This window comes from Conger conger, chromosome 18 (assembly GCF_963514075.1).
Source record: "Conger conger chromosome 18, fConCon1.1, whole genome shotgun sequence".
Lineage (NCBI taxonomy): Eukaryota > Metazoa > Chordata > Actinopteri > Anguilliformes > Congridae > Conger > Conger conger.
In genome coordinates this window covers 24,235,358-24,361,263 of record NC_083777.1, presented here as the reverse complement: position 1 = coordinate 24,361,263, position 125,906 = coordinate 24,235,358, and the positions used below count along the sequence as shown (strand labels likewise).

Below are 125,906 nucleotides of genomic sequence, written 5' to 3'. Positions count from 1 at the left end.
TTTTAGACTGGCATACAATTTGAACAGGCAATATTTTAAGAAATAGAGCAGAAAGAACCATGTTGGAGGATAGACACAAATTTATATGATATTGTTTGCCTACACATCAGGATTACTACAGTACTGTGCAGAAGGCACCCTAGACATATACATATATATACATACTACTGGAAGCAGTTGACTAGGTTTTACATAAAACCTTGATCAAGGCTGTCTGAGATCAGAAGCAAGGAGCCAACCAAAGTCTGCAGAAGAACTGTGGCAAGTTCTCCAACAGGCTTGGAACAACCTCCCTGCTGACAGTCTTATAGAACTGCAGGACAGCGTTGGCTATCTCAGAGAAATGGTGCAATTTTAACGCCGAAGGGTGGTCACAAAAAATATTGATTTAATTCAGTTTTTAACTATTCTGCCAAATTACTAAAATGTAATGTAAAATGTATAGTACATTTATTTAGGACCTTTCATTGAATTATTTTTGAAAGAATCTTAATTGTACAGAATGTCATACAGGTGCCTAAGACTTCTGCACAGTGCTGTAAATCCAGTGGGCTTACAAGTGGGTTGCATTGTATTCATGGGTGGAAATATAACAATGGCATGATTTAGCAGGTCTGTGTTTTGTATTTGCTCGGAGCATCTTGTAAAATCAGTTAAAACAACAATTAACTCCTCTATCTTCTCTAACCCATGAAAAGCTCCATCTAAATGAATATGCAGTGGAGGTTAAGGGCAAACAGTGGAAGTGCTTCATTCATTTAACATTTAAAATGACATTGTAATGTAAACAAATTTACCTTCATGTGTAGAGGAGCTCAGAAGTTGGTGATCATGTTAAGATCAGCCACTGAAAATGATGTCATCACCGAGCGCCTGAATAAACCTGCAGCTAGATCCCTTGGCTGCAACCTGTGGACTGAGGCATACATTTCATGCATAAATGCAGCATATCCTGAGATCCAAGATTTTGATTGAATAAAAAGAAAACACATATCTTTAAGGGATCCTGCTTCTCAGCCAACATAAGCACAAATCCAACAGAACTCTTTGTACATCAGTCAATTTCACTCTGACCTGACTCCTTTAGATTTTAGATTTTGACAAACTTTCCCACAGTAATTTCTTTTTATGTCAATGTTAAGCATTGCTTACTCAATCTAAGATAATGTTATCAATGTTTGCCTTCTCTGTTACCAGCATTAACATACCAGGATTCAGTGTGTTGGTTTTTCTTGTAACCAATCTCATGATCAAGTCAGGCTGTTAAAAAAAGTTTTTCCGTATTTCTCCCGAAACCTGTTCACAATACAGGTTCGTCTCATTTGCTATGGATAGCGCCAACCTCTCCAAACTATTAGCATCCTCTAAACCTTACTGACATTGATTTGCTGCTTGTATCCTGGGAAACCAGGATAAACAGTCAGCACATTTTCTTGGCGAAGCAGCATCTAACCCTCAAATTACACGCCATGCAGAAAGAGGTGGTAAGACTCTTGTGCGAGGTGTGAAATTGCAGCTCTCTTCACACCACTGATTTCCATGTCAGTTGTTGGCCATCGCAAGGTGCCAGGCTTTCACAAAGGGAGCCACTTATACATCGCTAATAGCAACAGCGCCCTACAGTATGTTTTTGAGAGATTCCGGTTCATTCTACTGAGTCCCTTCCCCACAATGCACCGCCTGCAGTTGTGAAGGGCTGGTCCATTTTCAGCAAGTTCTCTAACTTTGAGGTTTGTTTGTTTCTAGGCAATCACATTTTTGGTTAAGGTCACTTTCAATATCAATAAATGTCCGTTTAGAAAAACCCGGACCCTTATTTCTTGGTGCTTCTTCAGAAAAAGGTAACTGCTACCGCCTTAGGGTGCATAGCCCACATATAGGTAGTACAAAGGACAAGTCGCTTGAAAGGGTCAGAATGGGCCTAGGTCTTTCAAAATCTATATATTAGTGAAAATACAGCATTGTTATTTTGAGTCGACTTGCAAAATAAGAGACAGAGAAGCAGGAGATGTTGAGGGGTTAACCACCATCTCCTGTGGGCCAAGAATGAGTCCTACTCTATGGGGTCTTCAGCAAAGCTAAAAAAAAAAAAAAAGTCTGATTTACAAAAAATATTCAGGCAATTGTAAATCAGAATACCGGTTGTGCCCTGTCAGTCTCCTCCACAGACTGTGTTACACATGTTCACTTAGCCAGGAGCAGGGATAATATTGACTCAGCCCCCACCATCACTCCCACCCCCACCCCCACACCCCCACCCCTGCCTCTTTATCAAGAGCACAGAGACCCAACCAGAGCAGCCAGGCACACAAACAATCAGAAGCTGTCCATGCTCATTTAAGCATCAAGGCGATCACAAGTCTGGTGCCGCGATGCTAACACACACTGCCGTGGGAGTTAATACACACGCTGGTACTGCCATGCCCGCCGTCTTTGTCGTCTTGTTTGGTTTTCCATCTTTCATTGAAAAATCAAGACCTTGACCTGCTCAGTAATATGCCCCTTCATCCTGTCAGATACCATCAGCAGACACAGTTATTCTATTGTATAATCTGCAAGATGCAGGTAAAACTGTTTTGATCACTCAATAATTATATTATTACTGTATGTTGTTATATATTGTGTAGATGCGTTCCGCATCGACAAAAACAAAGATAGCACATGTACACAAACGTATGCGCACCTTCTTCTGTACGCCCGTGGGTGGTGCTTGTGCATAAACGATAACTATATACAGATCTGTACAAAACAAATAAGCTGTATATTTTACATAACTAGAGGTCTGGATGTGAAGATGTAAGGGTATTCTTGCGTACTTAATGTCAGCATTCACAAGAGGGAATTGCGGTAATAAATGTTGTACACTGTCATTTTGTTTTTGTGGATTGCTTAGAGAAAGGTGATTTGTATTGGCTTGAAAAGAAGGGAATTTTAATCCCATGAGTTCTAGCAATTAATTCTCAGCATGCATATAAACATGATTATGCAACATAAAACCACTATGTATGAGTGTAATGGTTGGGAATTGCTTAAAGTATGCCAATAGAAACAGTTACAAACAGATATAATTACATTGTCATTTCAGATTAAAAAAAAAAGGAGAATATGGAAATCAAAGACTGCATTTGGGCATGGAAACTGGAAGCCCTAAAGTATATTGCATAATATACTATTTTCACAGTCAGTTCTTTAGATCAGGGAACCATAGAAGAAACCAGATTTAACCATCAGCTAACATCTCATCCTACCAGCGTTAAATATTTAATTTATATCCTTGAGCCACCAATACAATTCCCGGAAATTACTGACAGGAATATCTATTTTCATCAATATCCTGAACAAAGGAAAATGGTAAGCATGTGTGTTTTCACATTTTATCAGCATCTAAAGATTTTTTGTTTAGTTCTTGTGTGTTTCTATTGATCCATCTACCAATCTATCATATTTCTATAAAGCCTGCTTATCGGTGAGCCGATAACTGAAACGGCCAAGCCCACCCGCCCCCATCTCCGGGATGCAGACAAGGGAATGCAATGCTTCACTTATGAGGCTTGCTGTTGTTATGCGCAAGTGGACTGACTGGAGTTGAGATCTGACTGATATCTTAAATTACAAAGGATCCACCAAAGCTAGTGATCAAATCTTAAGGCCACGGTCTGCTTTCCAGTTAGACTTTTTTTTAGTCCATCAGCCATGCAATGTAAAAGTAGTCATTTCAAATGAATAATTTCAAAGCTGACAAGGATTCTACATCACAGAATCTCTATAATAAACAGTCAGTCAGCTACTGCACCCTGAATATGATCTGTATCCTTCTGCCACGGAAAACTCCCTAACACTGCTTACTTCCCAACCCCTTTCTCAGCCAATTGTATTAACAAGTATTAACATAAAAAAACAAAAACAACAGGATGGATTTGGAGATTACACCCTGTAGATATTTCTGTCTGTCATTCTTAAGGACGAGGTACGGGATGTAGGACAGCTTACAGGGTGCAGATTTTAACGTGGGTATTTGAAGGAAGGAGAATGCAAATGCGCCACTCGACTTCATCGTTCTGGACTAGCAGGGACGGAGCGCAAGCCGCAGAGAGCGGAAATGCTTACTGAAGGGACCCAGTAATGAAGGAGAAGTGACAGGAGCACTGGACACGGAAGAGCAGGCACTGTAATCATCCTGTCCGTTTCGCCACAGGATTCCCATTATTTGCCAGATGCTCGGATAATGATTTCACTCCACCAGAGGAGCAAGGCCGCTACCTAGCATTGGCGAGCTCACTCTCCCATCAACGTTTTTATTTCTTGCATGTTTTGAGAAAAAAAAACAAAAAAACAAAAACCATGCAACCAAATTATGCTTCTACAAAAGAGGGCAATTACAGTCCACCAATTCCCACAGAGCACATTCTTCAGGAATCAAGATGCACTGCAGCGAGATTTAATTGTGCCTCGATTGAGCAGTGAGTCACGGCAGCAGTAACGCTGGAAATCCAACTACCGATTCCCAAAGCGCAGACAAACCCAAGCCCTGAAAAACAGCATTTGAAGACTTGATTCCTCAGATTAGTGATACATACTTCCCCTTTTAATGGTGCTTGATGAACTGTGAATTAGGAATCCTCACTTAGATTCATTGATTGAATTGCCCTCCATTACCTGAACAAAAAAAGTCCACACAGCCTTCAGGTGAGATTGTTTATTTAGGCTATGTACAATAGCGCTCGAATACACGATCCATGTTATACCTGTGTTAACATCTCTCTTTTTGTGAAAAATGCTCAAACTGCAAACAGCAACGCCAGACAATGTTCATGTAATTTACTGTACCGTTATACCACGAGGAGAGTGAGGCTGGAGCGATTAAACTCTGGGTTTTAGGAGCACAAGTCACAGCAGCGCAAGACAAACGAAACCGCCCAGTCCAGCCCAGAGCCACATTGCTAACAAGGGAAACTGCAGTGGGGGGTTTTTTTTTTTCGTTTTTTTTTCCCATTTGTTTTCTTTTTCTTTTCTTTTTTTTTTGGAAAGAGAGACTACTTCACCCGTTCAGGGAGATCACCGTTTATCTTCGTTTCCTACAAAAATATTGCACAAAAAATCTGAATATACAACAATTGTAGATAGTAAAGTAGCAGCCAGGTTATCTACAGAGCGTCACGCCTATTGCACAAAATGTGGCCATTCCTCCCGCTTGTCCTCCACTCCACCCAAACCAGTCAGTCCAGTCCAGTCCAGTCCCCCCGCCGTCCCAATTTGGTTATGTTCTCGTTCAGGGACTTTCGAGACCCTGCTACACCCTCAGAGCTCAAAGGAATTACACTCCAGTTGTTTGAAAAGGGACTTTGGCCTTGAGAGTGAATATACATTGCCAAACTTTTCCTTTCTTTTCTCTTCTTTGAGACTTGCTGCTGTAAAAAAAACAAAACAAAAAAAAACAGGACACTGCGACCGTTGCGGCCAAGTTGTCGCAGGCGATTTGCGCGGCGACCATTTTGTGCTGTGTATATTCAGTGGCATACATTCATTCGTATGAAAAATGACTTCCAAAGGCAAAGCATACACAATCACACTAGTCTGCACTCACTCAGAAAATGGGCTTCTCTCCCCCCTGCCCCCCCCCGGCAAATAATAAAATGTATTAAATGATACATACTGTATCTCATCAAAACGTTTTAGGCCATTTCGTGTCTGTCCCCCATCTAATTTACATAAATGTACAGTGCATTACAAAAACATGCCTCTTCCATTTGTGATTTCGCAATTTCCCTTTCATTGGAAGCTTGTACAGGCAATTCTCCTTGGTAACAGTCTGACGGTTCTGCCATAACCTTCGTACTGCATTTAGGCAGACATAGCATAATTGATTGAGGGGAAAATTACCCATTTGTTTCTGTTCTTATTTTGAATTTAAATTCCTATTATAGCATCTTTTATTCTACCATACCCTCCTAATCCATTTCCATCCCAAAAAAAGGTTCAGAACAGAGCGACACTTTAAGCAAGAGCATCACCATATACATAGACTATGCAGGCTACAGTAAATTATCGCAAGACAGCCACATACTGTATGTTGATACTGTCTGAATGATAAATAATTAATACAAATTAGAATAAAAAAAGTTAGTCTCTCCAACCCTGGTCCCCAGACTGTTTTTTTTTCTTTTCTTTTTTTTTTGCCCGTACAATTTCGACATGCAGTTGACTCGCAGTTTGCAGTTAAACACAGAAACTTAAAAAAAAAAAACAACAAGAAAAAACAAATACAATGAAGAACAGCAGTGATTTTTTTGTTTTAAAACCAGACAAAATGCGAACAAAGCATCCAATAAAAATGTGCCCACAAATACAGGTGACAGCATGGGTTAAAAATACAACACCAGAAAGAAACTACACATACAGTATTGGACATTGTTTCTCATTCCTTTCTTCTTTTCCAATAGGTTTATGGTATTGAGTTTGAGAACAAGAGGCTTGTCGCAACAACAAAATATATTTATTGATATATAAAGGTTATACTTCCAATATTGGTACCTTTCCAGAAAGTTAATGTGCGACACAGGAGTTAAAACGGCAATAATTCAGATTCTATGCATGAATATGACATTATGATCTTTAAAGTGCTGTCACACATGAAATACCACTATTTGGAGAACAAAAAACCCCCCCCAGTTTTTAGAGAACATGACAACTTGACAAGTATCCTATAGTTGCCTGGAGCTATACAGGCCCCCTGTGAGAAGGAAGTGCCTGTATAGCTACCATAGCTACTGTGGGATACTCCTAAAGTTGCCATGGTATGAAATACTCCAGTGCACCCAATTCGCATATCAACACCAGGGCACATGTTCATTAATCGTCTCAGAGTACTGAACTCGGATTAGATCTCCTCAGTCCATATCTTAGCCATGTCCATAATGAATAAAAAATGAACAAAACCAGCTAAAATGAGCTAAACCCCATCTTCAGTCAGCGCTCCTTCTCTACCTCCTACCTACGTTTTGTGAACATGGCCCCAGATTTTACATTAAACTGTGCTGCCAGTACCAACTGGTATGGATCAGCTGTTCCTTCCATTTTACCATAAAAAGAAAAAAAATTAGCTTATGAGGAAAAACGGCTATAATTCAGATGGGCTCTAAGTCTTGATTGGATCACCATGAATGTGCAAGCCCCACCCTGCCAGGCAGGGAGGGGGGAAAAAAGTAAAAAATAATTTGCTGTTGGTTACAAGCCTCGTGTCCTCAATGGTTTAAGGGAGTGCTTCCACACAGATCTGCTCCTCAGTAATGTCATCCAACAGCTGGACCTCCAAGGGACTGCCCATGTCGCAGTCGAATACCTCGGCCCCCATGAGAGCGTCTTCGGGGCCCCCCTTGGCCTTGAAGCCCGGCTGCTCGGATGGGGAGGTGCTCTCGAAGGCCTCCAGGTCCTCGATGCCGGCCCGGTAGTGGATCATCAGCAGGGTGAGGGCCTGGAGCCGCTCCCCGGACTTGGTGAGGGCGGTAGAGACGAGCGACTTCTTGCGGGAGTCGACAGTCTCGCGCTCCTCGTGCAGCAGGGCGTTGTTGTGCTCCAGCTCCTGGTCGATCTCCTGCTGGAGCTTGTCGAGCATCAGCTCCAGCTTCTGCGACCGCTCGTCGGTGGGCAACCCGCGGTAGAGGTCCCGGCCGATCTCCTTGACCGCGATGAAGACGCTGTCGTCCAGGCCCCCTTCCTTGCGGGCCAGCTTGGCCGCGCTGCCGGGGGGGCGCTTGGACGGGCTCGCCCCGGAGTAGGTCTCGGTGTCGCTGCTCTCGTTGTCCGAGGTGTTGGGCGTGTGCTTGGGGGAGGGCTCCACCGCTATGTCGGGGGCCTGCTCAGCCAGCCGGGACTTGGGCACCTGCCGCAGGTTAAGCAGGCGAGAGCTGGTGTTGATGATGTGGCGGGTCAGCCCCGTGGTCGCCCTGTTGATGGTGGACTTGGCTTCCGGGTCGCCGCCCCGTCGGTCCGCCCCCATGCAGAAGGGATGCTCGTTCAGACACTTCTCCTGGCACTTCTTGTGACACACATAGGCACAGATCATGCACTGGGAGGCCGCCTTAGTCCACACCTTCTTCTTGCAGTACTCGCACCAGGTGGGGTTCTGGAACTGGGTGTCCTGAAAGTTGTGCTTGACCTCCACGATCTGCATGGGGCTGTAGCTGAGCTCCTCGCCGGGCTGGAGGGGCTGCTGCTGATCGTCCTCCTGCAGGCTGCCCTCGCCCTCGCGCTCCACCAGCCCGCTCGAGTTCTCCGACTCGCCCTCGCTCAGGTAGGTGAAGTTGAGCGTCACGTCGCCGTAGCACAGCTTCTCGTTGAAGCCCTTGTGGGTGCTGAGGCTGCGCAGGGCGGTGCGGCTCACGCTGGCCCTGGGCTCCGGGGGCAACAGCCTGATGGTGGTCTGGAACTCCATCGAGGACGTGGAGAGGCACTCCAAGGCGATGCATTCAAGTTTCAGGCTCACGTGCCCCAAGCAGAGGAGGCAGCCCAATTTGAAAGGGTCCTTGCACCAAAGTGCGACGTTAAGGTACTTGTGATTGTTCTCCACCTCGAAGACCACAGAGGCCTTGCTCCACTTGGCCGCCTTGTCGCGGAAGACAGTCTCCGAGGACTCCCACGTGGGGTGGTCCTCCACGCTGTCTCTTGTGCTGCAGGAGCTCTCCGACACCTTGTCTTTGGCCAGGTCTTGCTTGCTGGGATTGACGGGGGCCGCCGGTGTTGGTGGTGGCGGCTCCTCGGCGGCGGGATCCGGCGGCTTGGCGGCCGGCTTCTCAGCGGGTTTGTCCCCATTGACGGCGGGCGGCGGGGGCCTCTCGGGTTTCTCCGGGGCAGGCTGCTCCCCGGCTTCTAGTAGGCTTTGGGTTTCTGAGGAGGCCGAGGTCAGCTTGATCTGCGGCCGCGGGGGCACGGGGGGGCGGCTGGGCGGAGGCGGGGGAGGAACGGTGGGCCGCTGGGGCCCTTCAGCCTGCTCGCTGCTTTTAGGGGGTGCAAGTTTGGGGGAATCTTTAGGCTGGGGCTTCAGGGGAGACTGAAGCCCGGCCAGATTCAGTTTGCGGTTCAAGATGGGCGAAATGCTGCCCAGAGGTTTTGCAGCGAGACTAGCCACGGTTCTTTTAGGGCTTTGGTTTATGCTGAGCAAAATGTCCTCCTTGACCTCAGCGCTGACTGGCTTGGGGTCCAGCATAAGCTCCTCAAACTCGGAGTCTACATCCTTGCTGTCGGAGGCATCCAGGGTGGTGATGGGAGCCGGGTCCTCCTCGTACACCGGCTGGGACAGGAAGCTTGGCTCCTCCAGCTGGCTGAACCCTTCCTGGAGAGTGCCCGAGGCGGGGATCTGGTGACGGACGGGCCTTTCATACAGCACCGTGACCTTGTCCCCGGCCTGCTTCAAGAGCTTCGGCACTTGCACAGAAGATGTCACTTTCACACCTGTCCGCAAAAAACACAGAAAAGGATGTCAGAGCCTGCACTGGGGGCTATTCAGTGTTTTTCAACAATGCGGTTTGGTACCATTGCTATCACTGTTACTGTGCCCTTCATGTTACGTTATTTGTTATATACTCCATCTGCCCATCCATCAATTATCCAACCCGCTCATTCCTGGTCGGTTGGAGCCTAGCCCAGAATGCATTGAGCAAGAGGCAGGAATGCAGCCTGGACATGCCATCAATCCATCACAAGGCACACAACATTTCTCAAATACTCATGATATAATTGCCACATATTTTAAATATATATGACATAAGTTAGAAAAGTAACGCCCTCCACAATCAATCAAACTGGAGCTTCAATCAAATTATGTGATTATGATTATGTGTTCAATAATTATGCATTCAATAAAAAATATTAAATACAAAAAGGACACTGTATTCCAAGCTCAATGAATCAACCCTAACAAATGAAAGAAAATGACACCAGTACCGCCCTTCATTCAGAAACATCATTTCATTTCAAGGATATAGATTTGATTTGAGATATGATTAAAGAAACCTTCATGCTGTCTGCTTAGCATAATTCCTAAATGTTCAGGAAGTGTCATAACTGCCTGCAACAGATTAAATAAATGGATACAGGATTAATGTTACTGTTCAATTCACAGCCATGTACTTTATAGAGACTTGCATACTGTAAATCGGCCCTTTAAATTGGTCCTCTGTAACTACCGACAGAAGACAGATTTAACAAACTTAAAAATGGATTTTGCATGTCAATTACAATTTATTCATGAGCCGAAGACCAGTCAACATGAATTGTGTTTAGGTGATAATCCGCCGTACAGTACCAAACCATTTATGACTGATCAATCCTCATCGAATTCTTGATAGCCAGTTATCTTGTCATGTGTTCAAATGTGAGTAATATAGACGCAGAAGTATACACAAAGTTGGTATCTCAACTACAGGATTCAAGACTGAACTACGGAGCCCAGTCAAAGCCAAAGCCATCAGCTGTAAACTCGGTGCATCCCAACGCTAAATCTGTCAGTGCGCCCTCTCTCACCGCTAATGGCGATGAGCCGATCGCCCCTCTGCAGGTCGGCCAGGGCAGCGGGGGAGTTGGGGGTGACCGTCTCGATGCTGACGTGCACGGCGTCCCCCTCGCTGGCCGGAACGTGTCGGAACGTCATGCCGAAGCTCTGGGAAGCGCCTTTGATCACCTCCGTCTGGAACACAAGGCACAGAGCACAGCATCCCGGTTAACGACGGACGTAAGGGTGCGGAATAGGGAATGGCATTCACGCAGTGAGTTAAACGGTGGTGGCTGCCAGATGCACAGCCACAAGTATGGATCTAGTCTATCGATTCACTATTCCTTTGTGCTGAAAACCAAAAATAAAAAGAAATACAGATGGAGTGTTTTTTTCTGGTAATATTTCCATCTACAGTCTGTATAATCCTGCTGATGAGATTATTTTTTGCTGTGTCACTGTGTAATACACTTTCCTTCAATAGCTCTTTGGGAGCTAAATGTTAGTCTGACTGAGTCTGACTGTAAGTTTCACTCCTCTATGAGCCAAAAGAATACACCAGGTCAGAACAACCCTCTTCCTGGAGATCTACTCTCCTGTACGTTTTCATTCCAACCAACTAAAAAAAAGCACACCTCAGCTCTCGTTCAGCTGCTAGCCTAATTAGTAGAATGAGGCGTGCCCAAATTAGGGATGAAATGAAAATGTACAAGATGGTACATCTCCAGGAACAGGATTGGTTTGATTCCCCCCTCCACCCTCAAACCCGGAGTAAATAATGGAATGGACGACTGGGACAGGCTTGCGTTCGATTTTTAAAACAAAAATTATTATTATAAATAAAGAAAATAAAAATAAAAATAATACAATGACATCATTTGGAAACACTTTCTGTCTCAACAACACTACAGACTGAGACATAACAAGGACACAGATTTTTTTTAATCCCTAGGAGCCTGAGGTTAATCGTGTTTACACTGAGTAACACTGTCTACTTTTCTCACTGCCAAGAGTTTTTGTGCAAGCAATCTGAAATGATGGCTCAGCTGGGAGCCCAGTGTTTCAACTGCAGGATATTTATTTACTCAGTTACTCAGAGTACTAATCACTTGACTTCTCTCCAGAACAAACAATAAGTGTGCAAACAGGGAACCCTGATATGACAGCACTAATGAACGTGCATTTTAGAGCGAACATGTGTAATTTATACAGCCGCACACTTATCAGGGAGCTGAGAAAGGCAGGGAAATCTCCATCGACCAAAGCCTGCCCCCAGTTTTGTGATAAGCTTGGTGACAGTGTTGTTATTGATTACACCCTGATAGCTCTTTTCCACCCAGTGCTGTCTGATGTTTATAAAAGCAAGGACCTATGGTTTAGTATTAATCTGTCATGCTGACAAAGTCCTGTCCTAACTTATGTCATCTTGTACACAGTCCAGAGACTATGCTGAGTCAATACGCATCCATCATTAAAAAGGCTACAAAGCACACTGTCTGGCATGATTCAAGACTACCTGTATTACGCAGTTCCATAAAAGCGTGGAGGCACTGTTGCCATTGGGTGGAGACTCCTCTAATGCGGTTGAATTAGCTGTATAATCACAGTACGTTCCACAGGGAAAATGAGCCACAGCCAATGTAGCTGGTTCCAGAAAAGGCTACATCCGACCAGCAGGAGAAATAACGTTGCGGCTGACTGTGTGCCATAATAGCAATGAGCTAAGAAACCATGGTCTAATATGTTTTGTCTGATTTGTAAGACATCAGCTTAAGTCGTCGCTTTCCACACAGGCCATTTAGCTAGCGACTTAACTGACATAGACACATGATTGTATTCAGTTAGGTAGACTTTAGTTAAACGCTAGCCACTGCTGCTAACATAGTGGCAACGCGGTGGATTTCAGACTGCTCTAGCCTGCCCGCACAATTCTGTAACATTAACGCACACACTCACAACACATACTGCATCAATTCATTGTCGCTTTTATTTTTATCAGACATCTAAGTCTTTTGAAAGAGCTTCCTGCCCAGCAGAGGAAATACGCTGGTAAATCTCCCAAAAATATAAGTTAGTACTGTGCATTGCGACCCAGCTATCATGGCCAGCCAGCTGACGTACAAAACTGAATTTAGTTAGCTTATAATGCAGCAGCTAATTAATGTTACTGAAAGCTGGCCAGCCACTTGATTAATGGTTAGCCACGGCTAATCTATTGCAAATCCAGCTCACCACTGTAGTAACCAATAGTCTCCCCGTGCCCTGCCTCCTCCTTCTACTGGATCATAGTGCATGAGTTCAGTGTATTGGACACATGCTTTTCAGATACAACACAGAAATATAAAATGCCCAAGCAGGTTTTAGAATAACAAATAACAAAGAAAAACAAAGCACGCAAGCAAGGTACTGGGCAGACACAGGTTACCAGTGCATAACAGCAACAAGTCATTCAAGGTATAATATCATCTGAAAAGAGAACAAGCTCTGAAGATGGGTCAGGAATTAGTCGATAAGCATGTGTAAGAAAAATGAAATATTTTTCCAACAATGATGCATCTTTCATTGTATAAAACAATTTGCACACCTGACCATGTAGACCACAGGTGCTGGGGACATGCAAAGGGCAAAAATAAAACAATAACTCCATAACACTGTGTCTCCTGCTGTGTTTGCAACTTTTATTGACTGAAAGAAATGACTTACGTTTCGGACATATCTGTCCTTTGTCAGAGTCATAGAGTGAATGATAAAATGTCCTCTTATAAAGACTTCCAATGATAGTCCCATGACTGGTGATCAACCAATGGCATCAATACAGTTCCTTCAGGAATTCACTACTGCCAACATGTAGAGAAGTGCAAAGACTATACTCTATACATACATATATCCTACACACATGCACCTATACATAAACATACTGTGAAAAAGATCAAATATAAAATCATATAAAATACCACAGCCTTCCCTGTCCCCCGATGGAAAATACAGGAAACCCCCACAAATTCTACTTGGCTACAAACTACGTATTTGGCGTGCTTGTGGTTTTGTGAGGGACAAATGTACAGTATCCCTGTTCAGACGATGCAAAACCTGCAGGAACGTACAGAAAGTAAAGGCTTGCATATTGCACCTGTCAATGAGATGGGATGAATACAACAGTAGATCTTTCCAAAAAATAATGGGCTTCTGTGAGCTAATTACTAGGTAAGAATAACCCATAATTACAGGTAATGTTTACCCTGAGGTCAACCAGCTGCCTCAATCACTGTCAGACTAAAGTCCCACGGTACATAGTACACCTGTTCAGTCTTTAGTCACCTGTATTATAGCCTAGAACAACACCTGAGAATTTACATACAGTAACTATACATTATCATAAAAAGACAGAGCTATGAAGGTATTATCAAGGCATAGCCCTGTTGGCTGAGAATCAGGTGTCTTAATCACCTGTATTACAGCCTAGAACGACACCTGAGAATTTACATAAGTATACATCATCATAAAAAGACACCTGATTCTCAGTCGACAGAGCTCTGACTTCACAATACCTTCATCAAGGTGGACATACTACTGATTTCCATAATGATGTTAAAACCACCAATTAACTGAAATTAAGTAAAGTTTTATGGAGTGTGAAAAATGTTTTAAAAGTTTGTAAAGTACAATATGAAACAATTTTTTAAAATATTTTCTTTTCCTTTTGATTCAACAGGGTATTGTAATAAACCTGTTCACCAAATATTAAGAGCAGGCTACCTGACAGATCCCATGTAATATTTATCCAATTTGATCTTGAATTTAATTAGAATGTTTTCTGGAGGGGGAAAAAAAGATGTCAACTAGACATGTCGTATTACGCGTACAGAAAAATTACCTTTGCCTTACAAGTCAATGTATGCAAAAGCTTTACAAAAAAAAAAAAGTTCATGGTGTGACTGACCCTGGTACACTACTGAAGGAGGGACTGAATATGACGACAGGGGAGGCCTTGCAGAGAGACGGGAGATGAATAACTCTAATAATGCAGCTGTCATTTGCTGTAACTCTTGAAGAGGGTGCTGATTGAGTTACGTGGGGAATGAAGAAGCACCAGATATATGCAAACTGGCAACCAGAGCGCCCCAATTTGCAAAGGCTGGAGGATATTTGCCTCGGAATCCCTCTTCTGAAAGGATATCAGCCTCAGAATCCCTCTTCTGAAAGGATATCAGCCTCAGAATCCTGCCTCTGAGAGTATTTCAGCCTCAGAATCCCCCCTTAGAGAGGATTTCAGACTCAGAATCCCCCCCTTAGAGAGGATTTCAGTCTCAGAATCCCCCCTTAGAGGGGATTTCAGCCTCAGAATACCCCCCCTTAGAGAGGATTTCAGACTCAGAATCCCCCCCCTGGAGAGGATTTCAGTCTCAGAATCCCCCCTTAGAAAAGATATCAGCCTCAGAATCCCTCTTCTGAAAGGATATCAGCCTCGGAATCCCTCTTCTGAAAGGATATCAGCCTCAGAATCCTGCCTCTGAGAGGATTTCAGCCTCAGAATCCCCCCTTAGAGGGGATTTCAGCCTCAGAATCCCCCCTTAGAGGGGATTTCAGCCTCAGAATACCCCCCTTAGAGAGGATTTTAGCCTCAAAATCCCCCCTTAGAGAGGATTTCAGTCTCAGAATCCCCCCTTAGAGAGGATTTCAGACTCAGAATCCCCCCTTAGAGAGGATTTCAGACTCAGAATCCCCCCTTAGAGAGGATTTCATACTCAGAATCCCCCCTTAGAGAGGATTTCAGACTCAGAATCCCCCCTTAGAGAGGATTTCAGACTCAGAATCCCCCCTTAGGGCACAAACAGTTATCTGATGTGTCACCAATAAAGTTCTCAGTCGGAACAGGATTCAGCTGAGGACAGAATAACATGGCACCTAAAAAAAAAGAAAATTACAAGAACTGCCTTTCACAACCGGAAAAACAGTGATCTCACAGGCTGTTCCTGAAAACATGTGACTCTGCCATGCAAAGCAACAGGTACAGACCTACGGGCTGGACTACGCGCGCCCTGCAGACGTCACAGGTGGGGATGAAAGGCAGAACACGCCCTCCTCCAGTGATGGAAGACAGAACGAACCCACACTACCGTAAAGCTAGCCTTGACCTGATTCTGGGTCATTAGGATAGCACTGTAAGAAGACTGGTGTGGGTTTGTCACGCTGAACCACCCCTGCCTGTGCTGCCATATTTACTCCCAGCCAGGCCAGGCGGATAAAAAAGAAATTGTAGGTCTATAGACGTATCAGTCTTCTTCAAAGTACACAGGGCAATAGTTGCTTCAATTTCCACACTGGTGGCCTTTACAAAAGGGAGAGCAGTCTGAAATAATACGTTGTTGTTTGCCAAGTTTCAGGAAAGGAGGAGGGGATTCAAGGAAAGGCTTCAAATGAGCACAGAATCAGGCCTGAAGAAGGCAATTAAGCTCCAGTGAGAAGCAGTGCAGGCCGAACGGGGCCACAGGGACAGAAGGGCAGGAGAGCGAGGAACACAACCATGTCAACTCCCCTTTCATCTGAGTCGCCCCTGCCTCTAACAGGCACCCGAGGCCTGGTCACGCTGGCTGGGTGTGTGTCCGGACATCCACCTCCGTTATGCCTGGGCTATTTTCCCGGGTGAAAACACAGAACACCCTCAAATTTTACAGATAATCAAAGATGAAATACCAGTCTTTTGTTTGGGTTTTTTTTTTTTTTCTTTTTTTTTTCAAAACAAATTATTAATGATTAGGCCTCATAATACCTCAAATGTTTGCAGTCATTTATATTTCCCCTTAAATGAGTGTGAAGAAAGGGCACTCAGGGTGTATACAGCCATACTGTATCCGCTGTCTGGGAGAGCAGAGGAGCACCTGGATGTGTGGAAAAGTGTGCCTAATGACGCCTCCCGTGTCCACGCCATTGTCTGAGACCCAGCACAGGAAGACTGATCCTCCCAGGCACGTACAAAAGACAGCATCGAGCGGCAATTACGGGCGATTTGCGAGGATGAACGCCGACTAAAGGGCAATTACAGAGACAGGGGGAGAGGGAGGGGGGGTAGAATGGCTTTGCATTTATCCCAGCCAATAACGGCAGGGAGCAGGTAAACAGATGCTCTCAGTCAAAGCGTGAGCTTCACCACGAGACGTCAATTTACCCCAATGAGGCTCTGCTCCACGAGGCTGCAAACAGTCTCCCTCTCTCATCCTCCCTCTCTCTCCCCTCTTCCCTCTCTCTGGCTCTCCTCTCTCTTCTCCCTCTTCCTTCTTATGTCTCTCCTCTCTGTCTCTCCTTCTCCACTCCTCCCTCTCCACTCTTCCCTCTCGCTGTCTCTCTCTCTCCTCTCTCTCTTCCCTCGCTCCTTCTCTAAGTCTCCCTCTTGCTCCCTCTCTCCCTCTCTCTTCTCTGTCTCTCCTATCCTCTCGGTCTCCCTCTCTCCCTTTGTCTTTCTCCCTCCCTCACTCTCTCCCTCGCTCCTTCTCTAAGTCTCCCTCTCGCTCTCTCTTTCTCTCTCTCTCCATTAGCAGAGCCCCCCCTCCCCCTCCCCCTCATCTCCTCTGAGGAATATTTCAGGTATTGATCACATTACCTTCCTTTCAGTCTGTTTCTCCAACATGCGCCAATCCCATCGAGAAAACAAGGCAAATATGCAAAGAACACACACCAGTGCAACAGGCACGTTCCCAAGCTTTTCCAATGGCTCATAGGTGAAGAACACACACCAGTGCAACAGGCACATTCCACAGCTTTTCAGATGGCCCAGAGGAACAATTTTATAAAAACTGAGGCGTAGAAAACGAATCTCCGGCTGAAGATAAAATTACTGTTTGCAAAGGCTATTTTGGCAAAATTTCACAGATTCTTCACAGTCATAGGATGTTGCTTTCAAGATTCTTAAAATGGTTCAAGAAACTGCACCATACAGGTGACTCCGATCTTACTGTACTGCCTGCCTAAAACATTACTCAGCCATTTTTGTTTTATTTATTTAAATCATCAGTACTAACACATCAGGACACATTTCATTGCATACATACAAGTGTTCAGAATATGTATCATGGCCTGTTCAAAAAGTCTGGTACTGGCAGCCTAAACTGATTATTCATAAATAAAAACAAAGATGGCTGTCCTTAACCAAAACCACAGCGGGGCCAAGCCGTGGGTGGCAAATCCATCGCATCACCTTTCAAAGCCCCTTTTCACCAATGGCATCGCCCCGTCACCTTTCCTCAAGCTCTGTTCAAACACGCCAAACCCACAGCACACACAAAGCCGCTATGTTATCGTTTTTTTTTTTTTTTTTTCGCTCCCCCTCGTAGCACCAACCCACCCCCCCCCCCCACACACACCCACCCGCCAACATGATTGTATGCTCCGCTAAACTAGCACTGCCTTTGAACTAAATGCACAAAGACATCAAATTGCGTTCCGCAATTGAAGAGACAGGCCGTCTGGCGGGGCCCGGCGCAGTGAGAAACAAATGACCCACGCTGCAGATGCCAGGAGAGAGAGTAAACATGCCAACCGACATCAAAGGTCAGTCGGCCCCGGCCCGGCCTGCCCACCCGCTCGGAGGCTGCACGCGTGTGCGTCCGTGTGCGGGCGCGGTGATGCGCCCCCCGTGTTGACTGAAGCCATTGTGCGTGCGGGGGGACGGCGGCCTAATGTACACACCTGTTGCCCCGGACGACGGCGCCGTTTGATTGCCGTGAAAAACGCGAGGCCGATTTGCATACCGTGGGCTCCGGCCGCAGCCAGGGGCCGTCAGAAGTGCAAATGGGCCATTGTGCGCCTCCCCCTCCCGCCTGCGTGGGGCGCACACAATGCGGAACTTCTGCGCCCGTCACCGCCGTCTCACACGTGCGCACACTCACGCACGCACAGGCCAGGTCACCAGGCCAAGAGAAAGACGAGATCCCCATCCCAGCTGATCACATTCTGGCCAATAGCAGTCTAGAGCATATCCCAGCCAATCACAATATAGATGGGATCCTGGCAAATTAAAATTGAGAGTGGCTGCCTGACCAATAGCAATCTAGAGTGGATGTCTGATCAATAACAATCTAGAGCATCTTCCAGATAATCACAATATAGACGGGATCCTGACCAATTAAAATCAAGAGTGGATGCTTGACCAATAGCAATCTAGAGCGTATCACAGCTAATCACAATATAGACGGGATCCTGGTCAACTAAAATCAAGAGTGGATGCCTGACCAATAACAATCTAGAGCATATCCCAGTTAATATAGAATGAGATGATAGGGTAGGTAATCCCTCTTAACTAATTAAGAAAAATGAACATCTTGTTAAAATTATTGTATTGCTACTGTAGTTGGAATGAAAACCAGCAGATACGGAGATGCTCCTGGGCTGTGATAGGGAACCACAGATCGAGAGTCTCCCAGCCTGTCACAACCTAGAGAGGACCTCCCATCAATCACAATCTAGAGTAAGGATCACAGACTAATCATTCAGCTTTCAATACTCTTTTCAAAAAGCCACACAGATTAATTATGCAATTTATTGAGTAAGGTAAGGAGCAATTTATTTCAATATGTATTCGCATATGAATGATTTTGAATAAATATCTTTTATGGGAAAATATGTGTTAAATTACATTACAATCTGTAATCAGTTTGACAAAATGTGGCATTTAACACAGAGGAGTAGCAATAATATAACCCAAACCCATTTTATGTTTTATGTGACTAAACAGCATGAAAAATTGGAAGATGCAATGAGGTCAAATTTATCATAGTTTTTTCCTCCACTGATGCAATCGAGTTATAATTTATCCCCATTTCCTTAATCAATTTGAGATCATAGAAACGGCAAAATAATGACAATGCTACATTAGTCTTTTAAAAACTTTGTTGCAGCCTGTGCAACCAATCAAATCTTATGGTCACAAATACCCCTCCTCAAAGGGTGTTAGAGCGCATACCTGGCTCAGGCCAGGGTATGACTGGAATACAGAACGATCAGTTTGTGGAGCCATATTACATAGAGGGTGGAAAGCAAAAATCACTCCGCAAGTGTGACAATAACAGATTCGATAAGGGACCGTGTCAAAACTGCTCGACTCAACATTTCCATAAAAAAAACAACAACCCGTGATCACCGATTCAAAACCTGCAACAAATTGCTGAATTTATACAGGTGATCGTAGCTTGTTTTCCCTTATAGCACGGTGGCCGGAACAGTATTTAAAAATATTTTTAGCACCAACAAATTATTTTTATTCCATTTTGAAATAGAACAATCACAACGACCCCGCTATAGACCATAGCGTTTATATTGTGGCCGAGATTCGTTTGAAGGCAGAGCTGCAATGACCCCCTAATCTCGTTACCATCGACTGAGGGAACAGGCAGCTTTTCTTCATCACCTTTGAAAAACAAATAAGATTTGTGGCGACTGAACAGATGCAAATAGCACTATAAATGACCCTCCTCTCTTCCATATGTGGGAGAGCAAAAAAAGTTGAGAGGATGATGTAAGAAATACATATCATATAATATACACAAATATATATCAGTGCTCAGAAATATAGATGGGTGTAGGCAATTGTACTTACTCCACAAAATTGCTCTCTTACTACCAAAATTGAATAATTAAAAAAAATATTTTATATATTTAAATATTAACTACAAAACATGATGAACATACACTTGCAATAAAAGAGCAAACCTTCCCATTTAAAAAAACTTACAGTTTTTCTTTGATTTATGTAAGCCAATGAATCTCCACTAAAATTAAATGTATGCCTTGTGAAATACATGAGATATTCATGGACACCAACTCTGAAATATTTTGGCCCAAAAGTGTATCAGAAATACTACTGCCAGCATCAGGGCAGGGTGTTTGTTTCCATTCCACCGTCTGTGGCACCCAGTTAAGATGCCATTTGAAATCATGTAGGAGGACATTATTTACTTCCATTTTTTTTATTTTACACAAGAAAGTAAATTCGCTGTGTAAAAATTGTGCTACCGTAGTGCTACCGTAGAGGCATTTTTTTGTTTATTGGAAAGTTTTACAGTTATGCTAGCAATCTATGTGTATGTTTCTTTTGCGTTATAGCTATGCAGCCTAGCACAATATTATTATTAATAATATTAAAATATTATTACTCTAAACAACAACATAAGCAAATCATTTTTATTTCTTTTTGCAGTTCACTCAACAATACATAATTTTTAAATATGATTATTTATTTTTTATTCATAATTTTGGAGTGCCTGCACACAAAATGCCAAAGGCCAATATAATAACCCTCCCATGTCAGAGGTCGTTTGTGACCTTTAGGTCATAAAAAAATGACCACCACCTGCTACAACAAGTATGCTTCAAACTGGGATTTCAAAACCCCAAGAACATCTTATATTTATATACACAAGAAGCGCATCCCATGATGCACTGTTCATGTATTTTTCAATGCCCTCATTTTAGCAAGTGGTGGAGGAGAGGTTGAGGCAATTTAGATACTAAAAGCTCTCTGTATTTGAATGGATCTATGGGAATTGGGGGGTGGGACTAGATTCAGCTGCAAATTACACTGATACAGTACGGAGCACATTAGTTGGCTGAATGGCTTTAAGCCATCAAGGGTCCGAGGTATCAGACCAGCCCAAACAACCGTGCAGCTACTAGATATACAGAAGATACTTCAAGAGTTGTTTCTCCTGAATCATTGAGTTGAACTCAATGGAAGAATTATTCAGGAGAAAAAATTGCAACCCCCCCAATTTCCATAGAGAGCCATTCAAATGCAAAGCGGTATTAGTTATACTCGTAAAACAACCTGAAAATGTCAATAGCCTGGTGATGCTGTTGGACATCAGGAAGTCATGACATGCAAAAGATATGCAACCAAATACAAAACATTACTATTTTAATCTACTACGTTAATTTGTCCCAAACATTACGTTTGTATGTATAAAATGTGCTGTAATTACTACATGGTGAAACCAAAATGTGTAAAAATACCATAAAATATGAGTTGAGAAGCTTCAATTTATTTTAATCATTTGATTACAAACGAGAAAATAAAACAGTACTCAGACTTTTTAAAAAGGCAATGCATTGCAACAAAAACATTATAGCAAGGGATTTCAGATGCATCTGTTGTAGCTCTCTCCGCAATACAGAATCTCAACACACTTTCTCCATAAGAGTTTTTTCTTTCATAAATGCCCAGCCAGGAGCCCCTCTATCAGAACGAAGCAGTTTTACCCCGTTTGGAGTATCTCGCCGGAGCGTAAGCAACCACCGGTTGCATGCGAGCGGTGCTCGTACACGAAGGCAGTTTAGGGCCAGAGAATGGTTTTCCAGCTACCGCCTGCCCGGAAATGTAATCTAATACCACGTCAGATGGATTTGTGTATGGTTATAGGGTACGAGTCCCTTCCAGGCAAACAGACAGTAATTCGCTGCCATGTCCAATTAGCGGCACCGCGGGTCTGGACAGCCGGAGGGAGCGGGTTGGTATGGGCACCCGTCCACCTTGATCAGCACCCCTGACGAAGGGCTTCAGCGCCACGGCCGAAACTAGCCTCTTAAGTGAGTTAGGTCAAATCTAACGCGTTGACCCCGGTGATGGGGGAGGTTCGGCGGTAATGGGGTTTGGGAGCGATGCGGATGGCTTCTCTGCAGTCCATTTCCCCAGACGCCGGGAGGACGGTCGCGGACCGGCACGGCAGAACGGGTTCACAGGGTCACGGATCGGAGCGAGCTCTCGTACGCGGAGGAGAAGTCCGTTCTTTCCGACTCCATCCGACCGCTGGCTGTCGCCGTACAGGACAGCCATTTGCCACGGTACGTCTGCTCAGCGTGACTGCAGTTAAAACCTTCTGCCTAACTGCGCACACGCCAGACCTCCTGCTCCAATGCACGAAGCTATCAAATAAAGATTTGTCACTGCTGGGATTTATTTTTAATTTTTATATACGGATGAATACGTATTAAATTCCATTTAAAACTTGTTCCCATTTTCACTGAAAGATAAATTCACTAAAAGTTTCCAAGTGAATTGCTCCATTTCCTTCATGGGGATGTACGTGACACTTGTTAGACATGCAAAATCTGAGTCTGCAGATGCAAGGCATTTTATTTTACTACAGAGTCCTTAATATGAATTTCAGTTATTTTATTTGACTATTTTCACATGACATGGTTTGTGTGATAGAAGTTATAATTCTCAAGTTGTTACCATTGTTCACATAGAGGTTCAATTGAAGAAAATACGAAAAACTTATCTTAGTACCTTCAGAAAACAACACTGATGAAAATGATTAACTTGGCATTTGCAAAGCAAAAAGCAATAATAATGAATTAGGTATAAAAACCACACATTTGTCACCATCTCTAAATACCAGACTGTCATATTCGCCCTTTAATCATATGAAATGTGCCAATAATATTTAATTAGTCTTACAATTTCTAGAGTTTCCACATTTGTATTAATCAGCACAGATTACAATTTCCGTAAACAGCCATAAATTAAATAAATGACACTCGAATGACAGATGTTGGCAACCATTTCAGCAACGTGTGAATTGTGATGACCTATTCAGACCCGATTGCTTATTTTGCTGAACACCTTTTTTGAAGGTCGTTGGAAGGTAAGAACAGAGAAGCAGAAAGTGTTTATATTTACAGCCTGATTAACAGTCTGATTAGAGTGACTGACCAGCGTTTGTGTTGCAAATAAAAATACATTTAAAATCCCATCGGCACAGAGAAAAAAATTTATCTCATTGATGTCTAAATTTATGCTTTCACATGCCATCTAGAGCCATTTGAATTTTCATGTAGGCAATTGCTTATGAAGGAGGACTGCTCACAACAGAACACAAAGAAGTTGTTATGGAGACAGGACATATAAAAAGGTGCTCTTGTGCTTTCTAATTTGCACTTAAACATACAGCCACACAATTCTTCAGTCTGGCCCAAATAACACCCAGACCTCCACTGCTTTCCCATTACCCTTCACCCCCCAAAAAATACGCCCGTCATTAAATGCCATTTTGTTCAGCGTCGATTAAAAAAAGAAAGCACACTACAAATGTATTAAAACACCCTTTCTTCTTGCCCAAATCACCCCTCAAAGGCAATTTCTTAACCCTCACTCAAAACGGACCTCTTTGCTTATCATGTTGGTATTTAAACCCTCCCTCCCCCCATGTTTAACCCTAACTACAAGCATGTCAATCAAGCGGCAGCCTCAGACGTGTGATCCAATCGCATTCTTCGGCGCTTTTGAAGTGGTGAGCCATGCCACAAAGTAAATACGCTCCCGTCTGTTTATTCCAGTATTAACATCCTGTACAAACTATGGCATTTAACAGAGCGATGAGTTCTGCGGTCTACGTTTCCGGGAGGCACAGCGAGTTCTCATGTCCCCATTATAAAATAAGCCAATGGAATGTCACTCAAGACCACAGCACCTAGAAACACCGCACACAGCTCAAGCCCTCCATCTTTCCATCCGTCTTCACTTAAGGACACGCCTACAACGGACTGTAACATTATTGCACATATTGTACGGATCCATTGTCAGAAATTATCTTATGACGTGATTTATACAGCGGATAAATCAGAAAATAAGAAAAAAATTAACTGTAGAAATGAGAGCCTTTATTGGTTAAGTTTAAACGCGATCAGGTTAAATGACAAAGATGGTTAAATGGCCCTGTGCACATTAGAAAGTGGTAAGGTTTTCCGTCCAACTATGCGCTCACTTTGCCTCCTCAACCTGAAAGCATTACTCTGCATGCTGCGATCAGTTACTCTTTTTTTTGGTTAGGGCCCAAAACAGTCTGATTGGTGAGGGCCAGTGCCCGGGGGAAGCTGAATTTGGGTCTTAATGAGTGCCTGGGGCAGGACGTTTTCGTCAGGAGGGAGGAGGTCAGTAATGTGCCGTTGTGGTTATCGGTCATGCACAGCAACGTCTGTCAAATCAGCCTCTGATGCGATTCCCACAGACCTATTGACTGCAGACTCACTGGTCACAGGAAACCGCCAGTGAAAGCCGCTCTTCTTATCCTCGCCTGGAAAGCGAATGAACCGTTATTTTGCTGCGTGTTTGATACACTCCCCTGTTCAGCTTTCATCACACTGATATTGAACCCGGCCACACAAAAACAACAAAAGATATTGCTTTGGATCAGGCTTGCCTTTATTTCAAGGCCAAACGTTGTTGAATAGAATGCCAATATCTCTATATCGTAGGCGCAGAGGTTGCTGGCCCCGTCGTGGGAAATTTTCCCCGCCCGGCCGAATGCGAAGGCCGCTGGAACATCAAACAGCGTCCGGTCGAGCGCACAAAGGGGCCGAGGACGCGCGCCGCCTGACGAGCCACTGACAGCCACGTCAGGGACATTTCCACGGAAACGTGCGGACAGAGGCGGGGGGCTGTGGGTGGAAGATCGCGCAGCGAGACTCAGGTACAACAAGGGGGTCTGATCTGAAGGGAAAACACTGAGTCACCTAATCACACAGGCTGATAAGTACGGGCTGAGCTGGGGTATGGAACCTTTATGAGGAAATTAAATATACACGCGGCTGGGCCACGTGCTGCCACCTACAGGCGACATGGTTCAGGAACATGGCTGTTCTCAATAGAAAGCATTTGTTTTGGTACAGATAATCGTGTTTGGGGCTCACAGTGAAAAGCAAAAACTGAAAAAGAACAGTCCAAGAGCAAAAATGTCCAACAAAAGTACACTGATGACTGAAAAAAAAAACACACACGAGAACACGTGTTATATAAACAAGGTTGCTTTTTTCCCCACATTAGCCTCTTAAGACAATTACTGTATATGGTTTACCCATGTTTTTGTTATTTCACCAAAGTGTGGAACAGAAAGGAGAGAAATAAAGACGACGTGGATGCGGACAGGTCTTCCGGAACATTCCCACTCCCTCCCGCGGACCGCCAGGAGGGAACCTGGGAGCCCGGTCGCTCGGGTTCATCCCAGGAGGAGTGCAGCGGAGAGAACAAACGCGGTGAGACAGCTCTGATCTCGGAGAGCTCCCGGACCACGCTAGCCACGGGTCCTCCCACCGAGCCCTCGCCTCTCAGGGGAAAGGGCTCCCGAACACGGTAGATGTGCGGTCGTCACGACCGGAAAGCCGCGGTCGTGAGAGCCCTGCACGTTTGACTGTGTTTGGACCCCCCCCCCCCCCCCCCCCCCCCACAAACAACGGGTTAACCCCCCCCCCCCCGGGCCCCTGAGAACGAAATGCTCCACTCCCAGTGCCCCAGGCCCCGAGGCCCACCAGAGCACAGCTGTCACACCACGTCCGCTCTCGTTACGGTCTGTTTACGGAGGACAGCCCCCGTGTTTGGCGTGCGCTGACAGGTCACCGCTGCAGGGCAGTGAGCCGTTGACATGCCGCATGTCGCAGTCGCTGGAGAGGACCGGCTGATTTTAAAAAACGTCAGCTTCGCCCGACACCTAATTAAGGCAAAACGTTTTTCCCGAGCGAGCCCATTTAAGGGACTGTAACGCCACTGCAGAAAGTCCCCTCAGCGTCTCCCCCTCTCTCTCTGCAGATAAAATCCCTTGAATTGTGACAGCATGATTTGAGAGCGGCAAAATTGCTTTGGCTGTTTTAACTACGTGGGAGTTGGTGAGTGCAATAACGAATGTGAACAAATGATCTGAGATGCAACTGATAGCTATGAACGTACATGCCCCCCTGAGACTGATGACCAAGTGTGGTCAAACACCACACTGCCACCTGCAGGACAGAGGTGTTACAACACCAAGCAACCGCACTGACAACATTTTACACACTGTAAATGGCTTTGCTCAAAACTGACACACAGTAGTGGGGCTTCACAGCCTGGTGGAAAGTGTGTGTGTGTCTGTGTGTGTGTGTGTGTGTGTGTGTGTGTGTGTGTGTGTGTGTGTGAGTGTGTCTCTGTGAGTGTCTCTGTGAGTGTGAGTATGTGTGTGTGTGTGTGTGTGTGTGTATGAGTGAGTGTGTGCCTGTGTGTGTGTGTGCGTGTGCGTGTGTGTGTGTGTGTGTGTGTGGGTGTGTGTGTGAATATACCTGAAAAAACAGTATGTATCAATATAAATTAAGTGAGGGGGAGAACAATGTATTAATTCATAAATGACCAATAAACGTTTAACTCGAACTTGAAGGAGAGAGAAATTGGAGAGATCAACGAACGGTGGAGGCTACACGGGGAGATACAGATTCAAATATACAGTATACACACAAAAAAACGTCACATATCCGATCAATATCAGCTTCTGTCAAAGGAGGAAGGGCAACATGACTTCTTGGCCCTCCGCTGTCAAAGAATATTAACTTGGACACAAACAGCGGAATCAGCCCAGCAGATGTGCACACATGCCTGGCAGGGCAGGGCAGACCATGGAGCAAATATCCGGCAATAAAACACTGCACTGCTGTAATGGAAAAGGGCTAAATTTATCCCTCTGTCTATCCCCCCAGTGGAGAGCGTGCGGCCTCTCGAGCGTGAAGGTGCGCACACTGGCTGCACAGCGAGGGGGGGGCGGCGTGTGGGGGTGTGTGGGAAAGGTGGGTTGAGCTGGGTGGAGTGGGGTGGGGATGGGGGGCGTGGGGTGGAGGGTTAGGAGAGGACTGCCCATGCTCTGTGGTGAGGAAGCACTACTCAAACAATCAATAGAGGAGGAAAGCCCACACTCACCCACTCACACAGGTGTAGAGACAGACTCATGCACACAGACACAAACAAACACACACGCAGACATAGACAGACACACAAACATGGACACAGACACGAACACACACAGGTGTAGAGACAGACTGATGCACACAGACACAAACAAACACACGCGCAGACATAGACAGACACACACAAACACGGACACAGACACGAACACACACAGGTGTAGAGACAGACTGATGCACACAGACACAAACAAACACACACGCAGACATAGACAGACACACACAAACACGGACACAGACACGAACACACACAGGTGTAGAGACAGTCTCATACACACAGACACAAACACACGCACGCACGCACGCACACAAACATGGATACAGACACGAACACACACAGGTGCAGAGACAGTCTCATGCACACCACACAGACACAAACAAACACAAACACACACACACACACACACACACACACACACACAAACATGGACACAGACACGAACACACACAGGTGTAGAGACAGTCTCATGCACACAGACACAAACAAACACACACTTAGCAAAATGCTATAAATGCTGCAAAGGCTAAAGCACTGCTGGATAATTTGTGCATCTGTTCAAAGGAGAATGCGTGTGTTATCGGTGAGGATAAAGTGGTACAAACTGCAGAAATGTGGGAACACTCTGAGGGCAGGCTGCAGCAACCTGAACTTCTCCTGGAGTGTGTGGGGCTGTCACAGAAACAATGAGCGTCAGAATTATACAATAAAAACATGAGCCCAAAGAGGCTGGGCTGCTGCCACAAACACCACTCTGATGGTAAGGTCAGAGGTCATACAGGCCTCGCCCTCCCATCTGACAATGGGCAGTTTGCTTTGAGATATAAAACAGAGACACACACACAAACGAGATGTAACACACACACACACACACACACGGGGGATGTAAAACACACACACACACACGGGATGCAAGACACACACACGCACACACACGGGATGTAAAACACAAACACACACACACATGGGATGTAAAACACACACACGGAATGTAAAACACACACACGGGATGTAAGACGGACACACACACAAACACAAACGGGATGTAAAACACACACACACACACACACACACACACACACACGAACGGGATGCAAAACACACAGAGATGTGGGAACCATGCAGCTGGGCCATAGGCTGGAGGAAACTTCTAGAAGCAAGAACTGAAGCCCCAGGCCACTGCAGAAAACGTCTGTTTACATTACGATTATTGCAAACCATGGATATCTGCTCAGGGAAGGAAATTACGTTTTTTAAATCGAGAGAAAGTCGTGAGGTCAGTTTCACAACAATGGCTGTCACCCACATTGATGTTTTAGGAATGTTTGGCAAACCCAGGACAATGGCTTCGCTTCCCCATAAATAATCCAAGGTGCCTTTACAAAAAAACACAACTGACCAATGTTGATGTTGGTAATTATCTTTAAGAAAACATGGCTGAAATCCTTAAGGCAGCCGAGGTGGCCAGCTCCACATTCCCAACTGTAACCCTCGCCAATCCCGCAGGTTACCAAGACAGAAACTGCCTAACGGATGTAAAGACCTGGGGTCTTTTTGTTCACGCTCATTACCCTCCACAGAGGGATTTTCACTCTAATCATAAGTACTGTACAATACTTGGAGACACTCACAGAAGCGAAGAACATAATTAGGCAATATTATCCAGTAAGTAATAATTACATGCTCTATGAGTCTTAAAAAAGAAGGGAGACCTAATCTTCAATGGTGATTGTGACAAGAACATAATTATGCAATATGATATCATCCACCAATTAATAATTATACACCGTTTCACACGCTCACAGTCCTAAATGGGAAGGGAGGCCTACTCTGCAATGGGGTCGTTGGCCATAGTGAAACTAGACAAAAACAGGAACTCACTCCGGAAAACCGGGGGGTACAAAACCCCTCTCAGGCTGTGCATTGGCTGGTTGGTTGGGAGTAGCGGTCGGCATTAGCATGCGGGTCACAGGTCTAGTGGAGGAGGTACTGAGTAGCGGTGAGCATTAGTGTGCGGGTCACAGGTCTAGTGGAGGAGGTACTGAGTAGTGGTGAGCATTAGCGTGCGGGTCACAAGTCTAGTGGAGGAGGTACTGAGTAGCGGTCAGCATTAGCGTGCGGGTCACAGGTCTAGTGGAGGAGGTACTGAGTAGCGGTCAGCATTAGCGAGCGGGTCACAGGTCTAGTGGAGGAGGTACTGAGTAGCGGTCAGCATTAGCGTGCGGGTCACAGGTCTAGTGGAGGAGGTACTGAGTAGCGGTCAGCATTAGCGTGCGGGTCACAGGTCTAGTGGAGGACACACTGAGTAGCGGTGAGCATTAGCGTGCGGGTCACAGGTCTAGTGGAGGACACACTGAGTAGCGGTCAGCATTAGCGTGCGGGTCACAGGTCTAGTGGAGGAGGTACTGAGTAGCGGTCAGCATTAGCGAGCGGGTCACAGGTCTAGTGGAGGAGGTACTGAGTAGCGGTCAGCATTAGCGTGCGGGTCACAGGTCTAGTGGAGGACACACTGAGTAGCGGTCAGCATTAGCGTGCGGGTCACAGGTCTAGTGGAGGACACACAGAGTAGCGGTCAGCATTAGCGAGCGTGTCACAGGTCTAGTGGAGGAGGTACTGAGTAGCGGTCAGCATTAGCGTGCGGGTCACAGGTCTAGTGGAGGAGGTACTGAGTAGCGGTCAGCATTAGCGAGCGGGTCACAGGTCTAGTGGAGGAGGTACTGAGTAGCGGTCAGCATTAGCGTGCGGGTCACAGGTCTAGTGGAGGAGGTACTGAGTAGCGGTCAGCATTAGCGTGCGGGTCACAGGTCTAGTGGAGGAGGTACTGAGTAGCGGTTAGCATTAGCGTGCGGGTCACAGGTCTAGTGGAGGAGGTACTGAGTAGCGGTCAGCATTAGCGTGCGGGTCACAGGTCTAGTGGAGGAGGTACTGAGTAGCGGTCAGCATTAGCGTGCGGGTCACAGGTCTAGTGGAGGAGGTACTGAGTAGCGGTCAGCATTAGCGTGCAGGTCACAGATCTAGTGGAGGAGGTACTGAGTAGCGGTCAGCATTAGCGTGCGGGTCACAGGTCTAGTGGAGGAGGTACTGAGTAGCGGTGAGCAGTAGCGTGCGGGTCACAGGTCTAGTGGAGGAGGTACTGAGTAGCGGTCAGCATTACCATGCGGGTCACAGGTCTAGTGGAGGAGGCACTGAGTAGCGGTGAGCATTAGCGTGCGGGTCACAGGTCTAGTGGAGGAGGTACTGAGTAGCGGTCAGCATTAGCGTGCGGGTCACAGGTCTAGTGGAGGAGGTACTGAGTAGCGGTCAGCATTAGCGTGCGGGTCACAGGTCTAGTGGAGGAGGCACTGAGTAGCGGTCAGCATTAGCGTGCGGGTCACAGGTCTAGTGGAGGAGGTACTGAGTAGCGGTCAGCATTAGCGTGCGGGTCACAGGTCTAGTGGAGGAGGCACTGAGTAGCGGTCAGCATTAGCGAACGGGTCACAGGTCTAGTGGAGGAGGAACCGAGGGCAGGGAGGTTATCGGCCTACCTGAGCCAGGCGGAAGGCAGCTTTGAGAGGGGAGCGAGCGGCTAGCTGGCCCTGAACAGGGACGGTGCGCACGGGGAGATCAGAGGAGGAAGAGACGCTGACCTTTACAGAGACGATACGGGCTCTAATCCGCCTTGTGGAGTCCTAGCGGGACGTAGACTGAAAGACCCCGATAAATACCCCCCCAAATGCCAGCAGGGCCTCGTTTACCCCGCGGCCGGGTATGAATATTCATACGGGCGCCGCACTCCCAGCCACACAACGGTCTGAGTGGCACATCTCAAAACACCCTGGAAAGGCTCAAAGCCGTTCATTCACTGACTTTCTGTCCTCCGCACAACAGAGTTAACCCCTCCACACAGAGTCATTGGAAAATACACACTGGATTATGGGCGGTTCATTGAGACACTGCCAGGACAGACTGCAGATGAGTCTGCATGCTACTGGCACAATATCATTAAGTGTAAGCATGTAAAAAAAAAAAAAAAGAATTACAAATATTCAGCTCTTTTCTTTTTTTATAGAACTGTTTTTTTTTTTTTTTTTAAACCATTCCCGGATGTATCTATTTAGTATCTCAATTTCTTTTTTTTCTTTTTTTTTCAAAAGGTTTCTTTTTTTCCCCCATAAGAAAAGTACAAAAAACATGTATATCAGTCGGATGTCAATCAGAAGGTAAATGGTTAATGGCTGGCATTTATATAGCGCCTTTATCCAAAGCGCTGTACAATTGATGCTTCTCATTCACCCGTTCATACACACACTCACACACTACCGGCGATTGGCTGCCATGCAAGGCACCGACCAGCTCGTCAGGAGCATTTAGGGGTTAAGTGTCTTACTCAGGGACACTGAACACAGCGGGGGATCGAATCGTTGGGCTTTGTATGAGACACTTGTCAATGTTGAGGAAATATTCCCATCATTAATATTGGAAGGCATATCAAAGGCATGTGTGCTGATAAAATGACAGACAGTGTTAAAAAAGCAGTATAATTGCTTCAGAAAATGGACACTCCACAGTAATGATAACGTTCTGGTTTCCTAGAAGCCGCCATTATCTTGATTCTCTGCACATGACTGACTACTGTGCAGCTGAATATTCACTCATGTATTTAAAATCTGGGTGTTAAAAGTGGTCAGGGCCCAAAGAAAAAGGGCAAGTAGTTGAGGTGAGAGCACATAATCCTAGTTCAAATAATGACAAATACTAACTACTAACTACAGAGGCGCCAACCAAACAGCTTTACGAAAAATTTCCAGAGCAATGAGACCACAAACTTGAGAAAGAAAACACTGCATTGAGTACCCTGCTTTTAGTCTATTTGTTCATTTGACAGCGTCAGTGCACATTAATAACATCTCCGTCGATGTGTCGCGTTAGCCAGAGAGGCTCATTTTCATCTTTAGACCCTGGGCTTCCTGTCTTTGGACTATGCAAGTAAACTGGAGAACCCAAAAGAAAACCCATGCAAACACGGGGAAGTCATACAAATTACACGCTGGGAGGATCCTAGCTGGCCATACCCAAACCCGGAGCCTGGGGAAATGTCCATCCCACTGCCCCCTACTGGGCAAGACAGGTATAACAAGTCATTCTGAGGGTGGAAAGAGACCCAAAAAACCCTGGAACGAGATTTAATTACTGCGGACAGAAATTACGTCTTGATCCAATCTCAAATACTTGGAGCCAGTCAAACGACATTTCCTCATGTTGAGAAACACTGGGATTTTGCATCGGGGAAAATGTGCATGGAGACGGCAGTTAGGCCTGACATTTCCGTCCAAAGCAGCCATCAGTCACCAGCTCTTCGCAGACCTCTTGTGAAATGTTAACACTTCCAAATTGCAGCAGTTTGAAAAGGGTCACGTTTCCACCCTGGTATTTCCATCTTTCTTTAAATGCCAAACGGCAAATTGGGTGACATCTCAGAGAGAAACATTCCAGTAGATAAATGAAATCATTTTGTCAGAGAGCCGTGCTTTCTAATAATACACGAACAAGCTCATAATCATCACAGCAAATGAAAATATTATCATGAGGAAACGTTACTTAATGAAAAACATGGATGTCACCGCAAAGCAATGACATCATTGTGCGATAAACTACTACGCAATGCACACGTGGACAGGAGTGCATTTGTAGGAAGCCTAAAATGGCTTATGTATTGGCTTCTTACAGTTTTAAAGCAATATTTTAGCAATAAAGCAGTTTTAGGCTTATTAACACTGAGCACAATTTCCGTAATGCAGCAAGCGATAGAACTGTGCTGACCCCCACCCCAAACCAAGACAAGAACACTACAACCCAAAACCACTGAGGCCATGTTCTGGTCTTTCAGGCAATGACAGCGTTCTTCAGAAACACAGTATTACATTACATTACATTAATGTAATTTGGCAGGCGTTCTTAACCAGAGCGACGTACAGTTGATTAGACTAAGCAGGAAACAATCCTCCCCTGGAGCGATGCAGGGTTAAGGGCCTTGCTCAAGGACCCACGGCTGTGCGGATCTCATTGTGGCTACACCAGGGTTCAAACCACCGACCTCTCGTGTCCCAGTCATGTACCTTAACCACTACGCTACAGGCCGCCCCCACAGTACTATGGGGCCTGTTTGGGTGTGTGGACGGGCCCCGGCGGTCTGGTGGGGGAACGTAAACCGCCCACTGTGGCTACCAGTCCCGTCGGGTGATGTGGGGACGGCTCAAGTGTCACCCTGAGAAGGGAGGGTTTAATTTGGCCAGGATGAGAGAGAGAGCCTGCCCACTGGTTTCCCCTGCTGGTGGAACAGGCACACGCGGGTCTGTCTGTCGAGCCACATGTGAAATGCCTAACTCACGTCTGCATGAGCAGGACTTGAGAGTGAAGACTGAAGCAATGAGTACTGATATTAACAATTGGGAATTTAAAAAAGATACGCCATCGGCATGCCGGTCCAAGAGGCCCGGTACCACTGAGCACTTATGTCCAGATTCACCTACTCACTGACTGAAACCCACGGGACCTCAGCTTTGAGAACAACTTTTCAAGCATGACAGTCACTGAAATGAACAAACAGTGTGTGCGTGTGTGTGTTTGTGCAGTTAAATAAAAGAAGGTAAGGGACAAAAATAAAAACGCGTATATATGAGAATGAGCATTCTTTTTAGGTCGGTTTCTCAAAGCTATGGACAATCTGCGCTGGGTTGTCAGTAGATGGAGTCTGGGGTCGGAGAGCAGAGAGGTGCGTTGTGGGAAGGGTTACCGTCTTGATGGAGCTCCTGGTCTTCTCCTTCCACTCCTGACTGCTGAGCTCCAGGGTGCAGTGGACGTAGGTCTCCCTCTCATACGAGCCCAGGATGAAGAGCCTGTTGGCGGACACACACACACACACACACACACACACACACACACACACACACACACACAGGGACAGGTATTACAATGGCTGCACAATTACTGCGACATCACACAGCACAGTGCCCTCCAATAACTGTGTTATGTGAAAGAAGGCTGCTCATTTGAATGTCTATTTTTACACTGGATTATCTGCCCAAATAGCCGTCAACAACACATAGCAGGACATGAAAACGTACACGGATCAATATTTCAGCTTCAGTAAAACATACCTGTAACCACAAAAACACTTCACAGGGTCTGCAGGTTTGTTCCCTCCGGACCAAGAAGAAAAACCAGTGCAGTGATGGGGATACAGTGCCATCTCACCTCACCAAACATGACTGGGTGCTGCCCAGTTTACCTACTATGAAACCCCAGGTTTTCACTGCAAGTGAGATCAGTGTCTCCAGAGATCCCAAACCTGTTCCTGGAGGGTTTCCATTTCAACCCTAATCTAGGCACACCTGATTCTCCTAATTAGCTCAGTGAGATCTCTAGCTGTTGAATGGGGTGTGCTTCGTTAGGACTAGAGTGAAAACCTACAGGATGGTCCATCAGAAGTAATAGGGTTGGGAAGCACTGCAACAAAGGTTAAGAAGTCAATTATCATTAGCAGAACTGCAATTACCATAAAAGGGCCCTTACAATGTTACGGCAAAGATTACCAGTAGAACCAAATACCCAGAGCAGATTGCGCTCTGCTCGATAGTTTCAAATTTCAATTCAGTGCACATCCTGACAGCACTAAGGCCCTGACCAGGTTTACATTGATGAGAGATTAGTCTGCCCCAATTTCATTGGACGTGCTTCGGAAATAAATCAATGACCAGTTATTTCCTCTGACGAATCACAATCTTGGGTTGTGCGGTTCTAAATTGAGGCAGCAATTCAAGCCAACGTAACCCCTGACCTGTAAGGCAATGGTGGCTAAAACCTTCATTTAAAGGTTTAACTCAAATCAATCTCAAAATGCGACTTCTTTTTCCAGACGCTCTACAGATAGCATCAGGGTCAAGACTAACTGAATGTACAGTTCAGCATTTTTGGTCTGTATGTATCCAGCAATCGTCCTGATCTGCACTCTTGCAGATGTAAGTAGTGCATGTGCCCCCAGCCTTCATTCAAATCTGAGTTTCAAATAGTGCATTTGCATCTGTCAATGATCCTGATCTGCATGATGTAGAAACTGTAAAGTAGGATTAATGATGTCACGGTTGTTAGTTCAGGAAAAACCTGATGATGGTAAAACATGGTAAAACACACCGGTAATATTTCCGAACTTATTCTAACATTATATAATATCACATTGGCATCAGGTGATTGCACTACCAATGGCACCGACATAGCCGGCAAAAGTCTATTCAAACAAAATAGGCCTAACTGTAGACAGAGTTGCTAATAGGCTACCTTTTTCTCCCTCTAAGTCGCTGATTTAAGGCTTGTTTTAAGAAAACTGGTCACTCGTTTAGAAATGTAACAAGCAATACTTATGGTTACTATGTAGGATACGGTTCAAGAACACTCGCATGCTTAGAAATGTTAGTATCATTTTAGATATTCAACTCCCCAGCCCTGGTCTGCAATTGCAAAACCATATCCCCTTGAACCTGTTTTTGGTGGTACGGTTCCTTATTTGTCTCGCAAAAGCTGACAATAGGCTACCACTTGTCAAACTCAACTCGTCAAACACTTGAAGTGTTTGCTAAATTTACATACTTTTTCCCCCCCGTCTAATGCTAGCTGTTCTCGTGTAACATTTTTATGACTGACTGACTTTGCCTTTTAGATTTGGTTGTTGTCGTGAGGAGCACCTGCGGGGCCCTTCTCTTGTTTGGTCCCTACACACGTCGCTGAGATCGGCTGGGCTCGCCCGGTCAAAAACAGCCTCATTGAACAGATCCAGGATTGTGTAATTCACAAAGAACCAAAAGCTTTTTCAAAAGAATCTAATTTCACATCAACATTTAGAGAAAGATGATAACGAATGTCGATTGGGAGGGCACAGAAGTGGAGAAATTATGCGTAAGAGAACTGAATTTCAAGTTTATTGCCAATTGTGACATCCCCGTATGAAATCGGTTTGCTATTTACTGAGGCCTAGGACTGGCATTCACGATGAAGCTCCACAGAAATTTAGGTTGAAAACCAACATAGGGATCGGGCAGTCCTGCTTCTCAGCCAGAAGAACACACAAAAAACGACTTAAATTAACAGCGATAACATAATCCTTTACCACACGGCAAAAATGCTAACAGTCACCTGTGGCTTTTGACTGGAATGTTGCTGCCCTCTGGTGTAGGAACGGAGAAGTGCAGTTAAACTGATATACACCGATACACTGCTCCTGTGTTTAGTAGCAGGTAAAAGCCAAAGCCTAGAGCTGCCTATAAGTGATAATAAAAGACTTTATTATTTGAAAAGAAAATGTAGTGCATCATAACTTCATGGAAAATGAGGCATAATAAACATGGCAAAAAGACTATTAGCATTATACCGGAATCATCATTTCTTTTACGACAAAGGCTTGTCTGCAGGAGTCCGTTAATGTAAAAGCACTTCTCAGCAATTCATGAGTCAATTTCTGAAATCATGAGCCCTTTCTTTCACAACAGCGGTGGTAACTGGAGCATTTACTTGAACTGGAATGGTTTGCAGAGGAGCACATGAACAAGACTTTCTCCAAAATATAATGCTTTGAAGGATTCTGCTTCTCCTGATCAGGGAACCATCATCGAGGAGACTTGCACTCAGACACACTCCCACATACAATTTCCTGTTGATACGCTTTGGTCCTGTTATATGCAGCAATGCATATTTATGAATGTTTCTGCCAGTCTTGGGTTTGCAAGTGGCCCTTTTCCCTTTACTGCTTCTTCCCCCTTCAGGCACTCGATCAGGCCAGACAGCTGGCCGAAAGCAGACAGCAGGGGGCCATAGCAGGGTAGACATGCAGTGGTTTCCTATGGGAGGATGTTTGTGCGTGAGGAACTATTGGCGGTGACACAGAGGCACACAGGGCAGTGTGAGACCACTCACAGTACGATCACAGCACTGCCAGCACAGACGTGCATCACAGGAGACAAGACCAAATCACCTTTCCCGTACCAACAAGACGTCACTGGGGAAAACATTTCTAATTTTCAGAGTTTCCATTATTATTTCAGAGCTTCATAAAAACATAAAAGTCATATTTACGGAAAAATTCAAACATGATACAGTCCCCACCAAATGTATTGGAACAGCAAGTGCTCACCTAAAAATTGGGTGGTCAGATACAAAAGGCGGTATGTTCTATATGTGTCGGGGGCGACATGGCTCAGGCAGTAAGAGCAGTCATCTCATTGGCTCAGGCAGTAAGAGCAGTCGTCTGGCAGTTGGAGGGCTGCCGGTTCGATCCCCCGCCCGGGCTGTGTCGAAGTGTCCCTGAGCAAGACACCTAACCCCCAAATGCTCCTGACGAGCTGGTCGGGGCCTTGCATGGCAGCCAATCGGCGTCGGTGTGCGAGTGTGTGTATGAATGGGTGAATGGAGAAGCATCAATTGTACAGCGCTTTGGATAAAGGCGCTATATAAATGCCTGCCATTTACCATTTACCATTCTAAGTTGTTTAACAAATAAAGATAAAAAATACCAGGAAATAAAAGCTGGAATTCAGATGTCATCTCATGTACATCTTTTGACCTCAAACTCAATCGTATTCAGTGTATAGCAAACACAAAGGAATTGACCATGCTGTTCCAATACCTTTGGAGGGGACTGCATTTCCAAAAAGTTACATGGTTAAAAAAAAAAAAAAAACAAGATCACACAAAGTATTAAGAAAACAGCTGCGAGCTAATAAACTGATTTTCTTCACACTGATTACAGCTCATTGATAATCTCATTGTGATTTTATTTTGGAGTCCGGACGTGGGAGTAAATTAGTCATTGGAAAAAGGACGGTGCTTACACAGTGTCCTTTTCGGTTTTGCTGAATCATCTTTCAATCTGTGAACGCTAAAATAAACGTTATCAGAATATGAAACTAACTTAAACGATCAACAAAGTTAATAGGCTATAATGGGTACATTTGATGTGCACGTTGAGTAAAACTGCAGGTCTGGAACTGCAGTCATCCGTGCCTGCAGCTGGATGCATCTCATCAGGGTAAATATACGAGCAATGTCTCCCCCTCCTGGACATACTTCATTTAAGAAAATGAATTGATTTACATTCCTGGGATAAACATATGCCCCATAAAACTGAAATTGGGAACAAGGACAATACAGTTATGACAATGACAATAAATACATTACAGGCAAATCGCTGTGACATGACCATTTGGAGTAAAATAGAAATACATCTCTAAAAATGAATTATTAAAATGAAGTCTAATTTACTGTAATATCTGATTATTCAAAAGAAAGTGTGCAGAGCATGCAGGATGTTTCACGGCTTGGTCCAGTTCAGTAATTAAAACCACACAAAAAAAGTTTGTCTATGCAAAGCCAAGAGGTGTTTTAAGCTCTCCAGGTGACCTTTACAGATTCCATCTTTTATTTAAGCGACTTAGCAACGGTGTCCACCAGGGTAAGTCAACCCTGTCACCAAAGGCCTAGAACGCAGTGGGGTTTTTCTTTTTTTTCTTTTTTTTAGCTTAAAGGTGCCAGGCCGGTTGGCTCAAAACAACAGACTGAATGAGTAGGTTAACTCTGGCTTGATTGTCCTCCAGTCTACAGACAGTCTGCAGCAGTGTTTCCCAACTCCAGTCCTCGGGACCCACATGCCAGAAGGTTTTTGTTGTAACCAGTAACTCACACGCCTGATTTAATGATTGAACCAATCAAACCACAAAAATGCCCTTGATTAGTTAAATCAGGCGTGTGAGCTACTGGTTACAACAAAAACCTTCTGGCAAGTGGGTCCCGAGGACTGGAGTTGGGAAACACTGGTCTACAGACAGTCTACAGACAGTCTACAGACAGTCTACAGACAGTGGTCCTCCAGCACGAGGGGCCGAGGACATGCCTCCTGGGAAAAAGAAGTGATGCGGTTCCCTCACTCACAGGAGAACCGTAATCATAATTTACAGAATTACGCAACTGGGGGAAGTGAAAGCACTGTACGTGTGAATCAGGAGCCCTTATCAAAGCAAAAAAAAAAAAAACACTATTAGTCACTTTCACTTTAAAACTGACATCATTATTTTATACTTTCGCCGCCACCAAACGACAATGATTAGCAAAATGATTACACAAATATCCCATGACATCATATCCTATATAAAATAGTGTGAAAATGACGTACTACAGGCAATATTCATAGAAGAGAGAACTGTAGAAGGTTGCAGAAACTGAAGATGGGGTGCTGCCTCCTTGTGTTCAGAACCCAGGCGGGTGCAAGAGCGAGGTACGTTTGAGCCGGGTAGCTCCGCCTATTCACCGTCCGTTCCACAGGGACACCCTGACTATGCCTCTTAGTTTCTGCTGTGGTGAATTACCAAATGGCAGTGGGGTTACAGTGCGGCACAAATGCAATTCATTTCATAAGCAGCCGGCTTATGAAATGACCCCCCGGCCCCAGCCCCGCCCCCGGCCCCCTGGTCCACGGTGGTGTAGGATGCAGTGACCTTGGAGCGTGTCACTGCAGTGCGTCCTGTATTGAGCACGGACGCTGAGGCCCGCGGGTCAGGCAGAGCGTGGAGGAGGGAGTGGTCAGACCGGCGCTCTCGTGAGGGGTAAGGTCGCTGCATAATTAACGAGGCGGCCTTTCTGAACGTTCCTGGGTACCGCACACACCCCTCCCCCTGCGTGCTCGCCCCAGGGGCACAGAAGGCTGCCCTCGCACCTGGGCCTCACCCAGGCAGACACGGCCTGCAGCTGGGGCTCTTTAAAATTTCATCCAGTGGTAGTGGTGGGGGGGGGTATAGACAGACACACTGGAAAAGTGATACAGCTCTCCAAACAAAGGAACCCCCCCCCCCCCCCCCCCCCTCCCAGTCTCTCCCTGCCACCGTCACAAAGAGATCAGGTTGCATCTAAATTAGCTGGAGAAACTAGGCCTTTTGTCTGGTTTCCCTGCGGTCGGTCTGAAGAGGAGTTGGTTTACTGAAAGGCGGATTCTGGATGAGACGGTGCAACAGGCACTGCCTGATCACGACACTGCAAACCCAGCCTCCCTCGCCTGGCCTTCAAGACAAGCTCAACGAGATGAATCATTACTCTGAATTTCCCCGTTCAGGATTTCGAACCCTGGCTCAGAATTGTGAAAAAAATTTAATTAAAAAATTTACTTGTCAAAGGGTTACTGCAAATATCAGCATCTATCTAGCTGTTCCAAAAAATACTGCCATGGTAGAGCCCCTCTTAAGTAGTAATTAAACAGAACCCTACTTTTAACACAGAAAAGGGTGCCAATGAAAAGTATTAACACATACGTATATGGCGAATAATATATGCATGATTGTGTCTATCAAATATGATTTATTTATTTAGGTGTGTCTATGAAATGATATATTTAATGCAGTTCTACGTGCAAATACACCTAAGCATACACATAAATTCAATTGTGTAAACTTTGCGTAAGATCTGATACGGAAGGAAACTTGAGCCAGACGTTGGGAAATGAATTTTCATCAGTTGATATGTCAGCTGAATAAATACCCTGGAGGTATGAAGGAGGAGCGGGGCGGAAGGCCAGGAGGAGTGGCGGCTCCTCCTCACGTCCTCCTGCAGAGCGCACTCTGGCGCAGTGGGGATACGTGTAGGGGGAGAAGGATCAATACGCTTCCTGCTCCCATTAGCCTGTGATACGGCGGGGGCGCCTGAAGACATTCATTATTACAGTATTACAGCTTTCAGCGTAATGGGAGGATATTACCACACTGCACGGTCAAGTTCCTCCTCCGCCGTGTCTCTCTGCAAAACCCCAACCACTTAGGAACGCCCCAAGCAGCCGCCTGGTTTATACACCCCCCCACCCCCAGATCTGTGGTCTGGTCCGCAGGGCCACGGATTGCACCCCCGCCATCATCAGATCTGTGGTCCAGTCCGGAGTGCCACGGATTGTACCACCCCCTCACTCCTACTACACCGCTGTGACGATACCATGGAAACCAGTGGGTGAATTGGGCAGGGCGTGGCTCTGTGAGGTAATGTTCATCTACTGTGAAGTGCTGCAAATAAACTTTGACAGCATTTTGGTCAAAGTCCTGGTCAATACATAAAAACACGTCTCTATGACCTTTACTAATGTTGATATGGCAAGTCAAAGTCATGGAGTCACACTAATTTCCCCAAACTTTGTTAGCCCATATCTCTCTTAAAAATCATCCGAGAGAAAAGTAATTTTGGTTCCAGGGGCTTCTTACAAGACCGAGGCATGCCAAATCTCATTGAAATCTGTGATTATGTAGTCCATCGGTATGTTGAATTGAACTGGACTTGCCCTATTCGGTTGAACTATATTACAGTCCATTCCGTTTGTTTAAGGGCCTGGTTTCTCGTATAAAAGTTCTGGCATTCAGCAACAGGAGACTGTCAGGCGGGGGAGATTGCGGACAGATTTCAGATAAGGCTCTGGCAGCCTCGGGTCCACAGAGATAACGGTCCGTTACTTTGAAAAGACGTCTTTTTCTCCCGCGTTCACAGGAGACCGGCTGATGCATCCGAACCGGGAGGGGAGCTACGCTAAATCACCAGCGTTAGTATGAAATCAGAATGACTCGTTCAGTTTAAACAGGGCTTCCCAGGATTAATCATCACTACATCATGCAAACAAAAGCCAATGATTCAGCATCTAAATCTGTACTACTGGCCCCAGGCCACAGGATGAACTGAAACACATATCTTGATCTCGGTGTGTGTGTAGTGTTTACAGGGACATAAGAAAAGACAGGGAGCGGTAAAGGAAGAAAACAGAGTCATTTCAGGCTCTAACAGCTCCAGGCAAACACCTTAGCACTGCCATTTCATTCACCTCACCTTACCTCCTTCACAAGATACAGGCTGTTATAACTGTCACTGGCCTTGAGTTTAAAACTCAGGGGAGGGTACCGACGCACTCAGACTCAATAGCTCAGGGGCTCCACTTTCACACAACCGAATAAAGTTTTATAACAGCGGGAGGGCTCATGGTCAAGGCTACCTCGGGTAAATTTCAGTCTCCACATCTAAAGCACAAAGGGCCGGAACGTGCGGCCATGTCATTTCCACGGAAACGGAGATCCCACCTGCTACATTCAACCAGCGTGACCCTCAGCCGGCCCTCCACCAATCGCGTGTCCTGGATGGAGAGGTCCAGGTCGCAGGAGGTGGCCACCGGAGGCTGCACTTGGAAGGGGAAGAAGGGTTTGTATCTGCAGAAAAGGGGAAAAGACAAAGACGACACGGTTAATGTCACAACATGGGGCACAACATTACAGCAACAGCAATCCCAACAGTACCAAGTAACAACAATCACAAAAGTACAATAACAACAATCCCAACAGTACCCAGTAACAACAATTCCAACAGTATCCAGTAACAACAATCACAACAGTACAGTAACAACAATCACAACAGTATCCAGTAACAACAATCACAACAGTATCCAGTAACAACAATCACAACAGTACAGTAACAACAATCACAACAGTACCGAGTAACAACAATCCCAATGGTACAGTAACAAAACTCACACAGCACAATAACAACAATCACAACATTACCCAGTAACAATAAATCACAACTATATGTATAATGCTTAGAAAAAGGCCAGGAATAAAGCAAACGCACTGTAAATTTCAACAAATAAATCAGTATGGCCAATGCAGGGCCTGTTTGGTGAGATATATGTGAGCTCACATATTTTACTCATCTCTGGGGACGCAAGAACAAAAAACATATAAAATAGACTTAAAACCAGAAAGCTAAATAAATCACAGTGAAAATGAGGCAGGCTCGCCAGCTGAGATACGCAGAGAAAGTGACTCAATCCACTGACTCAGTCAAACACCGAGCAGGAGCCCGCGGTTTGAGGAAGTGCAGACAGTTTCAGATGAAAGTTCAAACATGACACAGCACACTGACAGGCCGGCATGTGGCTGCATAAAAAAGGGGATCTGAAAGAGGTGAGGAAGGAACCCCTGGAGAACACTGTATATTTTATCAGAAGATCTGTTCCCACGGCACTGCTGTCTGACAGACATTCAGCCATCCCTCATCTACAGGCTGCCAGAATATAATATGATATCAAACACGGCACAGAAAAAAAAAAAAAACGCTAAATCAATGGAAATCGGTATGGGGCGTGACGCGACCCTGGTTCCCATAATGCCGTGCGACTGGATGGGTGTGTCCCTGGAGCGCTAGCCGGGGGCTCTGCCAGGAAACACCCCTGCCCCGTGGGGCCCTGATTGTTTGCCCTCCCGGCCCATTTCCTGCCCCCGGGGCACAACGCAGTGACCTCGCCCAGCTCTGCATGAGCAGACTCACCACTGTGGTCAGACAAAACCTGGGATAAAAAACAGGGTGAAATACTGTTCAGATATTGTGTTCAAACGTATAGGGAACAATTAACAGAGCAACACCATCAGGGATGGACGGACACTTTCCGGCTTCTGCCTGCTAAGCCAAGAAGTATAACAAGCGCAACCACCATCTCTGGGCCAAACTGGCCAAACTGAGAACTTCCCAGGAACCGCTCATGCCAATCACCGGAAAGGGCAACAACACCAGAGCCTGAAAAAGCGCCAGCCAGCTCTCAAACAAGATTCAGCGTCACTTATCCATCGCTGTGGGCCACAGCAGAACTCGCTGGAACAGGAGGAGGAGGAGCAGGAAGACGATTAATACAGTGGTTCAGGAAATAGCCATTAGGGTTAGCGATGCTGGCGAAGGTAACAGTGGCATAAGTAATGGACAAGACAGTAATGGCAGGGCCCTATTCCCACAGCAAAGAAGTGTCTGGCCAGACTCCTAGTGGGCTGCAATTAGCAGCCGATAAATACATTTGAAAAAACCAGGTGTGCTGGCAATTCAAAGAACTTGAGCGGGCCAAGTGTCAGGACAGAGCTAACTGCCGGGTGGAAGGCATCCCTCAGGCACCGCCTTACAGTAAATCCCGACAAAGTAGATTACAGATGTTTCTAAACATAGCTGCCCATCTCAGCTCCCACCAACACTTTCACACAAACCCTTAAAAAAATGAAAATATTGCCATTTATGAAGTATATGTGGCCTATAGTTTACATTAATTACATTAATTGTCAAGCAAACCCACTGCAACTGGTCAGAATATAAAGGCAGAAGCACAAATGATTCTTTTTCAGTTATTACGATATTCAGAAACGCATTGCCCTGAATTATATTTGTATTATATTTTCCAGATTCATACAAGTCCACATATTCACGACACATATATAATCCATCCCGTTCCCATAAGGGAAGCGAGACACTGTCGTTCATCTGGGCCCAGAAAAGGCTTCATAAAGGTTCTGAAGGAATAACATGGCCTTCCATTTGCATCATACTGCATTAGTGTTCAGAGGCAGCCTTCTTAGAACCATATTCTCTGTTTTCAGAAACAATGCAAAAAATTCAGCTGAATGCAAATCACATCCTTAGAAAGACCAGCCTCTCGAAACAGGAAATATTAGAAACGGGTGTGTCTCAAAAGGAAGCAGTTATGGTTACGCATTTGAACAGGGCAGCCCGTAGGCAACAGAAACCAGCAATTTCACAGTTCTACAGCTGAAAGATTTTTTTATTTCAAAGCAATGAAAGTTGAAAAACAGCACTAAATGTAATTATAGAGCAGGGGATGAAAATCCAGATAATCCAGATTCTGCTGATGGATTAAGCACTTCTTTGGACATATTTGTAATAAATATAAATGCTTCCTTAAGCCCCTTTCCGTTAAAGTGGGAAAAACAATCATCCCCAAACGCATCACAGCTATATTGGTTACCCAATTTCAAAAATATAAATACCATCTAAAGTTATATTTTAGTAGACTTTTCCCAGAATGTTCTGGAAGCGGCCCAAGCCCACGTTCCTCTCTGGCGTCACATGTAGGACACAGCAGCCCATGTGCTGTGTGACAGTTTGCTCTGGTTTCATCAGGCTCTGGTCATGTGAAACCTGAAAGAGTGTCTGTGGTTGTTTGAGAAAATAAACATCTCCGTCTCTAACCAGAGTAACAGAACCCTGCAGCCTAGGCCAGAGGTGAAATTCTAACATAATGCAGTATTAAGAGCATGAGTACCCCTTCAACATTCAAATGGTGTAATTAAAAGTAACTAAGAGCTGATTATAATTACAATTGTTATTGGGGCTACAATTGTTATAATAAGGCATACAGTCTAAACAATTCTTGGCCTGACACTTTAGAGCCGCAACCATTTCATTAAATGATTTGGCATTTGGCAGACACACTTATCTATAACAACTTACATTTTTACATTCATACAAAATACAGTTACACTGCTGGATATCTCACTGACGCGATTCACGTCAAGGCCACAACATTTGAGTTACAAGCCCTGTTCCACAAACATTATGCTACACTGCCACCTTTCATGAGTCAATTATAGTAGTGGAACATGGTTGAATTTGAACTGGCTGGTCCGGGGTGGGCTTCAGATAATCAGTGCTCCGTGGGTCACTGACGCATTAGCTCTGTCCAAGGCCACACGTGCCCAGAGGCTGCTGGCTGCAATCTATGAGAGCTATACCTCTCACCCAATCAGCAAAAGCTCTCCTTTACTACTGTGTTTGATCTGTGGGGTGCAAATTAGTCGCTACCTCTCCAGCAGTACCATTTCCTACCTGTAGGGGAAGGGAAAACAGTGGCTCACACGTCAGCTTTGGATTCATGTGCCACAGCGGTGAGTCAGGCAAAAATCTTCTTCTCCAATTGTTCACCAAAAAATTATAATAATAATAGCTAGAGGTGTGGTAGAAGACCTGGCCCAAGAATTAGGTCAGATTAGTGTGCGAATCCCGGGTATAATGTCAATTCTAGTTTTAGCGCTGACTTCCTGGAGACATAAACAAATATGATTCATCACAGTTCATGGCCCACTTACGCAAAGCGCAGACAGCCTGACAGCGGATGACTCAAGAGAGGTCCTGACTTTAAACATGGCATCATATTTTATTCTCTTCACTCACTAATGCAACAGAACTTCTAGATTTAGGTTTTTCAAAAGCAATTGTCACAAAGGTTCTATTAGATTCCTTTCAGAACCAACAAGATCATTTATTTCTAACTGATAGTGCTTTCTTTATTACAAAGATGTAGGAAGACTTATGATGCCATCTCTAAATATAGCAAAAGATTAAAAGATTCTGCTGCAAAGAAAAAATTGAACTAAAATAAGTGGGGTTTTTTTTGGTGGTTTATTTTGGTTTTTTACACTTTGAAGAAACCCTTTTCTCACTTAAGATGTATTCACGGAAAATCTAAACACGCACTGAGCCTCAATTTGAAGATCAAACCTAATCTAACCACCCAGACAGGCTCATCCTGAACAAAAGGTTCTTGTGGGTCAAACAGAACACAGCCTCGCCCCACTGCCTCTCTCTCTCTCTCTCTCTCTCTCTCTCTCTCTCTTTTGTTACTGTAAACAGGAGCCTTGACAGTCCCAGGAATGTGGAGTATGGAGGAATGCGAAGAGCAGGGCACAAAGCAGCCTCTCCACCAGCCCTGCTCACGTGGGCCGCCCGCAGGAAGTGACCTCACTGGCTGAACCCGCCACACCACTTCCTTAGTGACAGCAACACAGGGACACAACTTCTCGATCTGGGACGTAATCAAGATATTTTCCATCTTTAAACTAGAATACAATAGCGGATATCCATTTATCCTTTCAAGAAGTATCGGTAAACTATTCTTGTTTTTCAAGATGACCTTTGGTGGGGCAAGAGGGGGGGGGAAGGAGGGTCAAGAAGGGAACCGTCTTTTACCGTCTTTAAGTATGGAGAAACATAGACAGGGGCATTCCAGGGGTCTGACCTCAAAAGGAGGAAGTGAAGTGGGTCAGGGGAGAGAAAGTACCAGCGATTGAGTCACGCTCACTGCGGCCTTTACGTGCGAGAGGCCGGGGGGGGGGGGGGTGGTGGCCTGAGGCGCGAGGTATGGATGATGGTTCTCCGCTACAAAGCAAAGTTAATTGGAAAACATGCCTGCGTTTTGTCTTTGGCAGCGAAGCTCGCGGGGGATGAAGGCTATCGCTTACAGCGCGTGTGGCCGGCTTTGACGAGCGGCGGTCATTAAAAATGCATCCCGCTGGCCCTCTCCCCGGCCAACTCGCCACTTAATTAGCTATCAGGTAGCGCTCGCACAGCCTGCGCTGCCCGCAGCGGCCACATATCAATCACAAATATGACATGGCGCGTCCACGGTAATTAACAGATATTGGCAGTCGCCAAAGACCATCGTCGGTCTACTATCGCCTGTTCGTTTATTGAATGGAAGAACATTTTAAAGGACAGCGCATATATATGCAAGCGCCAAAGGGCCAGCTTCTGGCACAATACCCCCCAAAACTGCGCTTTAGTCTCTTTAAACGCGACGATCTATAATGCAACTGCGTAAGCTAAAAATTTTAAATTCCTATAATCATCCAAATGACAATCGGATCCTCCACCTGCTCAGAAAGCACAACTGTTACAGAGTTTGTTCACATCCAACAAGAACCATATTTGGCAAGGTAATTATTATTATTTTCATAATTTATTTCTGATTTTTCCCTTTTTCGCCCAATTTGGTAGCCAATCGTACCCCATGTAATCCAATTAGAGTTAGTCTTAGATACAGCGCCCACACCCCATCCCTCAGCGGCCCGAAGGAGAGCAATTCTTCAAGCCGTCTCGTCTCATGCTCGAGAGCGTGATTCCAAAGTGCCCGAGGTGCTTTATTGTGTGGCGATCTATTAACCCTGCCAAGTCCCTCCCTCTGGAGCAGCGAGCCAATTATGCCACTCCACGTGAGCCGGCCAAACTTGCCTTTTGGCAGTGTGCAACTGCAGCGAACAGCAACCGCAAATCTGCTGCATCTTAGCCTGTTGGGCCACTGCGGGTCGGTAAGGTCATTTAAAAAACAACTTCTTTTTTTTTTTTTTTACAGTTTAGAAGAACCCCAATTATATTCAAGCCTGGGTAAACATGGATATAATTGGTTAACTGCCACAAAGTTGAGGAAAATCCCAGCATTTTCAACAGTCCTAAAAATAAACAAAGAGAAAATGCGATTATTGAGCATCATGTGACGGCGCAGCTATTTATAACTCTCCCAGGAGTGGTCAGGAAATTTTGTTTTTTAAAGGACTCATTTCCTCTGGGCCGTTCCGTCCTGTGCCAGCAGCCATGTTGGTGCTAAATCTGTGAAGTCACGCTCAAATTGGAAACCTCCGCAACAAAGCCGCGGATTAGAAGGCATGAAAGACCTTCAGAAGATATGAAACAAGACGGCCACAGTGCTCCCAGCGATTGTGTTGTGTACCCAACACGCCAGAGAATTAAAAGCGTGAGACTTAACAAAACTGTGACGCATTGATCCACTGCCTTTACACAGAGCCCTTTCAGACTCCCTTTCAGTTTTCCTGCTAATGCATTTTAATTAACGTTTCATTAAAAACCGGAATCTTCACACATTGCTCTTATTAGTCATTCGTATTTTTTGGCATAGTGTCAACAACATTTCTTGATTTTGTATCTGTATACTAACAACTCTTTCAAACTGACTTTTTGAAAGAAGGACTACGCAAGGCCTATTGTTTCTTATGGCCTAAAACATTTCCCCCCTCCATTTTGTACTGGACTGGGGTCCATAAGCCACATTGAAATGCCACTCCCATGGCAAATATTTCCCTCATTCTGACTTTGGCAGACTCCTTATACGCCCTTGAGCCGATTACTGGGGCTCCACTAACTGTGCTGGCTAAGCGTTCCTCGTTAGCATGGAAACCCAACCTGCTAATCACAAACCGTTTTGAAGTTTAGCTTTTATTCATACTGTAAAAAATACCCTTACATATAAGATTTATAAAATAAATCTTACAACATCAATATGTACAGGATTCCCCACCAATTAATATTCTAGATGCCAGATAAACTACATAATATTTTAGGTTTTAGTACTTCAATGCTTTCTCTGTACCTTATTCCATGGAGAAATATACAGTATTATATTTCTAACGTTTGCTTTGTCCAATGTCTCCTACATCAATAGTGGAGGCAGGGGGGCAATCGGAAGCGGACCTCAGAACACATTTACATCCGATACCCACTCCTTTCACACCGAAATCCCCCAGCAGACCTGCCACAGGTACTGGGCCAGCGGCCTGAGCAGCTGATGCACACAGATCGCAAGTGCCTGAATGAACAGAGGGGTCGCTACTGAGCAACGTTGCAGAGAAAACCCTCGCTTTCTCCATTAAGATGCAATACATTTAGTCTGAACCAGATTGGTGGCAAAACGGTTTCCCCTGTGTCTGGAAAGCATGATAAAAAGTTTAAATGAATTAAATCCTTCAGCTTATCAGTTCCTGTCTGATTCATTAGTGAATGGGTTTTTTTTAAGGATGAGGATCCCCTTATATTTGATATTGCGATTAGAAAATGTCAAATTCTGTAATCCTCTTCAGCAGAGTAATTCCTCCCCGCTGGAGTACAGGCCAGAGAGCATGTTACTCCCACCTCTCTGATCACACACCCAGTCAGTCCCCAAAATCCAGATCAACATAAAATGATAAATGAAAAGTATTAATACTTCTGGAAAGGGGATCCATGATCCTAAATTCAAATATCATAATAACAAGGGGGCCTCACAGACAGAGAATACGGACTGCACTGGTATTAGGAATGGCACAATTATTTCATTTACTCAATCATTTAAATCCAGCATACGACTGAACAACTACTGGTGTTTACAAGGGTTCAGGGAAAAGTTAAAAATAACTGCTTGGAACAAAATCCAGAATACACATCAGGCCCGTTGTGCACTCAAGGTGAAGGCTCCTGTATTTTTACACTACAGAACATTCCAGAATATAATTTCACACACACCCTACCCATTCACCTACGACATCCACAAATCCAAACTCCATTACTTTGGTGGCACAGTTTCAGCTTGCAATATTTCCGTGCTTGGAACAAAGCAAGGCTTCAACACTCCTCGAGAAGGATTTCCGCCAGAAAACCTGGCAGAACACTGAATTCAGGTACACAGCAAATACATCTCACCCATCTGCAAGTTAGTGACTGTAGAACACAAACAAAGGCGTGAAACCGGTTATTATTCATTTGTGATTCAGCGCATTCGACTTCAGCCCCACAGCGTCTGCTTCAGCCTAGCACCTCGTTCTCAGCTTCAGCTTCAGCTTCAGGTTCAGGTTCAGGTTCAGTACACACCCATAACCCTGAACGATAGAACCCATAGCACACGTCTGAAAGCCCTAGAGCTGGCGCTGCAGAGGCGGGGAACAGCTTGGTATGGAGCTCATGAAATGGAGGGAGGAAAGCTGCCTCCGTTCAGCTCTGTGACGCCCCAAAGGTGGGCTGAATAAAGAGCAGGGGTGAAGGGGGGGGGGGATTCAGTGGGGTTCTGGAGAGGGGGGGGGGGGGCAGCACAGAGCACAGAGCCTTCTCTGGCTGAGGCTAAACACAGAAAATAACACACACCACACATAACTACTATATGCATGTTTTGTCATTACATGGTAAGATAAAATTATGTAGGGTATGATGCATTTGCTCCAAACTGCTCAAAACCTCTGCAGTGAACCCAGTAATCTGGGGGAAAAGAAGGGCTTTTCAGCAAAACCACCATGAGCACAATTGCAATTCCGTGCACAATTGTTTTATGTGCTGCAGTTTAGAGTCAAAAGATCTGAACACTAAAACCAGCTTAACTTTCCAAACCATTGAAGGGGACTAAATCCTATTTTATATCCGACTGATACAAAATGGTGGCTAATGCTCTTGGCAATATCCCCTTAAATGAGCGGGAGAGGAATAGCACAAGGTTAGAGGATTTCATAAGCGAACACAAACAGTGGAGAACAAAAGCTGCCGGGCCCTTGTGTTAGATAACCTGAGACAATGCAGGCAACGGCAGCGCAAAACAAAAAGAAACATCTAATAGAGAAAGCACCTGGGGTATGTGTTTGTCTGTGACAAAATGAACATGAAAGGGAGCCTCATATTGCCAAATCTTCATTGTTCAAATATAATTTCAGTTTCAAAGTGCAATTATACCATACACTCTAGTGAGCACTTTATTAGGTTTTTTTTTTTTTGGACTAATTGGTCTTCTGCTGCTGTAGCCTATCCACTTAGGTGAGGTTTGACATGGTGTGTGTTCAGAGATGCTCTTTTGCATACCACTGCTGCAATGAGTGGGTATTTGTGTTACTGTCAGAGGAAAGCACAAGCCTGCCTTCCCCCAACACACACTGAACACAGGCAGGCTGGGACAATAACAGGGGAGACTCAATAGATGCTGTAATGGATAGATCTATGAATAATTTTAAGAACAATGCTTAGTTGGAACATACTTTTAAAAATAGATCATCTTAATGAAAACTGAGATGATTTATTTAAAGACACCGCTTGAAATAATGGGGAAATAAAAAAAGAAAAAGAAAAAACAGATGGACATTATCTCACCAATTCACCCACCTCACCATCTGAAAAGGCAGACAAGACACCCCCATAAATAAACCCAATTGTTCTTCCGCCCCGGAGCCCAGAGATGATTTAATGCTTATATAAAGTGAGTAGGCTTCCCACCACCTGCACAAAGACTCACCCACCACTGTGCCAACTGCACTTCCAAGCACCGACAGGCACCCAGGGCAGTCCATCACAGACCAGCTCACACAACGTACAGTAGAGTCAAGTTACATCACGCGGCGGGCGAAACGTCCATACATTCCTCAACGCCCATATCCTCACAATCACGGGGTTCTACATTCCTTACTCTACAATGTGTCCATTCTGTAAGGGAAAATGTCACGCTTATTATAACGCCCCTTTATACATGACTTGTGTGACACATCCATATGTAAAATGCAGCAGCGTAGCGCAGAGGCGTCGCTTGCCTTTCCAGTAACTGCCCAGCTCCCCGACATCGTTCAGCCTGGAATCCACACCCATTGACCATCTGTTAAGTCTGAATAATTTTAGCACCATCCACAACGACTTCATAAACAATTACATCACGCAGACACAAGATGCACACTATGGACGAAAACCATAGAAATCTTAAGGGGGCGTCTCGAAAGTCCAACACCCATTTCGACACCCGTTAGCAACGCGGTTGTTCAACGGCTTCCCTCGGGACACATTCATTGTTCACACGCCATGCTCCACTTATTTTCCAGGTTTGTTTTTTCTTTTTTTGGGTTTTTTTCCACAGACCATCTATAAAACAAGGTATTGCACACGTGTGTAAACAAAGCGGATGCTTTCTAATAAAACCCCTCCTGATTTACCCCGCCCCCCCCTTCTGATACCCCTATCCCTGTCTAACCCCCCCCCCCCCAAAAAAAAATAAAATAAAAAAAAATCAGCAGTCCAGGTGTATTTTTCTAGTTCTGGATGTGATGCTTTGACTTGTGGTAGAACCTATGCACTTGTAAGTCGCTTTGGATTAAAAGCGTCTGCCAAATGACTAAAATGTAAATGTAAATGATTACTTATTCATCTTCAGCGGGAGGTATGCTGACACAACGGAGAGGCAGAGCAGAACATACTCACAAGTTTTGATTATTGCAAACACTATTCATTTTTGTCTTCGCAATGATCAAAGACAGCGCAACGAGAGACTGTTTTAAACACCCAGGCCACTGGTTGCACAGCCCTGAGGTACAGTGCACTTGGAAAAATCCGTGAACTGAACTTTACAAGCACATTTCCACAGCAGCTGGCTGAAGCAGCCGGATGAGTGATGAGAGATAGGCAGGCGGGGGGGGGGGGGGGGGGTAGTCGTGCGGCGGACGGCTCTGCTTGTTCTGGGTCTCTACAGTACCACACACACTGCCCACATTCTCAGCCAGCCTCCTCATCAATGTGCGGACTCCCACTTCAATGCGTGGGCAACCCGAGTTTACTTTAGTTATCTCAATCAGAGAACCGGTCCCCGGCCCGGAAGGGAAGAAAGCTCTTACGTAACCCCTGCTCGGGTGATATCAGAGGGCAAACAAACGCTAAACGTTGCTTAGAGAAAAGTGCACATTGCCTCAATTGTTTTTTCCTCCATCCGCATGAGTGATGGTCAACTGCATTCAGTGGCATGACACCATTTTCAACCAGTTCCACATATCCCTTCCATATGGCATTTATGTAATAAAACCGGCTTAAGCCAGCCGAGGGCACAGCTTAATTAAAAACAAACAATCACAACCGGACGAGCGCACGTATTAACCAGTGCACAGTACGTCTGCCGAAAAAACGCTCACGAGAACAATGGCCGAAAGGCAAGCCTGCTCTCTCTCTCTATCATCTCCCGCAACTCGAGAGCTTAAGGGTGCCAAAGTCCCCATTTAAAAGTACTCATATCAAACATGTTATCTGTGCCCTTCTCCCAGAATGCAGCGCGACAGGCAGGAAGGTTCATGTGGGGGATAACAGATGTGTGGAGAGCAGTTATGTAACGGCCAACATTACCGGGGGGTGGGGGGGGGGGGGGTTGCAATGCGCTGGCACGAAAAGCTCATGGATAGGGCCTGAAGTTAATGCACCCGCAGAACCATTACATCATAATCTCTGACCTCACAGCATATGAGAAAGCATCGTTACTACCGCCAAAAATTTAACATTAAAATATGAAATATAGTGAAACGTTTTGTCAGTTTCTGTATCTTTTTGAATAAAAAAAAAGATAATTTATATTTCACAACAATATATTTTGCGATATCTAAAATTGGCAATAATTTCAATATTTTCTCTGATATTCTGAAGTGGAGCAATGTCATTAAAATATATTTCATTTCAATCCAGGGCATAGGTTGCAATACATTTATAATAATACAATATGTGGCAACATCAGCGAAAGTCAGTCCAATAGGGCAGGGCATGGTGCAGTGGCTAGCACTGCCGTCTCACAGCAAGGAGGTCCTGGGTTCGAATCCCCGTCGGCCGAGGGCCTCTCTGTGTGGAGTTTGCATGTTCTCCCCGTGTCTGCGTGGGTTTCCTCCGGGTACTCCAGTTTCCTCCCAGTCCAAAGACATGCAGGTTAGGCTGATTGGAGAGTCTAAATTGCCCATAGGTATGAGGGTGTGAGTGAATGGTGCGTGTGCCCTGTGATGGACTGGCGATCTGTCCAGGGTGTATTCCTGCCTTTCACCCAATGTATGCTGGGATAGGCTCCAGCCCCCCTGCGACCCTGTTCAGGATAAGCGGGTTAAGATAATGGATGGATGGATGGATGGATGGATGGATTGATATTTCAAAGACAAGATCTCAGGCTTGTCAAAGTGATATATGAATGCAGTGGAATCAGTTGGTAGGCAACAAATATGTCCCTTGGGGACTGAATGCGGTAACGATGCAACAGGAACAGGAAACCCCTTTTTCAGGAAGTCACAAAGCCACAGGGCCACTCTCCGTTGCACGTCTGTACGAGGCACAGCGACAAGCGGGGACAGCACGCACCAGCCTCTCTCTGCGCTGCGATCTGCCCGTGATCAGCCAGCTTTACAGCTTTACTCTGCTATATCCCAGTCGCTGCAGTGACCATGGGGAAGGACACTGCGAAGGTTAGGCCTACTGCGTTGCTCAGGTTCACAAGTCACCACACACGTTTAGAAACGCATGGCGTTCGACGCACGATCAACGCCGACTTTCAGAGGTTGAAACAGCAGCAATGCCAACACGTACAGCAGCCAGGCTAGCAGTGGAGGGAATGCTAAAACTTTAAAGTGACTGCTGCTTTATGGGAACAGGCAAGTCTTCACTTGAATTGCTCATCTGAAGAGGTTTAAGAATCTCAACGAACACGGGTCATCTGCACACGCTGCGTCAGTGTTATCTTTGACAAACTGACAAGAAAGTCCAAGGCCAGTAAGCTCGAATGCCTGCAAAGAACTCAACAGCTGCTGGGCAGAATGGTAATCTGCACAGAAGAATATGCTAGCACTTATGCTTGACATTTGTTTAAGTTTAACTACTTTCCTGGAAGCATACACACCAGACATGCATGACTAGAGTGAAAAGAAATGATAGAGTTGGTTGAACTACTAATTCAGTGAAAGGGCCCCAACTTAAACTCACGGCCCAAGGTTCCACCATTCTAAACAGATTTAAACCTCTCTGCATTAAATAAGGTTCTGAAACTGGAGCTACACAATTGAAAGGGGCATTGTGGATGTACCATTACCGTTTTCATTCATAGCATTGGCAACCACTTTTCTCCCAAACTTAAAATCAATCTCTGACAATGCCCTTACCAGTGAGCCACAAGATTCACGATATACAACATAAATGGAAGGAGTCATCGACTGGAGTAGAGGCGAGGTTGGGAGCCTATGAGGACCTGGTGCTTAGGCAAGAAGAACCAATGGGGGACTACAACTCAAACCCACCAAAACCTGGGGGTGATAGAACTACAAATCCCACTGTGCCCACTCCGCTTAAAGCCGATTGGCTACAGGACTCAGCCTTTACCCACTGAGCCACTTAGAGGCTCATAGACTCCTGTTATACAGGATAACAGAATGCACTTAGAACAGTGCAATCGGTCATCTGAAATCTTTAATTCACCTCCCTTGATCTTGCAATTTGTTGCCATGGGAACCAGATCAAATCTGGTTAATTGATTGGTGGTCAGCGGTAAAGCGATTTGCCTTGAAGATGGAAAACATTTCAGCATGAAGCTTTCAGTCTCTTATGTTCACTCCAGAGTGGGGACCCACTGTGAACTGTGGATGTGTTGTGCCCTTACACAGTGTTACTTACGTTTCCTTTATTAAACTCCACACAGTACTCCAGGGTAACAGCTCCACTGCTGTACTACTATAGTGCTGTACCTAAAATTTCAATACAATAAATCTTGAAACGTTTCAATAATCGCTCAGGAACAGGATTTCTGCAGACATAATTTTACATAATCCTTGAAATAGGGGCACGGTATGCGATCTGATGCAGTACTCTGGTGTTGCAGAAAGCAGAGCAATACGTTGTTTCTCACTGTATACATACTGTTCGAAAATATCTGCAGTCTCTCGTTCCTGTTTAAAGTATGTCCCCTGAAACCAAGTCTCCAGTGTGACGCTTGCATACGCAGACAGGAGAAAGATTTGGATATTGCCCAGGAAAAATTATTAAATGCTCAGGGGTTTGCTGGCCCCAGAACAACTTTGCTTGCTTTATAGAACTGCCTAATATGAAATGAAATGCCACATTCTCCATGAATAAACACATTTCAGCATAATAATTCTCTACCCAATCAGTCACAGAAGACTCACTTCTTAAAAAGGAGTTGCCTTTCTAACACACAGCACTACCTCAAGGGAGGCCTGGATACTTAATGGCTTATTTAAATGTATTAACATATTCCCTGTACATTTGTAAAACGCCTTCCAGTACGCTTTGATTTGCAATTTGTATGAAGTGATTTGCAATTCACACTGGGAAATGAGATTTTACTAAATTGCCCAATAAGACCTCCCACATCACTGAGATGCAGTGACAGTCAATTAAACACTGACCATCCAAGGTCACACTTTCGATATGTTGCTGCTAATTTTATCCTCCCCACAACGTCACAGTCATGGAAGCATGCTAGCTGATCGGCTGCTTTATGCGATCAATAAAATGCTCTCCACATAATTGACCAACAAAGGTCTCTCTAAGACCAGGGATGAAGAGGCCTGCACTTGACGAAAGCTCAATCAATCAATGCCAGAAAAGTTAAGGACATTATATCCTTAACGACCAAGAAGAAAGGCTGTTTACCCAAAGTGAGGCAGCCTCGCGGAAATAATTTTCCCAAGGGTGGCATGTCTTGAAAATGATACTTTCCGTTGAGATCTTTGACGCTCAGAATTTGAGATTAAAATGTTAGATTTTAACGGTCTTTTTTAAAAATGATGCCCAGCAAACAAAAACTGTTGGGACTTCCCCATGAGGCCACTTTCATTCACTGGCAACACAAGCCAACCCCCCCCCCCCCTTTTTATCCAAAAGGAAAAATACTGAACCAAAACTACTGAACTTGTCTTTTTGAGCGTCAAACTCTCCATCCTGAATTTGGGGCCTACTCTCCTGCAGCCTCTCCAGTGACCTCCCTGTCCTCATCTGGTAGTGGCCTACTTCTGCTTTCCCACCCTCATTAGCCCATGTGATGCAGGGCAGGGTCACACAGCAGGCCGAACACGCTGTACTGTGACTCCTCCTGGCCTAACATGCTGTACTGTGACTCGTCCAGGATCAGACCCACACACTAGCCCATGTGACGCAGGGCCTGGTCACACAGCAGGGCTAACGCGCTGTACTGTGACTCCCCCAGGCCTAACATGCTGTACTGTGACTCCCCCAGGCCTAACATGCTGTACTGTGACTCCCTCAGGCCTAACGCGCTGTACTGTGACTCCCCCAGGTCTAACGTGCTGTACTGTGACTCCCCCAGGTCTAACGCGCTGTACTGTGACTCCCCCAGGCCTAACGCGCTGTACTGTGACTCCCCCAGGCCTAACGCGCTGTACTGTGACTCCCCCAGGCCTAACGGGCTGTACTGTGACTCCCCCAAGCCTAACGCGCTGTACTGTGACTCCCCCAGGCCTAACGGGCTGTACTGTGACTGAATGAATAAGTGATAGCTACATGTACTCTGCAGAGAGCCATTAGAAAAATGCTATTACACAACCCTCACTTACAATCACATGAAGGACAATGCTTACATTTTCAGTGTGGTGTAATAGTGAAGATGTCCATGCACTTGTTCAAGCAATTGCTCCTGGAATGTCTCCATCCTTCACCGTTTGCGTAACTAACATTGCTTTTGCTCAATGCTTTTCTTTTGCGTTAATTGAGTACATTTTTCATATTTATCAAATTGTAGTAGTACTTATTCCACTTTCATTACCCAACAAGAGTGAGAAATTGTGCCCTAACTCACACACTTCGCCTCCACCCACCATAGGGTGGCTGCAGCAACACGTCGTGTTAATTGAGCAATTGCCTCCATCTTAACAAAGGATTCTGGGAGTGGTTTGCCATTCATTGTTACAGCAGGCCATGAAAAAGACCTGCGATCGCCCATATTAAGTTACTTCAGAGCCTGGCTAATCCGTGACATCAGGACAGCCTGCAAGTGCCACATACGTGTGCCTGGGATTCTGCAGATGGAACACAATACAACCATGGGGAAAAACCAACAGCACAGCATACTCTCTTCTGCAGATAAGTTTTGTGTTATTTATTTCAGGCAAAGAACCATAAAATCATACAACCAAAAATTTTGCCATGGTATATGCCATTTAGATCACGGAAACAAGAGCGTTCACCTATTTTTGCTATACATTTTAAATAATCGCAATAGTATCACATTGTGACCCAAGTCTTAGAAAAATATCAACAATATCGTGAGGTACCTAGTGATTCCCACCTCTAGAACACAATCAATTTCACTCTCAACGGCAAGCACGTGGACCACTCTAAAACAGGGATTCAGTGTTTCTATTCAAACATTATAATTCATGAAAAACATGAATTTAGGAGACCTGCATTACCACTTACACTCAGACCTCCATAGCCTAAGCCTTCAGTTAGTCCCGTCAAAATAAATTTTAATGTGTACTTTTAAAATCTGAAAATATTTAGACCGTACAGTCTGGATAGCTGAATCGCCCCAAGCCTCATTTTTTCCTTGAGGATAAAAAGGTATTTGATGATGATGTCATGTTTGGATCCCTACCAAACCGTCGACTTGGTTCAGAGCTCAACCATCTGCCCCGTTTGGCATGTCCAAAGTTCATCAGCACCGCCCCTGCCCTCTCGGACACAGAAAATATCCATGCACGCATGAGCACATCAAAATACGTGTAGCTACATAGAAATAAAGGCACAGAGGAGGTACATTTTTGTTAAAGGAACACATTTCCTGAATGTACACTGAAGGAACAATAATGTTCTGTTTGGGTATGAATAAGTACCTTTTAGAAGTAAAAATTGTACAAACGAATTATGTATTGATGGCTAGGGGTACAATTTTATGTACCTACAGTGTACCACCACGGTAAAAAGCACACTCAAAAGTATGAGTAACTTCATAAATATGTTTGACACACAAAGCAGCGTAGCTTAGACAACCAAAAAGAGCTGTAGTAGCCTAACAGGCAAGTGTGATTTGGACGTAAAAAGAAGTGCGACCATTAATGCCCAAGCGTGACTTCTCAACCTCAGCAAGGCTAGTGTCCAAATTTCAAGTGTTTTTTCTCTCATCTTTTTTGCATCGCCTGCCCACCGCGTCAGCAGCTCTCCCTCCACCGGCTCATGAAAAATCTCCCCTTTGCCAAGGGAAATCTCCCAACCGACACTCATTTTTCCCGGCCTGCTCGCATTTCACAATCCAACCCCTGGATGCCTGCCGCTCCCAATAACAGAGTGCCCACCTCAGCAGCCCAAAGCAACGTGGAGCCAAAATGTCTGCATATGATGTCAGTGCTGGCTGTAGGTCTCATTGGTTCAGGGCAGTGAGATCGAATCTCTTTAACCGATCTCGTTCAGCCCGGTATTTCTGCACTGTTCATTAAGCACTCGTTTTTGCAATTCAATTTTTTCCTCCCATTTACTGTTACTTTTTCCTCATCTTATTTTTTTTGAATGGCCAACTCAGTAGTACTTGCCAGCCTGTCTCAAACCTACATCTTCCATAAATTCAGGAGAAGGCAGATAAGGCTAAATGCATTCAGCCACCTGTCCGCCCTGTTCCACTGTGCATTCCTGTGGCCAGGCTATGCAGTAACCGTGTAAAAGGTAAATGGTAAACGTTGGCATTTTTATAGCGCCTTTATCCATAGCGCTGTACAATTGATGCTTCTCATTCAGCCATTCCTACACACACCCACACACAGACTGCCATACAAGATACCACGAGGAGCATTAAGAGGTTAGGTGTCTTGCTCAGGGACACTTCAACACACCCAGGGTGGGATCGAACCGGCAACCCTCAGACTGCCAGACGAGTGCTCTTACCGCCTGAGCCAATGTCGCCCCGTGTCTGAGGACTACGCTTGAGGACACCCGACTGATCACAGGAGGCACACTCGCATGAGGAAACCCTGCCAACTGGAACCCTCCCTCCCAGGCTCACGCTTACATCACCTCATACTGCAGGAAGGCTTCTAGGACACAACGCCTAGGGTCCCATTAAGGCATCTGAAATAACCTAACACTTAGCTCCACGGACTATTGTTAACACACTGACGTAACGCTCATAACATGCTCAGTGAAGACGGCTTATTTTTATTATTTTTGCAGGAAAGCAAAATAATCTCTTCTCAAAATGAAACTTGTTATGATTCAGTAATAAATAATACATTTTGTGATGGGTGTTCTCTCCGAAATAAATACAGGCATTCATATTGTTTGACAGATTGCCTTTCCCAACTGTTTCATTAAACCTTACACCCCTGCCAATATTATTATTTCTTAGGACTTGTCACAGATTTGACAGATAATACAGCAGGATGGGACAAACCAATTCAATAATTTATCTGCCAAAATATTTTATGTAAGTATATTTTCAGTAGCAAAATAGCATGCTTGGTACATATAAACTGGAATTTAAATGACAAAAAGACTTACATCTTAATGATATGTACCCTGGCATAATAACATTTCAATGCGAATGACACGATAAACGATAAAAGAAACGATTTGCTGGAAAGAAACTGAGGGCTACCTCATTCAGCTGGAGTAAGCCTGAATAAGCATTTATGAAATCCATTACAGAGTAATGCGGTTATAGCAGGTCTTTTGCTTGTTTGTTTTGCTGCCAACACTAGAATTGTTGACAAAACTGAAAACCTCTACCCTCCTATATGAAGTATTACCTTGGACCACCTGCAGGTAGAAGCAACACTTCATAAAGATGTATGCCTGCTACTGTACTGTTTAGAAAGACTGTGCTATATGATTTGCTAATTTCTCAGGTCCTGTGAAAGCATTTCACACAAAACAAAATGGCATCACAGTTGGTCAGGCTGTGGCCATCATGCATCACCTCTGAACAAATATTCCCGACTAGCCAAAGTTCACTGCAAACTAGAACGAGTTCTACACAACTGAATACATAATGCTACAGTACACTAACCGAAACTGCTGCTTTCACACTTGTAAACTTTTCAAACATCAAGCGGAAAGAAGGTCATGTGGGACCGGATATACTTTCACAACACCAGAATCTGATGGCAAGCTGGACACACAGAACTGGAAGCTCAGTTCAGTGCACACCAAGAGCAATCTCTGCAGTCACCTTCCACAACATATCGCATTAAAGTAGACTAACAATCTCCATACATATTCTTTAAGTATTGTACTTTTAGGAGGAAAAGTAGCAGTAGTATGAGTAGCTGGTGATAATGGTAAATGGTAAATGGTTGGCATTTATATAGCGCCTTTATCCAAAGCGATGTACAATTGATGCTTCTCATTCACCCATTCATACACACACTCACACACCGACGGCGATTGGCTGCCATGCAAGGCACCGACCAGCTCGTCAGGAGCATTTTGGGGGTTAGGTGTCTTGCTCAGGGACACTTCGACACAGCCTGGGTGAGGGATCGAACCGGCAACCCTCCGACTGCCAGACGACTGCTCTTACTGCCTGAGCCATGTCGCCCCAACATATAATGCATCAGTGTGCACTTATTCTACTTGTGATTTAGACTTTTTACATGTTGACATGTAAAAAGTCTAAATCACAGGGAGAATAAGTAGAATTCAGCATTATATGCATTTCTGTCTGTTTAACTATAGAGCTTAGCAGGAAGCTTCAGGCTCAGATCATCCCAGTCTGCCGCCTTGCAGAAAAAGGCCAACTACAAGGCAGACATATTCTGCTGAAATATGCATGCGTGGACTTACAAACATTGCTCTATTACATCATCAACAAATTCCTGGAAAACATTTGTCCAATTTCCATACGCAGCCTGTGAACGTATGCCACACAAAAGTGAAAACATAGGAATCTGTTAAACCCAGTACCCACAGCATTTAACCGAAGCAGTCACCCCTCAATAAGAAACCAAAGCATGTTATGTTCCTACACAAGATATAAGAAAATAGAAGACATATTGGTAAGGTGTTGCATCTCACCAAGGATTTGGCAGTAGGCATATAGAGCCCATTCGATAAATAACCAAGGGTTATTCAGATATTGGCCAGAATTTTCACACACAGGCGTCTCTCTTGTTTCATAAATTAAAGGCACACCCCTTTGTTAAAACCGTTTGAAGATTAGAAGCAAGTGGTCGGCCTCTAACCAATCAAGTACACTACAGTGCTTTCAAGAAAAGATTAGTTTCTCTATCGCTGGCACAGCTATATGATTGTTCTGTATGAATATGAAACTCAGAAAACTTATCACAAAATGCTGAAAATACTAGAGAAAAAGCACTGCGAAGGCTTTCCGTCTTTATATTCTGTTGTAATATTATTTTCATACTGACTGCAGGGCTCTACAGTGCTCCTATTTTAAGAGCTTATACTCATGAAAATTGATGTGGACTAAATGGAAAAATAAGTTAGGATTATACTAATTGGGGCATATTAATGGGCTCCTAAATGTTTCATCTTAGGAGTGCATGTGCAGCCATATAAAGCCATCTGACTGCCTGTAACAGTGCCTTCCTTTTTGGGAAAAAAAATTTTTCAACATTGTTTTCAATAGATTGTTATGTCTGTGGTAAGGGATGAGGGAACAGTGTCTAGGCAACAGATGGGTGTTAGATTGAAGTCTGCCTTGTCATGATATAATCACATTACATTTAAAAAGGCGTTCATATTCGTTAGCCTGTGAGTCAAAATGAATAATGACAGGTTTGGTAATATATCGATTAGCCCCACAGTATGACTTGTCCTCACATATGCTACATGATCCAATAATCGATGACAAATTACGAATTTCAGGAACAACTGGAGGTGTGTGTGGGAGGCTGTGCATGATGAGATATCTATTTTTGAGTTGCACTGTAGATGAAGAATAACTGAAATGAATGGCAACTGATTTTTTAGTTGATTTTCCATATGAAGCTGTACGCATCTAAAGACTCTCAAAGATGTAGCATCTCTGTTTCTAAATATTTCAGTAAAATATGTTGCCTTCATTCAATCAGTGATGGACACATCAGCTGGTCTGATCAGCTGGTGAGAACTGCTGGTGGAATGTCAATGTAGGATTGCTGTGTGGATTTTACAGTTTACATGCATATTTACGTATGGTATACATTTAAAATAGTCATTCGTAGACACACGATGGCCGTTTCCATTTTGCACAGGAAGGGATCGACGAGGAATGAGGTCTGAGAACCGCAGAATGTGTCATCCCGCGAGCGGGGTTTGCAGTATAAAACAACTTCCGGGTAGTCCGGGGGGTGGGCGTAGGGGTATTTTGACAGGTGAACAACAATATACTGATAAAAGTGGTACATTCAACGACCCTGGCCATACACTGGTGAAATGTCTGAAATGATGCAGCTACATACCTTGTGAAGGCACCATGTCACCTGAAAATGAAGCTATTGGTTTAGCACAGAGTTGTAGCTATAGCCAGGTAACCAAACGAGATAATTTACCTGATTTTGTAATTTGGCAAAGTGTGTTTCTTCTTAATTACACGCTTCAGTTGGTTTACAATGATGGATGTGAGTTGGGGCAGCGGTCTACCCTCGAACTGGGACTTCACCTCGAAGTCTATCAATGGATCTTCTAAGAAGGTAAATGACCAGTGCGTGAAAGGCGTGCGGGTAAACTGCAGCTTCAGCCGCCCTATGACCCGGGTCATCTTCACAAAAAGGTAGGCGGATTTACCGAAGACCAGGTCGACATCAATTGCCAGGTGAAACCCACCGTTGTACTCCAAATCCACCTCGAAATTGAGCTCTTCGTGCATGCCATCCTCATTGCACGCCACTGGCTTCATAAGTTTTGCGGTTTTGAACACAGGCAACGAATTACCCAGAGATATATCCCGGAGACTAAGTCCCTCCAACAGCCGTCCAGCCGTCTTGGTTTGCAGCAGCTCCTCGAATTCCACCTTGATCTTTTTGGTCACCCAGTGTCTGACCACCGGGGTGTCCCGGAGTTCGCGAAATAGGAACAAAAATATTGCATTTAGAAAATTGCACGTCTCCGGTTGAGAGGTGTGGAGCGGCTCGTTTTGAGAAGGCGGCGGCTGTTGTTTAGGGCTACTGCCGGGGACAGTGGCTTCCTGTTGCCTTGGAGTGGTGGTATCTTGCTGTTTTGATGCTGCAGATGCCGTGTTATCTGGTTGTTGTTGTCCTGATTCGGCATGTTGATTATTAAAGTAATCCTTCAATGCGGGCTCAGGCACTACTTTGACATATTGCACTGTCCTAGCTATAGGCTCGGGGCTTCTTCGATACAACAGCAAGAGCTGTAATAGCAGAGTGATGAGTGCCCCGGAAAAAGCTGAAATAAATATCAAGTAAATCATCTTAAAACGGCTTGCTATCTTACCGTCTTCGCGTTAAAATATTATCATGTTCTACGGTTTAACCGTATTAACAAAGGCAAGTTCCACCTGGTCGATCACAAAGCTGCCATATCATCTGCCTCTTTCCTGGGGTTCTCGGCTCCTCAGCTGATTGGGCGGACGTATTACGCGTAATCACCGAAAAGCCGTGCGTAATGACGGAGTTTGCTAGTATATGCAAACCCTCAGCTTTACAGCTCGCAGTCCGGTGAAGTCGAGTGGGATTTGCGAGTCACTCTAGTAACTGATTGTAGCAGGCATATGCAAAACGAGCAATGGTGCTCACAACATCTAAGTAATATATTTTATTCAGGCTGTGTTTTTACCGCTTCGACGTGAAATTTAATTTCGAATTTATAAACGAGTGGCCTTGAGGAACAGGTGGATTTTCACGATGAATTGTGGTTTTTGATAAAGTACACAGGTCCGTTTGGTGTGAAGAGCACAAAAAGACAGCGGGTAGATACCTTTTTTTAACAGGTAGAAAATCACCAAGAACACCAACCGTGGTACATTTGAGGCCAAGAAATGAAAAACAAACCCTTGAAGCAACTTGGTCCTTGGCATGTAAAATAAAAGCCCTTTGGCACACCAAGCATATTCAATTCCACTTTGGGGCACAGTAAACAAAAACATTAGCATCTCCATGAAAAATAATACAGCAGTTCGGGTATCAAGCCAGTTATCTTGATTAGCTCCATTGAAAGAGATACTGACACCTAGTGGTAACATTTGATACATTCATAAAGCATTATATTTTTTCTCCAGACTTTACTGCTGTAATATTGCTGTTCTCGTGCCTTGATATCGCGAGCCACATCATGGCATTAATACATTTTGCCGCATCACGGCATTAATACACTTTATGTCATGTATGCAAAAGTCAGACGTCTCTTTGTAACTTCATAAGCAATTTGTGCATTGCCGAAGTACCACAGTGACATTACATTATACAAAAGAACAAAAGTTTACAGCTGAGAAGTTCAAAGATCGTAGCGATCCGTTCCTCTGCCATATAGTAATACAAGGCAGTACACTGAGTAGAGATCATCCAGCTTGGAGACGGTTTTGTTCCGGAGGACACTGAGTCCTCAAATGATGAGTCATGTCCCAGATGTGCATTGTGCTGTAGATGAGACAGCATGTTGGACGTAGCAGGTGCATGCAAGTCATGCTTTTTATATAATCATTGGCAACAAAGTCCACTGCAACAAATGTGGGTTATTTATAATTAAATTTAAAGTTAGTGGAATTTTCTCTTAGTCAGTCTTCCTCTCTGACGCCTTTTCTTTACACCTCTGTACATTAGTAATTCTGCACAATTTGTGGGCACATACGTATTCATTTAGTCTTTATTAAACGATAGCAACAGCTCACCCATCCCCCAAGAATGAAACACTTTTTAAGTGTTGATCCTTCTGGGTTGCCCTCACAATATGTTAACACCTGGGCATGACCTTGTTCAAGTCCAAATGTCAGCCAGTGCATAGCCAAAGAATGACAGTGGACAAACCAGAACCAACCGAGGCTGTGTGTTTTTCACCTGACCGCAAAACGCCAAGTCAGCAGACGAAGTACAGCTTATTATACAAGCAAGCGAGACAAGCTATGCAAGTTTCACTTTTGGCTTGGCTTGAAATACAACACAGAGTGTTGTATTTCAATTCCTTTGTACAATTACCCAAAAATATATTCACTTGATTCAGAATAAGGTGCTGAAGCTAAGTTTAATACCCAAAGCATTAAAGAAAGACACTTGCACACTTACTATTTGTCCCAACAAGAGCTGGGCTTGCTCCAATCCAAGACTGATTAACATAAAAAACTGAAACATTACCAGCATTAGATCTAACAAATCAGCATTGTTTGAGTATTTATATTGTTCTGCAACTTTTATGCAAGGCATTGCTGAGGATTTCAGGATGCCATTTGAACAGTGTATATTTTGTGCAAATATATTTCAAGTGAATGCTTCAATGCATTGTCCATAACTTTCTGTATTCTACAGTGGAAAGGAAAACTATTTGGCTTGTCAAAGACAAATTATATCTTTACATTGGAATATAATTGAGGAATCATTATATTACAGACTTTATAAACTCTCCTAAAATATTAAATTAGCAAGATTTCAATTGCATATTGTCTTCATGGTTTTGGGAGGTTATAATATTCTTTCAGCACAACATCAGACAATTAATCATTCCTCAAAACACTTTCCCAAACTACAAGTGACTCACCTCAAAAAGAAAAGCAAACACTCGGTGAGCACTTTATTCCGTAGGCCTGTACAGCAGCTTGTTAATGCAAATATTTAATTAGCCAGTCATGTGGCAGTAACTAAATGTATAAAAGCATGCAGACATGGTCAAGAGGTTCAGCAGTTTTTCAGACAAACGTCAGAATGGGGAAGAAACGTCAATTAATTATTGGTGACAGACAATGTGGTTTGAGTATCTAAGAAACTGCTGATATCCTGGGATATTCACACACAACAGTCTCTAGAGAACAGCAGTTCTGTGGGGGAAAAGCACGTTGTTAATGAGACAGGTCAGAGCAGAAGGGCCAGACTGCTCAAAGCTGACAGGAAGGTGACAGTAACGCAAATAACCACCCATTACAACAGTGGTATGCAGAAGAGTATCTCTGCACACATAACGCATCAAAACTCTTTGTGGATAGGCTACAGTAACAGAAAACCAATCAGTCTAATAAATACCTCATAAAGTGTTCAGTGAGTGCATATGAATTCTAAGAATTCTTCTGAAAACCAGTGATCAAAAATAATTTGATAATTATTTTTTATTGTTTAGACCTATATAAAATGCACTCATACTGGACAAAAACACACGTTGTCTAAAAAAAGTACCATAGTGTGAAAAACTGGGGAAATCCCCATATTATACTTAGAACATTTTTGGTGGAAAATCTGTGATAAAATGTGATATTAATTGGTGTGTGTGTGTGTGTGTGTGTGTGTGTGTGTGTGTGTGCATGAGCTCATATGTGTGGGTGTGTACACACATGCGACAATGAATGTGTCATCTTGCAGTAAAGAGCCTACACACACAATATATCCATAATGCAAAACACACAACACAAACAAGTTTAATGGAGCACATGGCACCTGAACCATGAAAACACTACTCTCGGCTCTCGGGAAAGGAGTCAAAGTCCAGGGCTGGTGAATGAGTTTTTAATTGCAATTATATCACGGTCCGGAAGAGCAATGCAGAAGACAAAGCTTGTTCTGTCGAAGGCCATAAATAGAATATTGACACAATGCCAGTGGCCCCTCAAAATGTCACCGGATGCTGGCTCTGCCCCCTTCCCAACTCTCTCTAGTTCTGGGTTGTGCAAATAAGTTGTTAGGTATCTTTGCAGGGTGTATTTATTCTTTGGTAAGCAATTCATTTGTGTTAATGTTAGCCAATACATATTTATCATTCATTAATACTATAATATAAATCTTTGTTAATATAAATCATTGTTGTTAATACATTCTTACTATTTGGTATACATGTTACATAAGTTTTAATAATAGAACAATCTCTTCCTTTGATGTACGTATGCTTCACATTTGACGACAATGGTTCCGGTTCACACAGTACTTCTTCCAACAATCTTTTGAACACAAATTAGAATTTGCAAAGACAGAGGCCCGTCTCTATATTCCCCCTCCTTGTCTGCTTGGATCACTTGGATCTGAGAAGGATTCTTCCTTCTCAGATGTAGGTGATACATCCCTGCTCTATATCTCACCACTTCGAAAGAGGTCATACAAAAGACGAGGTCAAAAGGTTGTCTTGTTCAACCCAAGCATACCTCCCGAGCAGGCTTGCTCTGTTTTCAGGTTGGAAGTCATTTTTGGGAAGTAATATACAGTACTGTGCAGACGTCTTAGGCACCCTAGACTTTATTATATATATGTTTATTTTTTTGTGTGTGTTAGTATAAAATAACATATTTGAGATTTCCAAATATTCATTTTGCTAAATATTTAATTTTACAGAGACATTTTTGCATTTAATAAAAAAAAAGTAAACATATTACTGTAAGCAATTGACTACATTTTACATAAAAACTTGATCAAGGCTGTCTGAGATCAGCAGCAAGGAGCCAACCAAAATCTGCAGCAGAACTGTGGCAAGTCCTCCAACATGCTTGGAACAACCTCCCTGCTGATTGTCTTATAGAACTGCAGGACAACGTTGGCTATCTCAGAGAAGTGATGCAGTTTTAACGCCAAAGGATGGTCACAAAAAATATTGATTTGATTCTTTTTTTAACTATTCTACCAAATTACTAAAATGTAATGGAAAATGTATAGTACGTTTATTTAGGACCTTTCATTGAATTATTTTTGAAAGAATTGTATCTGTATTCAATGTTATGCAGGTGCCTAAGACTTTTACATAGTACTGTACATCTTAAAGGAAGAATAAACAAACACTTAAATCATTCAGCTTTCTCCATACTCAAAAGATATATGTTGTTTAGTATATATATATATATATATATATATATATATATATATATATATATATATACAGTGCATCCAGAAAGTATTCACAGCGCTTCACTTTTCCCACATTTTGTTATGTTACAACAAATTATTTTTCTTCAAAATTCTACACACAACACCCCATAATGACAACATCCATCCATCCATCCATTATCTTAACCCGCTTATCCTGAATAGGGTCGCAGGGGGGCTGGAGCCTATCCCAGCATACATTGGGCGAAAGGCAGGAATATACCCTGGATAGGTCGCCAGTCCATCGCAGGGCACACACACCATTCACTCACACCTATGGGCAATTTAGACTCTCCAATCAGCCTAACGTGCATGTCTTTGGACTGTGGGAGGAAACCGGAGTACCCGGAGGAAACCCACGCAAACACGGGGAGAACATGCAAACTCCGCACAGAGAGGCCCCGGCCGACGGGGATTCGAACCCAGGACCTCCTTGCTGTGAGGCGGCAGTGCTACCCACTGCGCCATCCGTGCCGCCATAATGACAACATGAAATAATTATTTAATAAACTAAGAAATCACATGTACATAAGTATTCACAGCCTTTGCTCGATACTTTGTTGATGCACCTTTGGCAGCAATTACAGCCTCAAGTCTTTTTGAATATGATGCCACAAGCTTGGCACACCTATCTTTGGGCGCCCATTCCTCTTTGTAGCACCTCTCAAGCTCCATCAGGTTGGATGGGGAGCGTCGGGGCACAGCCATTTTCAGATCTCTCCAGAGATGTTCAATCGGATTCAAGTCTGGGCTCTGGCTGGGCTACTCAAGGACATTCACAGAGTTGTCCTGATGCCACTCCTTTGATATCTTGGCTGTGTGCTGAGGGTCATTGTCCTGCTGAAAGATGAACCGTCGCCCCAGTCTGAGGTCAAGGGCGCTCTGGAGCAGGTTTTCATCCAGGATGTATCTGTACATTGCTGCATTCATCTTTCCCTCAATCCTGACTAGTGTCCCAGTTCCTGCCACTGAAAAACATTCCCACAGCACGATGCTGCCACCACCATGCTTCACTGTAGGGATGGTATTGGCCAGGTGATGAGCTGGATTGCTGCAGAGATGGTTGTCCTTCTGGAAAGTTATCCTCTCTCCACAGAGGAACGCTGGAGCTCTGACAGAGTGACCATCGGGTTCTTGGTCACCTCCCTGACGAAGGCCCTTCTCCCCCGATTGCTCAGTTTAGACGGGCGGCCAGCTCTAGGAAGAGTCCTGGTGGTTCCGAACTTCTTCCATTTACGGATGATGGAGGCCAGTGTGCTCATTGGGACCTTCAAAGCAGCAGAAATCTTTTCTGTACCCTTCCCCAGATTTGTGCTTCGAGACAATCCTGTCTCAAAGGTCTACAGACAATTCCTTTGACTTCATGCTTGGTTTGTGCTCCAACATGCACTGTCGGCTGTGGGACCTTATATAGACAGGTGTGTGCCTTTCCAAATCATGTCCAATCAACTGAATTTACCACAGGTGGACTCCAATTAAGCTGCAGAAACATCTCAAGGTTGATCAGTGGAAACAGGATGCACCTGAGCTCAATTTTGAGCTTCATGGCAAAGGCTGTGAATACTTACATAAGTACTTAGTTTTTTATTTTTAATAAATTTGCAAAAATCTCAAAAAAACTTTTTTCACGTTGTCATTATGGGGTATTGCGTGTAGAATTTGGAGGAAAAAATGAATTTAATCAATTTTGGAATAAGGCTGTAACATAACAAAATGTGGGAAAAGTGAAGCGCTGTGAATACTTACGATGCACTGTATATATATTTACTTACAGCACTCAGCTCAGCGCGTTTAGAAAAAAGATTAGAAAAGCATATTCAGAATGAAACACAGATTACAGTGGGAGCATTTAATATCGCTCAAAAATGTCACGGTGGTGATCTTGAGATTTTTATAGCTGATACAGAAAGGCAAATTAGGTGTGGAATGTAAAGATGAATCTTCAGGAGGTGGAATATTCCGTTGCAGTTTTTTTCCGATGTAGATAGCGACGCGCAGCTCTACCACTAGGGGGGCTTGGGTCACGTCGACCGACGGCAGTGGTTCTCAAACTCGGTCCGGGGGGGGGACTCATGTGTACAGTATGCTGGTTTTCCCAGAGTTGCAATCACAGAATTTTAACAAGCTGTTATTCTTAATTAGGTGGTATTCCGGTTTAGAGGGATTATTTCCCCTCTCCTCTTTCGCCACAATATATCAGAAATACACATGCCATGAATAATAAAAGTCATATTGATTACATTACATTGATCAAAGTCTATAATTTGACCAGTTAAAAATACAATTCTTTATGTAATGGTTTGCAATATGGCACAACCTGAATATGGGACTTCTAATCAGTCTACAACTACCTTCTTTGGTCTGAACATCAATGAGTAGGCTATCGGGATGTGACAGGCAACACACCGTATGTCCATTCAACTCTAACAGAGTAATATGTGAGTCCAATAAATAAAAACATTTTTCTAGTTCGTCATAATCTCGCGGTAAATAGAGCCTTCTGAGTAGACTGTTTACCGAGTTATAGGTATTAATTTACATAGAATAAAAAGTTATTATATTCTATAGCCGCCGTAGCCTAAATCGGAGTTCCTGTTTCTACATTGTATCATCGTACTGCAAGCCGCATCGTGATTTCCGCTGTTCGTGGAAAACGCCTTGTGTAGAGGAAATCTGTCTTGCACTTACCACGATGGAGACGGAAAATAATATTCATTTGAAACGCTGTACTGGCGTGTGAACATTGGTTTATATTCATGTATTCTTCCTGAGCTTAGGCAGCCTGAAATACTGGACTTGAACTTGAAACGCCGCTCACCTGAACTTCCGTTGTTATAGTGGTGAGGAAAAAAAACGCCAGGCGCTCAGGTGCTACTATAGCCTGTACAACCGAGAAGGGGAGGACTGTCGAAAAACTGCAGGAACCCACGTTTACGCTCTATTTTCAGTTATTTCCAGTGGTGACTTCCTCGGCAGACTTTCTTATACATTTCACAAAGGTTAAGCTGGTATGGAGAGTTTGAAGGTGTTTCATGAGCGAGTTGGTGAGTGGATTAATTTTATATCTAGATGCTATGTCCATGTATTCAGCCTAACGAAACATTTTACGTTTCGGTTCACAGCATTGCAATCTTAATAATTGTGCTACAACCCAGGAATGTTGGCGAGAACCCGGAATCTTTTTACTGGCATGGTTTTTGCTGGTGTCTGAAAATGGATAATTGACGGGTTTCAATGCTGTACATTCCACGGTTATTGGAACTGTTGTAATTGATGGCGGCACCGAGCGCACAAGATGTATTCCAATACAGTGTATTCCAATACAGGTAAACGTGGTTGCAAGCCAGTCGAAGCGGCTTTAATGCGTTGGTTAGTCACTCGTCTAAAATCCCAAAAAATCGTACAAAGTGCAATTGTATTGCAGGTGACTGCAAAACAAACACCAGCGCTTCAGAGTATGTGTAAAATGTGGCGGATTTCGTGGGCAGCAGATAATTTTTTAGTACTTCATAACCGAATGTTGGTGGATTATATTGAGAGTTTATCTGTTTCTCTGATTCATGAAATTGGCTCAGCCCAACTTGATTCTTTACACAATCCTGATAGCATACTTCCCAATCGTTCCACCGTTAAAGTGTTAACTATATTTCCCTACGTTCCCAAGGTAATCCAAAAAATGTCATGCGACTTTTCCCCAAAATATAAAAATTACCACTTCAAAGACCAATTGCATGTGGGAACGTGCAGGGATCTATCTCAACAGTAGCCTGTTAATCCTCTGCTCAGTTCTAAATTTAACCATATGATCACTCGCTGCTTGCATTAAAACCGTACCCTATAGATCCCGGCTTGCAGAATTAGGCTTTGTCATTTGCTCCTCGGGCACTGCCGGTGGTCACTTATTATCCATTAGTAATTAACTAATTCAGAATTCATGGCATATAAATCAGGCCTGAGATGTATAATAATAATAAGCACAATGGTTTGAGTATTATTTCCAAAAGCCAAGGTTTTCGCACTGAGATCAGACGATAAGAAATTTGCTGGTGGCCGTCAGGCATGCCACCTGCTGTACTCAGAGGTCACGGACCAACGCGTGCAGGAGACACAAGTAAACTGTCCAGTTTTAATTAAACTCTTAACATCGTACACCTGAGTCCAATGGGGACCATAATGTTGTTGCTGCTCTGTAAGACTTTATTTAACACTGAACATTTTCAGTTTGAAAGCAATGAAGTTTGGAGTTTCCCCTTGTTCATTCTGTGTTAGTCAGGCTGTTCAATGAGTCATATATCAAAGGCCTCTCTTGGGACTTAATACTGTGTCCCTATTTGAACAAGTGCAATTCTCAGACACTATAAATTGTGTCACCTTGTATGGATTAACTGCCGAGTTAAAACGGATAGCTTATGGATAGACTACGAGGACATGGGTCTGTTTACAGCTCATACGTGTCTCTCTTCCTCTGATACTGTATGTCCCAGGTCTGTCAGGTATTTCAAGTGAATGTGCAGATATGTAAAACTGAGAAACTGACACAGAATGTACTCCTACGGTTACATACTGTAACACTGGTAATAACAGCTTAATTAATGAGAAGATGGATACTTGTGAATTTCTGGACCGGGGAACTTAAGGTTTCTAGAGACAGGAATAGAACAGCTGTATTAATTGGTGATGCCCTTCTCCAATAGTTACCTGAAAAGGAATGTGCTAGGGCCTCTTTGTTAGCTCAATTATGCTGAATTATGTAAAGGGGGTGGAGCTCAGCGTCCACGGGAAACCACAGGAAACCTCAATGCACTGAAACCAGTGCTTCAGCAGGGCATTTCCATAAAATAACCCTATGACGTGTCAGGGAGGGCTCGGAATGGTCGTCAAATCCTGGATTTTAAATAGCAGACAAAGTGTCGCACAGATCGGGCCTGATGTGGGAAGTTGTAGATTGTAAAGGCTGGCCTGTGGGCTAATGAAAGGTATCAGCCTGAAGGCTTATTTAGAGGAGAATCGTCAATGTTAAGGCACTGTTGTCGGGCATGGATGGGCCCCGTCGTCTGGGAAATCTGCAGTGTGATCATAAGCGGCAGTTGCCATGGTGTACTTCAGAGGAGGGCAGTTGCTTGTCCATGCTCTCCCAAATCGCCTGCAGAGGTTGGGAAGGGGCAGCGCAGGATGACTACGAGTAGGCATTTCAAAATGAGGGAGAAAAGGGGCGGCATAAAATAAAAAAATATTATAGTCATCATAGTTGATCTAAATAGTATCAATACCATGATGAAATTGGTGATAAGCAGGGGTAAGGACTGAAATTGTCATTATTTGTATATAGTAGGACAGTGCAAAAATACATTTTGACATAAAGCTCCTTCCAAATTGTGTGGATTTGAATATTTATTTTTCTGTTCTGCATAACAAAATCTGAAACATTGCATTTCTTTGAATGATTGGCTGTGTTGAAGGCTGCTGCTTTTTATTATAAGTCTAATTCCATTTTGGTAGGACATAGGCCTAATATTTGTACATTTGGGCATTGAAGACAATGATTTTAATGCTCTAAATCTGAATAATTCACAAGTTACTGTAGCTGTATATGGAGAGTGCATGTTCAGTGTAAGTAGAGTGTTCAGTCATACAAGAGGACAGACAAGTCAGCTAATAATTTTCTTGAGCTGAATGCATTGTTGTTGTTTTGAATTCCCTTCGTGTTCTGGGAAAAATAATTCTGTTCTTTTTTCAGCCGTTGTTTTACGCAGATTAATTTCCGTAGAATTAGTCTTTCATTTCCACATCATGAGGGGCCTTGGGTATCTTCTCCCCAGTAATGTAGAGCCGTCTGCCGAGAAGATCTGCTGGCACCACAGGACTGCCCCCTTTATCTGATCTTCAGTTTAGGTTTGTACTGTACTGCAAGTTTAGATTTGGTGATTTAAAAAAAAGTTAGCCAAGTAAAGATTTAGGATGTGCTTTTTTTTTTTACACGATGGAAACATTGCATTGCTTCCTGTTACTGTGAGCTTTTTTTTTTGGCACATTGTGAAGGCTCGATGGCAGGGCTGGGATTGCGCCACAGGTCACAGTCATCTGAAACTGTGCGTAGGCCTGTAGTTTCTGTTCCCACCTCAGAGGAAGGGATCGAAGCATGCATCCTCCGACTGTAAATGCAGTCATTTCTAAAAGTAAACAGAGAATTATTCATTCGAAATGATTTTGCACAGGACATTGTTTGTATGTTTTTTAAAGATATTGAAAACATTATTTTTCTGTCGGATATGTGTCAAGTCATCTACATTTTCTGATTGCGTCATATTTTTCACACTAACCCAGCCTTTTTTATAGTGCCTTCATTATAACTTTAAATATACTGCCATGAAATTACATGGTTAATTCAAATGTTTTTATCAGGCTGTGCCAAAAGATTAATAAAACTTTCGGCCTTTAGCCTTACCTTTGTTTAATAAAACATTCAGAGCAGATTTTACTTGAATATGGTTACTGAAATTAATTTGTTGTACATGCCTATTTTAATTAATCTGCTGAAATAAAAGTGCTGTTCATTTTTATAAAAAATGCATAGTTGCATTGGACATTGAACAGAGGGTATATAATGCAGCCTTAGTTTTCATCAGAGTGTTGTTTCCAAAAGCTTTTAGTGTCTGATGAAACATTTTGTAATTCCTGGACTCTCTTGAAACTGAAATCTGTGGGTGGTCAAAACGAAGAAAATCAGGGTTCATCTCTGCAGAGTTTCAGCCCAGGGGGTATATATTATGAAGTGGTTTATATTTCATCTCTTGAACTCCATGGAGGACGCGTTGGTACATGTTGGTGCATTCTCTGGAGGAGAGAAACAATGGCGGGCTGATTAGGCTCTGTTCAGCATGACAGAATCAAAGCGAACGGCCTAAAGTACTCTCAGATGCAGTGATGGGTCAGCTACGTCTCTGGAAGGGTGGGATTAAATCAAGTGGTCCTGACCCATTTGTAGAATTTGCTAGAACTGAAGCAAATCCTTTTTTTGAGAGAGAGGAAAACACTGTGGTGGATCTCAGAACAGCAGGGGCACAGATAGCTCCTACTTCCTTGATTTGCCTCTTCCACAAGGTGGTGAGTTCAAGTCAACTGGAGAACAATATATCACTATGAGCAGCACTATCTCAAGGATAAGCGCAGGTGTTTCTTTTTATCATTATCTTTTGATCACCTTGCTTTCACCATTACTGATAGCATTTTTCTAAAGCTATATTCTTAGCTTGGGCATAGTCAGTGCAAGAAGTGAGCATCTCTATAAATTGGTAGTGTGCTCAACGGAAAATTACTGGACAGTGTTACTCTTGACATGTTCGTGCATCTATTCGTATAATGTCAGTGCGGCCAGGCTTGGGGACTTTAGGAGGGCGAGTGTTTAAACGATTTTGTAATCAGCAAAAAACTCACCAAGAACTTCGAGACACTCTGGACCTTCCAGAACTGGGCCTAGCATTAGAGGCGAGCTGAAACACAGATTGAACAACGTGAGCCTCCGCAGACCGATGTGTGCACCAGTGAAAGGGACCTCTCAGGGGAATTTTTGAAGGGCGGGGAGTTGATTTGACTCAAATGAGGAATGCGTCCCGCTGTGTGAAAAGGATATTGATTGGAGGAGAACGGAAGATAGAAGAATATTGATCCTTTGAACACCCACTCATTTTCCAGAAAGTGGATGGGGGAAAATTTTGGTGTGAAAACACACAAGTATTCAAATTTGATAATGCTTTTGGAATATATACTTTAAGATGTGTTCGTGCGGTCATGATGAATTGGCGAAATTGGGGAAAAGGAGAATTTTGATTTCAGCTTGCCTTTAGGCATGTTTGACTGGGGCTGCAGACTGATGTATCCAGTGGAGGTGCCTGGTGCTTGGTGCAGTGATGTGCCCCGTGATCTGGAGCATATCCAGGCCAGGTTAACGCTGAGTGTGAGGGGCCAGCCCATGGGGCCGTGCGTGACTGGCCTGCTCCCCTGCACACCGGCGGGCCCCCGCAGTCTGCTTGTGTCAGTTATCCAGTCTTCTGGCACAGCTAGCGCCCAGCAGAACCTCGGAGTTTGCTTGTGGAGCTATGTTTTTGTTTGCGATCGGAAACAGCCCCGTGGGGCTGGATCGTTCAAACACACACAGCGTCTCACTGTCGGCAGCCAGCATAACGTGAGCAGAAGCTCTCAGAGGGATTACTCATTGTAAAGGCTTTGTTGGCAAACGCTTGTGCGACTGATAATTAAAGATGTTTCTGTGCGCGCTTCACACAGGCTTAGTGTTGTGGTTGAGATCGGGTACTTTGACATAAACAGCAAAACATTTTGTGATTTATTTTTTGTGTCATTTCATTTTGTGTAATTCCCTTCTTTTGTTTTCTTATTTTTATTTTTTGTTTTGGTTTTCAAGAAAGAGAATTCCTTTAGACATTTAGGATGAGGATGACTTTTTGTGTCAGCTATAACGGAACCTCGCATGCGAGTTCATAAAAGGGCACGCATCTCACTGAAGGAAATTTAAGAAAGGTCAGAGAAAGGCTTTGCGTCAGACACAAAGTCCCACACAAAGGCACCACAGAAATGTGGCGACAGAACCTTCAGAGCATTACAAGTTATTTTCTGTGAACACCAAGGGCTTTGTGGTCACTGCTGTACAGGGACCATACTCCCTGCTCTTTAATACCCCTTACAGACATTAAATATACTGTAATATATTTTAATTAAATATATTATCAAGACCAAAAGATGAATGAAAACATGAATATAAACGTTATTGCTGTTTCAGGCAGTGTGATATATATTTTTGTATTTGTTTGTTGGCAACACAGTCATGCATTTTTACCTGAATGGGGTTTGTGTTTTGCTTAAATCAATACTTACGCAATATGACACAAGAGGCAGTGCTGTATTGTGAATACAATCATGGCTACAGGGGTGTTGGCATAGAAACAATTCATTGATGACACAATATTAATTTGTAGCCTTATATTATTTGTAGGTTACAGTTTGTGCATGGATTGATGCGGTTTTAAAACAGGCTGTTTAAGTATCGTACTGTATCAAGTGTACAATCACTGTAAAATGTGGTCACAGCCAATCAGCATCCAGAAACAACTTGTTTTATCATTTTTGTTCATTGCACTTGCACTGCTGGATCACACATTTTTTTTCCACACCCACGTGCAGGTGCATATGCAGACACACACACACAAACACACACACACACACACACACACACACACACACAGGAAGCATGACCATTAACTTTAACAAGAAGCAGTTTTTTGACAATAGAATCTTTTTATGGTTTTAAGTTTAATTAATTTATCATGGACACTATATTCACACTTGTTCAATTCTGCGTTTTGAATAATTTACTGTACAGTACATTTTATAGTTCTGTACATTTTCCATTACTGTAAAGTTGCCTGAGAACAACATTATTTTGGAGAGCAAATGAGAGGGTACCCCTTGGGCCCTAATTGGACGTAAGCTGACATTTATATTTGCGCACATTTCTGCTGCTCCCAAACAGTTGGCCAAGTTGGTTTGAGAGCAGCACTTTGTGACCTGTCGGGACTAACACAAAGACACTGTTTTAGTCCTGACCTGTGGGACGGCCTGTAGCATAGTGGTTAAGGTAAATGACTGGAACACACAAGGTTGGTGGTTCTAATCCCGGTGTAGCCACAATAAGATCCGCACAGCCGTTGGGCCCCTGAGCAAGGTCCTTAACCCTGCATTGCTCCAGGGGAGGATTGTCTCCTGCTTAGTCTAATCAACTGTATGTCGCTCTGGATAAGAGCGTCTGCCAAATGCCAATAATGTAATGTAATGGGTGTAAAATAGGCAGTGACTCGCTGCTGTGGGCACATGCATCAGCTGTCCTTCTGCTAGGACACAGGGATGTGGCTGCCACATTGGAAACTTCAGAGATATGATGTGCCAATTCCAAAAAAAGGCTGTCAAAATGATTATAAACCACAAGATATTAATATCAGGTTGTTCTGTCACCTGCTTGCTTTTTCATTTTGCACATGCAATTGCCGCTGATAGTTGTAATGATTCATAAATGGGTGAAATTAACAGGAAATGAGGAAATCTCTGGTGAATCGCACGGAGTGAGACACACACGACAATGCTTTCTCCCACAGATCGCATCACCTCTGAACCAGTGGAAGACACAGATCCCAGCAGCCTTTTACCAGAAAAGGTAGACTTTTAACTTTCTTTTTCTCACCAACCGCTGAATGTAATTAAAGCTACTGAGGCCTCAACATCAGCACAGAGAAAAAGCTCACGGAAACAATGTAATTCTGAGAATTTGTGTTATCAGCAAGTCATACTCATTTTAAAAACCGCATCTGTAGTTTAGAATTTTGACATTAACGATAAGCTCAGATTGATTTGTAAGAAATCACATCAAAGTAGTTTCACAGAAATTACATTACATTACAGTTATACATACAGCTGATGCTTTTATCCAAAGCGATTTGCAGTTGATTAGCAATGTGGGGTTAAGGGCCTTGCTCAAGGGCCCAACAGCTGCATGGATCTTATCGGGGCTACACCAGGGCTTGAACCACAAACCTTCTGTGTCCTAGTCATGCACCTTAGCCACTAGACTACAGGCTGCTAAATGAGCTGTGTCCAAATACGATGTTGCTCACATTCACTGAACCTACATCCTTTCAACTTGTACATCCATTCAACACACACACACACACACACATTTTATCTTCTTGGGGAAATTGGGGTGAGCTGTGTCTTCATATTTGGATTGAAATGGCAATCATCAGCTGAATGACTCATGAAGGTTTGTCCTCTTTTATTACTTACAGTTATTAAACAAGTAATTAAGCGACCAACGTCATTAAGACAAAAACCGATGAATGCTGAAACATTTGCCTTTGAGTTTGTTTGTTTTTTGAGACTGACTCCCCTGAACACATGTTAATTACTTAATGATGAGTTAATTCATCCATTTTTTTTACAAGACCTTGGTATCTCATATGATGCTGTGGACAGCATTGTTTCCCTCATATTAATGTTTCAATTTAATTCATGATGGCTGCATATGGTCGTGTATAAATTATACAGTACATTGTTGTTGAGAAAGACAGAATGAAATAAGACTTCATTTTAATAATATTTCAGCAGCTTGCAAGAGGTCCAACAAGTTTCAACAAATCCATTTTTTATCTCACTCTTGGGAAAACATCATCCTCTCCTGTCACAGTAGACACCTCGCTATACCTGATCTTCTCCATCTGTGTTTGAAGATTTATGTGTTGTTGTAATCTCAAAAGAACAAAATTAAGAGAACCTTTTGTGCTTGAGAACTAATAATCAAACCTGACAACTGTCTTCATGAGAATGTAGAAAATACCCTTCTGATTACGATGAGAGTTTGACTTTGAAAAAAAAAAAAAATGGAAACATTAAAAATGAGGTGACTCTAAATATTATTTATTTTTCTTTCTTTTTTTTTACAGTCGCTAATGTCCAATTATCCAGTTCAAGTCACAGAACCCCAAGGTAAGTGCAGTCTCCTGTTATATAATATTTTATAACGATATTTTCAGATGTTAAACTAGTCACGTCTCAAGCAGAGGGGAGTCGGCTCGGTGCGTTAAAAACAAAGAGGAAAAAACGAGGCCTACGGTGGTCACACGGTGATGTAATTTAAAGGGGCGCATTAAGATGAAAGAGGCTTGCTTGTGACTCAGCACTGTTCCACACAGCCGCCCATCTCTTAGCTTTCCTCAAGGGTCTTCCCCTTACACTCTGCATGATATCCAGTGTCATCAGTCATCACTGTCATGTGGGTTTTTGTAAAAAAAAAAATATTATAAATATTATAAATGTTACAGGGATATTTGAGTGTAGTTGTAAAGAATATATGAACTAAACATAAGATGAAGACCACAGCACAAGTATTTTTTTCTTTTATTTAGCTAGCAAGCTGTCAGAAGTGGCACTGACAACCATACACTGTTTTCTCACTCCTGCCTTAATATCTTCGTTCCGCCAGCCCCAGAGACTCTGCCGTTCACCAGTGTACCAGCCAGCTACATGATGCCTTCCTCTGAGAGGATAAGACAGGTGAGCAGAGCTCCATTCACACCAGCTAGGGATAATGTCATCGGGATATGTGAGTCTTGACATCACCTTACTCATATAGGGGCATGGGGGGGAAGGGTCCAGAAATATACCCACAGGGAATCCACCAATCACCATCAGCTTTGCTCTATTGGTCGTTACGAGTGTACTCAGTGATTGGTAGGGCTCCTGTCTGTCATCTTCCAGGAAGGTGGCATCATGAATTATAATTCTGTGCATCACAACCACCTTATCTCTGTTTTATTCTCCCATATAATAAGTTGATTAATTAATCCAAATGCATAATAATAAATGATGCAGGTTAGTACAGCATGGCTTTATCTGCACTGCTGTCATTGCATTGTGGTCTGCTTGAGGAGTGAACTGGTCAGTGCACATTTTCACATGAAAGAAAAAATAGTCATGAAAGAAACAATTTGACTTGTATTGACTTTGAAAATAATTTTTGTTTTATTCTTATATATGGAATCATCATGATTGCATACGCTCTCCACCAAAGATCTTTTCCTGAAAGAATTTTTCAGGAAATTTTCTGGCAGGTGCTAGGGGGCATTATTCACTCATTAATTTATTATTCACAGTCATAATCACAATTTGGTGCTACTCTGGTCGGTAGCCACACGCTAATAGTTATTATATACAGTACTGTGCAGAAGTCTTAGGCACCCTAGACTTTATTATATATATGTTTATTTGTTTGTGTGTTAGTTTAAAATAACACATTTGAGATTTTCAAATATTCATTTTGCTAAAAATGTAATTTTACAAAGACATTTTTGTATTTAATTTTAAAAAGTAATATATTACTGTAAGCCCCCGACACCCAAATCACCACACGGATCTCTGCCTGCTTGGCTGATATCTCTGCGTGGATGACTTCCCATCACCTGAAGCTCAACCTTGCCAAAACTGAGCTTCTCTACATCCCTGCTAAGTCCTCTCCGTCAATCGACCTCTCATTGACTGTTGAGGACTTTGTAGTTTCCTCCTCCCGTACGGCAAAGAATCTTGGGGTGACTCTTGATAACTGCCTCACCCTGGCTCCACAAGTATCCTCCACTGCCAGAACCTGCAGGTTCTTTCTGTATAATATACGCCGTATCTGTCATCTCCTGACTGAGAAAGCCACCCAGCTCCTAGTCCAGGCGCTCGTCATTTCCCGCCTGGATTACTGCAACTCCCTCCTAGCCGGTCTCCCAGCGTGTGCCATCAAGCCCCTCCAGCTGGTCCAGAATGCTGCAGCCCGCCTGATCACCAATCAGCCCAGGTCGGCTCATGTCACCCCACTTCTCATTGGCCTCCACTGGCTTCCCATTGCCGCACGCATCCGTTTCAAGGCCCTAGTCTTGGCATTTCAGGCTGCTAAGGGGACTGCCCCACCTTACATACAATCCCTGATCACTCCCTACTCCCCAGCTAGACCACTCCGGTCTGCCAGCTCTGGTCGCCTTACAGTTCCCTCTCTACGTGCACCTGGCGGTCGAGCTGCACGTTCATGCCTGTTTTCCGTTCTGGTTCCTCAGTGGTGGAATGACCTGCCTACCACTGTCAGAACAGCAGAATCCCTCGCCCTATTTCGACGCAGACTCAAAACCCACCTTTTCAAACTCTACCTTAGTCCTCCCTCCTGACTTCCCCTGCCCCTCCTTTCTGATATCCCTATCCTTGTCTAACCCCCCCCCCCCCAAAAAAAAAAAAAAAAAAAAAAAATTCTGATGACAACTATGTTTAGAACAGCATTTCCTGTGTATTTTGCTAGTTTCTGGATGTGATGCTCTGACTTATGGTAGAACCTATGCACTTGTAAGTCGCTTTGGATTAAAAGCGTCTGCCAAATGACTAAAATGTAAATGTAAATGTGTAAGCATTTACTACTTTTTACATAAAAACGTGATCAAGGCTGTCTGAGATCAGAAGCAAGGAGCCAACCAAAGTCAGCAGAAGAACTGTGGCAAGTTCTCCAACATGCTTGGAATAACCTCCCTGCTGATTGTCTTAGCCAACGCTGTCCTGCAGTTCTATATCTCAGAGAAGTGATGCAGTTTTAACACCGAAGGGTGGTCACAAAAATATTGATTTGATTCAGTTTTTAACTATTCTGCCAAATTACTAAAATGTAATGCAGTTGAAATTGTACTTCCTTCTAGGGTCTTTCAGCGAACTTATCCCTGGTTATGGGTATGCACTTTGTTGTACGTCGCTCTGGATAAGAGCGTCTGCCAAATGCCAATAATGTAATGTAAAATGTATAGCATGTTTATTTCTCTTATTTTTGAAAGAATCTTATCTGTACAGAATGTTATACAGGTGCCTAAGACTTCTGCACAGTACTGTAACTTGTTTGTGCTTCTGATTGTTCATAGAGCTGTGTCTAACTAATTTCCCATTGAGGCTGGATAAAGTATACATGTGCCCATTCTGAGAATACAGTGATCCTATGAAGAACTGATACTGATACAGGAACAGCACCTTGCATACAGAAGAATATAGAAGAAGTTATACAAAGAATATGATAAAGGCTGTTGATGAAAATTCAGTGCATTTATCTTTTTTCATTTCAGCCAGTTGACGAGAGCAATAACATCTACACTGACCCGATGTCAGCAGGTAAATATCACCGTATTAAAATCATATCTGAAGTAGACCCTGAAGCTCAAAGAGTTATATACAATACACATGTAGACGGATGGATCATTGCATTTATATAGCACTTTTCTAGATACTCAAAGAGGGGGAAACTCGCCTGAACCACCATCAATGTGTAGCACCCATCTGGGTGATGTACGGAAGCCATTTTGTGCCAGAATGCTCACCACACACCAGCTGAGTTGGAGCGGGAGAGCACCATGTTTTGCCGATTGAGTCCATGGATGATGAGGTGGCAGGTTGAAAGAGCCAGGGTTGGGAATTTAGCCAGGACACGGGGGAACCCCCTGCTCTTTTTGCGAAGAGTGTCATGAGATCTTTAATGACCTCAGTGAGTCGTGCTGCATAGTGTATGTATAGTGATGATATAGTGAAGATGATATAGTGAAGGTATAGTGAATTTGTTTTAAGATAGCAAATTCATATGATATAGACTACAAATGTAGGTTTTGTATGCAAATCCTATATTAAACATTTTAAAGGGTTCAGCAGGGGAAAGACATTTTTAGTGGATAAAAATATGAAGAATAAAAAAAGTTACACAGGGAGGAGCATTACGATTTCTCAGTTTTGGTACAAATTACATGTACCCACATCTTCCGGTGACTTATTTCTACTTTTGTCTGTGACATCACTCTTTTTTTTGGGTTTTTCTGACTAATAAAATTTAAAAAATGTTAACCCCTTCCTTGTATATAATAATCATTTGTTATAAATAATCCATTTCTAACCATTAAAATGCACAATTTCTGCTGTGAGGTTCCTGTGATTGTTGGATGTACACATGCCAACTACCTAGCCAATCAAATTGTTAAATGATAATTGCCACTCTAGGCCCTTCTACCATTACCATGAATAAAATATGAAAATGTCTTTGTCAACATCTAAACATGTTCATTCGGAAGGTGATAAATGTATGCATATTTCAAGCATGTGTCTACATTTATCATCACGTACACCCATTAAGCAAATGCAGTTCTATAGAGGAAGTGGAAAATGTGGAGGCTGCTTTCATTGGCTCTCGTTTAAAATAGAAATCTGCACACTCTATTTGCTTTTTGTGGTTTATATCTGTGTGACAGCACTATGTGCCCTTTGTTGGTCAGATAAACACAGCGAGGCGCAAATTAAGTCCGTTTTCCTGGTCGGTCTACACCTTGCTCATTTGTGTGCGCCTCCTCTTCACCTTTATAATGTATGGCCCCCATTAAAAATGACTAACCCAAGGCATCCACGGTCAAGTCAAAAAGTCAAAGTTCATTTAATAATAATGAATCCTACTTTCAACCCCCCCTCCCCCCCAGACTTCTTCAAAGGCCTGCAGTACTCAGACACGACCCCGCCGCCCAAGATCAGGGACCTGATGAACGACGCGGACCTGCTGTACGAGCTGCGTCTCAAGCTGGACCCCAACCACTGCACCATCAAGAACTGGAAGAACTTCGCCAGCCGCTGGGGCATGAGCTACGACGAGCTGGTGCTCCTGGAGCACCGGACACAGGGCTCCGCGCACAGCCCCACCCAGGAGTTCCTGCTGCGCTACAACGAGAAGAGCGTGACGGAGCTCACCGAACTGTGCCAGCACTACCAGCGCATCGACGTGCTGCGCGTGCTTCAGCGCTGGGTGGAGAAGGACTGGCCGTCGCGCTGGCAGAAGGCCCACTAGCCCCGCGGGCGGCTGTTTGTGACACAGTATTCCCCCCCCCACCACCACCACCACCACCGCCACCTTCTCGTTTCTTTTTGTTAAAACGTTCACCGACTGACCGGAAGTGTGCCGGCTCATGATTATGAGCGCTATCGCCCACCGCCTTATGGATTATGACGGGCACGACCTATGCAAATGGACCCGCCAAGCCGGAATCCGCAGGACAGGGGGGACTATGGGTGACTGCCGCCCCAAGTGTCCCGTCCCAACACGTAGTCCATCCGCCCCACTCCCCCACCAAAGTGAGCGCCCGTCCTGTTCTCAGCGGGGTTTGATTTGAACTTTACGTTTGTGTTTTAGGTGTCTTAGACTTTCAGCACACTTTGAATTCAATGCAAGTTTATCATTTCTGCTATGGCAAAGGCGGGAAGGATTTCATTGGACCCATGAACTCATTCTGTTTCATTGTTGTCTCTGTGTGCAGGTGATTTTTTTTAGCTGTCAATCATGCAATTTTTCAATATGAAAAAACCCAATCCCAGTGGTGCTGAAGAATTGGGTAGCAGTTCAGTTAATGCCTGTCGTAAGTATTTTAGATGTCCGTTTTCTCTAGGAACTATCCACAATCATACATGTGTGGTTGCTGTGTTTAGGTAAAGTTTAAAGTTGGCATCTTAGTTAGCTAGATGAGAGTTATCTAGAAACAGAACGAGTTATACTTGAGATTGGCATGAATCAAAAGATTATCATCAGAACTTGGATTTGTTTTTCATGTTTGCAATCTGTCTTGCTGCCTTTCTCTTTCTGCTAACATGTTTCTTCTGTTTCCTTGCCAATATTTATTACATTTTTCAAAACTACTCTTATTAAACATTACTACTGTATGGATGGTCTATTTGAAAGGGTGTAAATACTTTTTAAAATAAAAACACACAGAAATTAATTTGTAATGCTGTCTGTAAATGCATGGATTGTAAAACTGTATTTACGCTACATTTTCCATGAGCTTTTAGTTGTCCTTAATGTGAAATCAATGAATGTTAAAATTATTTGTGACAATTGATAATAATATCAATGGATGTAACTTATGAGTTGCTTACCTGTCTTTTAAGGAAATTTGCAGTCTTTCAAAACAGTTACATTGTTGTGCTTACCTGAACATTCATATATTTTTATGACTTCAAAACAAAAATGTCCAAAAATGATCAATATCAATTTAACATGAAAACATTCAATTGAACGCGTTATTGAAATATGTTTAATCAAAGCAAAATGTAAACATCTGGAATAATGGAAAATGTGGAAGAATTATACTGTAGTCATTCCCTCATGCGAAACATAGTTCAGGACCAGGCTGAATAAGTATTGTACACAAGTAGGCGGAACATTATACATTTCTATCATTTCTCAGTTATGTGAAAGAATACTGATGAATGCATGAATACACCAATTTGACAGTATACGCAGAAAACAGTACAGGCACAGTAAGTGTCTTGTTTCAAGATGCTTTAAAACAAATAAGTGGCAATGCATGGTAGTGGCTCCCTGACAGAAACAAATACATATATAAGTATATACTTACAATGGCATATTTACAACAAAAATAATTACAGTTGTTCAAGTTGGCACATTTTCCATGCTCATAAACTATTCTGATGGAAAGTCAATTTTTCTATTTTTTATTGTTTCCCCAAACAGAAATGACCACGAAGGCCCAACTGACATGCTTACTTAATGTACAAGCAATCAGATGTTTGCATCCAATGTTGGCAAACTGATTTCTGTGTTCATCAATGGGTCATCCGTGTCAGCATCTGGCCTGCTGACTTTAAATGTTCCCCTTTTGATTTTGGAGGTGCCATCAGGATCTGAACTTGTGCTGACGTCAAGACTTGGAGCACTCACTTCCCCTTTTAGGCCCAGATCACTCGCTATGTCTGTTTTCCCCCCAGGAAGATCGGCGCTGATGTCCGGCGTTGTCACTGACTGGGCAACAGAGTTCTGGAATAATTTCAGTCTTTCTCGTATGTCTATTGATTTTGGTGCTCCCTGCTCTCCCCTCAGAATATCTGGCACATAGCCATCAATAGAAGGTACTTTCACTTTGGGAAATGTGAGAGTAGGGCTTGATGCCCCAATATTAGGAGTGTCCACACTGAGGGCAGGAGATCCCAAGTCAAGCTTTGGACTCTTGAGGCTAGTTTCTGGGATTTCAAGTGGACCATGCTGTATGTCAGTGCTGATGTTGGGAGCTTTCAGGTCGACCTTTGGTGCCGATATTGACATATTTGTGTCAATGTTTGGAGAATCAAGGTTTCCACAACGAATCTGTGGCTTCTCAAAATTATTATCAGGCAGTCTATGAACTTTGAACATTGGTATTGCTGCCTTACCTTTTGGTAATTTTATAGTTGCCTCTGGTACATCAGCTGCCCCATCAACATCTGGGATCTCTGTGTCAGCATCTATGCTGTGGTCTTTTGAGCCAAAACCCCACTTAAAGGGCCATTTGAATTTTCCCTTTACTTCAGGAGAATCAACCTCGGCTTTTGGCAAGCTCAGATCCAGATCTGGTTTATCAAGGCCTCCCTCAAGCTTGGGGGCTGAGAGACTCAAATCCGGTGCTTTCACGTCTGCGTCTACATCAAGGTTTGGCCCTTTCACTTTTGGTCCTGAAAAAAGTGAGGACTTCTTGAAAGTTGGCATTTCCAGTTTTCCTGATGGTGCATCAATATCAAGACCCGGAGTTTTCACATCTAGATCAGGGCCACTGAGATTTGCTTTGGGTAAATTCACATCCACATTGGGAGCATTAAGGTCAGCTTCAAGTTTTGGAGCTGAAAGACTCAGGTCAGGTACCTTCATGTCTGCATCAATATCTGGTCCTTTCACCTTTGTTCCAAACTTGGGCATCTTGAAAGTTGGCAGATTGAACCTTCCTGATGGGGAATCTATGTCAGCATCTGGAGCTTTCAAATCAAGATCAGGACCGCTGAGGTTAGCTTTGGGTAAACTAAGATCTACATCTGGAGCTTTTAAATCAAGATCAGGGCCACTGAGATTTGCTTTGGGTAAATTCACATCCACATTGGGAGCATTAAGGTCAGCTTCAAGTTTTGGAGCTGAAAGACTCAGGTCAGGTGCCTTCATGTCTGCATCAATATCTGGTCCTTTCACCTTTGTTCCAAACTTGGGCATCTTTAAAGTTGGCATCTTGAACCTTCCTGATGGGGAATCTATGTCAGCATCTGGAGCTTTCAAATCAAGATCAGGACCGCTGAGGTTAGCTTTGGGTAAACTAAGATCTACATCTGGAGCTTTTAAATCAAAATCAGGGCCACTGAGATTTGCTTTGGGTAAATTCACATCCACATTGGGAGCATTAAGGCCAGCTTCAAGTTTTGGAGCTGAAAGACTCAGGTCAGGTGCCTTCATGTCTGCATCAATATCTGGTCCTTTCACCTTTGTTCCAAACTTGGGCATCTTGAAAGTTGGCAGATTGAACCTTCCTGATGGGGAATCTATGTCAGCATCTGGAGCTTTCAAATCAAGATCAGGACCGCTGAGGTTAGCTTTGGGTAAACTAAGATCTACATCTGGAGCTTTTAAATCAAGATCAGGACCGCTGAGGTTAGTTTTGGGTAAATTCACATCCACATTGGGAGCATTAAGGTCAGCTTCAAGTTTTGGAGCTGAAAGACTCAGGTCAGGTGTATTCAGATCTGCATCAATATCTGGTCCTTTCACCTTTGTTCCAAACTTGGGCATCTTGAAAGTTGGCAGCTTGAACCTTCCTGATGGGGAATCTATGTCAGCATCTGGAGCTTTCAAATCAAGATCAGGACCGCTGAGGTTAGCTTTGGGTAAACTAAGATCTACATCTGGAGCTTTTAAATCAAGATCAGGGCCACTGAGGTTAGCTTTGGGTAAATTCACATCCACATTGGGAGCATTAAGGTCAGCTTCAAGTTTTGGAGCTGAAAGACTCAGGTCAGGTGTATTCAGATCTGCATCAATATCCGGTCCTTTCACCTTTGTTCCAAACTTGGGCATCTTGAAAGTTGGCAGCTTGAACCTTCCTGTTGGGGAATCTATGTCAGCATCTGGAGCTTTCAAATCAAGATCAGGACCACTGAGGTTAGCTTTGGGTAAACTAAGATCTACATCTGGAGCTTTTAAATCAAGATCAGGACCGCTGAGGTTAGCTTTGGGTAAATTCACATCCACATTGGGAGCATTAAGGTCAGCTTCAAGTTTTGGAGCTGAAAGACTCAGGTCAGGTGTATTCAGATCTGCATCAATATCAGGTCCTTTCACCTTTGTTCCAAACTTGGGCATCTTGAAAGTTGGCAGCTTGAACCTTCCTGATGGGGAATCTATGTCAGCATCTGGAGCTTTCAAATCAAGATCAGGGCCACTGAGGTTAGCTTTGGGTAAATTCACATCCACATTGGGAGCGTTAAGGTCAGCTTCAAGTTTTGGTGTTGAAAGACTCAGGTCAGGTGTATTCAGATCTGCATCAATATCCGGTCCTTTCACCTTTGTTCCAAACTTGGGCATCTTTAAAGTTGGCCATTTGATTTTTCCAGATGGAGGATCTACATCAAGATCAGGTGCTTTCAGGTTTAGGTCTGGGGCTTTGAGATTAGCTTCAGGTAAACTCAGATCTACATCTGGAGATTTGAGGTCACCTTCAATCTTAGGTGCAGAGAGATTCAAATCAGGGGTCTTCAGATTGGCATCAACCTCTGGTTTTTTTACTCTTGGTCCAGAAAAACCAAACTTGGGCATCTTAAAGTGAGGAAATTTAAATTTTCCTGATGGAGAATCAATCTCTGGAGCATTGAGTTCTCCCTCAATTTTGGGGGTTGAGAGATTAAGGTCTGGTGTCTTCAGTTCTGTATCAAGGTCAACATTTGGAGCTTTCAGATCTATCCCAGGCCCTTTGAGGCCAGCTGTAGGTAGACTAAGATCTGCATTGGGGGCTTTGAGGTCAGCTTCAAGTTTCGGAGCTGAAAGACTCAGGTCAGGTGTCTTCAGATTGGCATCAACCTCTGGTTTTTTTCCTCTTGGTCCAGAAAGACCAAACTTGGGCATCTTAAAGTGAGGAAATTGAAATTTTCCTGATGGAGAATCTATCTCTGGAGCATTGAGTTCTCCTTCAATTTTGGGGGTTGAGAGATTAAGGTCTGGTGTCTTCAGATCTGTATCAAGGTTAACATTTGGAGCTTTCAGGTCTAGCCCAGGCCCTTTGATGCCAGCTTCAGGTAGACTAAGATCTGCATTGGGGGCTTTGAGGTCTGCTTCAAGTTTTGGAGCTGGAAGATCTGCATCAATCTTTGGTCCTGAGAAACCAAAGTGGGGCGTCTTTAAATGTGGAAATTTGAACCTTCCTGATGGGGCATCTATGTCAGCATCTGGAGCTTTCAAATCAAGATCAGGACCGCTGAGGTTAGCTTTGGGTAAACTAAGATCTACATCTGGAGCATTCAAATCAAGATCAGGGCCGCTGAGGTTAGCTTTGGGTAAATTCACATCCACATTGGGAGCGTTAAGGCCAGCTTCAAGTTTTGGAGCTGAGAGACTCAGGTCAGGTGCCTTCATGTCTGCATCAATATCCGGTCCTTTCACCTTTGTTCCAAACTTGGGCATCTTGAAAGTCGGCAATTTGAACCTTCCTGATGGGGCATCTATGTCAGCATCTGGAGCTTTCAAATCAAGATCAGGACCGCTGAGGTTAGCTTTGGGTAAACTAAGATCTACATCTGGAGCTTTTAAATCAAGATCAGGGCCACTGAGATTTGCTTTGGGTAAATTCACATCCACATTGGGAGCATTAAGGTCAGCTTCAAGTTTTGGAGCTGAAAGACTCAGGTCAGGTGCTTTCATGTCTGCATCAATATCTGGTCCTTTCACCTTTGTTCCAAACTTGGGCATCTTTAAAGTTGGCATCTTGAACCTTCCTGATGGGGCATCTATGTCAGCATCTGGAGCTTTCAAATCAAGATCAAGGCCACTGACTTCAGCTTTGGGTAACTTAAGATCTACATCTGGAGCTTTAAGGTCTCCTTCTATTTTGGGAGCTGAAAGGTTCAGGTCAGGTGTCTTCAGATCTGCATCAAGGTCAACATCAGGGCCTTTTACCTTTGTGCTAGGAAATCCGAATTTTGGTGCCTTAAATGTAGGCCATTTGATTTTTCCAGAGGGTGCCTCCAAATCAAGATCTGGAGTTTTCAGGTCTGTTTTTGGGCCTTTGACATCTATATGGGGAGCGTGCACATCTGCCTTCAGGTTAGGAGCAGACATATTCACATCTGGTGACTTTGGTTTCATTTCAGGTAAATTAAAATGGGGCATTCTAAATTTTGGAGGCTTATACTTTAAGCCATTTGAATCCCCCTTTGGACCAGACAAATCAATTTTTCCACTTGGCAGCTGAGAGTGCAAGTTGACTTCTGGGCCATTAAGCTTCGGATCTGGGATATTAAGGACAGGGTTTTTGAAAGAGCCATCCAGTTCAGCTCCTTTCAGTTTAGGCCCAGTCATTCCAACAGCTGGCATTGTGAACCTGGGTCCCGTTATGCTCTCACTTGGCATGTTGACGTCTGGCAACTTGAGGCCAGGATTCAGGTCTATCTCTGGCGTTTGTGTCTTTATGCTGGGCAATTCCCCATTCACAGTAGGACCGTCCAAAGAAAGTCCAGCCCGAGGGGCATTCAGTTTTCCACCCGAGCTATTGAGCTCAACAGCCAGATCTTCATCAGTACCAGATAAGGAGTCTGGATTTAGGAATTTCTTGACCTTGTTTTTGTAGAGTTTGTTGTATGAATCCTTGAGCATCTGAAAAACAATTATTATTGTAAATTCTCAGTTTAGATGCCCTTTATACCAAAGCCATTTACCTAGCAAATGTTTTTATATCTTCAATTTAAGGGAGCTGCTTATATAATATTATGAGGAATAACCATTGCCTCAAACAGGAAATATAAACTTCTGGGCTTCTCATCCAAGCCATATTTCCTGCCCACCAGTCCTCAATGACACCTGTAAGGACCTAAGGAAATGCAATTGTAAACTTGTTATCACTTATGCAAATTCCACTTACATCTTCAGGAACTTTGGTTTGGGAGTTTAATGAACCGAGGCTCAAGCTGGGTTTCAGGTCTTCCTTTTTCAGAACTTGCATTTGGTTATCAAATGGCTCAATGAGTTTCAATAACTTCACCACATCGTTTTTCTTCATGTGGTCAAAGTGAATGGTGGCACCAACTATTTCATCTCCTGAAAAAGGGTTATATAAATTACATGGAAAGATGAGTTCACAATGATGTATGAGCAAATAATAGCAAAATAACCATATAACCGGTTATATAACCATATATATGGTTAACCAATAACCATACCGGTATAAAACACACTTTTGGGTTATGGTCTGATGAATTTCTACACCATAAACATATAGGATTATTAAGCTCTTGCTTGCATTTTTTTTTTTTAGTCTAAGGACATATAAAAACAACCCCATTAAACTGCATGACAGGAAAATCCAGATCTTATTATTCATTCAAAATTGTAACAATTGAAATAAAAACAAATATAATTGTATATGTTATTATGTTTTAAAATTGAGCAATTTCTCAATTTTTCAACACTCTTATTATAGGGTATTATTGAGTGTAGGGACGCATTAATACTATTGGGGCCATATCAGAATCGGCCAGTAATAGCTTAAACATTTCAGCCTGTTGAAAATGATGTCCCAGTAAAATGACATAGCATACATTTACCAGATGGAATACATGTGATAGATGCAGTCAATTAAGGGAATCTAGCCTCATGCTGTCAACAAGTTTAAATTGTTTCATACAAATAACATTCATTACATGCTTTCTTCATAAGATGACAACTGTGTTCATTTACCTATTTCATGAATGTGGAAATTTGGTTGCAACTTGCATGTGTGTAATAATACTGAACCAGGAGGTAAACGGGAAGTAAAATATTGATCATTGATATTGAATTTTTATATTGTGCACCTCTAATAGAGGGAGTGTGCGCATATGCGTGTGTGCGCCAGCAGCATGTATCAACACTAAGTACAAAAATACAATTCAGTATTTATAAATTTTTTCAGTGTTATACTCACAAGATATTTATGGATATGATAATATGAACTATATATTTTAATTAGCATAATGAAGATGGACAAAATAATATTAATTAACAACTCACCCTCTTTCAATCCACTCCTGTCAGCAAATGAATCGTCTTTGATGTCCGTGACAACCACCCCGCCACTCTCTGAATCATCCAGGACTAAATTTTCAGAGAAACTTCTGGTCCGGCCACGTCCATTCTGGAAACCCAAAAACAATGTCACTCCTCTTGAAGTCGGGCTAAATCTCGAAAGAATTTGCAATAATGTGAATATTATGGCGTACATTCAATCACTCCAAAAGGCACAATGTTACCTACCGTGATCTCCATAATGTATTTACAGCTGCATAGATATCATGAAAAAAGGTCTTCGTTATAATCTGTAAACATATAAAAAAAACATAGTCTTATTAAAATCTAAACGTTCTTGTAATGTAAGGATCGTGTAACAAAGAATATTATGTATTTGTAGTAACCATTAACAGAAAGAGGGAAACAAGGAGTCAAACCATCCATCCATCCATCCATTATCCTAACCTGCTTATCCTTAACAGGGTCGCAGGGGGGCTGGAGCCTATCCCAGCATACATTGGGCGAAGGAGTCAAACCAAAAAATATATATTTTGTATATTTTTGGGGATATTTAGATCCATACAGTAAAATATGACTCATGGCAATGGTCACATATTTGCATGAAAAACTCATGTTGTGTTTCTGTGACTGCCGGTGGCCGTTATACTTAAAAAATGGCAATAACATACTGACATGGCAACATTTTAAAAGAAAGTGTGTAGCTTAGTGGAGTGAATATAGTTGACTTGTGGGAGCATGAGTCTGTCTGAGAACATAAGGAGACGAGTAACAAGTAACTTGAAGTTACACTGGGAAAGGTTACAAATCATGTTTGAGACAGAGGTAAAAGCTTAAAGGCATGCATGTTCGGTTAGGTGTGCTCCTGCCGTTGCTCTTGACCAAGGAACTGGCCTCAGAACTGGAGATGGTCACCGGGCGCTGCACTGTGGCTGCCCACTGCTCCGAAGTAACTAAGATGGGCCGAATGCAGAGGGCAAATTACGTGATGGGGTTCAATAAAGTATACATCTGTGTGTCTAGCTGGATACCACACACATATTGCCACAGAAGACAGAAGTAAGAACTTTGGAGGAGGAGGATTGTCAGTGCGCCCAGGTTTGTTCTACTCGGTGTCGATCTGATGAATCACGCTACTTCCGCCCGTGCAGGTGCGCATGGCGCTGCACCTGTGCACCGCACCGGAACCGCGGGAGGCAGCCGGACGGGAACGGGGGAATGAATGGGAGGCCTGTTCCTTACGCCGGGCTTTTCCCCACAAAGCCCCTCTTGTCGCAAGCGACAAAGCCCGAGGAACGCTGCGTTGCCGGGGGAACCGGGTAGCCGTAAGCGAGCGAAACGGCTGCCCCGGGCAACGCCGCGGCAGGCGAGCGGCGCTACCGAGACATTCCACCCGCCGACGTCTGAACACAGCCCCTGCTGCCCATCTCCACGTGAGGCAGGCTGTGAGGCAGGATGTGAGGCAGGATGTCACAGCTGTTGGCCCTGCTCTGGCCCTGCTCTGGGCCTCTGCTCTGGACCTGCTCGTTCACACAAACGCCATTTTGAGCCCTCCACGCCACTGTCACGCCTGCCCTCACCAGCAAGGTGTTATCCACTTCCTCTACCCTGCTTTCACACCTCCTCGCTCGCCTGCCACGCTTCCTGAGGCTAAAGATAGCCTGGCCCTTCTGTGGAACCGCCAGCGAGGGAGAAGATCGAGCCTCTCTAAGCTGAAGCCGGCAGCACTCCGCCACAGTCTCTTTCTATTTTCTGAACAAGAAGATTCACGAAAAACAAGAAGATCACCGAAAATTGGCAGCGTAGTCCACGCACGCTTGTGAGATTTTTCTTTTTGTTTTAATTAATTTCCAGTCTGCCCATGTGATGTGCAGGTGGGGAGGCAGAAACCCGCATGGCTGCATGCTTGTGGTATTCCCAGCATGGGCTTGGGTCATGTGTTCCGGGTAAGGCTGAGAACTGGTTTGTCCGGTGCTCAGTGCATTGGCATGAGCTTTATGCGAGTTACGTCACCAGGTATGTCCAGGTACACCTCATACCTTTTCAAGACCACACCCACCACATTCATTATCCTATAAAAGGGGCAGTCCTGCGTGACTGGTAGAACGAAGCCAGTATTCATTTGAGCAACAATACATCTGCCTCCATCTGTCCTGCCCTGCCCATTACAATGCCATTACCAACCACCAAGTCTGGCCTACTTTTTTCTTTGTAAGAACATCACTGAAACTAACTATGACCCTTCATTATCTATGAAAATAATGATTCAGTAATACTCTGACTGATCATCAGAAAAAACATCACCAAAGGAAAAAGGAAAACAACATCATTTGCATTTTTTCAGTCCTATAATTTTTTAAGTTTAGCCTGTAACACACTTACACAGAGCTTCCAGGATTCAATATTAAGGCAATTGATTATGGTATTAAGAATAATATTGCCGAAAGAAACTTTTATAATTCAGATACAGATACCATTTTAGTTATTTTACTTATGCAATAAAAAGGCCCAGCTAAATTTGGTGTTCAGCATATCAATATAATTTATAATTTGCTATACCTAAACATTCAGATATATTTTCAACAGCAGATATGAAGCCCATACATTTAAAGATAAAACATGTTTGGACACATATCTTTGTCATGACTGGTAAAATTACCTCCAGGCTGATTGTGTAAGAATGCTACCACTGTGTGTTTTTCACCAATAAAGCACACAAGTGGCAATAAAGTACTTAGCATGTAATGCACTGTGATGGGCAACACAGGAGCATATCTGATTGTTAATTCTCATCAAAGGAAATAACATTTCAAAATAAATGCAGCCATGTCGTATGAGTGGAGAAAAAAAAGTTTCAAGCATCAAAGAATCAGTTGTGGTGACAACACCTTCAAAATCCACAACATGTTTATCAGATATTTTGATCTGGCATGTGAAATGAGAAGATATGTTTTAATATAGCTGCCCCCATTTAAATGCTGTCCTCTGTGTTTACTACATTTATTCCATGCATGTAAACCTGGCTTCTCTCACCTTCTATTTTCAAATATAAAATTGTTTATGAATTTGTATTGTTGGCACCAAGCCAAAATCACTTCACGTTAACTCTAGAGCAAAAATATCAATGTTTTTTTACAATTCCATTAAAATAGTTATAACAAAGAAGAAAATCCAGTACTTAATTTAAAACACTACTACACAGTTTGCACTGGTATAGTGCTGGTACAATGATTACATAATTATTGATTACAATGATCTTCCATATGCCAACATAAACTCTGCTGTTATTCAAAATAAGAAATAGTTTAGGATTATATTAGGATTCCTAATAATGTGATCATTAATAATAATTAGCAACCGTCCATTTCCCAATCAGTTCCAATCTAACCTTTTATTGGAATCAATATAACTTCTAGGTGCCATGCTTCATGATGGACTATGGACTCAGTATGCAGCAAATTAAAAAGGCATTACCTTGGGATGTAGTGAACTCGTCCCCAATCAAATTCAGCAGGTGATGTTGCAGCCTCTGTACTCCAGCAATTCTGTGTACCTCAACGTCTCTGTCAGTTAAATGTCATTGCACCCAAGTTGAAGAACAGGTTCTCCTTCTAGAGTCCCGGGGCAGCCACCAAGATACACGCCCCACGCCCCCCCCCACACACACCTCCCCGCAATAGGGAGACAGTCAAGACTCTCAGCATCTCAAGCCAAGGGACAGCCGAAACTTTGCTGGTGACAAAGAGAGAGGGAGAGAGGGAGCGATTCTGTCAGCAGGCCAAACCAGGTCTCACAAAGAACACACTCCCACAGTCAATTGCAAAACACCCAACCGGCAACAGAGCTAGAACATGTCACAGGACTCAGGGGTGTGACACGACTTGGAGGAATCCAAATCTGTGTCCAGGAAAGACGCATTTGAGCTTAACGTCGACCAGAAGTTAACATCCGTTCAATGGCAGTTTTTCCCCCTGAGGAATGTGGCTTATTTTTATGGTTGCTTATTGATTATCTCAACCACTAAAACACTTTGATTGATGTGAATTGTACCCATAATTCTAGAGGAAACGACATAACTACAGAACATCCCTGTGTTCAGAAGACCGTGTTAACTGGGTTAGGGAGATGGCCGGTCCAAAGGTCAGATGGGGTGTTGCAGGTATACTTTTGAGCATGGCCTTGACTCAAAATCGAACACTGAGACATCAAACCATATAAACGGATACTGCACAAATATATAAGCTGTGTTAGGTTGCCTGGGCGACAGGCGTTCACGACACAAATAAGCCGAATGATCGGACATGGACCAAGCCTCAGCAGGAGGACTTTTTCCACACCCTTGTTTTAATGTGCATCTACACCATGTGTAAACACTAACGTTTTAACAAGGATTCAGCATTTCTCCGGATAAGTTATGACCTTAGAATTATCAGGTTCCAACTAAAAAAAATTCAATCGGTGATCGGTAATTTGATGAGATTTTGATATTCTACATTCAGAGTAATTTCAGGGTCAATTTTGCTCTATTAGGAACTGCCCTGCATTTCAGTTTTGGTGTGTTAAGATGTGAAAGCTTTGAAGTTCAATATCTCAAAACTACCCAGAATGCAGTAAGAACCTGACAATTCCACGGTGTTGTGATACTGGTGGGACGCAACAGATGTTTATCTTATTATGGCCCTTATTAAGGACCGGTCAGCAACATGTTATGCAAATTCTCCATCACACAACAGTACACAGGTTTGGTTAATTAGAGAGTGTAAATTGTCCTTGGGGCCCTACATTGGACTGATGAACTGTCCAGGGTGTATTTCTATCACAAATGTATACTTGGATAGGCTTCAGCCCCCACAGCCCTGACCACGAGTAAATGGCAAAATGGAACAATGGTTTGAGTTTATTTTTATTTTTATGGTAAAATTATGAGATGCACATTTTTTAGCCATGTGTTGAAGACTATTTTCCTTTGGTTGGAAAATAATTGGATTCCAATTGGGAATTTGAGCCCTCTGGGGAACCCACCAGTAGAATTCCCAAACCCAACCATTACCATGATTACTCGATCGATCAGACAGCCGCAGAATCCAGACTTTAGACACTAAATATAAAATGTTGCAAGAGACCTTTGGACTAACAAAGCCAAATGCTTCATCCCCACTCAAGTGTGCTAGTCCTCTGCACCACCTATAACACAACTGGGTGGAATTGAGATCTGTTCAATGGGGGCAGTAATTATTTCAGGCAAGCGAGAAACAGTACTCAGGCACACGGCGTGAACAGTAGAAACACACACACTCAGCATCCCTGAATATGACGACACACCCTTAGTTTCAGTCATTCAGACGTCGCCCCGCCCACCCTTTGGATTAGCAGCAAGTGTGTACAAAAACGTTCTGTTTGAGTTAAGCTCCCGGAAACGTCGTCAAGGACAACAGAATGAGTATGAGCACTGCAAGACTTTCCATTTGTTTTTATTTTTCAATCAAAACAAGGATGAATATATGCTCGCTGATATAAATCTACTGCTTACAAATCAGCTCAAAAAAGGCTTTCTGGTTTGAATGCAGGTGCTCTATGGCTATTTTGGTAAATCATTTATATCCTGATTTTAGGGGTACATCCTACCCTGCACCTTCCAAACAACAAGCAGAGGAGAAGGGCCAGACTGATCGAAGCTGACAGGAAGGTGACAGTAACGCAAGTAAAAACACATTCATCTTTTTAATTTAATGTGAATAAATGTATTTATTTAAAGGGACAGAGCACATTAATCAACAGTTTCGACATCAATGTAAATGTGCCAGAGTTAGCTAATGAGCTCATTTTCATCTGAAGATGAAACCTGCATCTCTAACCTGCATGTCTTTGGACTGTGAGAGGAAACCCACGCAGACACAGGGAGAAGATGCAAACTCCACACAGAAAGGCCTGGGCGGAGCTTGAACCTTCTTGTTGCGAGGCAACAGAGTTACCCACAGCGCCATCGCATAACATTACACCAGCAGTATACAGAAGAGCATCTCTGAGCACACAACACATGAAACCTCTAAGTGGACAGGTCACCGCAGCTGAAGACTTAATAATTCTAAAAGAATAAGTCTAATAAATACCTAATAAAGTGCTCACCGAGTGTACGTGTGCAGCTCATCTTATTTAGATGCCGATGTTCAGGAATAAAGACACTTTTACAAAAGACATTTCCTTCTGTGACTGGTTAAGATCTTGGGCACAGGGCCAGTTTGAGACTATATCTCAGCCTACATATTATGTTCTCACACACAACTTTGCAGCAAGGCTCATATTCCCGAAAATCCAATGAACCATAATAATTACTCTGCATCTACGAAGGCTAGCGCTTGGAGTCAGACCTGTTGTATTGTTCACTCTCCTGAGGAAAAGCAAAATGTGTCTTTTGATTATATACATCGGGACAAGGAGTTCAACCAAACAAGTATGGTATATATGATATAATAAAAAGGTACTGTACATAAATTAAAATGAACTTTCATTTACAAAGTCATTTCCATGTTCACCTTCTCTACCTTTTATCGAAATTATAACTACAATGATCCAATCGGAGTGTAACTCAGTGAGCACACAGATCAGGTATCGATAAAAGCAATTTTCAGATGAAATTGGTGGCTGATAAAAAAAAAAAAGACCTGCAATTGAGGTTGGCCATTCCAAACTGGACTGAATAAATGAGGGAAAAGAAGAAAATATAACAGTGACAACTTCTGGCACAGCTTTGACCAGGAATTTGTCTGAAGGCTGTCTCTTGTCTCCCCTTTGTCTCAACTTTCTGTGGCAGGAACAGGCCGGAATGTAAGCAATTCTTCCGAATAGAGACCACGGTGGCTGCCTGCACTAGGACTGTGATTAAAATCTCCTCCTTTTGACATGCTTTCGGAAGAAGCAGCTAATCACACTATGCTGGGACGCAGGTTTGCCTTGCTTTCACTCGCGACTCCAAAAGCAACACAGCAAGAAACAAAGGTGTGGGCACAGATCTGCACCGAAACAAAGACACAACTGCGGCAAAAGGTGTGGGTAACTGTGCAACACTCCAAAGCAATGCAAATCAGGTTTGGTTAAATATCACACACCCTTTTGCAAGGCGTCCTACACAGCAAGGATCTGTGAAAACAACTTGAAATTTTGCTGAGACTATTTCTAAAATGCCTTTCCTTGAGAAGACAGAAACTTGTACAATTGTAAGGAAAAGGTGGAAATGTGTTGACATTTTCCCTCTCTTAAAAAAAAGTCCAGATAAAGGATTGCATTAGTGGGGAAAATGTGAGATGTAGTCATGAAAGCAAATGAAAAACGAAGGTGCCAATAGGTAAATAGATGTGTTTCTACATGCCGACCACAGAGTAGAGCAGCATAAGCAGCTCTGCCTGAAGGCAAGTTTCTGAAGTCAAAAGTATATATAAAAAAAAAAAAAGTATTTCGTCTGGATTCATGTTTCACTTCAATCCTACTGTCTCATCATCAAGCCCCAACACGCTTCCCTTTTTTTGCTCCTCTTTAACAAAATGTTGTCTGACACACAGCATTGTCAATTGTAAAGCTCGGCCAAAACAAAGAAATATTTCATTCAGTTTGCTTCGTGCTCTTGGTGATGAATGAGATTCTTTGGACTGAAGATGAGAACAAAATGGAATGTTAATTTTTTTGCAACAGGACAATAACACGTTACCACGTTTCCCCCGCTCCTTCCAAACAAGTCACTGTTGGCTGCACGCTCACAGTGGCGCTGTAGAGACTCTCATTAACGAAGCATTCCACAAATGTCTTGCTCTCCGTGTCAGTTAAAAGCGAGCAAGATTCTTCATATTATCAGAATAAGCCATCGCATTCTGCCACAGTGCAACGGAACTCGAGGCACATCTACATATCACTCTCTTGGCCTACATGAGATGAAGAAAACGGTCGGTGCGGAATACGTCGACACCAACAGTATGCCCAGACTGCTGGTCGTCTGGCACGTGGGAGCAAAATTACACACACGACTTGAACTTCAGCAAAATCGACGCAAGATCGCGAGGTCTATCGGATTACGGCGACCAATACATTTTATTGACTTACCAGGTGTATACCATTATTGTGCGATGACCAGCAAATAATTCCACTCATACCAAAGCTAGAATTCATCTTAAATTGTGAAATGTCCTTTGGCATCACAATGGCAGCTCCCTGGTTTTATTCAAATAAGGCCATCCATATTTCATAGTTTCAAAAGGAATGGAAATCTGGGGTCAATAAAGCTAAATAGAAATTTCATTGAAATAAAACTAGTAAATCAGAGGCTGTAGATTATGAGCGGTTACAGCCATATTCAAAATATACAAAATTGTCAAGGCATAGAAAAAATAGGAACTGTCAAAAAAAAAAAAAAATTTTTAAAGGGGGCTATGTTTTTAATTCACCAAATCATATGCTGACAGATGAAGACTGGTCACAGAAACTAAAGCATTTGTAGAAAATGAAGAGTTTAAGAGAAAGGGGAAATGGCAACAAGCCAAACACAAAGTAAGCTGAAGGAAGAAAATTCCAAATGGTATGCTTTCGTCCTGACACTCCCTTCCCTTGTTTCGAGGGGGGAATCTTCAAAATGCCATACAAAATATGGAGTCACGACAAGTGGGGTTTCGTTCCGAATTATGAAAGGAGAGGCAATTATATCCCCTTTCTCCCTCGTTTTTCCACCCTCCTATCAGGGGTATACAATGCTGGCTTCCAGGGATTAACTGAGAAGTCAACTTTGTCAGATAATTTATTAATATACTTTGTGTTTTCGAGGTTTAAGAAATCCTCACTCGTGTTTTATAAGACCGGATGGTGTGTTTTTATTATCACTGAAAATACGCTATGGCGGTTCTTGTGAATTATTCATGGAAACTCCAAAATCGTCCGGCGTAAAGAGATACTTGCGCACGAAGCCGAGGTTACTTCCTATAGAGCAGTGCGACTCAACTCCAGTCTTGCGGGCCTCAGTGTATGCAGATATTTGCTCCGGCAGTACGCTACACCACATGATTTCACTAATTGTTTTACCTGCGTGGTTCAGAGGATAATTTGTAAAATCAGGTGGTGTAGCGCACGGTTGAAGCAAATGCCTGCAGACACCGCGGCTCGCAGGACGTGGAGTTGAGCGGCGCTGTTTTATGGGTTGGGAGGGCGGTTCAGTTTTTGTTCGTTCATCGTCTATCCTCCGTCTATCCTGTTAAGTTTGCGTGATACACGACACACATTTAGTCGGGTAATACCTCCCTCGAGGGAAGACAGCAAGAGAAGGGATGTATTAAAGTGGAATCAAACCCAGCCCCAAGTCTGAAATCCTGAATCAGGAGCATGGCTGCCTCCTACCCTCAATACACCACATGCACAGAGCTTCCAATCAGAAACTAGCCATCTCATAAATCATTTCTTACATGGCCAAAGCTCGCATTTTTATCTCACTGGTCCTCTTGGGTCAGAAAAAAAAAAAAATTCTTTATGCTTTTTATATAAGGATCACTCACCATCTTTCACTGCCAACTAGTGGCACCTGCTCAGACCTTGATCTATCCTTTGTCTAACCCTTTCATCATTACAAGACTTAAGCGAAATCTAAGGCACAATGAAAGTATAATGTAGCTCACAGATGATTAAAATAAAACATTATGAGTGGGCTACATAGGATTATGAGAATCATTGATCTTATTCATGACCACCTGGCATCCAAAGAACACAATTAAACACATTAATGTCACATCATAGATCATTATTAGGATCTTGGTTCACATGAGTATAAATAAAAAAAATAAAAAGGATGTTTCTTCTGAGGATAATTTTTCACATTTGTCACTGTGCATGATTAAACAATAACGGCCATATAAAAGTATTTTAGCTGCTTTTTAGTGTGTTTGGCTGTTCTGAACAGTAATGAAGTTTCTGCAATACCTGCGGTTTAATATCTTAATCTTAGATACAGTGGGCTCCAGAAATATAAAAATATAAAAATGAAGAAAAAAGGCTGCATATAATAAACACAGATAATGATCTGTTATGTTCAAAAATTGCAACACTAAATACTTTTATTTCGATACATTTCCTCTCATGTTTCAATGTTTTTTTATGAAGTAATCTACATCTTTTTTTTTTTTTTTCTTAGAACCAAAGGTGCCAAGAATTATTGCAATTACTGGGGGGGGCGATATGGGGGGGGGGGGGGGGGGGCGATATGGCTCAGGCAGTAAGAGCAGTCGTCTGGCAGTTGGAGGGTTGCCGGTTCGATCCCCGCCCGGGCTGTGTCGAAGTGTCCCTGAGCAAGACACCTAACCCCCAAATGCTCCTGATGAGCTGGTTGGCGCCTTGCATGGCAACCAATCGCTGTTGGTGTGTGAGTGTGTGTGTGTATGAATAGGTGAATGAGAAGCATCAATTGTACAGCGCTTTGGATAAAGGTGCTATATAAATGCCAACCATTTATCAATCTTTCCATGATGGCCATGTAAATTTAACCAGTTTATGAATGCTGGAAGTTTGCATGTGGGCTTTTCCTGTGTCAGGTCTTGATTGAGTCATCCATGATTATTCATCCATTTGCATACTTAATGTGCCCTTATTTATCAGTCATTTCAGAGGTATCCTTTGGGCATCCTTTCGTGCAGCGCTACTCAACTCCACGTACCGAGAGCCACAGTGTCTGCAGGCATTTGCTTCAGCCTTGTGCTACACCACCTGATTTTACTAATTAGCTTATTATCTGAACCAAGCAGGTAAAATAATTAGTGAAATCAGGTGGTGTAGCGCACTGTTGGAGCAAATACCTGCAGACGTGGAGTTGAGTAGCATTGCTTTAGTGCACAGGTGTCAAAATCCAGTCCTGGAGGGCCATAGTGTCTGCTGGTTTTTGGGGTGTTCTGGGTTCATTCAAGTCATTGAATGGTTAAAGTATCCACACGCCTTGTTCTCAAGGCCTTAATTGGCCTTAATTGGCAGCTGATTGAAAGGAAACCACAAAAACCCGCAGACACTGCGGCCCCCTGGGGGTTCAGTTTGACACCCCTGCTTTTGTGACACCCACAATGCCATTAAGGCAGGGGTGTCAAACTCCCATCCTGGAGGGCCGCAGTGCTGCAGGTATTTGTGGTTTCCTTTCAATCAGCAGCCAATTAAGGCCTTGAGAACAAGGTGTGCGGACTTTTTAGCCAATTAAAGACTTTGAAATGGATCTCTCATGCTGAAACACACCAAAAACCAGCAGACACTGCAGCCCTCCAGGACTGGAGTTTGACACCCCTGCATTAAGGAGAAGAAGAGTCAGAAAGGCTCAATTCAAGAGAATTATTCCGACACGTCTGTGTCTAGTTATGATCTGATTTAACGTCTTCAAACGCTCCAACGGTCTCGCCTCAGAAAGGCCGCGTTCGAACAGAAAACTCCTTCATTAACCTCCACGTCTTCATTCCTGAAAAGGGTGTTTCAAAACAAGGTGACTTTTTTTCTTAGCAACAAGTTACAATAAAGTGATTCACTTAACTGAAATGCTGTTTGTCCTTGTGCTGTTGAGCCATTGTTTCAATGCACAGCTGTGTGGAAATGAGCAAGTAACTGGCTTGGTACCAAATGGTATTGCGACACAAGAAGGTTGATCAAAATCACATCCAGTCACTTCGGTTTATGTAAACTGTGGAACGTATCTGGTACATATTCGGGGCAAATCATTTGTCAACTTTCTATGATATTTTCATTAAGGCTTCTCAACAGCCTTTTGTAAATGATATTTTTTGCATTTCAATCCATAATTCAGAAGCTATAGATCAGGATTTGTTCTGTAAAAGGGGGCGTTATTTCGGCTATTTCGTATAGAAGTATACTAATTTCATATGCTCATTATTTTAAAAATATTATTTACTATTTCAACTATCACATTGTAATTATGCACATTTTCCTCCTATGGAAGATTTTTTATTTATTTAACCACGGTAGATTTGATGGCTGACAGACATCTTCTGTTTTTGTTTGGATCCTTTAGAACTGAACAAATGAATCACCAAGCAATAGAGCTGCAACTGTATGCTGGCAATTGCCAGACTTTCTGGTCTTTTGTATGGTTGTCTACATCAACTAAAACGTTTTAGTCCTGTAAACACCTCCAGTGATTTGTTCATACAGTATTTAGTTTTAAGAACATTTAAATATATTCTTTAAAAACTGACAGTTTTGTTAGAAGATAGAAGACTCTCCCAATGGTCATATGATCACCTCTTCAAGCAGCACCTCTCCCCATCCCTCCCTACCTCCCTGTGAACCTTAATTGTTGTCTCTGTGACTTGCTTTGTGTATCGGTATTTTTAGTTGGCTAGGTAAGCAGTGTTTGAATAGTTAACTTTGGTGACTTTTGCTCTGTTTGTTTGTTTGTTTGTTCAAAAAAAAAAAAAAAAAAAAAAAAGCCCCTTGTCCTTATCTTTGTTGTACAGGTAGCAGTTGAAATTGTACTTACCTCTAGGGTCTTTCAGCGAACTTATCCCTGGTTATGGGTATGCACTTTGTTGTACGTCGCTCTGGATAAGAGCGTCTGCCAAATGCCAATAATGTAATGTAATGTAATGATCTCTGGATAAGAGCGTCTGCCAATAATATGACCAACCATAAATGTGCAAAATGCTAGATTACGAGCAGATTTCCAGGCACAGATCTGTACCAGGAGGAAAGGCAGGGAGGCCAGGGCAGTAGTCAGCTGTCATTTCATGGACAAATCTACTGTGTGTGGCAGCACAGGTAAGGGAAGGTGAAGACATGAATCTACACACTATATATTCTTATTCTACGTTCTCATAGAATTAGAATTCTCATGTTATATATTCTTATACGACGTACTCCCAGGAATATCGGTGAACATTGAGATGAGAAATTCAGGTCTATTTTAAACACTGTGATTCGGAGGGTCAACACAGTTTCTAATTGGATTTGGCTCCCTACAGACGAGTAAAACTGAACAGCCGTCCATGTAGCGCGTCGGGTTCGGCATTCCCGTCACGGCACTGAACCCTACGACTGTCCAGAAGCATCATCAGGAAAGGGAGTTTTGAGGGGGGGGGGGGGTGACTCGCATTCTCAGCCTGCCATACTGCCCTCGTTGGCCTCCTGATGGGGGTGGGGGGCTACTTTTGAGACATGACCAGCACGATACTTCAGAAGAATGCCGAAAGGCTGCATTCTACTGCGGCTGTTGCACAAACCCTCTTCAAAAAGCTGAGAGATACGCATGCCAGCGAGATTAGCTTTCCGGGTGCCGCAGTGTGCTGAGAAGTAAACATTGCTTTCTCATTCTTCTGCAGGTCTCCTTCCTGCACGTCCCACCACAGCAAGTTCACATTCCCCAAGGTTAAAATGATAACTTATTTTGCACTCCCATGAGAAAGAGCAGGCTCTTCTGAGTCCCTCTGGGTGAATTTATAGAGCTTGAATTTGTTTTCTCTAGCTATGTATGTTTTTACAGCAGTTGCAGTTGTATGGTATCGAACATAGAATTTCATACAAGTGAGGGGACGCAACGTCATTTAAAAGGACATGCAAGTCCTTGAAAACAAGACCTCAGATGAAAGAAGCGCCATCAGAAAATTCATATTTTCATGTCATATGAAAGTCAGCCTTCCATGCCCCTGGCAAACCTGCCTACAATATCGTACACAGGCAGTGATTTGCTTTGACACTGCACGCTGTCAAAGTACTTTGAATCGCAATGATTTGGTTGAAGCACAAAAAGAAACCGGCAATCACCTTTCTCCACGACTTTGTTGACTAAAGGGGCTGACTGAAAGGTTTTGGATTTGGAGGAGGTGAGATCACCCTCCTCTACGCAAGCATCCTGTACACTTGCTAAATCAAGGCTGAGAAATTCAAGGCATTTGACAAACTGCTCAGGAATGGAGATGCGTCAAATTCCAGAGATAGGAATCTTCACACGTTACTCTGTGGTCAACACTCCTTAGGTTTCACAATGGGGGAAATGCAGTCAAGGTGTTCTTTTGCAGACCAATATGAAATGTCTTAAATACTTGAGCCCCTGCACTATACAATCAAAGAGTTCAGTTTACTCTGTTTCCACATGGGTTGAGGAAACCAATCGACTTGAACTATTTGAGTACTGAAGCTCAATGTATGCACTAATATCATGCTTAACACTGTATTTGATTGAACAACTGATTGAACTGTAAATATAAAATGCACACAAAAGATTATAACGACAGGATCAGTTATCAGAAAGCAATTTTGTGTGCTCCACTCCCTTGACTACACGACTACATTCCAGAAAGGAGTACTCACACTGGGCAGGCCATCCTCAGTGCACCCGAGGAGTATGCCTGGCTGGCTTTGTCATTCACACTTAGGTGGGTTAAAACAGCATCTCTCAGGATCTTAAGTGAGCCACAACCCACTTCATTAATTTGTGTTGACACACCCCTTACTATTATGTAGCCTGGCAGTACATTACAATTACATTTTCAGCATTTAGCAGGTGCTTATCCACTCACAAACCTTCATAATTAATCATCTGGTCTGATGCTAGGTCATCAGGGCCACACCCAATACCAATTTCTACAGTGATGTTTCTCCTAAGATTGAATGTTTATGAATGCTTTTGGCAATGGCATGAGCACTGTCGCTATCACACAGTATAAAACAGGTGTGGTGTTCAGTGTGAGATAACAGGTGCAATGTTCAGTGTGTGGTCACATGTGCGGTGTTCAGTGTGTGGTCACATGTGCGGTGTTCAGTGTGCGGTCACAGGTGTGGAGTTCAGTGTGAGATAACAGGTGCGGTGTTCAGTGTGAGATAACAGGTGCGGTGTTCAGTGTGAGATAACAGGTGCGGTGTTCAGTGTGAGATAACAGGTGCATTGTTCAGTGTGCGGTAACAGGTGCGGTGTTCAGTGTGTGGTCACAGGTGCGGTGTTCAGTGTGTGGTCACAGGTGCGGTGTTCAGTGTGAGATAACAGGTGTGGTGTTCAGTGTGCGGGTACAGGTGTGGTGTTCAGTGTGAGATAACAGGTGCATTGTTCAGTGTGCGGTAACAGGTGCGGTGTTCAGTGTGTGGTCACAGGTGCGGTGTTCAGTGTGTGGTCACAGGTGCGGTGTTCAGTGTGAGATAACAGGTGTGGTGTTCAGTGTGCGGTCACAGGTGTGGTGTTCAGTGTGCGGTCACAGGTGTGGTGTTCAGTGTGCGGGTACAGGTGTGGTGTTCAGTGTGAGATAACAGGTGCATTGTTCAGTGTGCGGTCACAGGTGTGGTGTTCAGTGTGCGGTCACAGGTGCGGTGTTCAGTGTGTGGTCACAGGTGCGGTGTTCAGTGTGAGATAACAGGTGCGGTGTTCAGTGTGTGGTCACAGGTGTGGTGTTCAGTGTGCGGTGACAGGTGCGGTGTTCAGTGTGCGGTCACAAGTGTGGTGTTCAGTGTGCGGTCACAAGTGTGGTGTTCAGTGTTCGGTCACAGGCACACAAGCGCATTTGCGGGTCCTGAGCATCAGTTTGGCAAGAGCTGTATGTAATAATTATTTTTGTTCTTAAGCCAAATTCTCACATCTTGAGAGGCTTTGCTATAAAACACATGATTTTGTGTACCATTTAGTTGTGCTCATTATCCTATGCAGGAGAGTACAATAAACTGGCAATAAAGCGTTGGACACAGACTTGAACGTTCTTGAAATAATAATTAAATGGGAAAGCTTTAAATTTCAACTAATGAAAACCAGAGTATCCTTTTGATGGCCCGATATCTTGTTAAATCCTGATGCTAGGCCACCTGTTAGCTGACAGAGACAGACACTTCTAAGTTTTAGAAACGGCTGCATTTATTCAAATAAAATTAACTCACTGTGAGATCAAAGTCCATATAAGGCGGCAGGTATATACATACACTGTATGATTTCCTGCCTAGGGCGGACACCGAACACGCCCTATAAATGTATTTCATAAACACCCGTCAGAGACAAATGGTTTTCTGATAGGAGGTGCTTTCGGAAGTGAAGTAGATGTCCTTAGTGCTTTCGGGGGTCGGCAGTGGAAGGTTGTCCTTCACGGGTGACATGGGCTCTCCTTTCTTACCCGAGTTCATCTTGGGTCTCTCTCTGAAAAGCACAAAACACACGTGTGGGCGTGAAACCACCTGTACCAGCATTTGCTGAAGCATTACATTCACTTCTCCATCGGCGAGAGTTAGACCGCACAGCGGCATTCAAGTTGACACAACATCACTTTTAGAAACTGTTGTTTTTGCATGAACAGACAAAATGACTGTTCTTTTCCTACATTTAGTTATGTACAGTGACAGAGAGTGCGCTGGTTTGATTGCTTTGGTCTGGAGCCTGAAACCAGAAGCGCATTCTTTGCCGGGCCTTGGAGCACGGTGTCAGGTAAATGCTGAAAAGAAGCATTGTGCGGGCTGCTGTCGAGAGCACAAGGACTTGCGCTACACCCCACAGATAATTTATAAGGATTCAGTGTTGCTGTACAAATTCCCTTTAAAATAAATCAATGCAGTGTGCTTCAATTCAGTCCAAACAATACTGCTGTTGGCAGGGAGAATATACAGTACATGCCTTTTCTATGCAGTCAGCAATCAACAAGCAACTGACTCACTCTAGTTGCTTTGGGAAAAACTGATTACCAGGGACCTAAGAAATTGGGCAAAAACACCTGATGTTTTGGCTAGAGAAGACTTGTGGACCCAGCTGATGTCACACATCATGTGCATACAGGAGAAAGAAATCCCCCTCTCTGCCTCTGTGACAACACACCTCTTACATGATCGTGTGGCTTAAATCTGCTGTGGCATTAGCCATTGTTCATTTCATTTTAGATTTTTTTCATTTTAGACTGTTCCCTCAGGTGCCTGCAGTCCATAGCTTCAGCCTTAACGGCTGATTGGTGCGTTGTGAGGGGGGTGTGAGCAGTCGATGAAAGTCTGGAAAAGGCTGCTGGGTGGCTTGTCCCCGTCAAGGCACAGTTCTAGGGGTGCCCCCCACCCCCACCCCCACCCCCACTGCGGACCCTGGCTGACAACCCCCACAGGGACTGCCGTGTAACCGTTCTGTCTCGCACCCTACGGTGGCCGGAGCGCCCGCGGTCTGCCGGCGGAAGCCACGCGCCTCAGACTGACGTCCGTGTAAGCTGGGCCCGTGGGCCGCGGCGTGAACAGCAGCCGCGGGTGACGTCACCCGCTGAGCAGAGCGTGCGTGCTGGGGCACGCGCGAGGCTGTACATGACCGGAGGTTTCAAACTGAGAAGGAGAAAGTGGTTTGTCACTCCTTTTTGTCATTGCTTTCCATAAGTCGTTCTGCCTTTGGTAAAAGGTAACATACCTTACTCGCCCCGCCCCGTGGGACCAGTTTGATGGAGGAACGGAACAAGGGAGCTCATTGGGAACATTCAGTTTACACAGCCTGCTTTTTAATCTATACCTTCATCACCTTGGCAAGGGACCAGATCCTAATGCGACAGTGCCTCATGCCGTGAATTAATTATACAACTGGATGGATCTGCGGTTAGGTTCAGTTAAGAAGATTTCATTTTGAACAGCACTATATGGCTATAAAAATATTTTTGGAGATTAACTGTGGACTCCAGCACAGCACAGTGCATAACACTGCTGCCTCGCTGGACGTGTAGGGCCTTTCTGCGTGGAGTTCGCATGTTCTCCCTACGGCTGTGTGGGTTTCCTCAGGGTACTCCTGTTCCCTTCCACCATCCAAACACATGCAGGTTAGACTACATATGGGGGGGGGGGGGGGTATGTGTGGCTTTTGTTATATCAAGCGCCTTGCTTTCGTGACAAACTGCCTTACACAATCCGGCAAGCTCCACCCAAAAAACCTGACAGGCTGATTCACTCTCTCCAGAGGAATTTGCTCTGAGGTGCTAAGCGAGGTTGTGCAAACGGCTCGATTAATGTGGAGTCCTCTGAACTGCACCCTATAGCACAGCCCCCTCTACTGGCTACAGGGGGTACTGATGATTACAACAGAGGGGTCCACAAAGGCTGTGGACTTTATATATCAGTGAGTCCAGCAAGCATTTTATGAACTACTCCAATTAATCATTTTAATCTTTTTTTTTATTTTATTTTTTTACTCGAGACAGTCCTCAGGAGAATGGGCCTGGATCAAACCGTGAACATTCTCCATCTTTTTGGGCAAGCTTCCTGGGGTGTTTAAGTGCACGTCTTCGACTGGCCCAGACAGTTCACGAGTGCGATGAATAAACTCCCGGAGTCTTGGACAAGTCTGCAAAGACCTCTTGGCTTTATGAAGCAGTAACAGGGCCTTCTGGGATTTGTAGTCCAAAGCAAGAAAATATGCTTGAGGTATTCAGCAGTGTTTTGAAAGTGGGAACTACTTACTTCTGGAAGCCAAAGTTCTTCCACAGGCTGCTGATGGTGGCCTGCAGGCCCGGCGTGTTTTCGCTGTCGGGGCCGGGCCTCTTCCCGGGCCCTGTGGGTTTCGCGGATGTCTTCCGGAGCCCGCTCGCTCTGGCGGGGGCGGAGGGCTGGATCTTCCCCCGCTTCCCTAGGTCAGCTGACCTGACCCGGGACAGGCCCGAAACCTAGAGAGGCCAGAGAGTGGTGGAGGAGAAGTCATCACGCCACTGATGGACAGTCCCCACCCCCACAGTGCCTACGCCTTGGAAAGAGTCATGAACACGACTTCCTTTTCATGAATCAAGAAATTCCCCACTTTCATGACACCACGGTAAGAGGCTGTGTGTGTCGTCACTGACAAATGGCAAACTATTAATAACCGCAACAAACCAGACATGGACACATTTATTTGAAGGCAGGCTTGCGGGGAAGCTACAGATAGAACTCACCTTTGCTCTAATGACCGATGGCTTCCTCTCTAAAACAGGTGAGCAACTGGTGTTTTCGCTGCAGTTCGACTCCTGACTCATGTCGAGTTCCTACAGTAGAGAATGTACAAACCAGAACATTAACTGATGAAACTAAGATTATCGTGGACATAACATATATACAACACCGAAAGCAGAAATCTGCAGAAAAGTTCACCCAAATTAATGAGCGGAGACCGAAAGCAGACATACGATGGGAGAGTCTCTGTGGTGGGCCTGGGACGGGGTCAGGGACGGGGCCAGGGCCCCAGGGCTGGTGTGGCCAGGCTGGGAAAAGTATGCACTGTCCTGGGAAGGAGACGGGTCCAGGGGAGTCTGCTCCTCATCCTCCCGGTGAGGGGGTGATGGCGTGGGGCAGGGGGCGCTCCAGGAGAAGGAGTCCTTCTTACGCTGGAAGCGCTGAAGGGCAGAGAGGCCGGATGTGGGGGTGGGGGTCCCAGTGCTGCTGCCAGACCAGGAGAAGACCCCCCGTGGGGACTGGGAGGACGGGGGGCTGGGGGTGCCCCCTCTCTGGCACCTGGCCTCCAGAGCACCCACCGTGGCCTCGGTCTCAGGCTCCTCTCCTGCCTGGAGCCTCTCACCAGGCTGACAGCGCCCGTCTGAACCTCCAGCTCCATCCTCGTCTGAGTCTCCAGCCCCAGGCCCCTGCGGCTCTGGACTGGCCCCCTGGCTGGACCCCACGCTGGAGCCCACGCTGCAGAAGAACCTGGAGGGGAAAGGGTTAAACGGTCAAAACAAACCCAGTTTGCAGGACTAGGCTGGAGCTGCTCATTATGGCTGAGGTGAGGATGTGGACAAGCAAAACCAGGTCCCCGATCAGCACTCCGACTGTTCAGAGGCTTTATGACTTCAGGCCCATATGAATGAAGCAGAGGCACTCTGAGAGACACCAGTCAGATATGATTTACCTTCTGCCTCTGTGTCTTTAATATGTGCTATGGGGCATGTTCTGCCACTCGATATGATATTACTAAAACCAGTAAGTCGCATAATACACACTTTATCGACCCTATTCATGAGGTTTAGTTGTGTCTTTGTTTAAGAAAAGCACAACTTTATAAATGTTCTTTTCTAAATATCAAATACATATAAAAAGTAAATATTAACTATGACCCAATTCAGTTTATGTATTGTGCACAGAAAAGGGCTACCATCGAACAACACTGAACCCTACAGATTCTGTGCCATCCAGCAGTGCATTCACAGTACTCAGGAAGTCCATCAGGATGGGGAAGTACATCAGGACGGTGTTACCTGCTCTGCGTGACCTGGCCGTCCTCACACTCATCATCTTGGTTCCTCCTCTGCAGCAGGGTGGCGAACCTGTTGCGAGCCCTTGGCTGAGGGGCAGCGACCGGAGGCCTCTCCACAGGGGGAGCCCTGACGCCCGTGGCTGGCTGGCTCCCCTCCCTGCGTGGCTTCTTCAGACCGCAGGAGGAGTACTGCTCCAGAATATCCTCCTCTGACACCCCTGGGTCTGCGCTGTCGCATTCGAAAGCTGAGAAAAACAAACAAAATCACGAAATCACTACCAGCACTGTTATTATTAAACTTTCTCATCTGCATAAATGGGCCCTATAGCAAATGTCAAAAAGGAAAATAATAAACACTTGCAAAGACAGTGCAAAGCAAAAGTGACAAAGCAAAAAAAGGAAAAAGTAAACACAAATATCCAAGGATGACTGACTACACAGTGACAGTGACTGCCCCTACCTTCCCTGGGCCGCTTGACTGGAAGCTCTCTGTGAGGGAGCCTCAGTCCCTGGAGGTGGACCACCCTCTGCTTCCCCTTGGTGGTGGGCCTCTCTGGGGAGCCACACATGGGGGGCAGGGACGGTGAGGGCCCACCGGCGCTGTAGCCCTTTCTCCAGATGCTGGACCCCGGCAGGGAGCGGTTCTCTTTGCTGTCGTTCCAGCTGCGGCTGCGGGGTTTGGCAGGCTGGGGGCAGGAATGAGGGACAAGGTCAACCTCACGCCGACGTTCCCGACCACACCAGCGACGTTCCCAAACACACAAGAGCCATTCTTGCGCATTTGTATTTTATGATGAGAAAGCAGCACTGATACTGTGTACAGCTATTACAAGGGGATGGAAACACTAATTCATCAATGCATTATGTAGTTACGTTCCAGTCATTAAGTTCTTAACATCTCAACAGATTAAGGGCTGTTGGATTTCTTAATATTTCTGGAATTCACAGATCATTTTAAGGCCAGGCCCAATCTTTAAATGTATTTCTGAAAGTGTGCTGCACCTGTGCCGTGTCAGGATTGTAGTCATCGATCTTCTGCATGGTGTTGATGTCCATGTTCCCCAAGGCCATCTGCAGACCCTTCACATCACCAACGTTACTAAAGAAAACGGTTAAGGAAACACTACTCCCAAAACTGAGACCCCAGCAGCTACCAAGATGCTGACGAATAAGACAGACATGGATACCTGACCCATTCACACAGTAAATCAAACTAATGCAATCAAACCATTTACTTCAACAACTCTTGCCACATGAAATGTATCATTTTGTGCAGGACTTTGCCCCATATTTGTATCACCCTCCTTAAACTGTAGATTTCACATAAACTCTTCACACCATCCCTGCCACATGCTATTTCCTAGTCCCATGGACACAAGAATCCAGACTGAAATGACAGCAAAGCCTGTCAGGTCAATGGGGGTGAGGGGGGAAGGATACCGTCCGGCGTAGCTGAGGGAACTCGGGTCAATGTCATCCGCGTACGGGTTGAGGGGCACCACTTTCCTCCGGAGGGGGTCGAAGACCAGCTGGTAGAGGAAGGTGTTATTGGCCTTCACAAACCCCTCGATGTACTCGTCTGGCACAGTCACGTTCATCTTCAGGTACTGGCCCATCTTCCTGATCACCTGAACAGACGGGCAAGTGTTCATGGTGTGAGCCAGGGTTCGGTTTGGACAAAACTGTTCAAAATTCATTCAAATATAAAAGCAAAAATAAAATAAAATAGTACAAAAATAAATAAAATTTTTCAATTGATTCGATTTTCACCAAAGTTAGGTAATAATGTCAACAGCATCTCCAGAAAATTCAGTCTTGGCCGACAAATCATTACTTATCTGAAGTAGCATCACACTTTTGTATAACCAATTCCAATCACTAACCCTCCCTTTTTTTCTTCTGAACATACCTCATCCACTTCAATTACAGAGCAAGTATATCCATTTGCTGATGCCAAAAGCTTTGTGATATTAGCGAGAGATGTGGTTACCTTCAGGATGTCTGGGTTGCTGGCAACCTTCAGCAGTTTGCAGGCCTTGCCCAGGCCAATCCCGTAGAGGGAAGCCAGGTAGTCGCATCCGGACAGGATGCACATGTAGCGGAACTTCTCCTCAGTGAAGACGTCGCCAAGGGCACGGCAACGCCCCAGGTTGCTCTGGTCGATTTCCAACCCATTGCCGTGCTTGTCCATCTTCAAGATCACCTGTGGCCACACACACAAGATCTAGGCTTAATCTTCCTTCCTGGTTTTGTTGAATTAGGAGAACAGATCATCCTTATCCATGTTTTAGTTTAATTCAGACAGGGAAACGGCAGAGAGGGTTATGGATAGAGAAGGGTCAGAGGGGGCCATGGCAGCGATTGAACTCTGTCAGGTTTAACCTTTCCTGTGGTAACCAATCCAACAAGACACCTGTGCACCTGTGCATTGTGCACAGGGCGGCCTGTAGCGTATTGGTGAAGGTAAATGACTGGGACACACAAGGTCGGTGGTTCTAATCCCGGTGTAGCCACAATAAGATCCGCACAGCCGTCAGGCCCTTGAGCAAGGCCCTTAATCCTGCATCGCTCCAGGGGAGAATTGTCTCCTGCTTAGTCTAATCAACTGTATGTCACTCTGGATAAGAGCGTCTGCCAAATGCCAAGAATGTAATGTAATGCAACCAGAGGCTTTTCTGCGTTGTTGTACTAACCTTTTTGCAGCCAAATGCCAGCAGGTCAGAGTCCTCTGTGATGACGGCTTGGGCAATACCAGTCTTGTTCAGGAAGGCCAGCTGTGCATCAGCCTCGTATGGCGCCACCACACAGTCCACACCCCGTCTCCGTGCAGCCTGAAAAATTGAATCACTATTCAAGGAAGACGTATTCAAGGACCTTACATGTAAACAAAGAGACATACAGCCCCCAGAAAAATAGACTGGACAACCTGGTACTACAGCATGCTGGCACACATTCTAATTATTGAGGCTAGCCAACACAACATGACTGGTACAACTTGGTCATGACCTCACAGAGTTTATCCACTGCATCTCAGCTAAACCTGGCAAAGACACCCTTTTGTCGAGGCAAGGCAAGAGGGAGAAAGGATGCGCCGGAGGGCGGGTACCTTGATGACCTCCCGGGCCATAGCCGGTGTCACGTTGATGCAGCGCGTGAAGCAGTCTCGCGCCTCCGATATCTTTCCCTCTCTGAGGAGCTGTTTGCCCTTCTGCAGGTTTGCTTGCCGACGCCTGGGCGAAAAATGTAAACAGGTTTTTAACTACTCGAACCCTTCGCCCTGTAGGCCTGTCAATGGCTTTCTTTATTCAGCACACGGGCGTGTGTTCCAACTTACTCTCGACGGGCCGTATCCACTTCCTTCTTTGAGGGCAGATTGCAGCCGTCGAAGACCAAGATCGGCTTGACTCCAAAGGACAAGAGCATGTCAACAAACTTCATGCAGTACGTCACATATCTGAGAAGAGAGAGAAGACATTGAAGATTTACTTATTTTTCTAAATCAAGGATGCCCAGAGATATTGCCATTGTCTGGACAAATGCTCATTTTACATGCAATCGGGACAAGTGGTGGTGGATAGGAAATATGTTCTAACATACTGGTCAGTTGGTTCTCCCTTTGCCAGCTTCTCAGCGCAGGAAAAGGCCCCTTTATGGAGCCAGCAGTAGGTGTCCACTGCTACGGTCTGTCCTTTGTACTTTTTCACACTGATAGCCTCCGACGCATCCTTAATGAACTGCAGAAGTCCCTGAATCCCCATGGCGTCGATGCAACTTATCCAGTGTCAAAATTAAAAAACTAAAAAATTGGGGACACACTGTGAGAGAAAGTAAAGTCAGGCTGGAACCAACTAGATATGTCCACCAGGGTCAATGCACGTTTAAGAACAGTTATAACAATCATAAGCTTTATTTATTAACCTTGTCATACACAGCACATCAAGAAAAAACTATCACGTTAGTCGGATAAATGAAGGGTAATAATGGCTATTCAGATTTTTTCATTTTCCACAGCAAATGCAGCTGGGAACTCGTTATCTCGGGAGGACAGCAAGAACCATTCGTTAGCGTGCTAGCTAGTTATGGCAGGCACGTATAGTGAACTCGAATTAATCGCATGGAAAGCAGGTGTAAATACATAATCAAACGGTATACTTCGCCAAGACTGCCTTAACCAGCGAACTACAAGCATCTAGCTAACGCTACCTCGCTCGATAGTTACACACGTCATACCGTTAATTCAATGGCTAGCAAGCCAAGTTACCTCGTCTACAGTAACTAACTAGTTAACGTTAAACTGAAACAAAGAAGTGGACTGAACACATATGCATCTTTGCTACCTGTTTTTAGACACTGCATCGGTTTTGAATCAACATGCCCCAAGCCATCTTGGTCACGTTAGCTAACACTTGTCAGCCCTAATACAAAGGTAGCCACATTCATTAATAGCTATGGGGGTTAGCCAAGTTAAATCACCAGACCGTTAATTTGGAATGAAAGAAAGTTTCAAAAACGGCCGGTATTATGAATCGTTCGCCTAACGTTAAGACGGATTTGCAAAACCACCCGCTTGCAAGCTATGTAATTTGTTTGTGCTTCGAACAGTTAGTCACAGTCAAGGAAATCTGTTTATTAGCTAGCTATCCTGCTAAATCTGCAATATAATTTACCACGAGATGGTAATACCATGTTTATTTGTATAGTCATACATCATGAAACACACAGATGACACTTATGAACAGATAGCTAACATTAATTGGTTATATGGACAATAAGAATGTAATACCAAGTTATCTTACCGCTTCTTTTCAGTCAGCAGTCATACAAGGGCTGTTCATATTTAGCGGCAAAATGTGTTGCGCCTTCAGAGAGTGCTCACATTGGCTAATCTGTTATGCATAGCCAATCACAGAACCACAAGGTTACTAGGAGTTTCCTGTTCCGTCTTTAACATCCGGTGTTCACAAGTAAACAATAACACATTGCTATATTTGGCAAAGCTGTTTTCTGCTCTTCGGAGACTTCTGTTCAGAGCAGATGTTACTGAGTAATTGATCCAGTAACCATCCTGTCATATTATTTTGCTGATGGTATATACAGGTTATTAGATTAACACATGTATATAATGTAGTGATGAGCATCATTCTCGGCAGATGCTCCTGTCCTGAACATACGGACATTTTTCTGTCATATGTGCAACACTGATTGCGAGAGATGGATTATTTCCAAAGCATGGCCATACCAGTGAAAATATATTTTATTAAGTCGCTTGAATATAATGGAAATATTCAACATATTGCCATATCCACATTTGTGTGCAAAAATATATACGCTAAATAAATCTGCTTTAGATAATGATCTCGACTTAATCATCCCGAATTAAACGCTATCGTTATTTATTTATGTAACACTGAGAAATGCAGCATGCAGACGAGCCAGACTCTCGGAATGGCGTAACGCCTCGTTGGTTTGGTTGAGTGGGTTCATGAGACAATACGAGCATTACACTGTCCGGGCATTAGGGGGCAGATTTTCTACTGCTGCAGTGCATTCGACGTGTCGCCTTTCCCAGCTTCCCCTTCACTTCCTGCTTTCTATCCACACAGCTTGTTTTGAGGCTAGTTCGCTGTGGATCAGTCCAATGGTTCCGTCATCAACATGAAATAAATTCCAGGTGGAGTTGGGGAAAACTTAAAAGCGACCTCCTTTTTATTAAAAACTATAGGACATAAAAAGTAATCTAAATGTGAGTGATTCTCAGGTGAAGGTACTACCTGCCACAACAACAATGCAGTTCTCTCCCACCAATGGAGATTTTACCTTCGTCTCCTCGACTGACGCGGAAGGTAGAGTATAGGCCCTGATAATTAAACTGTTAACGTTACCTGCTCTTTTTATGAATTATGTTGTCAGAGGTGCTTCTTAAATGTCTACGTATTTACTTATTTTGTTTTTTGGATTGCAGTAAACGACTAGTTAGGTCCCGTTGTTTTTATGCAATCGTGGCGTCTCATAATCTTTATTTTATATGCTGACAGATAGTTTTGACACATAAGTTAGCAACCTGGCTAACAGGTATTCCTAACGTTAGCTTTTTAGCTAGCTGCCTTCGTATTACTTATTTACAGTAGTATGACGCTAGCTAGTTGACGCTAGCTAGTTGACGTTAGCTAACTTGTTGGAATTATAAAGAACACTATATATAGTCTATCCAGGTTATCACCTAATGTGTCTTTATGGAGACAACCTTCGAGCCAGCCAGCAATTTGAATAAATAAAATACACAAGGCTTATAAACTGTAGTAAACAATGCCACCTTGCCGTGAGTATTTGGCTGCTGATGGTACACTGGAATTTGGTGAATGTAGAGTGTCGAATGACAATCATGGCCTTGTTTATTAAGATAGTTACATTATTACTAACACATTTTTGTACGTTGTGGTGTAAATTGTATTGAAATGTTTCGTTGCTATAAAAGGATTACTGTACTCCTCTCCGCAGAGCTTAGTGGGACAATTGAGGCCCCCGACGTAAAACTGAATATGGGTGGTGACTCCGGTAAAGATGCTTCTGCGACCACGTTCTTGAGACAGCGTGGCTATGGTTGGCTGCTGGAAGTTGAGGAAGACGATCCAGAAGATAATAAGCCCCTATTGTATGTATATCAGTTATTTGAAAAATGCCATGAATGCTGAGGAACTACTCAAACGAGATTCAGACTTCATTTTTGGATCTAGACTACCTTATACTCTAATTCAGAATGTACCTAGTTGCTAAATTGCCTGTAGGCTGGAAAATTTTTGAAGTTATTCCTCCCAAGCAATATATACCAAAGGAATACAACTTGTAACCACTCCATGCAATGTTTATTATTGAAATCCATAACTCTTCTGTTTTGTTTGCTTGCATAACAGAGAGGAGCTTGACATTGACCTGAAGGACATCTACTACAAGATCCGATGTGTTCTCATGCCAATGCCTTCCCTGGGGTTCAATAGACAAGTTGTGCGGGATAACCCTGACTTCTGGGGACCCTTGGCAGTTGTGCTACTGTTCTCCATGATCTCCATCTATGGCCAGTTCAAGGTGAGATGCCAGCCTGTCGCCACCAGCTCCACCTACAGCTTTTGTGTGCAACATTAGGCAGGATAGAATGCGTGGCAGTGCTATGCTCTGCAGTGATTTTACGATTTTTCATTTGGAGAATGAAAGACCGCATACCTTGGAAGAGAGCAAGGGTTCTAGGCTAGTATTCACTGCTGGAGAAACCTCAAACATATACATTTTTTCATCAAATTATCTTCTGCTTATATTTTCATTCATAATTCTATTTTAGATATGACTTTGTTTGAAGACCACTTTTTCAGATGCTTCAGAAATGTAATTTGACGTGATGCTTATTTTCACAGGCTTGGTGTACTTTCTGATTTGTTGTAACTGCAAGATCAGAGCTTTTAAAACAGGAATCCGACACATTCTGTAATTTTACACCACATATGCTCCATTACTTTCACTTTCATGTGGTATTTGGGTTATATTTTTGTAAAGTTAAACATCTGCACTACACATTTTAACTTCAACATCACCTACTGTCAACTTAGTCCCCAAAAATATTGTAGTACTTATCTCTTTGTTTATTTGAGGGGATATTTAATAATGTGTATTCTTGAGTTCAAGCCTCATTGCATATTTGCAAAACAAGCACATAATATTTAAAATGGCATAATGTTCACAAGCTCCATTTTTTCTTCATCAATGGGATTATTTTTCAATATTTATTAGTGGAAAGAAACCTCATCAGGCCTAATTATGATGACATTTAGTTTCATTTTGGTGTGATGTTGCTTTAGGAGAAAAAAAAAACAAAAGACCACAAAAACACAGAACACAATACCTTTTGTGAGAAGAACAACTGAATGTTTAGAATGGAAGTAGTTTAGAATGGAAGCATGAAAGCCACGCCTGAACTAAAAAGTGTTCCCAAACCGGTTTTCAAAGGCATTTTCCAAAATGAAGTGGTCTTAGGCTCACTGATATTGTATTTTCTACTAATCAGGGTTTACCCACAGAATATTTTTCTCATCACAATTAGTTTATAGCAAAGTGGCAGACATTTGCATTATTCATCAAAACATTCATCTCCTTTATTTTTATTATTTTTAAATAATGGAATGTTTGAAAGTGTGTCTTAAGTGACTGTGTTGTTTTTATATCAAGGTGGTGTCTTGGATTATCACCATTTGGATATTTGGTTCTCTGACAATCTTTCTGCTGGCACGAGTTCTTGGTGGGGAAGTAAGTTGAATATTAAGATGAGCAAGAGCTAAATATTTGCTAAATATAGCAGCCTTTACTGAACTGTTAATCTTGTTTCCACCCTTTTGATCAAGCAGAAAATTTGGTAATAGTGGAATTCAAATTTAATTGACTAAAGTATGTATAGAAGTGTATATATGTACATATATATATATATATATATGTACACTGTGTATATATATATATATATATATATATATATATATACAGTGGATAGAAAATGAATACACCCCCTGAACATTTTTTCAGATTTACTTGACATATAGCCTGTAATTAAAGTGCAATTAATCTATGTGTTTTTTCTACAAATCTACATACAGTACTTAACCTTTTCAAAGTGATAAACCAATTAAAAAATTGTTTTAACATTTATTAAAAATGAACAATTGCAATAAATTGGTTTGATAAGTATCCACCCCCTTTACTGAATCATCCCATAAACTATCTCAGGAAATGGCAAATTGCCTTCAAGACCAAACAATAGCTAATTGTCCCACACCTGTGTGAAATCACAGCAATTAACTTGATGACATGAATAAAAACAGCTGTTTACCATGGTCCCTGACAGAAGTCCGTGACAAAGTTGTGGAAAGGTACACATCAGGTGAGGGATATAAGAAGATTTCTAAGGCTTTGAAGATACCTTGGAGCACTGTTAAGACCATAATTAAGAAATGGAAAGTGCATGGCACCACTCGCAGTCTGCCAAAATCAGGGCGTCCGTCTAAACTCGATGACCGGGAGAGAAGACAACTGGTCAGAGAGGCTACCAAGAATCCAATGGCAACATTGAAAGAGCTCCAGGATTTTATGGCCAACAGAGGGAAACTTGTGCATCATACAACTATATCAAAGATATTGCACACATCTGGCCTGTATGGAAGGGTGGCAAGAAAAAAGCCATTTCTCAAAAAGGTCCACCAGGAGGCCCGCTTGGAATTTGCAAAAGAACACCTTGGGGAACCTGCAACAAACTGGCAGAACGTTTTGTGGTCTGATGAAACCAAAATAGAACTTTTTGTCATGAATGCCAAACGCTATGTTTGGCGAAAACCCAACACCGCTCACCAAAAAAACACCATCCCGACTGTGAAGCATGGTGGTGGCAGCATAATGTTATGGGGATGTCATCTAAAGGGACTGGGGAACTTGTCAACATTGAAGGGAGGATGGATGGGGCCAAATACAGGGATATTCTGGAGAAGAACCTGAAGAAGTCTGCAAGGAGACCGAGTGGCTTGTAAAGAACAAGGTGGATGTGCTGGAATGGCCAAGCCAAAGCCCTGACCTAAATCCAATTGAAAACTTGTGGAATCACTTGATGGTTGCTGTCCATCAGCGCAAACCAACAAACCTCTCCCAGCTTGAACAGTTCTGCAAAGAGGAGTGGGGGAAGATCTCCAAGTCCAGGTGTGCCAACTTTGTGCAGAGCTACCCAAAAAGACTGGTAGCTGTAATTGCTGCCAAAGGCGCTTCCACCAAGTATTGACTCAGGGGGGTGCATACTTAAAAAATTTGGAAATTTCAGTTTTGTCCATTAAATGCACTCTTTTTTTCAAATTAAAATAATTTCACTGCATTAATATGGTATGTTGTGTTCTTTGGGTCAGGGAAAAACAAGTCCCATTTTAATCCATTAAATTTACTTTCCGTGACACAAGACATAAAAATATTGAAGGGGGTGTATTCATTTTCTATCCACTGTATATATATATTCTTTTAAATAACTCAGATGTTTGGCTTTTAAACAATGGATGTATGTGCATGGACTAATCCTGTGTACTTCCCTTGTAGGTTTCTTATGGACAAGTTCTTGGAGTGATTGGATATTCTTTGCTTCCTCTAATTGTCATAGCTCCCATGCTTTTGGTAATAGGGGGTTTTGAAGTTGCCTCGACACTATTAAAGGTAAACTTGGAGATTATCAGAATTTACAAATACATATTTATTATTAAAATGACATAGGAATATACCGCTATCATGACTCTAGTACAGTTCAAAATGTTAAAAGTAGAAAAGCAATATCTACCATTGATATTAATTATATCTATTGATTATGTAAAAATTAAAGATGGACATCAAATATTCTTCTTATACAAATCCATGTTGTGTATTGTAAGATTTTTTTCTTGTGACATTATCCCCAGCTTTTTGGAGTGTTCTGGGCTGCTTACAGTGCTGCTTCTCTGCTGGTGGGAGATGAATTCAAAACGAAGAAACCGCTCCTTATATACCCCATTCTCCTTCTATACATTTACTTCCTGTCTCTCTATACTGGTGTCTGATTGGACAGCAGAATGGTTTGGAACTCTTGAATGGACATTGGCGACTAGAACCATAATGGAGGACACAAGAGGATCCATGCCACCTACACAAGGAAATATATATAGATTTTTTTTTTTTTAACCTGTTTTATGATCATGATTAACAGGAGGTCATAATAGTGTATGTGAAGTCAATGTAATTACATTTAGCCATGACCTTTGTATTCAGTGCACCGTCAAACTAGGATTTATTTAAAAGCCCCCTGCTTTCATCTTTCTCAGTAAGTCTGCTTGTCCTTGCAATTTGCCTGGTGATGAACTTCATGAAAAGAAGAGCACTGTTGTTTTGTTACATTGATGTTGATACAGTTGCAGTCATCAGGCAGAGCAGAAACATGCAGTGGCCATTTTTAATTCTTGTTTTTACTAGGTTATCCTCATGGAGCGTGGTGCCAAACGTTTCATTGTGGATTTATCCCCTTTGTACAATGAGAAATGAAAAGGAAAAACATCAGAATTTTTTTTATATTATTTTTTTGAGGGTTGAGGAGTTTAAGAGTTGTAATAATTGTGATAGAGTTTTCCTTATTTCTTTCCTTTTCAGCATTCTGACACTTACTCTTAATTTATGAATTCCAGCCTGGTTATAAAATGGGCAGTTCAAGTTAAAACAAATAAACATTGTCTACTAAATGTTGGTGTCTTTTTCTTTTTATATGGCTGTTATTGATATTTGAATTATGTACATTTACATGTAAAATAAAAATAATCTACTATATGCAATTCTGGCCCTTAAACATACAGCTTTTAAGAATGCTTTTGTTTTCAAAACTATGAAATCCAAATTAAATTTAATATTTTAGTCTAGACCTAATAAAAAAAGTGAGATGTTAAATTAATTAAATTAACAAAAACCTTCTGTATGCTATTGTTATCTTTACTGTTCACCAATCTCTCCCTACCCCCTATAGTTTGTCATTTTTTAAACAACACTGGTACATTAGAATGATTACATTAATCTGTATGCCTTTAAACTTGCTTGCATAACATGATATCTCTTATATTTGTTCCTTAGTTCTGGATGCACTATGAAAAGTAATGCAAGCCTTTATCCTGGGGCTCCAATACAAAAAATAACACATTTGAATAAAT

General features: G+C 43.6%; 5 protein-coding genes across 10 annotated transcripts; 2 read left to right on the top strand and 3 right to left on the bottom strand.

Annotated features, from left to right (window-relative positions):
- Positions 1-4,681: 4,681 nt before the first annotated feature.
- Positions 4,682-64,912, bottom strand: pdzd8 (PDZ domain containing 8). The gene is made up of 5 exons (XM_061228432.1): positions 63,902-64,912; positions 42,347-42,472; positions 34,003-34,105; positions 10,519-10,681; positions 4,682-9,447 (listed from the first exon to the last, which is right to left on the bottom strand). The coding sequence occupies exons 1-5, from the start codon at positions 64,780-64,782 to the stop codon at positions 7,250-7,252; spliced, it is 3,471 nt and encodes a 1,156-aa protein (XP_061084416.1). The 5' UTR covers positions 64,783-64,912; the 3' UTR covers positions 4,682-7,249.
- edaradd (EDAR-associated death domain) lies at positions 63,814-85,816 on the top strand. 4 transcript variants are annotated; one of them, XM_061228435.1, is made up of 6 exons: positions 63,814-64,042; positions 79,519-79,577; positions 80,860-80,902; positions 81,399-81,469; positions 84,049-84,094; positions 85,438-85,816. In XM_061228435.1, the coding sequence occupies exons 3-6, from the start codon at positions 80,866-80,868 to the stop codon at positions 85,797-85,799; spliced, it is 516 nt and encodes a 171-aa protein (XP_061084419.1). In that variant the 5' UTR covers positions 63,814-64,042; positions 79,519-79,577; positions 80,860-80,865; the 3' UTR covers positions 85,800-85,816. The 4 variants fall into 4 exon arrangements, with proteins under 4 accessions (XP_061084419.1, XP_061084420.1, XP_061084418.1 ...); XM_061228436.1 differs by having other exon boundaries at positions 63,981-64,122; XM_061228433.1 differs by lacking the exon at positions 63,814-64,042 and adding an exon at positions 71,924-72,399.
- A 1,209-nt stretch (positions 85,817-87,025) lies between these two features.
- Positions 87,026-97,597, bottom strand: si:ch211-125o16.4 (neuroblast differentiation-associated protein AHNAK). The gene is made up of 5 exons (XM_061228857.1): positions 97,503-97,597; positions 94,257-94,318; positions 94,014-94,137; positions 92,887-93,062; positions 87,026-92,621 (listed from the first exon to the last, which is right to left on the bottom strand). The coding sequence occupies exons 2-5, from the start codon at positions 94,266-94,268 to the stop codon at positions 87,528-87,530; spliced, it is 5,406 nt and encodes a 1,801-aa protein (XP_061084841.1). The 5' UTR covers positions 94,269-94,318; positions 97,503-97,597; the 3' UTR covers positions 87,026-87,527.
- A 12,257-nt stretch (positions 97,598-109,854) lies between these two features.
- On the bottom strand, positions 109,855-119,110 carry exo1 (exonuclease 1). Of its 3 annotated transcripts, none has more exons than XM_061228556.1 (14): positions 118,974-119,110; positions 117,775-117,992; positions 117,512-117,631; positions 117,284-117,407; positions 116,871-117,008; positions 116,168-116,380; positions 115,618-115,805; positions 115,180-115,276; positions 114,638-114,863; positions 114,179-114,422; positions 113,117-113,630; positions 112,886-112,975; positions 112,419-112,621; positions 109,855-110,148 (listed from the first exon to the last, which is right to left on the bottom strand). In XM_061228556.1, exons 2-14 carry the CDS (start codon positions 117,933-117,935, stop codon positions 110,004-110,006), a joined length of 2,463 nt encoding a protein of 820 aa, XP_061084540.1. In that variant the 5' UTR covers positions 117,936-117,992; positions 118,974-119,110; the 3' UTR covers positions 109,855-110,003. The 3 variants fall into 3 exon arrangements, with proteins under 3 accessions (XP_061084540.1, XP_061084541.1, XP_061084543.1); XM_061228557.1 differs by having other exon boundaries at positions 118,961-119,009; XM_061228559.1 differs by lacking the exon at positions 118,974-119,110 and adding an exon at positions 118,515-118,605.
- A 652-nt stretch (positions 119,111-119,762) lies between these two features.
- On the top strand, positions 119,763-125,447 carry yipf4 (Yip1 domain family, member 4). Its single transcript, XM_061228144.1, has 6 exons — positions 119,763-120,020; positions 120,676-120,829; positions 121,089-121,260; positions 122,392-122,469; positions 124,285-124,398; positions 124,638-125,447. The coding sequence occupies exons 1-6, from the start codon at positions 119,963-119,965 to the stop codon at positions 124,773-124,775; spliced, it is 714 nt and encodes a 237-aa protein (XP_061084128.1). The 5' UTR covers positions 119,763-119,962; the 3' UTR covers positions 124,776-125,447.
- Positions 125,448-125,906: the final 459 nt, after the last annotated feature.

Excerpts from the sequence above, each read along its gene's own strand:
- edaradd (XM_061228433.1), top strand. The coding sequence starts at position 72,366 with ATGGAGAGTTTGAAGGTGTTTCATGAGCGAGTTG. Across the intron at positions 79,578-80,859 it reads GCAGCCTTTTACCAGAAAAG|TCGCTAATGTCCAATTATCC; the intron begins GTAGACTTTTAA and ends TTTTTTTTACAG. Across the intron at positions 84,095-85,437 it reads CACTGACCCGATGTCAGCAG|ACTTCTTCAAAGGCCTGCAG; the intron begins GTAAATATCACC and ends CCTCCCCCCCAG.
- si:ch211-125o16.4 (XM_061228857.1), bottom strand. Across the intron at positions 93,063-94,013 it reads CAGGAGTGGATTGAAAGAGG|GAGATGAAATAGTTGGTGCC; the intron begins GTGAGTTGTTAA and ends ACCCTTTTTCAG. Across the intron at positions 92,622-92,886 it reads AAACCAAAGTTCCTGAAGAT|ATGCTCAAGGATTCATACAA; the intron begins GTAAGTGGAATT and ends ATTGTTTTTCAG.
- exo1 (XM_061228556.1), bottom strand. The coding sequence starts at position 117,935 with ATGGGGATTCAGGGACTTCTGCAGTTCATTAAGGATGCGTCGGAGGCT. Across the intron at positions 117,009-117,283 it reads TGGCCCGGGAGGTCATCAAG|GCTGCACGGAGACGGGGTGT; the intron begins GTACCCGCCCTC and ends TCAATTTTTCAG. Across the intron at positions 115,277-115,617 it reads TCCCTCAGCTACGCCGGACG|TAACGTTGGTGATGTGAAGG; the intron begins GTATCCTTCCCC and ends CGTTTTCTTTAG.
- pdzd8 (XM_061228432.1), bottom strand. The coding sequence starts at position 64,782 with ATGATTTACTTGATATTTATTTCAGCTTTTTCCGGGGCACTCATCACT. Across the intron at positions 34,106-42,346 it reads ACGCTGGTTGAATGTAGCAG|GCTCTTCATCCTGGGCTCGT; the intron begins GTGGGATCTCCG and ends GTCCGCCAACAG. Across the intron at positions 9,448-10,518 it reads TCGGCTCATCGCCATTAGCG|GTGTGAAAGTGACATCTTCT; the intron begins GTGAGAGAGGGC and ends TTTTGCGGACAG.
- yipf4 (XM_061228144.1), top strand. The coding sequence starts at position 119,963 with ATGCAGTTCTCTCCCACCAATGGAGATTTTACCTTCGTCTCCTCGACT. Across the intron at positions 121,261-122,391 it reads CCATCTATGGCCAGTTCAAG|GTGGTGTCTTGGATTATCAC; the intron begins GTGAGATGCCAG and ends TTTTATATCAAG. Across the intron at positions 122,470-124,284 it reads CACGAGTTCTTGGTGGGGAA|GTTTCTTATGGACAAGTTCT; the intron begins GTAAGTTGAATA and ends CTTCCCTTGTAG.